Source organism: Castor canadensis, chromosome 11 (genome assembly GCF_047511655.1).
Source record: "Castor canadensis chromosome 11, mCasCan1.hap1v2, whole genome shotgun sequence".
Taxonomy (NCBI): Eukaryota; Metazoa; Chordata; class Mammalia; order Rodentia; family Castoridae; genus Castor; species Castor canadensis.
In genome coordinates, this window is record NC_133396.1 from 80,910,702 (window position 1) to 81,054,880 (window position 144,179).

Here is a 144,179-nt window from a genome sequence, read left to right on the forward strand (position 1 = left end):
TGCGGATGAGTTAGTGAATGATCCCAAAGGTAGAAGTGGGTGTGGCAGTAAGGTGGTTGTGATAAAGAAACCCAGGGAAAAGCTCTGAAGGCAAGCTCCCTCCCCTGGCCGGGCCCCAGTTTTACAGATGTGCTCCCTCCCCCACCTGGACCAGGTTTCACAGATGTGTTAGTGTGGTATGCTGTAACCTTGTGCTAGTGTGATAAGTTGTAACCTTGTGTTAGTATGATATGTTGTAACCTCTCAGCGAGATGCTAACTGCCACATCTGCTTTTGTCCTTCCTGCTTGCTTGCTTCCACATTCTGAGGCATAAAACCCCTGCAGCCTTGAGCTGCGGAGCCAGGGCCATTTTTGGAGAGATCCAGGGTGCTGACCTGCTAGCGTAATAAATCTTTCTTTCCTCCAACCACCTGGGTTTGACTCTTGTTCTTGCTGGTCTGACATTCTTCCTGCAACATTTGTGGAGGTCCCAGAGAGATCAGACCACCGAGCACCACTGGGTAATGTGTCCCTACTCTACAGCTCTGTAGCTTGCGGGGGTCCCTGGAACTGGGAAGTATGCCCCCACCATGTGATTCCAGGGTCTCCTTCCAGATGACTGAAGGAGGCTGTGGAGCCGTGGACTGGGTCCTTGGACTGGTGGAGTGAAACGGAGATCCATGCCAGACTTCTGGACCAGGTAGGAAGCCCTGGGGTAGTCAGTGTAAGGAGCCAGTGCAGACAGATCCTCCGCAGGGGACCAGCCGAACCCTGACGAGTATCCAGAGTGACACATTCCCTTCCTGTGTGACTGATGTGATTCCAGTCAACTGGGTCAACTGGGGCTAGAGCAGGCCAGGATTTTAGGGGAAAATAAATAGGAACTGGTTGTGAATTGGTGTGTGAGTGAGCAGCTTGATTTGCTTGTGTTTCAAGCTTGAATTTGTGGCTCCATGGCTGGGCACCTCTAAGGTCCCCTAAAGGCTATGAAGTCTGATTGGGCACGATCTGTGACTTCATGGTGATTGTCATATGGTCTATGGTAGGATCAGACTAGTGTCCGATGGTAAGTCACCCTGTTGCGCTGAACCCACTACAGCCAAGCCATACCCGACCCCATCGCCTGAGGTTGTAGTCAGACGAGCACCTATGTGGCCTCTCACTGAGAGGCACCCCCTTCCCTTTGTCTGTCCTGTGACACTGATAATCACCAGGCACATATTAAAAGGGTTCTTCTGGGGCAAAGCGCCCAATGGTGCTCCAGACCATGCTTGCTAACTTTAGGGATGGCTTCTTGGGTGACTATGGAGTCTGGATGAAGCTGGAAAGCTCTGAACCTTTTGTGAGGTAGAATGGCCCACCTTCAACCTAGGATGGCTCACAGAGGGCACACTGGACCTAGCCACTATCACCCATGTGAGAGACATAGTCACTGGGGATCCAGGTCATCCAGACCAGTTTCCTTACATTGACTCCTGGTACATCCTGGCTGCCCACCCACCTGACTGGCTACATTTTCATGCACCCTGGAGATACACAGCTGTTCTGGTTAATGGAAAAGTAAAAGAAAAGAAATTTGAGGTCCACCACACCTCGGAACCTGAGCCACCAGACCTGCCACCCTATGTTCCTCTGGTGCGCCTCACCACCCTGGCCTCCCGGAGACCTGAGTCTGACTCAGAGGATCCCAAAGGAAAGGACAATGCATCGGAGCTGAACCCCCACCCATGTCATCCAACAGCTCCCTCGTTATACCCCCCTTTGCCTTCGATGGCCCAGAGAAAGATACGAGCCATTGGGGAAGGTTGCTGAACTCTGGGAGGCTACCAAGCAAGGAGTTAGGACCCCTGGCTGTGGCACTATGCTCCCTGTGCCAGGCTCCGGGGCCACCATTACCCCAGGCAGATGGGTCATACGAGGCTGGACTCATGCAATACGTGTACCAGCCCTTCACTACCACCCACCTCCTGAACACATCCAGCACACCCAGAGGAACCACAGGCTGTAAAAGAGCTCTTGACCAACATCATGCACCACCACCAACCCAACTGGGATGATTGCTGTCAGCTCATGTCTACCCTCTTCACTTCTGATGAGTGCTGGTGAGTATACCAAGCAGCCAGAGCATGGCTAGTTACCCAAGTCCCACTGCAGACTGCAAATCCAGAGTGATGAGCACATGAGAGAATCCTGGACACCAGACAAGACTGGGATCCAAATACTCCTGCTGGGCTCCAATTCATCCAGTGTATGAGACAAGCCATCCTGGAGGGAGCCTGCCAGGGGGCACGAGGAGCAATCAACCTCACCAGGGTCAGTGAATTTGCACAGAAGCCTGATGAAATGCCTAGCCAATTCTATGACCAGTTATGTGATGCTTATCGTCAGTATACTCCATTTGACCCTGAAGCCTTCAAGAACCGGTCTATGATCAACACCGCCTTTGTCCAACAGTCTGCCTCTGATGTTCACCGAAAGCTGCAAAAGATGGAAGGCTTCACAGGTGCCAATATTGACCAACTCATTAGTATAGTAGCCAATGTAGTAGCAAACCAAGAGGAGATGGCCAAAAGAGAGAAAGAAAAATATCTGGAAAAAAAGGCAAAGATTCTGGCTATGGGCCTCAAGGAGGGAGACAGGAAGACTGGAGGCTGGAAGGGGGGGCCCCAACAGGAGAGAATGGAGAAACCCTCTGGGAAAAAAATAGTGCACCTACCGTGAGGAGGAGGGACATTGGAAAAATGAGTGCCCTAACAAGAAAAGAAAGGAAAAAGAAAGAGTGACAGTGGCTGCTGCCAAATCCAAGGAAGCCTGCAACCTAGAGACAAACACAGCCTGGGGACATGAGACTGACTGAGGGTGGCTGGGCTCTCTTTTGATCAGCCCTCAGGAGCCCATGGTCAAGACTGACATTGAGGGCCACCAAACAGACTTCATTCTGGACACTGGAGCAGCCATTTCTACCATGACCACACCAACTGGTCGGCTCACTAGGACTCAATCACCATTATAGGGGCCACCAGAAACACCAAGAAGTACTGGTTCTGTGAACCCTGAGAATGCATGGTCAGCAGACACCAGGTCAGGTGCCAGTTTCTGTATGTGCAGAAGCTCCAGGCCCCCTTCTGGGAAGAGACTTACTTTCTAAACTAGGCACCACAGTATCTATGGATCTGGGACTGCCTGACATGAGCACCTTGCCGGTGCTTCAGTCTTGAAGAAGAGTGTCACATACATACCCTTACAGACAATAAACCCATCGGTCCTCAACCATTCCTAGATCACCTCATGAAGTGGTTCCCGGATGTTTGGGACCAGGACGGGCAAATAGGGCTGGCAACAGGACAACCCCCAATATCGGTCACCGTCAAACCAGGAGCTAACCAGGTGCATCAAAGACAATATCCAATATCTCTAGAGGCCCAGAAGGGAATCACACCACACATTCAATGCTATGGGACCAAGGAATCCTGAGGGAAGTACAATCAGCCTGGAACACCCCTTTACTCCCTGTCAAAAAGTAAGGGTCCAATGATTATCGACCAGTTCAAGACCTGCGCCAGGTGAGCAAGGCAACAGAAACTATTCATCTTGTCGTCCCCAACCCATACACTGTGCTGAGTTTGAGTCCTCCTACTGCTGGGGTGTTCACATGTCTGGACCTGAAGGATGCCTTCTTCTGCCTGCGACTGGTGGAAGCTAGTCAGCCCCTGTTTTCATTCGAATGGGAGGACCCTGACACTGGAGCAAGAGGACAATTAATCTGGAGTAGGCTTCTACAAGGCTTCAAAAATTCCCCCATTATCTTTGGGGAGGCCTTAGCCAGAGACCTTGAAAACTACTGACTGAAAAACTGCATGATCCTCCAGTATGCAAGATGACATACTCTTAGTGGCCCCCACCCTGGAGGCCTGCAAAAACAGAAGAGAAGAACTACTGCAATTCCTACAGGAAGCAGGGTACAAATTCTCACAAAAGAAAGCACAGATCTGTCTAGAGGAGGTCATATGCTTGGGATATCACCTGAGCCAGGGGAAAAGAAGGCTGGGAACTGGGAGAAAAGAAGTGATCCTCCAGTACCTGCCCAGAGTCCTGGAGACAGCTCCAGGAGTTTCTGGGAGCCACAGGCTTCTGCAGTCTATGGATCCCTGGATTCTCGGTCACTGCTGGGCCACTCTATGCAGCACTAAAGGGGAACCCCATAGGACCGCTGCCCTGGGGCCCTGACCAAGAGGACGCATTCCAAAAACTTAAATGACACCTGGGTGAGGCATCAGCCCTGGCTCTCCTTGATGTCACTTGCCCTTTCCACCTCTACATCCATGAGAAGGAAGGCGTAGGATTAGGTGTCCTGACCCAGACACTGGGGCCAGGGAACCGGCCAGTAGCCTACCTGTCCAAGAAATTAGACCCTGTGGCCTCAGGTTGGCCCCCATGTCTCCGGGCATTGGCAACGGTGGTCCTCTTAATACAAGAAGCAGATAAACTGACTCTGGGACAATGCATCTCGCTCCGGGTCCCCCACCAAGTAACTTCTCTGCTCAACGGCACTGCCAGTCAATGGATGACCGGGGAACGAGTGACCAGATATCAGGCTTGATTGGGTGAGAACCCCCGGGTGCAAGTCAAAGCAGTGAGGACTCTCAATCCTGCCACATATTTGCCAGAAGAGGAGGGAGAACTTTTCCACTCCTGCAAGGAGATTCTAGACAAAGTCTTTTCTTCCCAGCCCGAACTCACAGACACTGCCATTCCCAACGCTGACCTGGAGCTCTTCACTGATGGAAGCTGGAGCCTACAAGAGGAAGAATACTGGACCAGGTAAGCAGTGACTATCATCACACAAGTAGTGGAACAAGGATGGCTGCCAGACCATTGGTCAGCCCAATGGGCAGAGTTATACGCCCTCACCCTAGCACATGGAAAAAGAGCCAACATTTACACTGACTCGAGTTATGCCCTTGCAACCTTGCATATCCATAGGGCCATTTACAAAGAGAGAGGCCTATTGCCATCTGGAGGTAAAGAGATCAAAAACGGTCAACAAATCTTACAACTGTTAGAGGCGGTCTGGAAGCCCCGAGCCATTGCTGTCATCCACTGTCCGGCCCACACCAACCAACCAGACAAGATAAGCCAAGGAAATGGATTGGCAGACAGGACAGCAAAAAAGGTGGCCCTCTCAGAAGAAGTACAAAAGAAAGATGCTGCTTCAGCCAAAGTGTACTTCACCCTTCCTGTCCTCCTGGACAGACCAGAGTACAGCCCTCAAGAGAGAGAACAGACCCATGAAATGGGGGCTAAAGAAAACTCAAAAGGCTGGTTCATAACCCTGGAAGGAAGGGTCCTAACACCAGAAAGACAGCCCCGGGCCTGGTAAGGCTGGCACACATCACCCATTTGGGCAAAACCTCCCTACAAAGACTATTACACAAATACCTGCTCATTTCCCAATTGGTGACTTTAACTCAGTCAGCCAGCAAGGCTTGCCTGTGCTGTGCCCAACATAACCCAGGACAGGGACCCAAGCCCCCGCTGCTGTCTCAGAAGAAGGGGGTCTACCACTCCAACACTTAGAGATGGACTTCACTGAGATCCAACCGAGTAAAACTTATCAGTACCTCCTGGTGGTGGTCTGCACTTTCACAGACTGGGTAGAGGTGTATCCCACCTGCACGTAAAAGGCCACAGAAGTGTCAAGAGTGCTAGCCAAGGAAATTAATACTCACTTCAGGATACCTAGCAGCATCGGGTCAGACAATGGGCCTGCCTTTGTCAGCCAGGTGGTCAAAGGCATATCTCATGCAGTTGGGCTGACCTGGGATTTGCACACCTGGTATCACCCTCAATCATCAGGCTGAGTGGAAAGGATGAACAGGACTATCAAGACAGCACTAGCAAAACAATGTCAAGAGATAGGGCTACCCTGGCCAGATGTATTACCCTTGGCACTGTTCAAAATTAGGTGTACACCTAGAAAATGCAGTCTCTTTTCCTTTAAAGTCTTGTATGGATGGCTGCCACCACTAATACCTGGACAGGCTGGAGACCTTCGGGAGTATGGACAGATCGGCCTCCACAAGTTCCTAAAAGGCTTAGTGCATGCTTCCAGGGAGATTGCCCAGCACCTAGGACACCTGGAGCTGACCCCTGTACCCTCGGGCCTTTGCATCCATGGAGTCCGGGGGACTGGGTTTGGGTCAAAACCCCAATTAGAGGGAGTCTAGACCCCTGATGGGAGGGACCTTACCAAGTTATTCTAACCACTCCTTCAGCCCTTAAGGTTGCAGGACTGAACCCGTGGACTCACCACATGCATGCCAAGCCGGCAGAGGATCCAGGCCAGGAGTGGAAATCCCGAGCCAACCCAGACCAGCCATTGAAACTGACCTTGACCCAAGGGAGTGCTGATGAGGCCCCAGACAGACCTACTTATTCTACTAACAACTGTAATAATAATAAATGACTCACAAACAAACCCTCCAGGCCCAGCTGGCGTCTCTCATAAACTGATATGGGAGGTCAAACTCTCAGAAGGACAAGAGGGAACTGTATTAATTAACTGCACCATCTGTGCTTTGTGTGCTTTGTCAGGCCCTTGTCTTGTCTCCTTTAGGTATTCCCCAGGCCTGGAGGCCATCGGATGGGCCTAACTGGGGTCCCCTACCCTGACTTGCTCTGGCCCACCCAGAGATTGCCTATCCAGTGGGTATGGCTGAGTACCACGGAACTGGGACGACTGTGGGAGGCCTTCATGGTCCTTTCTACGACACTGGTCATATGTTGATTTTGCCTCTCTGGGGGCTTGGAGAGGGGTCCCCCCAAAGGCCAGGGTGTCAGTATTCAGAGGCTCTCTTCAAACCTCTTTAACGTGAATGAGTGGTCTAAGGCACAGGGAGCAGGAAAGGGGGACCTTTTCCAATTAACAATAGATGAACTGGGGTCTTCGGGCTGGGAGGATTCCTCGGAAATCATTGGGGAGACCCTGCAGTCTTAAAGAGCCTTAGGCTTGAGATTAAAGCAGCAAACGTCTCTCTCCAAGTTAGTAAAGTTAACTCTTTGGACCCCTGGGCACAGGGGCAAATCCTCCCTCCCTCCTCGGATGGGACTGATCAGCTCCCGTTACACCCCGACACCCCTCATTAAAATGATAGCTTTGGCAAATAGCAGCCACCAGCTGGTACAATGAGCAGACCCTGAACTAGGCAGAGACTGTTGGATTTGCCTGAGGGCCGGCCAAGTGTCATATGCCAGGGTAGGCCTGGACAACTCAACCCAAAACGACAATACCTGTCTCACAGGCCCAGCTATCCAAATAATTGGAGAAACTAAATGCTTTGGTAACAAAAAGAATTCTACCAATCTGGTAAAAGGAGCCAAAGCACCTAATGGGACTTACTTTGCCTGTCAGGGTGGGATTCACACCTGTTACCCGAGGGGGTGAGAGGAGGGACTTGTGCCTTGTTTTCTTAGTCCCGGACCTGGACATACTTTCCGAGACTGAAGTTGCTCAATACCTAAACCAACAAGCTGACAGCAAGACCCATTTCCAATGGGTCCCCATCCTCCTCCCGGTACGTCTGGGAGTTGCCCTGGCAGGAGCAACGGCACGGGAGCTACCACTATTGGCCTCCAACAAGTTCAACACAGCCAGCTGTCTGAACAAATCTGTGAGGATTTAGGATTAGTACAACAGAGCATCGTCACCCTACAGAATCAGTTGGACTCAGTGGTGGCCGTAGTCTTACAGAACTGCAGAAGCTTAGACCTCATTACTGCGGAAAAAGGAGGAATTTGCGTGTTTTTAGGAGAAGAATGTTGCTTCTGTGCAAACCAGTCAGGGACAGTGAGAGAAAACGAACGCCAATTACTAGAGAGGATCAAGGCAAGGGAAAGAAACAAGGAAACATTTTGGAATACAGGATGGAGGAGCTGGGCCCCACGGGCAGCCCCCCTGGCGGGCCCAGTTACTGTGCTCCTTATGCTATTACTCTTAGGGCCTTGTGTGACAAACTCCTCACCAGGTTCATTTGCAACCGGATGAACGCCGTTAGATTGCAGTGAGTGAGACAATATCAAAGACTGCCCCTAGGTGACCCCCCCACCCCATCAAAATGGTCATAGGGATTATGGAGAGTAAGAGGAGGGAATGATAAAGAAACCCAGGAAAGATCTGAAGGCAAGCTCCCTCCCCTGTCTGGCCGGGTTTCACAGATGTGCTAGTGCGATGTGCTGTTAACTTTGAGCTAGTGTGATAAGTTGTAACCTTGAGCTAGTATGATAAGTTGTAACCTCCCAGCAAGATGCTAACTGCCATGTCTGCTTTTGACCTTCCCACTTGCTTGCTTCTGCATTCTGAGGCATAAAAACCCCGCAGCCCTAAGCTATGGGGCCGGTGTCATTTTTGGAGAGATCCAGGTGCCCACCCGCTAGCACAATAAATCTTCCTTTCCTCCAACCACCTGGGTTTGAGTCTTGTCCTTGCTGGTCCAAAATTCTTCCCACAACAGTTGTATAGCAAAAAGGGGGTCTGTAGGCTGGGTTGGGGTTGTTCAGTTCAGGGAAGAATTCCTAGACAGTCAAACCATCTTCAGATATTTGAGGGGTTCATTTGCCCTGGGCAGGAAGAGGTGGGCTTTCTCCTTTCCACTCTAGAGGGCAGGCCTTGGGGGTGTGGGAAGACATGTGAGTGTGGGAAAAATCTTTAAGCACCTGCAGAGTTTATTGTAAGGAATAAGGCTTGAATATTTATGCTGCTTCAATGGTGGAGGCACTGTCTCCACAGTGTGTCCTCCCTGCCTCCACAGTGTGTCCTTCCTGTCACAGAGGTACATTCAGGTCAGGGAAGCTATGGGGGGGATTCCAGCACTGGCTGAGACGTTATCTGTACCTCATGACCTGAAGTTCCATCCCAAGGCTAAGAACTCAGCCCATGGTTTAACTTATACACTGACTTCCATTTTTTTTTTGTTTGTTTCAAAGTAATTCTTTAAAATATTTTTTATTATTGCTCTACTGGGGGTACATTGTGACATTTGCAAAAGTTCTTATAATATATCATAGTTGAATTCATCCTCTCCATCATTCTCCTTTATCCCTTTCCCCATTCCAGGGATATTTTCAATAGTCCATTGTTCTTATATGAATTAAATACAACAAGCAGGCTGTTAAAGAAAAGCACTGTCTATGCACTAAAATCTCACTAATTTAAAATAATTAAAGATGAAAGCCAGTTTGGTTTGGTAGAGTCACTTATGAAATGTTTGAAAATAATAGAAGACTTTTACTCTATTATTTTCAAGACTATGAATGTGTGGACTTATGTGTACCAAAGTTGCCTGAAAGATCTTGCTTTAATGAATGGAGAATAATTTGTAATCACTGTACAAGAGCATCAGGCTTGCTGGACTCTGCTTAGATTAGAATTAAATCATTTCTAACTCAGAATGTTTGAACACACTTGATTCTCTTAAGTAAATAAATAGGCCTGTCAGAATTTCATTTTAAGTATTTGTTTGTCAGTTCTTCCTTTTTTCTGTTGATGGGCAAAAGGAAGTGTCTGTCACAATTAAGAAACAAATGAAACTACACCAGTGAATGCATGTTATTTTTTTTCCTAAATTTTTGTGAGGCCACTTCTGTTTGCTAGATTGGAAGTTAAGTCACTCAAGAGCCATGGAAGGAAACTCTTCCAAAAATCTATTTATATTTAGAGGGTGTAGCAAAGAATTGAGTTGAACAATTAGTTCATCAAAGTTTAATGGTTGAGAGGCCACAGAGGGTATTACTGATTACATTTTATATGAAATGTCCAAATAGGCAAATCTATGTGGACAGAAAGTAGGTAAGTGGGTGCCTAAGAAGAAGTCAGGAAGTGCGAGGGTGTCTTCAGGTAAGGTGGGTGAATATGATGGGTTTCTTTTGGGGATAATAATAATGTTTTAAAATGGTGGATGGGCTGGCAGAGTGGCTCAAGTGGTAGAGCACCTGCCTAGCAAGTGTGAGGCCCTGAGTTCAAACCTTAGTACTGCCAAAGAAAATAAAATGGTGATGATGGTTCCTTAGTTTTGTGACTATGCAAACAACCATTCAATTGTGTACTTTAAAGAGGTGAATGGTATGGTATGTGGGTGATATCTCAATAATTATTGAGCATAATATGAGTCAGGAGCTCTTCTGGACACCAGAAGTACAATGTTGAACAAGACAAAGCCCCTCCCTCCCAGCATACGTTCTTGCTGGGCAGTCATAACGAACAAGTGAGCAGAGAGGTTCTCGAGGAGGTGGTATTCTCAATTCAATAAAGCAGGACAAGGAACAGAGTGATGTGTGTGCATGTGGTGGGTATACACATTGGGTGTGTATAGTATGTCAATATGCACACATGTGAATACTAGGCGCATGTGTGTGCATTGTGTGTGTGTATGTGTGCACATGTTCTGTTTTAGATGGTGTGAAGGGGTGTTGGTGCTGGGGTTTGAACTCAGGGCCTCACACTTGCTAGGCAGGTGCTCTACCACTTGAGCCACTCTGCCAGCCCATCCACCATTTTAAAACATTATTATTATCCCCAAAAGAAACCCATCATATTTACCCACCTTACCTGAAGCCATCCTCCTACTCCCTGACCTCTTCTTAGGCACCCACTTACCTACTTTCTGTCCACATAGATTTGCCTATTTGGACATTTCACATACATGTAATCAGTAATACCCTCTGTGGCCGCTCAACCATTAAACTTTGATGAACTAATTGTTCAACTCAATTCTTTGCTATACCCTGTTTAAATATAAACAGATTTTTGGAAGAGTTTCCTTGAGTCATGCCCCCAAATCATTTTTGCTTTCAGTTATTTTTTCAAATAAGTTTTCACACTTTTTGCCCAGGCTGGCCTCAGACCTAGATCCTCCTACCTCCATGACTACAGACATGTGCTACCATGCCCAGCTTGTTATGATGGAACCTTGCTGACTTTTTGCCTGATTTCTACCTCCTGAGTAACTGGGAGTACAGGTGTGAACCACCACATCCAACCCTATAGCTTTTTTTTCAAAATTGTTTTTAAAACAATATTTTAAATTTTAATTGACACATAACAGTTGTATTTGCATATGTATGGTACACAGTGCAATATTTCAACACACATATACAATGCATAACATTCATATTAGGATAACTGGCACATCCATCACCTCAAACATTTATTTATAATTTTTGAGCAAAGATGTGAATGAAATGAAGAAATCAGCCATGCAGAGAACGGGGGTAAGTACATTTGAAGTAATGCAGACTCTGGGACAGGAATATTTTGGACTGTTCGATCAGGAAGAGGTCAGAGAGCTATCGAGAGATGGGGTTGGAGCTGTTGGCAGGGATCCTGACACCTAGGTAGTAACCATGGTAATGTCTACCATTACCATGGCATTAAAAATGTTAAGAGTTCACTCTTGACATTAGTAACTTTTTATTACATAGCCCAGAGGAAGCCTGTTCACGAGTCCTTTTCACAACCACTATCTTGTTGATGCTCACAGAACCCTAACAAGTTGCCACAGATAAGGGAAATACAGAAAATTGTCTGTAATTCTCCCGACTCCACGAGCCACTTCAAGACATGGTTGGATTAGTAGTCTTATATCTTCAAATCCTAAATCAGTCCTTTGTGCAAGAAATAGGCTCAATATATGTATATTCAATTTACTTCTTTTCTTTTTGGTGGCACTGAGGTTTGACATCAGGGACTTGCACTTACTAGGCAGGTACTCTATCACTTGAGCCACTCTGTCAGCCCTCAATTAACTTCTTTGAGGCTACAAAGTGAGTGGAAGGCCAAGCCTGGACTTGGTTTTGGCTATCTCACTCCAATTCCCATGTTGTTTGTGCTGACTCACAAGGCCGCGTTGCTTTTCCCTGAGTCACGAATAGAGAGGATGACAAGGTGTTCAGGGGTCACCTACCCAGTAGGTGGATGCTGACATTTCCTGAGGCCTGGATGTTCACATACTTTTCCAGGAGTCTGTCGAAGGAGGTTGGTGAGCCTCTTCTTACCCAAACCCACTTGAAGAGAGGAGTATGTTTTTCTTTGCAAATTCCATTTGGGGACTTCAGTACAATTAATTATTATCCTTGCACTTTAGTAATTTTCATCTCTGCCTTATCATGTAATTCTACCATCTTTCATCTTTATGTAAAAAAGGGGTTAAAAGCATAGGTTCGAGTCCTGACTGTGCTCTTAGTAGCTATATGACCTTTGACAACCGGTCATCCTGAGTCTGTTTTCCTCATCTGAAAAGTGGAGATAGTAATCTTTTTTTTAAATTAATTTTTTTTCCTTTCCTTTCCTTTTTTTTTTTTTTTGGTGTTATTGGGGTTTGAACTCAGGACCTCATGCTTTCTATAGGCAGGCACTCTACCACTTGAGCCACTCTGCCAGCTTTTTTAATTAATTTTTTTATTAGGATATATTCATTGTACGGTGGAATTCATTGTGACAATTCCAAATGGGCTTATATGGTACCTTGTTTAGATCACGCCACTGTCTCTCCCTCACACAAACCTCCTCCCCACCCCACTTAAAGCAATTGTAAGAGGTTTCATTATTCTATTTTGTATATGAATTCCATCAACCATATTCCCTTATCTTAATCTCCTTCATTCACCCCCCCCCCACCGTACCTATTTAACAGTCCTGTCTTTCATTATTCATATCTAAGTCAATGTTCAAAGGGGTTTCTCAATGTATCTCCACTGTGAGTATACTTTACTTTGATCCATTCAACCCCTTCCATTACTCTCCCTTACCCCTTCCCTCCCAACCCCCATTTTTCAGCAGCTTTCATATGCATCCTTATATCCTCCACCTTCACAGATGTTGTGTTTTACGATGTTGTTGATGCTCTATCATTCTCTTTCCCTTCCCTCCTTCCTTGAGTTCCATAGAGTAGTTCCACTATTAGAAACATGTTCTACATATACGTTTGTATATGATCATGTTTGTTTTTGTGTATATGTCTATCTTTTGGATCTATCTTCCATGTATGAGAGAAAACGCGTGGCCTTCATCTTTCTGAGCTTGACTTACTTCACTTAACATGATGTCCTCCATTTGCATCCATTTACCTTCAAACCACATGGAGAGATAATAATCTTGCTGACTTCCTAAGGCGGGTTTGAAAGTTAATGTGTCTGTCTAGTGCTCAGGGCAGAGCCTCTAGGAAGCACCAGTAGACACTAGCTTTCCCTAGATGCCTTCCCTCTCTCCTAGTGCTGGCTGTAGAATCGAGGCTAGGGAGGCAAGAAGCGAGTAGTTGCTCGCCAGTGCCTCTCAGTACTTAGCATTTAGGGCAGGTGGGTGGTCAGAATGCATCCTTTTTACTGGACCGTATGCACAGATGGAAACCAGGCTTAGTCAACTCTTGAACCTTCCACAGTGGAGCTAAGGCAACAGTGATGTCTGAGTTTTCCCATACACACGAGTCCATATGAATCTTTGGGGCTGTTATTAAACCTGCCAGTTGGAGGCTGCTTTTACCAGGTGATGATAGAAATTGGAGGTTTGGTTGGAGCAGGGAGTATGAGATTCTGGAGAACTCTAAGGGCAGGAATAAAGCCATTGATAAAAGAGCCATTTCCACCCCCAATCACTGCTATTAGCGTGATTGTCCCTGTTGTCAGGTAAATGCTGGTGCAAGAGCTTCTGGGTTAGTGGGAAAGGAGGTGTGGGCAGGCAGAGGTCAAGGTCAAAGGAATGGAAATAGTATTATCTATACACACAACAGATTAGAGCCACAGAGATCCCCTCTGTGGTTAAGGAAGAGGGGAAGGTCTGAAAACATGGAGATCACAAGGAAATCCTCAAATAAAAAGCCAGTAAATACAGAATACCTTGGAAAAGGAAGAAATAATTTGGTTTGTTTTTTCTCTTGCTCCTTTTAAAAGAAACTTGAATTCCACAGAAATACCAGAAAATGCATGTGCATGTATGTGGCTGCCTGTGTGCCTTTAAGTCCCTGTAAGGAATCAGATCTTCCATCTCAGTGCTCTAGGTCAAGTGTCCCTGTGACACTGTCAGTGTTAGGGAGAAAACAAATGATCTTACCAGACCCTGCAGAAAGCCATCTTTCTTGTTCTTTCTTTCCCTAAAGGAGGAGTCAGCCATCGATGCTACAGGAGAGTAGCCAGTGAAGCCAACTAGTGTGTTTTATTGTCCATCTGAAAGCCTAGTATCTCTGGCACACTTGTGAGTGAAGAATCATTTAAAAATGGTCAGAAGCCCTGAATGTCAGGTAGAAGGGACCCAGGAGATGATCTACGGATTATCTGCATTTCAGGGGTGAGGAGATACCATAAGTGCTTACCAACTGCAGGGATGAAGTGAGAATATGACCTTCTACAGGACAGAAGGTCCCTTTAATCCTCTAGCTTCTAGTCTTTCAATATCCTCACCATCAACCTGCAGCCTCAGGACCTGCAAAGTGTTTCTGTGGCTACAAAGAAACAAAGTGGTTACATCATTTCTCTCCATGAAAACATGTTTCACTGGCTCTAGCTAAACAATTTAGTTTTGATTTCTTCATTCCTTCATTTTCTGACTCCATACCCTAATTACAGGATTAGTGGTAAAAAAGGTGTCTTCTGTGCAGCTGGACTGCTCAGTAGATGCAGATGTCCACTGCAGAAGATGTTTGATTCTTTTATTTTTAAAAATAATGCCAGATAATTGATCTTAGAGAAACTATAATTGCACTAAAAACTCTAACCTGGTAAGTCTAAAATATATTTAATGCTATCTGCTATGGGCTCAATGGATCATGGACTGTGGCTTCCAAAATTGTGAGCTAAAAAAACCTGTTTTCTTTATAAGCTGATTATCTCAAGGTTTTGTTATAGCAATGGAAAACTGATTGACAAGGCATGAAAACCATGGGGGCAGGAATAATTGAAGGCCATCCTAGAAGCTGTTTACATAGAAATTTATAATATTTAGTATGAGATAAGTGAAACCCAGAAAGCATATTTAAATTATAGACAGGTCCCTGCTGAGGTTTTTCTGCCTCTGGAAGAATTGACCTGGAGAACTTGGTTAGGAAAGATTTCATTTCCAATAGGATTCATTCTGATTCACTTCATTTTGCCCAACAGAATCCAGTCTATAACCTCTTCTCCTCTTTTCTTTTTTTTTTTATACACCAACATTAAGTTTCTTATCATGATTACGTGGAAGTTTTGTATAGCTTCTCAATGCCCTAGACGTCAAAACACTTTCTCTGAAAGAGGAGAGAGAGAAAAAGACCTTCATAGACATACTCCATCTAGGACTGATCTATGTAATTTATTTATAATTATCCACAGAGGAGTCTTTTGTTTCTGGGTTTATGTGGAGTGAATGGATTGCTGTGTTAAGCGTTGTTCATCTGGAGAGGTATAGTCCACAGAGCAAAGACAGCTGTTCCTCAGATTCTCTTTCTCTTCTTCTTCCTCTTCCCTTCCTGCTCCTCTTTATTGAATCCTGCAGCTATCCCAGGGCTATCATCCTGGACACAGCTTCCCATGCCTCCTATTGGCCTGTCATTCTTTGTCTAGATTTTTGTTTTATAAAACACCATGTGCTAGTTACTTTTGTGTCACTATGACCAAATACCTGATATAAACAACCATTTCAGAAATTTCAGTCCATAGTCCTTGGTGCCATTGATCCTGGGCCTGTAGTGGTGGGAGCAGGTGGAGGAAGAGGCTGTTCATCTCATGGTAGACAGGAAGCAGATTAGGTGGAGGGGAGGAGGAGAAACAGAAGAGGGCCAGGTACAACCTTCAAAAGCATGTCTTCAGTGACCTACTTCTCTAGCTAGGCCCCACCTCCTAGAGTTTCTATAGCCTCCCAAAATAGTGCCACCAGCTGGGGACCAAGCCTTCAACACATGAACTTGAGGGGGACATTTCATATTCAAATTATAACACATTCCCAACAGAAAAGATGGTCATACTTGTACAGTTAAAAAGATTAGAAGATCCTTTTCAGCAAGCTGCAGTAAAGATAATTGATGTTTTCTCATAAAGCTGTCTGCTGTTGCTGCATACTGGACATTCAAAATCAGAACAACATAGGGTTCAATTTTGGGTGTCAGTCAGTTAATAGCCACCTGCAAACACAGAGAACTGGATCATACCATGACTGTTTTGCATTTTGTTTACATAAAATAAATAACTTGGCATCTAGTGTTGTGTCTTTCTTCTGGAAGTGCCATTAACAGAACGCTATTGGCTTCAGAGTCTTGGTTAGTTTAATTCTGTTGGACAGTGTAGACAGACACTGGAGGTGGAGCTGTCCATGTCTCCCTTCATTACCTTCCTCTTTACCTTGAACCCTGGCTGGTCCTTGATAACCTCTTTAGCTCTCTTTGCTTTGCTTTCTCAATCATCAGGCTGCCGCTGGTTTTCTAGAGCTCCAAAGTAGCTTTAGACTCAAGATATGGATTTAGAGTCACTCCAAAGCATTATTATAGTTTGGTCTTGGCCCAAGCTTGTGTGTGGGCCCAAATACCAGTCCTGGCTTATCTCTTATCTGCAGGCTGTATTTGTCCTACCCTGTCAAGTTTCTTAGTCATTTGATAGCTGATGCTCCCCATCAGCTAACAAGTTCTAGCAGAACAAATAGCAAATGTATATTAAATGCAGCCTCACAGTCTCTGCCGTCCTTCACGAATTCCCTCAGGTAATTAATTTCCAGGAATATTGAGCATGGCAACTTTTTTTACTCAACACACTGGATATCTGAAGCATGAGACAAATAATCTTGCATCAAAATCGTGTTGAGATTTAATTAATAGGAAAAACCATACAGATGTTCTTCAATTATCTGTAGGGGGTTTGTTCTGAGATCCCCCATGGATACCCCAATCCTCAGATGCTTAAGTTACTTATATAAAATGGCACAGAATTTGCATGTGACCTATGAACATCTTCTCAGATACTTTAAATCACCTCTGTATTACCTAGAACTCCTGATACAATGCAAATGCTCTGTAAATAGTCATACTGTGATTGAAAGAATCATGAGATTGGTATAAACACATTTTCAAGATCCTGGTTCCTCCATGTCCTTCTTTGACTTTGTAGCTGACCCCAAAGCATTTTAAGTCATGTTTTATGCTGTCTCATTATAAGTTATGGTTCCATAAGAATAAGGCTTGACCAAGGCAATCTTTCCTGTAATTGAATCTACTAATATTAACCAAGGAGTTGAGGGAATTGACCTAAATACGGGAGTTAGGAAACCAGGCATTATAACTGTGTGCTGTCAGCACGGGGAGGATGCTGGAAGGTTCGGAGCGTGTGATCACTTAGAGTCTAATTGATAAAAGGTCACCATTTACTGCTGAACTTCAGTATTATGCAAGACAATGTGTCCAAAGAAATATATAATGTGAGCCCCATATGTAATTCTACATTTTCTTGTAGCCATATTAAAGCAGATAAAAAGAAAACAGTTGAGGTTAATTTTATAGTATATTTTAATACAATACAGCCAAAATATTGCCATTTCAACATATAATCAATATTTAAAATTATTAATATTTTTTACATTCTTTTTTTAAACTTGGTGTTCGAAATCTTCAGCACATTGGAATTCAGACTAGTCCCATTCTATTTATTTATTTATTTGATGGTACGAGGGCTTGAACTCAGGGCTTCTCACTTACCAGGCAGGCACTCTGCCAGCCCTAAACCCATTCTTTTAAAAGAGTATTTTCAATTCTCGGTCGATCGAGTCCCAGATGCAGAACCTGTGGCTATGGAGGGCTGGCTGTCTAACACACATATCAGTGATGTGCCGCTGATCACGTATGTGGAGTCCCTGCCTGGAAACAGCATCTGGGTGTCTGAGCATCCAGCTTTGAAGTCCATTCTCACTCACAACCTTTGGCTTTAAATCCTTTTTTCAGAGCTGACTATGAAATCAGGAGCTACACTTGCTTCTCTGTTTAGGTTTCCTATAGGTTCTATAGATTGGATTTTTAAGTTCCCACAGTAACCAGTTTCACCTGGTGATTTTTGGAAGCATTTGGCTCTCTAACCAAGTCTCTACCTTAGGTGTGTGCTGCAAGAAATAACCTTCAAAGTTGCAAGGATTCTTGATTCTTTTCACTGTGGCTGCCATCTTGTTTTAGATTCAGAGATCCTTCCCAGGGCTTCTACCCAACCAACCTTTCTTTAGACTATGTAGTATATACTGATCAATCATTACAAATATGACATAGCATTCAGTTTCTTTTCTTTCCAGACAAGGTCTCAGTATGCAGTCCAGGCTGGCCTCAGACTTGCAACTCTCCTGCCTCTGCCTCCCCAGTGCTGGGATTGCAAGGTGTGACCCACCAGGTTTGGCTCAGTTTCTAATAATAAAATTATTTCTAGCTCAGATGCTACACAATGACCATCAATACGCTTAAGTTCTCTGTCATTTCACTAAGTCTAAGAACTTTTTTTTTTCCTCAAGTCATGTCCTCTCCTGAGAGAGTAGCCAAAGGATTTATTTATTTATTTGTTCATTTATTCACATGTGCATACATTGTTTGGATTATTTTGCCATTCTGCCCCCTCCCCCACTCAGTTCTAGGCAGGTCCTGTTCTGCCCTTATCACTGATTTTGTTGAAGAAAAGACATAAGCACAAATAAGGAAGACAAAGCGTTTTTGCTAGTTGAGTTAAGGATAGCTATACAGAGAGATTCCTACTATTGCTTTCACGTATCCATGTGTTACGACCCATGTTGATACAACTTTATCTGATCTTTACATTGGTTCCTGATCCCCTGCTCATGATAACCTGTCGTTTTAAGGTTTCTGTATTAGTTCCTCTGGAGTGGGGACATCAAACACTTTCATGTTTTGGGTTTTCTACCTGTTCCTATATCTCCCATATGTGCTCTCCCCTTGTCTTGTGATCAAGTCCAACCACATTGCTGCATTTGCCCTTGATCTAAAGTCCACATATGAGGGAGAACATACGATTTCATATGAAATCTCAGAAGATTTTGTCTTTTGAGCCTGGCTGACCTCGCTCAGATTGATGTTCTCCAGTTCCATCCATTTACCTACAAATGATAAGATTTCATTTTTCTTCATGGCTAAGTAAAATTCCATTGTGTGCAAGTACCACATTTCCTTGATCCATTCGTTAGTAGTGGGGCATCTTGAATGTTTCCATAACTTGGCTATTGTGAATAGCGCTGCAATAAACATGGGTGTGCAGGTGCCTCTGGAGTAACCTGTGTTGCATTCCTTTGGGTATATCCCCAAGAGTGGGATTGCTGGATCATATGGCAAGTCTATGTTTAGATTTTTAAGAAGTCTCCAAATTTTTTTCCAGAGTGGTTGCACCAGCTTGCATTCCCACCAGCAGTGGATTAGGGTTCCTTTTTTCCCTCATCCTCACCAACACCTGTTGTTAGTGGTGTTTTTGATGATGGCTATTCTAACGGGTAAGATGGAATCTTAGTGTGGTTTTGATTTGCATTTCCTTTATGGCCAGAGATGGTGAGCATTTTTTTCATGTGGTTTTTGGCCATTTGAATTTCTTCTTTTGAAAAAGTTCTGTTTAGTTCAGTTGCCTATTTCTTTATTGGTTCATTGACTTTAGGAGAGTTTAGTTTCTTAAGTTCCCTGTATATTCTGGTTATCAGTCCTTTGTCTGATGTGTAGCTGGCAAATATTTTCTTCCACTCTGTGGGTGGTCTTTTCAGTTTAGAGACCATTTCATTTGTTGTGCAGAAGGTTTTTAATTTTATGAGTCCCATTTATTCATCCTTTCTCTTAGTTGCTGGGCTGCTGGGGTTCTATTGAGGAAGTCTTTGCCTATACCTATTAATTCCAGAGTGTTTCCTGCTCCTTCCTGTAGTAACTTCAGAGTTTCAGGTCTTATTTAGGTCCTTGATCCATTTTGAGTTGATACTAGTATAGGGTGATAGACATGGGTCTAGTTTCAGTTTCTTGCAGACGGGTAACCACTTTTCCCAGCAACATTTGTTGAAGATGCTGTCTTTTCTTCATCGTATATTTTTGGCACCTTTTTCAAAAATGAGGTGGGTATAGTTGTGTGGACTCATATCTGGGTCCTCTATTCTGTTCCACTGGTCTTCATGTCTGTTTTTGTGCCAGTACCATGCTGTTTTTATTGTTATTGCTTTGTAATATAGTTTGAAGTCAGGTATTGTGATACCTCTAGCATTGCTGTTTTTGCTGAGTATTGCCTTGACTATTCGTGGTCTCTTGGGTTTCCAAATGAATTCTAGGGTAGATTTTTCAATCTCTGTGATGAAAGTCATTGAGATTTTGATGGGAATTGCATTATACATGTAGATTGCTTTCGGTAGTATAGCCATTTTTACTATGTTGATTCTACCGATCCATGAGCCTGAGAGATCTTTCCATCTTCTGTAGTCTTCCTCGATCTCTTTCTTCAGGAGTTTGTAAATTCTCCTTGTAGAGGTCATTCACATCCTTTGTTAAATTTACTCCTAGGTATTTGGGTTTTTTTTTTTTTTGATAGCCAAAGGATTTAAATAAATTCTATTGAAACTATAACATAATTAGCAGGAGAATTTGACATGAATGGTATGTTTCTTTCCTGGGCTTTTAAACTCCTACTGTCTAGTTATTTCCTTATTTGCTCTTTGCTCATTTATTCATTCATTAAATATTTATTTAGAGCTTACTATTGGACAGGTTCTGCTTGAGGCACTGGGAACACAGCTGACTAGAATAGGACTCAGTGCCTTAAGGGCAGTCCAGTATGTATGTGTGTGTGTGTGTGTGTGTGTGTGCAAGAGAGAGAGAGACACAGAGAGAGAGAGAGAGAGAGAGAGAGAGAGAGAGAACCTTTACTTACTTTACAGAGAAATCCCCCAAATTTCTTGGAAGCCAAGAGTCAATTTTCACACAATATCAATTAACTTCTAGGAGTATAGTTTGGAAAAACACCCAGTCAGTCAGTTACCAGGACTGCTTCTTTCTAATGTCCCCAGTATCTGTCTCTTTTATTTCCACTGTCAGTAACCTAGCCCCAACCCCTTTCTGCTTATGTCTGGGTCTCCCAGTCTCCATCTCTCCCAGTGCCACCCCTCCCCTATCCTGTGGTCATGCCAGCAGTCTTTCACTGAGCAATCCATTTTAGTTCCAGCCAAGGCTCAGAGAGGATGGCTGCCTAGAACAAGGCCATCCAGGTAACAAGAGGCAGTGATGAGAATTCTTTCTATTATACCGGTGTTTTTACTGTTTATATTGGTGGGGTCTAAACATAGTCTCAAGTACTTCTGAGGATTTGTGAATTTTGTGTTTTCATTTAAGTCATAATCCACTAACCACAAGTAAATTTGAGACCTCTTGAATGATTTCTCATTGTTGTGGGTCTTGACACAGTCTCAGGGTGTACATTACCGAGTAATATATTAGTTGGGGTGGGCTTTTTTTTTGTTGGTACTGGGATTTGAACTCAGAACTGTGCTCTACCACTAGAGCCACTCTGCCAGCTGGGATAGGCTTTTGAGAAAAAAGCAGTTGAGGATTTTTTTTAGCATTGATTTCAAGAACCTTGATCTCGAGCACTTCCCCATCTTTTCTGGCCACCCCTCTTAGGAAATGCTTTTTTTAAAAACTGTGATTTGGTTTATTCTATTTCCTTGGGGGAGGTTGGGCACGGATGGATGAAATGGGGCTTGAAAAAACATTTTACTGCAATAGGTAAGCAAGAATTAGATCGAATCTACCTGCTGTTTGTGCAGTCGACCAACAAGCAGCAACTTGGAGAAATTAGAAAGAAACAGTGATTGGAGCCCAATCACGTGGCACAGCTCAGTCTGTGAGGTTTTGGGGGCAGGGTTACTAGGACTAATTTTCACTCCAGAAAGTGAGTGAGTGTGTGAAGTTGCTGCCAAGTGGAGAATCGACCAGTGACAGTGCTTGGAATAAAATGAGCAAGGTCCTTTGGAGCGCTCAAGGGCAAGTCATGGGCCAGGCCAGGAAAGAATGAGGGCAGACACTCTTTTCTTCAGGAACCCTGCCCCTGGTGGATCTCCCTGCATCAGGGAAGAAATGATGTCCCTTTAACCCTTTTGTCTTTCAGGGAAATGCAGTGATTTTCAAATGTGGGTCAAGGGATGGGTTATGTTGGAATTATTTATAGTATCTGTCTGTAATCCCAGCTACTCAGGAGGCAGAGATAGGAATATCACAGTTTGAAGCCAGACCAGGTAAGAGTTAGAGCATTAGACCCTATATGGAAAAACCAACCAACCAAACAATGAACAAACCAACAAAACAAAAGTAAACAGGAACAAAAGGAATGGCTCAAGAAAGAGGTAGAGAGCAAGTGTGAGGCCCTGAGTTCAATCCCCAGTACTGTAAACAAACAAAAAGCCAGAACCCAAGCAACAAAAAGCCCACACAGCTTTCTGGGGCTGAATTAGAAACTCAGAATTTCAGGGAATGGGACTGATTAATTGTAGTGTTCTAGAAAATTCTAAAGCATGTTAAAATTTGAGACCTAATGGCTTAGAGATGTCTTCAAGGATGCTAAAATTTTCTTTTTAAAATCTGATCAAACTCTTTGTCAGAAAAAGTGGTTACTTATTGGTGTGATAGGGTGATATCCACCCCCCCTCCCATCCCCACACACATTTTTGTGGTGGTACTCACATTTGAACTCAGGCTCTTGAGCTTGCCAAGTAGGCATTCTGCCACTTGAGTGAAGCCCTCAGTTCTTTTTTGCTTCAGTTATTTTTTGAATAGGGTCTTGTGTGGACCTCAGTCTTCCTGTTTATGCCTTCCTTGTAGCAGGGATAATGGATACACACTACTGTGCTCAGTTATTGGTTGAGATGGGGTCACACTAATTTTTTGCCCAGACTGGGACCTCAAACCATGGTTCTCCTAATTTCTGTCTCACAAGTAACTGGGTTTGCAAACATGAGCCACTGTGTTTGGCTAGACTATGCAAATTTAAAATTTATTACTGCGTTGTATGGGCTTGAGGTTGTTTTTCTTAACTATTCCTCTTTTTTTGGGTGGGTGGGGGGAATGGGACTGGGGTTTGAACTCAGGGCTTCATGCTTGCCATGCAGGCACTCTGCTGCTTGAGTTACACCTCTGGTCCATTTTGCTATGGTTATTTTGGAGATGGAGTCTTGAGAACTCAGAACTATTTGCTCAGGCTGGCCTCAAACCTCCATCCTTCAGATCTCAGCCTCTCAAGTAGCTAGGATTACATGTGGGAGTCACTAATGCCTGGTAGCCTCTTTTGAAATGTATATCCTTCTCCAAGGGAGAACCCATTAAAGCCCTACAAGTTAGACTGAATGAGTCCAGCAGAGGGGACCTGGTCTCCTTGTGAATCAGGGTGGAAGACAGCTCAAATAATGAAAAGAAAGGGTAAGAACCCTAAATTCAGACTTCCTGGACTTGTCTCTCCAAAGAGTCTTTGCTTATCTCCTCATCTTTTCCATACTGGCCCTGGAGTTGCTGTGGTTTTTGCTTGCCAACTAGGGAAAACTTTCTCTTCTCTTCTTGAATGTGTTTGGAATTCTGCCTAAACAAGGTCTGCCTAACCTGGCCTGTGTTATTTTTAGTAACTCCTTTGCTTTTGTGCCCCGAGGAAGTGGGATCCTCTTTGCGTTCTTTCTTCTGATGAATATTTGATTGGCAACCTGTGATTAAATTATAAACTCATTGCAAGCACAAGGCACCTTTCACAGTCTTTAAAACTCCATGTCAATATGTGTTCTGGTAGAGCTATTATTACCTATTATTTCATAGCTTTCTGAATTAAATATTCATTAAACAAAAGCTGAAAATGGTATTAAATCTTTATAAAAATTTTAATGCACAAAACTTACTAATCACTATGTTAATATACCTTCATCATTGGGGTTCACTTTTCAAGAAGGGACAGTATATTTAAAAAATAACATTTTGTTTTCTTAAAGCATTCACGTTTAAAGAATTATGACATTTTCTTGAATAATGACTTATGCGACTGAGCAAGTTACTACACGTAAATGAGGGACAATTGTACCGTACTGTCTTTGGAGGAAGGATATGATTTTTAAATAAAAATACGCATTTTCTACTTTTGCCTATACTCAGTTAACATTGTTAGTAGATGTGAGTGTATTGAGTAGACTGAGGCAGAAAGATGCCTTCTGATACCAGGTGCATGGAAAAAACATGTCAGGACATCAATTTAGACTATTTACCTTGACCCCAGTGTTCTGGGGTGAAGAGTTATGTTGCACACAAGCCAACATCTCTATCTTCCAAGCAAATGTAAACATCTTAGGGGAAGAATGTTTCTGATACAATCAGCCATTTCACTTAAAAATTCCTTCACTTCCTGTAGGAATACATGAAGATTAGAGCTCAAAAAAAAAAGAAAATCATGCAGAAAGCTGCATAAAGGAAGAAAATACCTTGTCCTCACCCCATTCCTACTTGCCTGAGGCAACCGTCTTTCTTCTTTCTGAGCTGGGGATCTGATCCCAGGACCTCTTGCGTACTAGGCAAGTGCTCTACCACTAAGCCACAACCCAAACCCCAAGAGGGAACCATCTTTAAGTGACTCTGTTTTTAGTTTTTTCTATAGAAATATTATAGAAATATAGTATAGAATAGTACTTTTCTATTTCTTTCCTTCTCCTCCTTTCCCTTTTATTTTTTTGTCTTCTCTCCTTCCCCCGCCCCTAAACTTCTTCTTTGTTTTTGTGGCACTGGGGATCAAAACCAGGGCTTCACACGTGTTATGAGATTGCTCTATCACTGAGTTATATCCTTACTTCTCCTTAAATGTTTTTAAAACATTTAGCAGTCTTGCTAAATTGCCCATTCTGACCTGGAATTTTTGAGCCTCCTGAGTAGCTAAGATTAGAGACATGGTCACTGCATCTAGCTACTTTTCTATTTCTATATAATACACTGCCCTGATAATTTTTTATTGGTTATTTTTAGGGTATATCAGATAGGAGTATTAAGCTACTCCTTTTCTAATTTTTGATGGAATTACTGCTAGTTCTTCTGTTGATTTCCTCTGTGAACCTTTAAGGAATATCTTTTAGTCTGTTCTTTTGATTCTCTCAACTTGATACATTACTTCTTAATCCCCCATAATAGAGATGAAGATTTTAGCATGATTAACTTCCTCTACTTTTTCTTTCTCCCTGTTAGCTCAGTTAAGTTTTCGCTCTTGAATTTTACTGACATTATTTGTGTGGTCAAACTTTTTTTATTTGGGCTGGTAGAGTGGGTCTCTGTTCTTCAGAATCTGAAAAATTCTTATGGAAATGGTTTGGATCATGTTATTTATATATCCTGTTTTCTTATGTACTCTTATGCTATCATGGGCATTTTCTCATTTCTGTTTTTCAGACTTATCCTTCATGGCTGCATCCTGTTTTATATTAGAAGTGCACTGAAGCATGACTTTGGCTTTGGTATTTTTCCAGAATGTTCTATTCAGCCTTGGCTCAAGCTTAGTCTTTAGAAGCTCAGATAGATGAATGCCTACTTTGATATAATTTCTGACGTTCTTGACCTGAGTGTGAGCAAATAGCGATGTCATGATCGGTAAGTTTACTATCACAGAACACCAGTGTAAAATATCTATAAAATGACCATGAAATGCTGACTTGGATTTGTTTGTAATATTGTAGTATCACAATATTGGGATATTCAAATATACATAAGTTTTATTCTAGATGTAACTTGGAGTAAAAAAGCAAAACAAAACAAAATTCTGTGCACACGGCTTGGTGGCTCAGGCTTATAATTCCAGCTACTTGGGTGCTGGAGATTGGGGACGATCTAGGTTCAAGGCCATCCTTGATAAAAAGTTAGTGAGACTTCATCGCAACAAAATAAGCCAAGTGTGGTGATAAGTTTTTACAATCCCAGCTACATAAGAAGCTGTAGGTAGGAGGATCAAGGCCTGAGGCCAGCCCCAACAAAAATACAAGACACTATCTGAAAAATAACTAAAGCCAAAAGGGCTGGGAGTGAGGCTTAAGTGGTATTATATCTTGCATGCATGAGGTCTTGAGTTCAACACCCCTGAGTTCAGTACTACAAACAAAAAAACCCCTCTTTATGTACTTTATTCAGCTAAATCTCTCAGTCAAATGAAGTGAAAACATATATGTCTATATGTAACTGAAAGAACAAAATTCTGTAAATATTAACATAATTGAAACTATTAATTGTATGTTGAAAGTACTAAGAACTTTTAGTACTAAGAAATCATCCATATTCATGTGCATAAGAGTATATTAGCTAGATTACTTCAGAAAAAAGCATATACTTTTTGAAAGAAAAGGACTTATAACATTAAATAACTATAATACAAGGTAGAGATATGCCGAATAGATGTCATAATTTTTGTCTTTTGAGGATTAGTCAGTGTTCTAAAATTCATAACATTAAACAAAATAACCTGTAAGAGCTATATTTAGTTTTCAGTTATCTAATTCCATTTAGGTCATGAGTATTTCATGAAAAGGTTCTATTTGGAAATTCTTCACATTTTTATGAGAATGAATAAAGAGCAGAATGTCAATTTTACTCCCTTGAAATGTCACGAAGAGAATAACTCCAAATCGTTAAAAACCAAATTTATCACAAACCACCTTCAATCCAGACACAAAGATAAGCCAATGCTTAAACTGTAGTGATGTACAGCACTGGTCTGCCTGTCCTATCTGTGTTAACTCATCTAATTCTCCCGGCAGTTCCAAGAGTCCCTCACTGTCCATATGAAGAGCTAAGGCACAGAGAGATTAAATTATTTACCCAGGGTCATACAACTTCCATGACTCAAGTCATGCCATGCTCTTAACCATGTGGCATGATCTCTTAAAGAGATACACCTGGAAATGCTTGGATGGAGTTCCTGACATGTGGTAAGCATCCATCACCACCGGTTGAAATGGGGTGGAGAATGTTGGAATGAGAGAGGGAGGAGGTCATGAGCAATTCATTTCTGGAGGGTGTACATAGCCCCAGGAAGTCAAGAAACTAGCTGCAACTTGAAGGACCCAAGATAACAAATCATTAGCAAAGACTCAGTGCTCCAGGGCTCCTGAGGCCAATGGCTGGTGTAAAGCATGGTTTGTAAGACTGAGTCCTTTCATGGCTTTTCCTTACTTTGTGCAACTGACCATGAAGACAGCTGCAACATTCAGTTTCATTAACATCAGATGCATTATTTTCTAGCTTGCTTAGGGGTCGGAGGTAGAATGGAAATTACAGGAGAGTGGTGTCTTATAAGAACTTTGAAATGGGGGTGGGGGCCATCACGTGGGGAGGCAGTAGGCCTCTCTCTATCCCCCGCAGGGGTTGCTTAGAGGATGTTTAAGCATTCTATAGAAAAACCTTAGTAAATGCCAAAGCAGTTTTCTTTAAGAAAGGAAGTTTTGGAAACCCTAGGGTTTTTCTGGAACTATTATTACATAGAGATAAATGAAATTTGTTCCCAAGGACATGAGAGCCAGCTTACTGCAATTAACAAGGGCCAACTGCAAGCTGCCTAGAAGCCACTGAGTTAGTGACCCCGGGCCCAGACGGCAGAGACCCAGAGGAAATTCGAGCAAGTTAATAGCAGTTGTGGAAGCTGAGGCTGCTGCTTTACTTGCACCTAAGGGTTCATAATTTATTAACTATTTCTCTAACTGCACCCTTCAGATGTGTACAAATGCTACTTACTCATGAGTTGCTAACATGAATGTTTTACTACTTTAATGGGGCTGTGCTTTATTTATTTTTAAAGCTCGATTAATGATCCTTTCTTTTGCCTGAGACTGGGGGACACCTGACTGATGGAGTCTCATTGCATTATTCTGTGACTGAGCCCACAGGAACCCAGTCACAGAACCCAGTAGAAAACCTAGAATAGCAGAGTTATAAACTCAAACCATTAAGATGGTGGCATAGACACCAATGTTCATTTTAAAGACCTTCTTCCCACTCCTAGAGCTCAGGGAATCTCATAGCTTACCTGGTCCTCCTTGCCGGTCCTCCTTTTGTGAAGTGGCTACTGGATGAGGGGGTTCCCTCAGACCCCGATTCTCTACACAAAATTGCAGGTGCTTGAGATACACAAACATGAAAAGAATTTTGAGGTATCTCACAACAAGGAGTCCTACAAGGTGGAAGTTCTAGCAAGGATTTCTTTTAATATAATGATAAGGAGAATTGGGGGAAAATGGGGGAAATATTTCCTGTTCCCCACACAGGAAATGGGAGTAAAGACTCAAAATGGTGGTTTGTATCTGTAATCTTTATACTTTTTGAGCTAGGGAATATAAATATCCATGTCATCTAGCAACTCCCAATTATTAGACAGTGGATCTAGGTGTCCAAGATGGGTTCTGTTTATTGTTTTGAAATGGGGAGATGTGATCCAGTCCTACCCAAAACACTGGGACAACAGGTGTGTTAGGACTTCCTTTTGTTAGACATGCCTTCCATTTTCCTGTCCCTCTGTCCATTCAAGGAGTCTTGCTGCTTCTTAATATTTTAAAGAGGAAGACAGATGCAGACAGCCCCTCTATGTCTCCCTATTATTGTAACTTAACATCCAAAAGGAGATGAAAGGGGGCAAGCTGCTCTGGCTTTTCTGTTTTTTACTTCTTTGTTCCAATGTCTGGGTCTGGCCCTTTTAATATTTATTAAAAATAACATACTTTCCCTGTCTTTTCATCTATCTATTCTGCCTTGTGACCAGTTGGCTTTGCAAACTTTGAAACTGTAGGAAAGTTTCAGTTGCTCTTCTTGATCTACGAAGTGCATGAAGGGGCTGAAGAGGTAGCTCAGTGTAGAGAACTTGCTTAGCAAGTGCAAGGGCCTGGGTTTGATCCCCAGTACCCCTCCCCACAAATGTGCATGAAGAAAGTACTGGCCCATTTCTACAAAGTTGGGGGTCTTGATGGGAGTACTGTAATCATCTGCTATATTTTTGGGTCTGTTTTTGTAACTAATTTCATAGTACACTTCTATAATACCTTGAAAATTTAGAATCATCAATGATCTGTGTAAAATGCAGTTTAGTCTGAAATTAAGACATACAGAGGAGTAATTTGGATACATTTAAAATTGCTGCCATGAAGTGTTAAGCTGTGCTGTTATTGTAGTAGACAGCTTCTGAGATGACCCCCAAGGACCTAGTTGTTTTAAATGCTGTGTTTTAGGATATAATAATGTGTTAAATAGTGTTCCTCTAAAATTTATGGGCACCCTTATGCTCCTAAGTATGTGACCTTGTTTGGAAATAGGGTCTTTGAAGATAGAATTAGTTAAGATGAGGTCCTACTGGAGTAGGACAAGTTCTTAATCTGGTTACTGGTGTTGAAACTGGAGTTTTACACTCTAGGCCCAAACACCTGGGCTTCTACATGGCAGGTCTGGCCACTAGCCCCTTTATGCCAAATAAAGAGGCATAGTGAAGGTCAGAGAAAGATTTATTACATAGCTGGGGACATGCCATGGGATGACTCAGCCCACTTTCAGCCATCTTCAGGGTACAGATATAAGCTACAAAGAACTGGGTGGGGGCAGAGAGTATGCATAAACAGTCCCAGTCCCAGGTGTGACCTTATTCTTCAAGGGTTCCAAAGAGGTTGTTATTCAGAGTTGTTGTCACCTGGCAAGTGACCTATCCTGAGGAGAATCTGCTGTTAGGGATAGTTTCTGTCCCTTGTCGTGAAGATGTTATCAGTTCTATCCTCCTGGAATCCAAGATGATTGCAAAGTGATTGCAGAGAGAATGGCTCAGAGCAAAGACAGATACAAAATGGAAAGATGCCAGGTTTTTCTCCTGCTTTTAGTTAACTGTGGGTCCAAGTAAGGAGTCAGTGCTTCTCAGCAGAACCAGCTTAAGCACCTCTTAGAGTATCCTTCTGAGAAGAGGAGAGGGCACATAGAGACCAGGCAAGAAGGACATGAGACAACACAGACAGATTGGAGCAATGCATCCACAAGCCAAGGACTCCTGATACCAGGGGTTGTCAGGAGTCACCAGAAACTAAGAAGAGGCAAGGAAGAATTCTCCCTTGGAACCCTAGGGATGGAGTAAGGCCTGGTAGACACCTTGATTTCAGACTTCTCCATCTAGAACTGTGTGAGAATTAAATTTCTGCTGCCCTAAGCCGCCCATTTTGTAGGAATTTGTTATGACAGCCCTAGGAAACAAATACAGGGTACTTGATGAGATAGCGGTAAATAACAAAAACCATCATAAAACCAGATCACACTTTTTTTTTTTGTAGACTGCTTTCATCACTTTTATTTTATTTTTTATTTTTTTATTTTTTTTGCATGTATTTTTTTTCCTTTTTCTTTTATTATTCATATGTGCATACAAGGCTTGGATCATTTCTCCCCCCTGCCCCCACCCCCTCCCTTACCACCCACTCCTCCCCCTCCCTTTCCCCCCACAATACCCAGCAGAAACTATTTTGCCCTTATCTCTAATTTTGTTGTAGAGAGAGTATAAGCAATAATAGGAAGGAACAAGGGTTTTTGCTGGTTGAGATAAGGATAGCTATACAGGGAGTTGACTCACATTGATTTCCTGTGCGTGGGTGTTACCTTCTAGGTTAATTCTTTTTGATCTAACCTTTTCTCTAGTACCTGTTCCCCTTTTCCTATTGGCCTCAGTTGCTTTTAAGGTATCTGCTTTAGTTTCTCTGCGTTAAGGGCAACAAATGCTAGCTAGTTTTTTAGGTGTCTTACCTATCCTCACCCCTCCCTTGTGTGCTAAAGCTTTTATCATGTGCTCATAGTCCAATCCCCTTGTTGTGTTTACCCTTGATCTAATGTCCACACATGAGGGAGAACATACGATTTTTGGTCTTTTGGGCCAGGCTAACCTCACTCAGAATGATGTTCTCCAATTCCATCCATTTACCAGCGAATGATAACATTTCATTCTTCTTCATGGCTGCATAAAATTCCATTGTGTATAGATACCACATTTTCTTAATCCATTCGTCAGTGCTGGGGCATCTTGGCTGTTTCCATAACTTGGCTATTGTGAAAAGTGCCGCAATAAACATGGGTGTGCAGGTGCCTCTGGAGTCACCTGCAGATCACACTTTTAAAACATTCATTGACTTTCCTTTTTCTTTTTCTTGGTAATACTGGGGTTTGTACTAGGACTTCACACTTGCTAGGCAGGCACTCTACCTCTTGAGCCACTCTGCCAGCCCTGTTCCTTGATTTTTCAATTGTGAGTATGTTTTAAAAAATGCTTGTTTTTCAGGCTGTTTTTCCTTTTTTTTTTCAAATTTTCAAATTTTTTTCTTCTGGAACTTTCTTCATTGGGATGAGAGGGATCAGATATGTTAAGGCTTGAAACAGTGAAATTCACAAGGCATGCTTTCTTACTCAGAAGATTAGGGTGCTACAGATCTGTGCTGTGAAGCCTGGCAGTTCTATTATGTTTGGTGTTGCCTGTCACCACAGGGGAGGGGGATATGGTAGTACTTACAAGTACTGTACAAATGGCCAAACCTGACGTATGCATTGTGTTGCATACTTGTACATGTACGAGTACACCTTGATTAGACATTAAAAAAAACCCAAATTCTGTGCTTGGAATTTTATGTGTGTGGTTGGAAAAATTTTCCATAGAGTGCCTTCTGACACTAAGGGTTCTTATTTTGCCATGCTGAAGATGGAGCCCAGGGCCTTGGCACCATAGGCAGGTGCTCTACCACTGAACTAGCCCTAGCCCTGACTTTTGACTGTGTAAACTTTAAATCCCTTCTCTCCTGTATTACCTGCAGAGATCCAGTACTGCTCAATTTCATGTCATGAGATGAACTCCAGCCCTGTGTCTTTGCGTGTAAAGGTAATAGAGTCAGCACAGGGATGACAGGAGTGTTCTGGAACCATTCCTGGAATAGGATGGCTAGACATGACTCATGAACATTACTGGCAGACACTTGGAAAAGCTCAAATTAGCTCTGAAACCAGAGTTTTGGATCCAAGACCCAAACTCCCAGGTTTCCACGTCAGGTTTGGCCATTTGCCCCTATACACCAAATGAAGAGACATGGTAAAAGGCAGAGAATGGAGATTTATTGCATGGCTGGGGACATATGGAAGCCAACAGGCAAAGTAAGCACTCAGCCCATCTTCAGCCATCTTTGGGGTACAGACATAAGTTTTTCTTTAAATAGACAAAGAATTAGGGCAGCAGACAAAAGGAATGCACAAACAGTCTCAGTCACAGGTGTGTTCCAGTGGTGGAGTTGGGCCTGGTTGATCGTTATCTCTAGTCCTGTTCTTCGAGGATTCTGGAGAAGTTGTTATCACTGTCATCACTTGAGGGGAGCAATCTAGTTCCCAAGAGATGATTACTCCTGCTCACAGGGTACAGCCTCATCATTATAGGTAATTGTCCACACTTGGAGGGGTGGTCTGACCTGCAAGGCTCTACTGTTCCTTAGTCCATAAAGATGGTATCAAACCTTCCTGTCTTTCCTTAATTCTAAGGTGGCTGTAGGAAATAGTAGCTCAGAGCAAAGGACAACAGGTGTGAAATGGAGACAGTGATGCCAAGCTTTTCTCCTGTCTTTAGTTAATTCATGGGCCTACGTAGGAAATTGGTAGTATTCCGCAAAAGCAGTTTAAACGTGTCTTATACTGCCTCAGCTGACTCTACAGGTCCCTGCAAGGCCCGCTGCCGGGAAAGCAACACTCTTTTCTTTGGCAACATGGGTTCTAGGAGGAGTGAAGCCTTGTGCAGACAGTGGCCATTTCTATCACTGTGTGAAGAAATCCTGCCAGAGACTAAAGCACACCCAACAAAAGCAGAATTAAGATAATTGTTTTTTGGGTCGGGGGAGAAGTGGGAAAGGAAGAGAGACAGATTTATTTCTGATGACATCCCTAGATCCAGTTGTAAATGAACCCAAATTTAGCTTTTCAGTTACATGAGCCAGTGGATACCCTCTCCCTGTTTTTGTTTAGTTGAGTTTGAATTGTCCGTCTTTTCCTGCCTTTTCTGCTATGGTATCCTAATGCCTAGGTTCTACCTGATATATGTCCTACACTATTTAAATAAGTATCTGTGGAATGAAAGAATAAATTAGGGTTTTGTTACTTTACAGCAGAGAAAGTCTTACTAAATCAGGAAGATTAAAATTATAAATATATGTATATGAAGGCATACATACACCTTTACACATATATACATATCTGTGTATATAGATATATAATTATAATCAAGATAGAATTGAAGTGCTACAAACAAAGTGCTAGAGAATGGCTACCCATAAGCCCATGAGGCTAAGAAGAGAGGGAGGTACTTTTGGAATATGTTAAAGGCCTAGAGAAGAAATACACTGGGCATGCTCAGAACACAGAACTAAAGTGGTCCTGTTGAATGGTGGTAGTGAGTTTCTGAAGGAAGTTAATAGAGATGATGTTGAGAGAGCACTTAGTCCATCTCGGAGAGATTTGAGTGACAAGTAGAACTTAAAATTTATTTATTTGTTTATTTTTGGTGGTACTAGGATTTGAGCTCAGGGCCTCATGGTTGCTAGGAAGGTACTCTACCACTTGAACCACAACCTCAGCTCTAGAACTTCAAATGTTTTTGAGAGCCAGTGGGGAACCAAAGGATGATTCTGAGCAGAGAAATGAGACATTATCCTTTCATGATTAATTTCATTTCAACAGGAAGCCAGAAGCTTGTGTTTAAAAGAACATACTGTTATATAGTAGGAGTTCGAAGTCATAAAACAGGTTAGAGATTTTTGTGAAGAAACTTTCAAAGTACACATCTAGGCCATTGCTATTTTATTAGTCATTTTCCTAGGATAATCTGTGGTTAGACTCAGTCATTTCTCAAAAAGATATTTGCAAATTTTGATACTCTAAAATAGAAATTTGTAGGTCTGAGGGGAGACGAAAGTGAAACAAGAAAAATCAAGAAAAGTGCTTTTTTAGTCTTCGGACCCTTTTTTATCTTTTGGAAAAATTTAAAAATGATGAACAAAATATTTAAGTAAGATATTTAAGTTTTCATCAGGGATAGAGTGGTCAAATGATTTAAAAGAGCCATTTCTTTGGGAAGAAGCAGAAATTGTGTGACTAGATCAGAAACTGAGGTAAACCCATGGGAGCCTAGGGTAAGTAAAATGGGTTAGACTGGAAAAAACAGAATAAAACCAAATTAGCTGGGGAACTTAGAGGAAAAAAAACAGACAATTTCACAAGGAATTCAAGTTATAGTATGTCACATGTTTTATGCATTTGGCTAACAGAAGTGACTTTGAATAGCATAAATATATTGCATTTATTTTGATTTCTCTGCAAGATATTTTTCTCCTTTTCTCTTTCCAATGTATATAAATGTGAAGATAGAGTTTTTCTTTTAATTTTGAAATTTTTCAACAATTTTGTATTTCTATTCTGAGGGTGTCCTGTTATCTCTCCTGTTTTTGTACCAATTTTATTTATTTATTTTTTTTGGCTGAGAACTTTAGTAAAAATGCATTTGTTATGTATAAATAAATTTTCAGAGAAAGTTGAATTTTTTACTCTTTTTTCACTTAAATTTTTTTTCTGGTTTTGGTTTCTGTGATAGAGGGGAAATGATGCTAGGTATTAGCACCCTGTAAACAGGATGTAACCCTTAATTCTGGCAGCTCTGGGTCTTTGTGGAAGTGAGTGCAGTGAGAGAGAGGGATGGAGAAGACATGGGATCAGGTATAAGGATAAGATAATTAGCTGGGCACAGGTGGCTCACGCCTGTAATCCTAGCTACTCAGGAGGCAGAGATCAGGAAGATCACAATTTGAAGCCATCTCGGGCAAATAGTTCAAAAGACCCTATTTAGAAAAAAACCTATCACAGTATCTATACACAATGGAATTTTATGCAGCCATGAAGAAGAACGAAATGTTACCATTCGCTGGTAAATGGATGGAATTGGAGAACATCATTCTGAGTGAGATTAGCCTGGCCCAAAAGACCAAAAATCGTATGTTCTCCCTCATATGTGGACATTAGATCAAGGGTAAACACAACAAGGGGATTAGACTATGAGCACATGATAAAAGCGAGAGCACACAAGGAAGGGGTGAGGATAGGTAAGACACCTAAAAAACTAGCTAGCATTTGTTGCCCTTAACGCAGAGAAACTAAAGCAGATACCTTAAAGCAACTGAGGCCAATAGGAAAAGAGGAACAGGTACTAAAGAAAAGGTTAGATCAAAAATAATTAACCTAGAAGGTAACACCCACGCACAGGAAATCAATGTGAGTCAATGCCCTGTATAGCTATCCTTATCTCAACCAGCAAAAACCCTTGTTCCTTCCTATTATTGCTTATACTCTCTCTACAACAAAATTAGAAATAAGGGCAAAATAGTTTCTGCTGGGTATTGGGGGGGGAGAGGGAGGGGGCGGAGTGGGTGGTAAGGGAGGGGCAGGGGGGAGAAATGAACCAAGCCTTGTATGCACATATGAATAATAAAAGAAAAATGAAAAAAAAAAAAAGAAAAAAGAAAAAAACCTATCACAAAAAAAGGCTGATGGCGTGGTTCAAGGTGTAGGTCCTGAGTTGAAACCTCAGTACTGCCAAAGGAAAAAAAAAAAAGATACCTGTGGTGGATAGTGATGGATGAGGACTGAGCTGTTAATACCAGAAAGAAAATGGAAAGAGTGGGAGATTTCAGTCACTGCTGGAGGTAGTGTGGGTAAAAATGATCTCTAAAAGCAGTTTTAAGGAAATGTTCATTTGGAACCAGACATGTCACATCCACTTCTGAATCCCTTAAACAGTCCCATTACAATGTCCTGATTCCATTTTATGCTCTTATAATCAGATTTGTGAGTGTGTGTGTTTTTCTAACATATCAATGAGTGAAGTCTCAAGGTAAAAAGAAGGGTTCTTTAAGACGGCCCAATTTTATTTGGGTTATTTTTTTTTTAAAAGCAAACCATATTATGGTGATTAAAACTATAAAAAGATTTTTCTGTAAAAGAGGGTCATGACAGAAGAAAACAGCATTTTTGTTCTTTAGTCCTTCTAAAATTCCCTCATGTTGTTTTGGGTTTCCAGACTTTGTGTTGCTTAATATGTGCTTATTAATTTGTCTTCAGGCTGTCATATGGAGTTCACCAATTGTCTTCTTTTTAGTCAGCTTTGATGATGTCTTTGATGACACTGTCATATCATGGCCACCATCATGTCAGAGATGATCACTCAAGGACACATTGCCTGCATCCCAAGGTATGACTGATTGAGTAAATGCTGCTGTCACCTGAAGGTGTTGCCACCACTCCTTCAATGAAGATGATTCTAATATCTCTGAAAGTACCTCAGTGCTGCCCACATTTGCTCATCTTTGCCATTTTTCCCTTCTAATTTTTTTTTTTTTTGGTGGCACTGGGGTTTGAATTCAGGGCCTTATGCTTGCTAGATAGATGCTCTTACCACTTGAGCCACTCCCCAACAGCCCCATTTTTCCCTTCCCGATGTAGATATTGATTGTACACTTAAACTATTGAATCTATTCTGTTCCCCTTTGGGGTTTTCTTTAGCTTGTCCTCGGACTCAGGTGTAAGTCTATAGTTGTAGGACACTGGGGGATAGAACCTTGAAAGGTTCAGAAATTCTCCTTAATGTTGGTTTGTACTGGGACTTTTCCTATATGTTTCACCTTCCCTTATCTTACAACATGTTCTGTCTCAGAGGGCTTTGGCCACTCATGTGAGGTCATGCTCAGAACAAGTCTATATCATGAAGTTTAGGTCCTCAAGGTGAGGTCCTACCAGGGATAGGGACCAAGTAACTGTAGGTGCAGGGTAGGGCACTCTTGAGATAGGATAATTTACTAGGGTAGGCCTCTCTAGAGATACTGAAACAGCAGACTTTCAGTTGTTTTAACTGCAGGCAAGTCCCTTCTGATGTGTCATTAATGAGATGGGCTGGAGAGCTTGTTCCATCTATGTGGTTAGACATGTAATCTCATCTCAGTGATTTTAGTTCAGAGTCATCGGTGTGTAAAGGGAAGAAGACACTTTTGGTCTGAAGAAGAAAAATGAGTCAGACACTTTCCATTTTTTTTTTTTTTGCAACACTGGGGATTAAACTCAGGGCCTTGCTAGGTAAGTGCTTCTACTACTCCAGCCAGGCCCTCGTCCTAGCCTGACATTTGTTCATAGGAAAGTGATTGATGTTATCAGTAATCTCTTCTACCTGTGCCATCAATCTCCCAATGTCATCTGAGTTTCTCCTGTTAAGGTTGAAAATGGGAGTGATTTTCATTTTTTTCTAACAGAACATAGCATGGCTTTCATGCAACTACCTACAACTGCAATGCGGAAGCTTATTCAAACAAAAGAAAACATATTAGGAAATTTCTCAGAGCTTGTTTAGTTTTCCTAGGTATTCCGTAAGCTCCTCATTTTATAGATGAGTATCCTAGGTCACAGAGCTAGGAATAGGAATAAGAGCTACTTACATGTCCCCTGCCAGGGACAGGGTAAAGTATTTTATCACATATTCATTGTAAATTTCTTGAGACAAATATTAGCATGCCTATTAGGCCTTGGAAAAAGCTGAGGTTGGACAGATTAAAAGACATATTAAGTCACATCAGCATTAAGCAAAATGTTCTGCCTGACTCCAAAATACATTCACTTTCCACTAGACCATGATCATCTCCAAGGTGAAACCAGGTGGTGACACTTGTACTTGACCTTGAGTGGTAATCTGAGGGACACAAGGGTCACAGAGCCATAATTTAAATTTAGATCCCTAGACTCCATCATAGCTGAGAGCAAGGGCTATGGGAGTCACATAGATCTAGGTGAATTTGCTAGCAGTATGACTATTGGCAATTTCTGTAGCCTTTCTGAGTCTCAATTTTCTGATCTATAAATGGACATAATAATACCTGAAAGGATTATTTGAATGAGTTAAAAATGTACATTCTGCTTTAGAGCAAATTTTGGTGCATATGAAACTGTAGCTAATACTATTTTATTTCATTATGGCAGGATTGAATGTTCCAGTCTACAACTACCCTGCTGGCTTTTTTTTTTCCCAAGAAGCCAGGATTCTGTATAGCTCTCAGGCAACCAAGATACCTGGCAGGCTTGGCCCTCTCCCCATCCTTGCTAGGTAGGTCATAATTTATCTAAATTGGAGGTCCTTAAAATGTAGTCCAAATATTAATACCACCTAGGAACTTATAAATGCAAAAATTTTGGCCCTACACCAGATTTACTGAATCAAAACTCTAGGAGTAAAACCCAGCAAACTAGATAAGTCTGGGTCACTTCTGGGTGACTCTGATGTGGACTAATGCTTGAAAACCACTAACCTAAACCAGTCTTGATAATCTTATTTCCCTTTCCAATAACTGGGTGAAACATTGACATAGGACCCAACATTGGCCTACAGGACCTGAGAGGTCAGATGGGACTTTTAGGGTTTTCTTTGCTAACTTAAAGAGATGCATGAGAATATCTGCCTTCTTTCCAGGATGCTACTTTTTGTGTACACCTAGCACCATTTCTGTCACTTTGAAACTATGGAGAAGATGTTTTCTAAGAAAGGCAGAGCAGAAAGTTAGAAAGCACCCAGGTCTTTATAGACACTACTGAGCTGCTGAATAAACCAATCCCCAGACTTCCTCTTTTATTCTGTAATAAATATCATTGATGGTTAAGCCACTTTCAGTGGGCTTTCTGATTTGCAACTGAATGCAAACTCGCTGATATTCCCATACAACAGTCGTCTTTTATGCAAACCAGTGCCTTTTGGAATGTACAAAGATTATGGTGCACTGAAAATGTAGGCTTTAATCACACTATTTATTTTCATTCTCTCTGCATTGGTGGTAGAGGCGCAAAGCATCCATTTCCTTTTTCCTTTAGACTCTGAATGAGCTGAGAAAATGTCAGACACCTGGATGAAGACACACTGGGTTGTTCATACGTGTCCAATTATAAATTCCAATCATGTTATGAAAGAAAAGAATGGTGTGCTATCAGAGAGAGTAATTGGGGTGATGTAATTTACTACAGTGGGGGGGTGGTTGGGTCAGGAAAGGACTGTCTGAGGATGTGACATTTAAGTTGCAGCCTGCAGGGTGAGTGGGAGTAGTGAGATGAAGTGAGGGGGAATGAGGGGAAGGGAAGGTAAGAGAAGTCTTCTTATAGGAATTGGCATTTGAGTTGAGTCTTAGAAGTCAAACTGGTGTGGTAGAAAATGTGCTTGTTAAGAAGACTGTAAGGAATAAGTCAAAATGCAAACAGGATTTAATTTCTTGATAATGGTATTATGTATACTTTTCATTTTTCTCATTTCTGTTTTATTAGATTTTCTGAATGCTTCTTTCATAAATTAAAAATTACTTAAAAAGTAATCATAGCTAAGCTCCATTGACTGACACCTGTAATCCTAACCACTTGGGAGGCTTGAATCTTGGTTCAAGGCCAGCCTAGGTAAATAGTTTATAAGACGCCATCTCCAAAAATACCAGAACAAAATGGGCTGGATGTGTGGGTCAAGCAATAGAGCACTTGCTTTGCAAGTGGGAAGCCCTGAGTTCAAACTGCAGTCACACCAAAAACAACCAAAACGGTACCAAACAAAAGTAGTAGTCATAAAAGAAAAGGGAGATAAATGGATGTGCTTCAAACAGGCCACCATGGGGTCAGGTTTGGAGTGTGTGTTTGTGTTGATATTTCTAGACAATGGAAATAGATTAAGTAACAATTTGAGTGTTTAAATAGTTGCCAGTTACTAAGGCCATGGGAGATGAGCTAGGAAAGGAGGTAGGAGATCAATCCAGGAGGCCCTGTGTCATCAGGGAGTTTCTAGTCCATCCCATACTCAATGCTGAGTAAACGGATCAGGTTTGTATTTTAGAAACACACCTGGAGACAGGGTGAGATATGTGGGGCAGCTACAGTCATCAAGATGAGCAAGATTGGGCCATGAAGGGAAGGATTTTTTGTTTGTTTTTTTTTAAACAGTATACTCAAGGGAGTGACCTGAGATGTATTCTTAGTTGTTTTCCCACTAATTAAAATATTAAATTTAAATAATTAATATGACCAGTCTGATGCTAAATAATTGGATGAGTGAAATTATATTTTAGCCTGTTTTCCTGGGAGCCACAGCCCCAGTCTTCTTTTCTTTGATCTTTGACAAGAGTCCTCTGTGCAGCTTATCAGGAAGAGAGCCCATTATTGTTTCTTACCTTACTGAGAGATCACAATGAGGTAACATCTACAGGATGATTGATTTCCTTAGACACAAATAGCACTGAAATGTAAACTTTCAATATTATTTGTTCTGATACCAAGTTTTGGTGCACATTTTAATTTTGTCTATTCATTTCAACTAAATCTGAGGTCTCCATGACTACAATAGAGGAACAGAAGGAAAAGGATACTTCTGTGTTGGAGCACCCTAAATGGTATTGTTTATTATAAAATGTGGATATTTTAAAGGATGCCCACGTTTCTAAAAGGTGTAAATGCTGTTCATATGGTGTTCTAAGCTAGAGACATTTTTATGTTCTAGATGTGGGTGATATGTGAATACATAGAGAAGATGTATCAACAAGCACTCTAGAAGGAGACTAACAAGAGCTGGACATTGGGGTCTAATTCAGATAGAATGAGATGTGTCTGTTCCCTTATCTTGTAGAGCAGGGGGACTGGGCTCTCTGTGCCCTGAATCATGAGGTCAAATGTGGTCCTGAATTGATGACTAAGTAGTTATATGAGTTTACATTCTAAACACCTTAGTAAAACTTCAGGGAAAAACATCACATACTCTTTCATGGGAGTATGGCTAGGATGTGCAGAATGATTAGGAACTGACGATATGTCCAACACCCTTTTCCAAGAGGCAATGGATGTGTTTGAGGCTTTGGAGTCAGATCTGAATTCTAGCTTGCTTACTATCTCTGTATTTAGCTTTCTTCACCTGGTAGATGGGAGTAAGAGTCCACTAGCAGAGTTATTGCAGGGCACTAAATAAGACAATATTCATAGAGTTCCAAGCATTGTAAGCTCTCAAAAACTTGCCCTTTCTGTGGTTATTATTCCCTTTGTAACTTCAGAAAGCCATCCATGCACCTCTGCAGGAATTTAAATTTCTAAATAACCCAAATTAGAAGCAAAGGAGGAAAACAGGGATTAACATGGTGTGAAGATGAGGTTAGGGTTTCCTGGTGTTTGAGGAACTGAGATCCTAGGTGTTGGGCAGTATCTGGAGGTTTTCAGATATTAGCTGGTATCTGGGGCCAACATAGCCCTGGCTGTCAATGCCAAGTTCTTGGGCTCCCAGAAGACCAAGAGTATGGTGAAGCCAGACCACAGCCACATCACTTGACCAGCTGGTTCTACGGCCCCTGGTGGGAGCCATGCTGGCTAACTTTGGTCCATCGAGTAGTTGTCTCAATATTTGCCACTGGTGTGTGTCCCCAGCCACTTCTCAGTCCTCCTTTCCTCTCTCCCGGGTCTTGTCCTAGTCAGGTGCTCTGTTTCCAGTCAGATACCCAGTCTTTGTACTATTTTGGTTCTCAGCTTAAGGAGAGCAAACGTCTGAAAGGTGAAGTGTTCTCTGACAATGTGGGACTTGTGTCATTTTGAAAAGGACTCTTAGAAACTGGAGAATGACATTTGAATGACAGAATGATAGACGACAGGTTGATATTGGGGCCAGAGAGCTCTGTCTGGGACTTGTGATTAGAATACGTCATGGTGCAGCAGCCACACTGTCTACTGAGAAGGCTACTCCTTGCCAGAAATAGTATTTTTAACTTATCCGGAGGAGGTAAGTAATGAGGGGAGTGGTTCAGTAGAGGGGGTCCTGTCTCATCGTCTGTTCGCTTTCAGCCTGATGCATTTTAAGCTGACAGTGACTTTATTTGTAGAGCAAGGTGCTTGTGTGAGCTACTTCTTGGGTCTCAGCTACTTGTCTGATTCAGGAATCCCATGCACAGGTGTCGCTGCCAGTGTTCTTTGCACTTCTTGCACTGTGCTGCACACCTGAGGTGACTTAAAGATGCCTTTGGTTTCTAACACTTCTCTGCCATGAGGTTTCTGGAGAAAGGTGGCAGGGGGAGTGGGACAAAATGAACCCTGTAAGCATTGAAGGAGCTACCGTGGAGGTGTCTTTTCAGATATTGCTGATTTCCATGACAATGTGGAAATGATATATCACTACTACCCAACATTAAAACACACCTAGCACTTTCTGTTTCTCAGGCTCTGTGTTAAGCACTTTTCACAAAACATTGGACCTGGGTTGCTTCAGCTTGTCTTTCATTCCTCCTCATCTTCTAGAAACAGCATCTTGATTTTCCTTTTGCACCCCCCGCTCCATGCATGTTATTCTTGGGGACCTTTTGTTTTGTTTGCTCTTCTCTGCCCCACTGGTTAGGGAGGAATTCCTACTTTAGGGTTGCACAGATAGCTGGACAGCAGGGGTAGCTGGACACCTGACACAGGAAAGATGAGATGGTCAGTATTTTATTGGTCGCATATATTCACAGCTTGGGGGGTAGAGGACATCTCAGGACACACAGGGCCACACGGGGGTTGCACTGAGGGTAAAGAATGAGCAAACAGGGGCTAGGAGAGGCAGAGTTTGCAGGACCAAGAGAGTGAGGTATTTTAGTGACACATGAGGATGTGGTTGAGTTATTTGAATAATGTCACAGGCCAGCAGGGAACTGAAAGCCATACTCAAGGATAAGCAGGATTTGTACTTTGTTCATTTGATACGGAGGGTTTTTTGGCTAGGTGTCCTTATGTACAGGACTATGGAGAGAGGGGAGGGAATTTGAGGGTAGATCATTTGAGGCCCTTCCTGTGTCCCTTAGATGTCAAGGAAAACATAATATTGTGTCTTTGTTTAGTCCCTAAGTTATACTGTGAATCAAAGCTCAGTGTCCCCATGAGTAAGGAGAATAGGTGTGTGACCCATACTAAACCAACCAAGCTGTCTTTCTTGGAAGTAGTAAGCTTAAGTTGAGTGAAACAAGAATGGAAAAAATAAATGGAGTCGATTAATCCTATAGGGCTGCCCTGAAGAAACAGTTCAGCTGGGTGCCAGTGGCTCATGCCTGTAATCCTAGCTACTTAGGAAGCAGAGATCAGGAGGATCCAGGTTCAAAGGCAGCCTGGGCGAATAGTTCACAAAACCTTATCTTGGGAAAAAAAAAAATCACAAAAAAGGTATGGTGAGGGGGATCAATGTGTAGACCCTGAGTTCAAACACTAGTACTGAAAACAACAACAACAACAACAAAACCCAGTTCATTCCCTGAAACCAAGAATGTTGGTGTTTCTTGGTCTTTGTCTTTTCTGGGGCTTGGACTCTCACTTTTTCCCTCTGATCTGGGAACTCTCTCAATGGTTAAGTTGTCTAGGGTTGGATTCTGTTGCTTGCAGTAGAAAACTCTGTTTCTTCTTCTTCTTTTTTTCCCCTGTGTGAATAAGTCCTACTTTATTTGCTCCAGGACTGAGAAAGAGATTGGTAGTTTCTACATGGTCAGTGTTACAGTTGGGGTCTCAGTGAATGTCTCTAAATACATCCCATTGTGCACAGGTTAGGGAGAAAACTCCGTTTCTTATTTATTTGATGTAATGCCTCTGTAAGGGATAGGTAATTTTTATTATTCCCATTTTATAGATGAGAAAACTGAGGTAAGGAGATGCCAAGATTGCTCAAGTTCACCAAACAAGTGAGGGACAATGAAAAAAATCAGCTTTGCAATAGCTCACAGCTCTGCATCTTTTTTCTTAAAGAGGGGAAATAGATTTTTTTTATATATATATTTTTTAGGTAGAGCTTGTTACAACTCTAAATGCCCACTAAGAAGAGAAGTGCCAGTGAGATAAACTGTCATTTAGTGGCTATATCTGGCACACCCTTTGGTCATCTATGGCCCTCTGTAGTCACTTAGAGTTCACTCAGTCCCTGAGTTCTAAAGATTATTAGATGGCAGGTGCTACATCAATGTGGAGTTCATAATTAGAGAGGAAATGGTCATTGTCATCAATAGATTCTGATGAGTTTGAGCCAGAAGTATTCTGGCCTGAGTGGGAAAGGTGTGTGCCTGTGTGGACACCAGAGCTCAGATTCTCGAGTCCTTTTCACTAGTCATCACTTATGTCTGGATTTTGGTGGGCAGAGAGAAAGGCTGACGAAGCCAAAACTGGGTAGAGTGGAAATTGTGAGACCCTAAGTTTTCCCACTAAAAATTAAGACATCAAAAACTGAGAAAGTGTGAGAAAGTTAGACAATGCCCTAAAAAGGATTAGAAAACAAAACAAAACAAAACTCCTCCACACATACATAAAAACACTTATAGATGTTATGTTATGCTATCAGGAAACAGAAGATCTACCAAAACTAAAGAAAAGAAGACAGAGAAGGAGGTGTTTGGGAACTGAGAAAAGGCAGTTTGGTGACCTGTTTTCTAGGTCAAAGGATGCCACTATCTTAGCATCTTGCCCAGGTAATTCTTTCCCTCTCCCTCTCCCCTGCCTGCTCAGAGCTGCTCTGTGAGCAGAGGACCATGGAGCAGGTGCTGGGAGCATCCGCGCCTGCTTGGGTGCCCAGAGGTCACCGCTTCATGCCTGTGACCAAGGAGGAAGTGACTTCCTACAAACACTATAGCTCTGAAGAGCACGAGGCGGGGCACTGTTCTCCATGAGGCCCAACATTACTCGCTGGACTTTGAGATCTGTGGCTTTTGGCAAGGACTGAGGGCTTTAGTGCAGAGGGACATAACTGGCCTGTATCTGGGAGCCACGCTGGTGGCAGGAGAGATGGCACCGTGCTAAGACATGTGGAGCTAAAATTATCCTGCCCTTATTTCTGCAGCTGAAAGACACACTGTGAAAGTCATGGATATTATGCTGTCAGTCCATTGATGGCCTCAAACCCTGTCTGAACCATTATTTCATCTCAGGAGTGCGGGAGCCCAGACACGCCTCCGTAGAGAGAGCTGGTTTGCAACACAGGGTTTGAGAGCAGCTGAGAGCCAGGTCTGCTTCTCCTTCGTGCATCTCCTTCAAGGACACCAGGGGACCAAGGCCAGGGTTTCCTTGCCAGTGCTACCTGGGAGGGAGGAGGGAGGAATATCCTTTTGTCAGATCGCATCGTGAAGGGATGAGGCTGAGAGGAAGTCACAGAGGGAAGCAGATATTTTCCCCTAGACCTTGACTGGCTAGGCTTTCTTTCCAAGGATTGTAGCCGTTTAGCCTATTGGTTAAGGGCTCAGAGCCAGGTTGCCTAGGTTGGATTTCAGCTGCACTACTCACAGGTCATGTGCCCACAGCCTAGCTTCTCTAAGCCTTAGTTTTATCATCTGCATAATGACAAACTTAGGGATTGTTGTTATGATTGAGTGAATATAAAAATCTAAGCCCCATTTTGGCACATAGAAAGTACCTATCAAGTGGTATTTATTGTTTACGATGACTCAGTAGTTGTCTTCAGTGCCTGTGCCCTTGAACTTTTCTTGGCCACACCATGGAGATCATCTGGCTCCAAGTTAGGGAGCTATTGGAATGGTTCTTCTAGTAGAGGGGGTGGGGTAGGAAAAGGACTAAGGATGGCTTGACAAATATCAACAGAAAATCTTGAATCCTTAAATATACCCTGCCCTGTTTTGTACTTGGATTTGGACTTCTATATTCAAATCCAAGTTCAAATGACTGATGTTCTTAGAAAGCTGGCTCAAATCACAGTTGGCTCCAGCTTTTTTAGTAGGCAAGAGGCCATGTTCTTCAGCTGGACCTGTTCTGAGCAAAGCAAAGTAAAAAAGGCTGCCTTTGCCTCTCCAACCTTCTGCTTAAGTTCCCCTTATAATTGCTCTTAGGCACCATCTTTTTTTATTTCCATCAATACATTGTTTTAGGAAAAGATCTGAAATGAATTCATACTGTGGTGTAAATCCCTGACAACCTAGAGTATTACCTGTTTAGGGGAGTTTAGATTTTGACATAAATTAGTATACTCACATTAATTGTCCGAGTTGGCCCATGAGTGGGGAAGGCATTCAGGGGGCATCCTGCTTAGGTGGTTAGTTACCTGATGTGTCCTGATCTTCAAACCTCTCTTCTATAGTTCACTCCTAGCAGGTTGCATGGTTAGTGGCTCCAGTCGAACAGAGGAGTCAAATTATTGTCCTGATTTATAAGACATATCTCCAAAAAGTTTCTTGGGGTTCTCAGGGGACTGGGGAGAGGGCCTATTGCTTCAGTGTCCTCTGCCCCACACTCCACTTGCTCCTAAAACTTTTCATTTATAGAACTGGGTGGCTGCTGACTCACTCCCTCGCTGAGTGGGGGCTGGAAGAGGAGACATTTCAGGATCTGACAACTCTCCAGGATAGAGCCTTCTTTCAAAATGAACTTTGCCCTACACATTTCTTTTCTTTTTATTTATGTTATCATTTGCTTGTACACACTGAAAATATTTTTTCTTATCTTAGTATTGATCCAGTGAGTATTATGGGATCATTCCTAAGGGTGTTTGCTTCATGCTAACCTACCTCAATGCTGTATGTTCTAGATAAAGTAGCTTTTGTTTTAAAAAAAATTTGTTATGATGGTTAATTTTATGTGTCAATTTAGTTGAGCTAAGGAATGCCTGGAGAGCTTGAAAAACACTGTATCTAGTATGACTGTCAAGATGTTGTAGATGAGATTAGTATTTGGATTGGTAGACTGAATAAAGAAGATAGCCCTCATAAATCTTGCGTGTGGACACCATCCAGTCTACTGAGGCCCTGAATGGAACAAAAAGGCAGAAAAAGGCAAATTTGCTCCCCCTGTTTAAGCTGAGACATCCGTATTCTCCTGCCCTCAGACATAGGTGCTCAAGGCCTATGGACAAGGATGGAACTTACAACAGGGTCACTGGTTCTCAGACTGTCAGCTTTGGACTGGAATCACATCATTATAGAGAGCTGATTCTGACTTCTCAGGCCTCCATAACTGAATGGGTCAATGCTTCGTGATAAACTTCTTTCTATATATTTCTCTATATATCCTGTTGATTCTCTTTGGAGAACCCTAATCTAACTGTTACGCAGAGCAAGAATACACACAATAATATGTTGTTTCATATAACAACTTACTACGTGTCAAAAGTGTTCTTTGACCTCTAAAACTGTTCTCAGGTTTCAACTACAGTTAGGGGCTGGGACTTGTGTTTGCCTCTGGGTATACATGCTCAGATCCACATTTGTTGAGGGAGTGCCTAGTGTGATAAGGACAAGGTTGGCCCTTGATGAACCTGGTTGATTGTGTCTTGTGTGAATTATTTACTCATCCCTAGAGTACCCACTCTCACTCCAGCAGTACATTGAAGATGTCTTGGTTCTGATCTGGTCTTGTGAGAAGTAGGGGCAGTGAGTGTGTATCTAGCACATGATACACACCTAACACAGAAGGCCAGTTCCTCTTTCCCTAGTGGAAATGGCAAAGAGGGGAGAGTCTGGGTGAAGGTAGGAACTATGGAGTTATGCCTTTGTCTCACTCTGCGGATGATCCCAAGATGGTGTCAAGATGGCCCACTCCTTTACTTGCTTTTTCCAACTTGGCACATTTTTCTTCTGTTGAAGATTGCATTTGGCAAGGTTCCTGTCCCTTGTGGGACAGTGTAGTGCAGATTCCAGGTATAAAGGTAAGTCAAAGAAAGGCTTGTGACAAGGCTTGCCTGGGAGTGATTTAAGTAAGGACCTTTAAGACACTGAGCATTTGCTTTCTTATTACTTAGCTCCTCTATACACTGAGACATACAATGTCAAGGTGGAAACTTTCCAACCCACCATCATGAACTCCCTTATATACTATGAAGTGATCCCTCTACTTTATGTGACCTGAGAAACTTGTGTTTTATATAGCCAGAGAAGTACAGAAAATTACAGTTATGGTTATTGGTGGAATCACTATATGCCTGAGTTCCTTGAGATCAGAAACCACCTGGGTCCTGTGTGCTATTTGGGCTCATAGTTAAAGCCATAGGGAAATATCAACAGTATTAAGTCTTTAGATACTGTCTTCCTAAGAAGATGGCAAGCATCTTTAGGACAGAGATGATGTCATTCCTGCTTATATCTTCTATGAAACCAAGTGCCGTGCCTTCCCATTGTTGATGTTCAATAAATATTTGTTAAACGAATGATATAACTTGTGGCTTAACTCCTACAAATTTTTATTTCAAACCAGCTTTTCTCAACACTCAGCCCAATCCATGTTACCCTTCCCTGACTTCCCAGTCAATGTGTGCTGAGGGAATGCAAACAAAAAGTTAATTAGGAGGCGGATCAACTTTGAAACGCACTTCTATAAACAAATGTAGGCCAAAGGCAAGTTTAAATGATTTTTGAAATTGTCTGAGGTTATTATTCATGACCCTGTTCTGACCTAATTTTTACAGATAATCAGGTTGTAGCTGATATCGGTTTTTCATTTCCACTTTAGAACAGAGGAAGAAAAGTGGGAGGCTGCTGTGGGCACGGATTAGGAGAAAATTAAGTAAAAAAACCTGGATAGTTGTAGAGAGTTGAGGACATGAAAACAAAGGGATATTATTTTTCTTAGCTCAAATCTATGTGAAGCTACACTTAGGCCATCCATCCCTCCATAACAGAGAAAAGCTAAACAATTCTACTTGCTAGCACATTAGGTGAGTTCAGGATCATGGGTGGGGTGTGGGTATGTGTAGGATTTATGGGGTTAGATCAGTTTATTTAGATTAGAGCAGTTTTCCCTTGAGATGACTTGATTTTCTCAGCCTCTCCCTCAGGTAAGTTTATGGTTTACAGCTTTTGCTGCTGCACAAGCATCTCTCCCAAAAAATTGGGTTGTAGGAGAAAATGCTTCTTTTCTTTCCCTTCAGAGGGAATTTGTAGAGGATAAGGGATCTTTGCACAATTTAAATAGGACTCAGGTTTGTAATAGCATTCTCAGTCAGGGCGCTTCAGAGCATCCCTGTCTTGACCAACATTGTAGAATGCACCACAAATAGTAGGCACTCAAAAAGGATAACTGGTTGGATGAATGAATGAATGAGTAAGTGAGTGCTGAAACAACTCACTGGAAACTCTTGGAGTGATCCTGTCCTTTTGTCATTTGCCCATCCATTGCAATGACCCACTGTACTCCCACTTAGAGGAGGTGACTCCCTGGCCGTATATTTGCTCTAAGGTGGGCTGTGAATTAAGTACAGTAGGTGGGTACCGGTTGGTCTAAATCAAAGAGCTGAAGTTTTCTTCTCTAATGTGCTGAGTCATTGATTTGGCCTGAAATTCTCATCATTACTATCATTTAAGGGTTAAGTAACAAAGTTGAATTGCATTTCTTTAGGAAGTCATTGGATAAATATATTTATTTAGGAAGTCACAGATATTTAATTTTACTTAGGATTGGATCTTTAGCCATCTCCTGTAAGTTTGTCAGTTTAGTTGATACCCTCATGTTGAGTTGATATCTCATGTCAAGTACATGAGATATAAGAAGTATTTTTAAATACTTAAAAGACTTTTTAAATACTTTAAAGTATTTTTAAATATTTTAAAGAACCCCAGAGTGAAAGTGGGAAAATCTCCTCAGATGACAGCTTAAGGATTTCAGCCTAAAGACTGACTGGGTCCCTAAGATTGATTGCACTCACCTATTCATTCAGCAAGGAGGAATTCGTTCATTTGTTCAGTAAGTTATCCTTTTGTGAGTACCTATTGAGTGAGATGCATTCTGCGATGCTGGACAAGTCAGAAGTGTTCTGATTGCCCTGAGTATACAATTCTAAGCCCATGCTGTGACTCAAGTTTTGCAAAGACCCCTTTGCCTCTGCCTATTTAGACTGGGATCCTACTTCTCAGTTTCACCTATGTCTGGCCCCATCACCAACTGGAAGTCAAATCCTTTGTGAATAGTGCTTGTTTTCCAGGCTGCTAGATAGGAGACTTCATGTAAAGAGATCCTCAAGTTCAACCCTGTAATGTTAGCTCTTCCCAGTAGTGCCTCTACTGCTTGAGTCACACCTCCATTCCATTTTCGCTTTGGTTATTTTAGAGATGGGAGGTCTCTTGAACTATTTGTCTGGGTTGGCCTTGAACCATGATCCTCTCAATCTCAGCCTTCCAAGAGTTAGGATTACAGGCATGAACCACCAATTTGATGGAAGCATTGTAGGACCCTCCTTTATGATACACTTTAAGGGACAAAAAGTTGCATTGATCCTAAAGGAAAATTGGACATAGATATGGCCCAAGGACTAGATAACTAGATAACAAATAATACCGTGCATACTATCTGATCACAATGCAGTAAAAGTAGAACTCAAAAACAAAAGTAAAGACAAAAAACATACAAACAGCTGGAAACTAAATAACTCATTACTTAATGAAGAATGGATCATCAATGCAATAAAAGAGGAAATTAAAAAGTTTCTGGAAGTCAATGAAAATGAAAACACAACCTACCAGAACCTATGGGACACAGCTAAGGCAGTCCTGAGAGGAAAGTTTATAGCCATGAGTGCATATATTAAAAAGATTGAAAGATCCCAAATCAATGCCTAATGATACATCTCAAACTCCTAGAAAAACATGAACAAGTAAATCCCAAAACAAATAGAAGGAGAGAAATAATAAAAATAAGAGCTGAAATCAACGAAATAGAAACCAAAAAAACCATACAAAGAATTAATGAAACAAAAAGTTGGTTCTTTGAAAAAATAAACAAGATCGATAGACCCCTGGCAAACCTGACTAAAATGAGGAGAGAAAAAACACAAATTAGTAGAATTAGGAATGCAAAAGGGGAGATAACAACAAACACCATGGAAGTCCAGGAAATCATCAGAGACTACTTTGAGAACCTATATTCAAATAAATTTGAAAATCTTAAAGAAATGGACAGATTTCTAGATACATATGATCATCCAAAACTGAACCAAGAGGAAATTAATCACCTGAATAGACCTATAACACAAAATGAAATTGAAGTAGTAATCAAGAGTCTCCCCAAAAAGAAAAGTCCAGGACCTGATGGATTCTCTGCTGAATTCTATCAGACCTTTAAAGAAGAACTGATACCAACCCTCCTTAAACTGTTCCATGAAATAGAAAGCGAAGGAAAACTGCCAAACACATTTTACGAAGCCAGTATTACACTTATCCCAAAACCAGGCAAAGACACCTCCAAAAAGGAGAACTATAGGCCAATCTCCTTAATGAACATCGATGCAAAAATCCTCAACAAAATAATGGCAAACCGAATTCAGCAACACATCAAAAAGATTATTCACCACGACCAAGTAGGCTTCATCCCAGGGATGCAGGGGTGGTTCAACATATGAAAATCAATAAACGTAATAAACCACATTAACAGAAGCAAAGACAAAAACCACTTGATCATCTCAATAGATGCAGAAAAAGCCTTTGACAAGATCCAACATCATTTCATGATAAAAGCTCTAAGAAAACTAGGGATAGAAGGAAAGTTCCTCAACATTATAAAAGCTATATATGACAAACCTACAGCCAGCATTATACTTAACGGAGAAAAATTAAAACCATTCCCTCTAAAATCAGGAACCAGACAAGGATGCCCACTATCTCCACTCCTATTCAACATAGTACTGGAATTCCTAGCCAGAGCAATTAGGCAAGAAGAAGGAATAAAAGGAATACAAATAGGTAAAGAAACTGTCAAAATATCCCTATTTGCAGACGACATGATCCTATACCTTAAAGACCCAAAAAACTCTACTCAGAAGCTTCTAGACATCATCAATAGCTACAGCAAGGTAGCAGGATATAAAATCAACATAGAAAAATCATTAGCATTTCTATACACTAACAATGAGCAAACAGAAAAAGAATGTATGAAAACAATTCCATTTACAGTAGCCTCAAAAAAAATCAAATACCTAGGTGTAAACCTAACAAAAGATGTGAAAGACCTCTACAAGGAAAACTATACACTTCTGAAGAAAGAGATTGAGGAAGACTATAGAAAGTGGAGAGATCTCCCATGCTCATTGATTGGTAGAATCAACATAGTAAAAATGTCGATACTCCCAAAAGTAATCTACATGTTCAATGCAATTCCTATCAAAATTCCAATGACATTCATTAAAGAGATTGAAAAATCTACTGTTAAATTTATATGGAAACACAAGAGGCCACGAATAGCCAAGGCAATACTCAGTCAAAAGAACAATCCAGGAGGTATCACAATACCTGACTTCAAACTATATTACAAAGCAATAACAATAAAAACAGCATGGTACTGGCACAAAAACAGACATGAAGACCAGAGAAACAGAATAGAGGACCCAGATATGAAGCCACACAACTATAAGCAACTTATCTTTGACAAAGGAGCTAAAAATATACGATGGAGAAATAGCAGCCTCTTCAACAAAAACTGCTGGGAAAACTGGTTAGCAGTCTGCAAAAAACTGAAACTAGATCCATGTATATCACCCTATACCAAGATTAACTCAAAATGGATCAAGGATCTTAGTATCAGACCACAAACTCTAAAGTTGATACAGGAAAGAGTACGAAATACTCTGGAGTTAGTAGGTATAGGTAAGAACTTTCTCAATGAAACCCCAGCAGCACAGCAACTAAGAGATAGCATAGATAAATGGGACCTCATAAAGCTAAAAAGTTTCTGTTCATCAAAAGAAATGTTCTCTAAACTGAAGAGAACACCCACAGAGTGGGAGAAAATATTTGCCAACTATACATCAGACAAAGGACTGATAACCAGAATATATAGGGAACTTAAAAAACTAAATTCTCCCAAAACTAATGAACCAATAAAGAAATGGGCAAGTGAACTAAACAGAACTTTCTCAAAGGAAGAAATTCGGATGGCCAAGAAACACATGAAGGAATGCTCACCATCTCTAGCAATAAGGGAAATGCAAATTAAAACCACACTAAGATTCCACCTCACCCCTGTTAGAATAGCCATCATCAGCAACACCACCAACAACAGGTGTTGGCGAGGATGCGGGGGAAAAAGGAACCCTCTTACACTGTTGATGGGAATGTAATCTAGTACAACCACTCTGGAAAAAAATTTGGAGGCTACTTAAAAAGCTAGGCGTCGATCTACCATTTGATCCAGCAATACCACTCTTGGGGATGTGCCCAAGAGACTGTGACACAGGTTACTCCAGAGGCACCTGCACGCCCATGTTTGTTGCGGCACTATTCACAATAGCCAAGTTATGGAAACAGCCAAGATGTCCCACCACTGACAAATGGATTAAGAAAATGTGGTATCTATACACAATGGAATTTTATGCAGCCATGAAGAAGAACGAAATGTTACCATTCGCTGGTAAATGGATGGAATTGGAGAACATCATTCTGAGTGAGGTTAGCCTGGCCCAAAAGACCAAAAATCGTATGTTCTCCCTCAGATGTGGACATTAGATCAAGGGCAAACACAACAAGGGGATTGGACTATGAGCACATGATAAAAGCGAGAGCACACAAGGGAGGGGTGAGGATAGGTAAGACACCTAAAAAACTAGCTAGCATTTGTTGCCCTTAACGCAGAGAAACTAAAGCAGATACCTTAAAAGCAACTGAGGCCAATAGGAAAAGGGGAACAGGTACTAGAGAAAAAAACAAAACAAAACAAAACAAAACAAAAAAAAAACCACTTTCTGGCTCAATGAAGTTTCTTAAAATGCTGCTGTTAGGATACTGCAATTCTACTCAAAGTCATCTAATGCTTGCTAATTGCCCATTAATTCAAATCTACAGTGTTCCACCAACTTCCCTGTGCCACCATTTTCACTTATTTGTCTTATTTGAGACAGAGCTATAGGAAGGCAAAGAGTCCTATAGATCACACTGACACATTAAACATGTTCCCAAGAAAATACAACAAAGACATTGGTTTAGTTTATATGATGGATTTATTAGCATGATTAATAATATATGTATTTCATTCATTAAAATTGAAGAGCTTAGAAAGAATATTGGATTTAGCAAACTCTAACTTGAATCTCACGTTTATATTACTCATTATAAATCCTGAGATCATTTTTTTCCAGTGTCTTGATTTTTTCCAAAATCAGTAGTCCAGTGGGTTGGCTCGATGATTAGATTAGATGATTGTAAAAGAGTCCTTTTGAATGCAAAATTTAAAATTCAAGTCATTTTCAAGTACCACATTTCATCGGGTAACAAAAATTAGATTGCCTTAATTTTTAAGTAAAGTGTTGTTTGTTTTGTTTGCTTACTAAAATGAGAAATCTAACAAAAAGTGTTTGGTCTTCCTGAGATGATTTTTATCACCTCTGCTATTTCATGAAGGCTTTGGGACTTAGAAGATGGAAGATCTGTCTTATGCCTTCTGCAGGCAGGGGTCTTCCCTGGAATTTCACTCTGGATTTGCACTTCCTTTCCTTGAAAGATAAGTCAAAAAGTGTTGCTCTTTCTTTTTTTTAAATGAATTCCGAATCATTATTTTTTATTTTTTGCAGTACTGGGATTTGAACTCAGGTGCTCCACCACTTGAGCTACTCCACTAGCCCATTTTTTTGGGTTGGGTATTTTTGAGAGGGTCTCGAGAACTGTTTGCCCAAGGCTGGCTTAGAACCTTGATCCTCCTTATCTCTGCCTCCTGAGTAGCTAGGATTCCAGGCGTGAGTCCCTTGCACTCGGCAAGTTGGTTGCATTTAGGGGAGGTTGCGTTTAGGAGAGGGCTGCAGAGGTATCAGGGAGTGTTGTGCTCATTGAAACAGACAAAGTAACCCACTCAGCTGAGGAGTGTGGGGGGGTGTTTTGGGGGTCAAATTGGGGTGAATGGTCACACCTGCTTCCTTCCATTTTCCAGGACAAATGGCTTCAGCTGCTTCCCAGCAACAGCAGTTTCATAAAAGCCTTTGAGAGGAGCTTTGAAAATGTGTCAGCCAATAGTTAAGCAGGACCCAGCCTAACAGCTGAGGGGTCTCCTCCCCCATCACAGAGCAGAGAATTGGGAAGGGGCAGATGGAGGCCTTTTTCCCTTTTGTAGGTGCTCAGGGCACATTATCAAGCCCTCAGGATTCAGGGGCTGACACAGAGGCAGAGCCTTCACAGGTTTTGCCCTTGGCCCACAGCTCAGAAGAAGCCTCAGAAGCCTCCCTGTAGTCTGCTTTGTGGGGGCGAGGCACCGGCTCTCATCCAGGGCAGGCTCCCTGTAAGGGTTTGCTGTCCTGTTAAATTTGCCTGCAGTCTTCTCATGTGTCATTAATCGAGCAGCTGAACAGAGCTGGCACTGCTGGAGCGTGGCGTTCATTGTGGTCCCAAAGGGATCCCTTTCTTTAGATCTCAGAACTTTTGGCTCCAGGAATAGAGATATCCGTCCTGCCAGGAAGGCCCCAGGCCTGTGGCACGTTGTGGGCCACTCACAGGCTTTCCCTGTGCCTCCCATTGAAATCCCCAGGTTCCTGTGAATCCCCTTGGATTTCTAAGTACCCTGCAGCAAAGAAGACATCTTTGGGGAGCCACAGCACAGGCAGAAGGGCCTCCAACAGGGATCTGTATGGAAGTTTCTGAGGACACAGCTATATGGCACGTGTCGAGCCTGTTTTGTAAAATGTCTTCCACGTTCCCTGTGGCAAGTGCCAATTCTTGGGGGCTGAGAGTTAGGAAAGGCCCTGGGCCAGCTTTTTTTGGCCCCTTGCCAGGAGGCCTGGGTCCCCAAACTAATCCTGCTCCCAGGGAGGAGGGAGGAGCTGTCTGCCCACAGAAGCTCAAGTTCTCTCCACTCCAACCCCTTCCCCACACACTTTGAAAAGCACCATCGTTGTTTTCCAAACCTAAGGCCTTGCCAAGAAAAGCCATTCAACCATGGATATTCCGACAGTGTTTCTAACCCCAGGTGGAAGAAATAAAATGAAGGAAGGCCCGTCTCTCGGTACTGTGAAGACCTTTTTGGCACAGGGATGGAGGTGTGCAGGGCAATGGAAGGAGAGCAGGAGGAGAGGCGGTTTTTAATAGGGAAAGCTGAATTAAAATGTGCGAGTCATAACTCCTTCTCTTTGGTAACCTGTCTTCTGCTTTAACCTTTTCAGAATCACAAAAACAGCCTGATTTTTTTCCCAAATAGTTTCATGTCTTTGCTGGACTCACTTTTCCACAGACATGCAGTAAGTTCTGAGCCCTTGCTAGACATTTGGAATATATGTAACTACATGTTCATTATTGAGGTGTGTGCACAGTTACACACACACTGTTCTAACTCATGCAGTGAATTCTGAGCACAGGTTGTAAGAATTATTTCAAGGTTAAATAAAATACCCTAAGCACCTGACTTGAGCTAGGAAGATTTTACTTTCTTTTTTGTTGATGGTACTCAGAACCTAGTACTTGCTAAGCAGGTTCTTTACCACTTGAGCCAAGCCCCCAGTCCTTTTCAGCTTTATTTATTTTTCAGGCAGGATCAGGAGACAGCTTCAGGTCCTCCTTCCTATGCCTCTCAAGTAGACAGGATTACAGATGTACACCGCCATGTAAAATGTTAACATTTTCCCCAGGCTGACCTCAAAATTTGATCCTCCTGATCTCATCCAGAATGGGTGAATTTGTTTTGTTTTGTTTTGTTTTGTTTTGAGACAGGGCCTTTTTATGTAGCAGGCTGGCCTTGAACTCACCATCCTTCTGCTTCAGCCTCCTGAGAGCTAAGATTACAGGTGTGTACAACCAAGTCCAGTTTTCTACCATTTTTAAATTTGTGACTGGTGAAAACATTTTTTTGGTGGGACTGGGCTTTAAACTCAGGGCTTTGCACTTTCGAAGCAAGTGCTGTACCACTTGAGCCACACACCTTCGTCCATTTTGCTCTGGTTGTTTTGGAGATGGGGGAAGGTGTGTTTCAAGAACTATTTGCCTGGGCTGGCCTCAAACTTTGATTTTCCTGATTTCAACCTTCCATGTAGCTAGGATTACAGGTATGAGCCACTGGTGCCCAGAGAGGACTGGTGAAATTTTGAACATGGAATAAGGAGAATGAATGCTCAGTAGCAAAGTTACCCTCACTTAAATAATATTGCTCATTTCTTTCTACATACAACAAAGATCTTAGGGAAGGGATAGGGAAAGAGATATGTGTCTTTTACTTTAGGGGGAAATAATTAAGAATCAGGGAAGGACTTTAGGTTATCTGAGACCTGATAGAATTATGTCTGGCTTTCCAGAGAAAAGAAATTCTTTAAGAAACTTTCAAGTAGAAAGTAATAATAATAAACTATTAAGTATTTCTATGTGGCAGATATCATTGTAAGTACACAAATATCAGTTTATTTATATGAGTACAAATACTGAAGCACAACAGGATTAAGCCACTTGCCTGAAGTCACACAGCTTTTAAGTGGTGGAGCTGGGATTCAAACCAAGGTAGTCTGGCTCCAGAGCCTGCCATCTTAACTGCAATGATGGATAGAATAAAGCCAATAACCGAGCAAAGAAACAAACCACCAATGCAAGATAATGCCAACTCCTTATTCAAGGCCTATCAGCCAGTTTGTAGGTTTTATATGGCTCCAGCTTCTCTCTTCTCCCTGATTTTACATTTTTCTCCATCTTACTCATCAGTTGCTCCTGTGATAGAAGGTAGCAGGGGAAGGCAGAGACAGGAGAACACAAGTCTGTGTATTTCCAGGATCCTCAGCCATTCTAGAAAATGCTGAGTTAGGAAAATGATTATTTGGCTCATCCTTTGGAGATTACCATCACCTGACTCCCTAAATTGGAGACATTAACAGACAGAAGTTGAGGAAAGATCTACCAGCTCTCATGGCCTTACTTTCTCCTACTTCAGTTTTAATCAATTGAATAACCACTCAAGTGGCATTTGACAATGAAGAATGGTGGCTCACTACAGTTATAAGATCCCAACAATTAAAGGATGAAGTGTGTTTTAAATCCAGCTTTATTTTTTTGGGGAGAGTTGGTGGGGGTGAGGGGTGGTCATCACATGATTGTGACACATCTTGGCTATAGAAATGTTAAAGTGTGCAAAATCTGTGTTTCAGAATTAAGAATATATAGTATTTTTATTTGCCTTTCCACAAGGATCAAGTCTTGTTATGGTAGCATTTTGTAAGGGCTCTTCTTATGTGGTCTGCCCTCTCTGGGTATCAGAATTTTGATTACAGTTGTCAGCTGGAGTTCAGCCTGGTTCAGATATCTATTTTTAATAATAGCTGAAGGGGCTCTTTTTTTTTTCAAGATGAGAGAAAGATTACTTAATAAGGGAACTGGCTCATGGATGAGGTCTAAATTTCCTTCTTGAAAGGAAGGGCTGGCTTAGGAAATGCCCCCTTATAGACTGCAAACTGAGTGGAGATTCGTACCTGATGGAAAGGTCAGAAAGCAGAAAGGAAAGCTGAGAGATTTAAAGTCTAGAAGGAAATTCAAATCCAAGATTATGATGGAGGCATCCTAAAAATGGTCCCAATTCTCCACCTCTCCCCATATCTATGCCTTTGAATTTTGATAACTACAGCCTTTCTCATCAAACTGTGGAGGTGGTTTCCCTACCTCTTGAACATAGACTGATTTTATGGCTTGGTTTGGCCAGTAAAATCTAGTAGAGTGAGGTGTGTGCTAGTTCCAAACCTAGGCTTCAAGAGGTACCTGCATTTAAATGGATGGAACAGGAGAACATCATGTTAAGCGAAGTAAGCCAGGCTCAAAGGGTTAAAGGTCACATGTTTTCCCTCATATGTAGAAGCTAGACCTAGAATTTAAATGTACACCAAAATACACATGTAATCTCTTATAGATACATATATATGTATTATATATGTATATTGAGAAAGAGAACAAAATTGTATTGGTGGGCCTATCTAAGGGGACTATGGGAGGCCGGGGAAGGAAAGAGAATGAAAAATATTGAAATAGTCTATCTGTATATGAATACAATGCAGTGTAATGCATTTAAGCTGTTATATGATAAGGGGTCATGGTGATAGAGAAAGAGTAAGTAACGGGGGTTAACTTGATTAAAGCATGAGATACACATATCTGAAATGCCAAAGTGAACCCAGCTTGAACTATCAATATGTACTCTAACAAGATGATAGACAGGAAAGTAAAACAGGTCTTTTCCATGGGTGAGTACCTGTGGGAGGGGGATAGGCATAAGGAAAGAGTGAATGAGGGTGAACATGGTGGGTGTATTTTGTATTCATATATGAAAATAGAAGAATGAAACCTGTTGAACTTGTTCCAAGAAAAGGGGAGGAGGGGGAAGGGTAGAGGGGATAAAGCTAACTAAGATACATTATAAGTACATATGTAAATATTACAGTGTATCCCCCTCCCCTATACAATATTATATGCTAAAAATAAAATAATTTAAAAAAGAGGTACCTGAAATTCTGGTGCTTCTCTTGAGAGTCCTACCTCTGTCATTAAAATAAATAAAAAGAGTGTATTTAACTAGAAGGATGATTGGATGATCAGAAGCCTGAGGCCCAGTCACCTCTATTACCCCAGCCAAATTGTAGGTATGTTGGTGAAACCATTCTGGATCGGCCAGCCCCAGCTGGTCCACCAATTGGCTTCAGGTTCATCAGCCAGCTTCCAAGATCAGTGGGGCCTGGCCCAGATCAGTGGAATTGCCCAGTGATTTGGAGATACATGTTCTATAATAAATGATGATTATTTTACTAAGTTACTATGTTTTCTAGCTATTGTTATGTTACAAAGATAGGTTGGAAATCAGGATACTAGACCCAAGGGTTTAGAAGTAGACAGAGACTAGGTTTAGAACAACAGTACTTCAGAAACAATGAGTGGTTTAGAGGACCATTGAGGAGAATGGGATTCCTATGAGTTGAGTAGTTGGTAAATTCTTAAATTGGATGGATTTTGACAGAGGGACTGAGGTGCAGTAGGGAGAGTGAGAATTAGAGAAGAAACCATAGCTAGGTGTGGTGGGGCATGTCCATAATCCTAGCACTTGGGAGGCTGAAGCAGGAGGATCAAAAGATAGAGGCCAGTCTGGGTTACATAGCAAGTTCCAGACCAGCCCTTGAGATAGCAAGACCCTATTTCAGAGAGAGAGAGAGAGAGAGAGAGAGAGAGAGTTTATAAGAGTGGCCCTAGTAATGATATTCTTACACTGTGCCTTATTAAGTTAGACACTTTGAGGAAAAGAAGGGTCGACCAAGGTTTCAGAGTACATAAACAAAAATAAACTTTCTAATACAGCCAAGAATTTATCTAGTTGCCTATGTTAGTTTTTCTTTTAATATTAGAAATGAGGTTGGGATGGGTAAATTAAAAATGGTTGGCATTTAGAGTATAGAGCTAAAGCTTGTACTAATCCATGATATATCAGTGAGCTTTTGCTGTGTAACAAATATCTTAAAACTTAAGACCACAACCACTTATTAGGTTATAAGTATGTGATTCAGTTGGATAATCCTTTTGGTTTAGACTGGTTTTGCTAATCTTGGTTGGGCTCATTCATGTGTCAACAGTTAGTGGTGGATTGGTTTGTGGCTGAATTATTTACTGGGATCGAACTTATGTGTCTGGCAGTTGGTTAGCTGTTGTCTGGGACAATGGTGGTGACTGGATCACATGTTTCTACTCATCCAAGCAGCAGTGAAGGCTTCTTCATGTGAGAGCAGCAGGATTCTAAGGGAAGCAAAGGACTGAGAGTCTCTAATTGCATCTTATTTGTTATTGTCCCATTGACCAAAGCAAGTTACATGTGTAATTCTGAGTGAGTATGGGAGAGAGCATCCAGGGGCATGGATACAGAGAGCCATGACAGACTAGGGGGCCATCACATCAACCCTGTTAACTGCACCTGTTAATAATATCCTAGAAATGGTCTTATCAAATCATGGTGTGGCTTTTGTCCAAATTACTTTTAAAATTAATTTCAGATGATACTAGGGGAAACATGGAGCATAGAATTATAGTATTGGAGATAAATTTATAGATAACCCAATCTAGACCTGTCATTTAATGGAAGAGGAGACCTAAAGAAGTTAAGTGATTGGCTCAAAGAGACAGAGCTGGGAACTAATTCACATTTGAAATATCTCTGGTTATACTCCAGGAATTTATTAATTTTAGTCAAGAGATAAAACTCCATTTCATTGTTGATATTTTGAGCACCTGGGTTAAGATGAAGAAAGCAGAATGAAACAAGAAGTTTAGTCCCTGTCATCATGGAACTTACAGTCTAGTGGGAATAACACAAACAAGAAAACAGGGAATTAAAACATAGGGGACTATACTAGGACAAGTAGAGGATGTTTTGGGATGTCGAGGGGGCATGAATCATGACGCAACAGAGGGGATATTACATATAAACTCATTCATTCTTATAATAACCCTGAAAGGCAAGTATAATGACTATCCTGTTTTACAGGAAAAGAACTGTGGCATAGAGAGGTTAAGTGACTTACTCAGGTCACAAAACTGGTAAAAGGCTGGACCTGGTAAGAATCAGAGGGCTTTTCTGGCTCCAGGGCCTTTGCTTTCCCTCCTTCTCACCTGCTGGCCAACGAAATGGGACAGGGAGAGGTGGACAGAGTTGAAGGCTGAGAACATAGTTCCTGGGTAGATATTTTAAATTCTATCCCTTATAAATAACCTTGAGATATTTGCAAGGCTTAAGCTCTGTGATCCATCCTATTTTCCACCTGGAATCTTCTGACTTCTTCCTACCCTAGGACTGGGTTATTCTGCTTGCGTTTCTACTGTTTATTTACTCTCGTCCTGCTCATAGGCTCGGTTTCTCACTGCCAGAGGTGCTCTTTTCCTGTGAAGGGAGGCAGCCTCTTCTACTGTTCTCTTAAACCTTAAGCACAACTGTGTTCCCTGTGACAGACAATACTCCGAAGGACAGCAGGGTCCTCCTCAGTCATGAGCAATCAATCAGAGAGCGGCAGCCATTTTTGCTGAAAGTAAGATATGCCTGGGAAGGGAAGGGAATCTAACAAATTATTTAAGATTGAGCTCAGACATTCACTTGTGTGTGTGTGCGCGCGTGTGTGTGTGTGTGTGTGTGTGTGTGTGTGTGTGTGTGTTATACTCTCAGGGTGATATTTAGACCTCATGTTTCACTGAAAGAAGTCATCTAATTTCGAAATCTCCACATTGTTAATATTCATTATCTTTTGCTTTTTGCCCCTGTTTAAGTGAAGAAATGCCCTTACTGTAAGAACAGACCCAGAGTATTAGTTTTCTGTTGCTGCTATAACAAATTACCACACATACACACAGGTAGTGGCTTAAATAATATATTTATTATTACACGGTTCTAGAGGTTGAAAGCCTCACTAGGCTAAGTTCAAGTGTTTGGTGGTCTATATTCCTTCCTGAAGGCTCTCAGAAAGATCTGTGTCCATGCTCTTTTGGATTCTTGGGCTTCATTCAATTCCTTGTGCTTGCAGGACTAACATCCTGTATCCTTGATGGTTATTAACTGAGGTGGTCTCCAACTTTTTTGACATCTGCATTCCTGGGCTCCTGCCTTCTTCCAGTTCAAAGTCAGCAAACAGGTTGGAATCCCTTTCCTGCTTAGAATCTCTCCTGCTCCTTCCTCTATTTTGTATCTGACTTAGTTCTGTCTGACCTATCTACTGTGTCTGACCTATCTACTGTCCTCTTCCATTTTTAAGGACACATGTTTTTAGAATGGACCCATCCAGACAATCTAGGATAGTCTTCTTTAATCAAATCTGCAATGTCCGTTGTATACACACACACACACACACACTCCTGAGATTAGGTGAGGGTATCTTTGGGGGTCATCATTTTGCCTTCCACACCCTCTTTGCACTTGCTCCCCTACCTTTCCAAATCTTTTTATATCTTGACTTGTTATTTTCCTTCCTTCCTTCCTCCCCATGTCCTTTATCCTCCTCATTCTTTATTAATTTTGGGAGGCCATTTACTAGGTGACAGGCACAGCAGTTGATGCTGACAATAAAAAGATGTCAAATATTTTACAAGTGAATGGGGAGTTCATTTCATTGAAAAGAAAAGCCATACAAGACAAGGTGTTAGACAGTGTAAGTTTCTCATACGTCCGAACTCTTTAATTTCTCCCTCTTAATACTCAAGTCTTTCCATGCTAAAAAAAAAGAAAAAATGTTCTAAGTGAAAATTGGCAAGTGAATTAGTACAGGGACTTGCACAATAGCAGAAGATTCCCCCCAACCCAACTTCTTCAGATGAAGCATATGTACCATTTAGAAAGTACTTCATTGTAAGTCTGTGTAGCCATACCACAGACCACAGCATGGTCTACTATTTCATCCACTTTCCCTGCACCAAGAGAGGGTTGGAATTTCTTGGCCAGAGATAGGCTAAGAAATGTTTCTTCCTTCTTAAACCTGGATGCCTTTCTTCCTTATTTCTGCATTTTTTATATTAGTTTAGTTGATTCTGTAGTTACTGCAGTTGACAATTTCTCCATCTCACTCTCCAAAAGCAACTTCACCTTGATGTTGTTTGATAAAGCTAAAACCTTTTTCCCTCCTCAGCTTAAGTTCTCAATTCAGTTTTATTCTAACAAATAGTGAGTGTTCCTACATGCTAGATACAGGTTTGGCATTGGAGATACAAAGATACAAGAGAGTACCTGTTCTGTGAAGAAAAACCCAAGGGCTGGTGGAGTGGTTCAAGTGGTAGAGCACCTGCCTAGCAAGCAGGAGGCCCCGAGTTCAAACCCCAGTAGCATAAAACAAACAACAACAAAAAAATCCAAATCCATTTTTGTTGCTTTGACAGTCTGGTCACTCAGTCACATTTTGCTGTTTGACCCCCTTTTCTTTTCATTCCTCTAAGCCAAACCTTCCCAACCCATTTGCTTAGCATACACTTTCATATGCTGACATATTTCTTCCCCGAGCCTTTGGGCAGCTTGGCAGGGCTCTGGGCTCCGTTTCTCTAGTGTCTTATACAAACATTGTTTTCTGCATGTGTCAGTGACATGAACATCCAAGGTACAAGGCTCTAAGCTGTCGTCCTCACTGTCAGCCCTGAGACCATTCTTACCCTTCACCCTATACTCTTCTAGATTGGAAATTGGGGACGGTATACCCACCCCACAATTAGTGTTTTAACAAGAGCTCTAGAGGATTCTCATACTTCTTAAGCTTAAGGCCCACTACTCTAAGGCAGGTTCTCAGTGATCACCAATGCCTTAAATTCAAGGTTTCCCATCTTCACCTCCGTTCTCACCGACACTGATGTCTCCACCGTATTTAATTCTTCTCAGAAGCTCATCTCTCCTGGCTTTGATGCCACTTCATTCTTCTGGTTCTCCTACTTTCCCTCTATCAGAAAAATTTTTTTTCTGTTTCTTTGCTTGACTTCTGTTTCTCTACTGCTTTTTAAAATGTGGTCAGTTCTCAAGGTTCTGCCCTCAACCCCTTTTTTCTTATAGCTCAGAGTGATTTCATCTATTCCATCATCTCTTATTTTCAGGTAGACAGCTTCCATGCAGTGCCGTGTTTCTATCTCCTCTTCATGTTCAGTCTGGAATAGCAACAGAGCTCAACCAATCCCTACCACACTCAAAGCCCTGAGTTCAAGCCCCAGTACCACCAAAAACCAAAACCAAAACCAAACATAGATATGAAGGTAAAAATGATTTGATCAATGCTTAATCCTCCATTATGGCCTCCCATCACACTGGACTTTCTACTCTTGCCTCCATAGAAAGAACCCTTACAGCTCCCCAAACACACCAGGCCTCTGTAGATTCTCTGCTTGCCCAGGCTGTTCCTCAGCCCTGGATTCTCCATTCCAGTGAGCTCTGCTGGTGGAAATCCGCAGGTAACTGTGTTACCTGACTTCCCAGTTGGACTTAATCTCTCCTCCTCTGTGCCTTCTCCCCAGAATTTCCATGATGTCTTTGAATACTCAGCTCACTTATCCATGTGCTAGTGTCAGTTATTTGAATCTCTCTCCCCTCCTCTGGATCACCAGACATGACAGGAATGTCTTGGTCTTCTCTGTATCTATAACAACACTTAGTGGGTTTCCAACAGTGGTTTGCTGTATTGACCTGACTGTTGAATTGACACAGTGATGTAGGCAACAGCAAAAACAGTGATAGGAGCAGCTACAGAGGCAAATGTCCTGATGGGAGCAACTGTTCCCTAAGGGGTCATCTCTGCGGTCAGCTCTGGTTAGGACTTCTGGAGACAGGCCTGATGGAAGAGACCCAGCTTGCAGTGGGGAAGAACTGTTTCCTAGAAATCTGCCACTGCCTTGCTCTTTGCCCCCTCTGCATCCTGCTCCCTCCCACCAGAGAAGGCCCTGGCTTGAGGTCCCTTCTCCCTTCATTAGCTGTGCTTGTGTGCTCCTTGACAGTTCCCAGCTGCAGCTTCCTTTGGACCTCTCTGGCTTCCACTGTTTATTTATTTCCCTGTCAGCCTCTCTCTCTGCCTATGGTTGTAAATAGAGCTGCTGACTGTCAGCCCCGGGCCTGTGCAGTGAACCTGCTGCCTGTAGACTCTGGAATGTATTCGAATAGTGATTCTTGTGCTCAAAAACGGCTCTGGGCACTGGCCCAAGCTGTCCAGAAGGTTTTGCTCCTGACCATCCAAATGGAACTTTACAGACAGGAGCATCATGTGACATGCTCTCTCCATCCCTCCTCTCTCTTGTTTCCATTCTTGCCACCATGAACCTCCACCCCTCCCATTACAGGTTGGGCAGGTGGCAGAGCGGGTACCTCAGACTTGTCTCAGCACAAGACACTGAGAATTTCCTGCCTAATACCTATCCATGTCTGTTTTTTCCCTTCTCTTTGAGAAAGTTGGAGTTGAGCTCAGTATAAATTGCCTAGCCATTCCAAATCCTAAGCCAAAGAGGCTTTGTTGATTACTGGGGGTGATAGAGACAACCGTGAAGCCAGGCCAGAAATATGGGGCTTTTTCTTTTTCCCTTCCCCATCACATAAAGCAAATGCTTCTGCCCTGGTCTGATTCTCAGCAAAAGCAGGTCGTCCTTTCTCCCCTCATGCCATTACCATGCCTCACCCCCTGTGCCCAGGTGATCTTCCACCCCCACCTCCACCTTCTGCCATCCCCTTTGTGCTCTGCTTCTTCCTGAATTCCAGAGAGCCACTAGCCCCTCAGAGCCAGCTGCCAATGAGCGAGCTGTCAGCGGGAGAGCCACACAGGCAGTGCCATCCTGCTCAAGCCTGCGGTCCTCCCCCGACTGCGTGGCAGTGTGCATCATCTGTCAGAGTGCCCCCTCCCCTCCCTCCGCCTCCCCACCCCTCCCTTGCGCTCTCTCGGCTGGCTTGCTCTTTCCCTTTTCATGAGATGCAAAGCCTGGCAAGGAGCAGAGCCAGCTGAGAGCAGCATGTTGCAACAGCTATTCTAGGGGGCTGTGGTGGGGTGGCCCCCCTCTCCCATGTATCAGGAGGTGGCTGTCACTCAGGGCCTCACCGAGCCATGCCCAACTGGGGACTGTACGAGCCACATCTTCCCAACTGTGCTCCCCACCACCAGAAAGGTAAGAGAGCAGTTGCTTGGAGCAGGGTCTAATGGGTACCTGAATGGGTTAGCCCAGCCATGAGTTTTGCTGGAAGGTACAGGACACCTGGGGCAGAAAAGGCAGTGTCTTCCTGTCATGATCCCCATTTATCCTCTAACAGAGCTCCTCAGAGCAGGGTAAGCCTGTCCAAAGCAAGGGGATGGGAATCGTCTCTTCTTCCTAGTTAGTTAAGTGCTAAGCTACAAATGCTCTTTTTTGTTTTTCATCCTCCTCAACGCAAACTGCTCAGGATCAAAAGGGATCCTGTTTATGCCTTCAGATTCCTTAGAGGGCTCTGAAGGTATTGTAGGTTGATACCTGGACTGTGGCATGGCCTCCTTATTTTTAGCTCCATTCATGTCTTGTTCGGCTGATGTTTGAATGGGTGGCCTGCTCAGCAATCTGGCCCCACACAGCATCTGTCTTGCTTTCAGTCAGCGTGCAGGTCTCCAGTGTTGCCGGTGACTAAGGCTGCTGACACATTCCGATGCAGAAGGACTCACAATCTCCATGAGTTGGAGGGAGATTAAAGTGCATTGGAGGCCACCAATTTCTATCTAAGCAGCAACTTGAGGGCACAGATACCACCTACAGGAGGTGATAGGCCCCTGACATGTCTGGTTAGTGACTTTTTTTGGAGTGTGGAGGAGGAGGGTGTTCCTTCTTTCTGTGTTAGAGATACTCTACATCAATCCATCGTTGGTAGAGTCTGGTCTTTGGGTACTCACATTCTAATGAAGGAAAGCTTAAATGAATCTGCATTTTGGGTTAATTTCAGATCACTTTTTCCAAAAGATTTGGAAAACCTTGGGGTTTTCTTGGAGGATAGAGGACTTGCTGCAAAGTGGGAGCTGTTTTCATGAGATCATATTAGTGTTTGGAAAAAATTAAATGCTCTAAACAAGCATCGTGGTGTACTGCTGATGATAGCTGTTATTATTCTTTTGGGGATAGATAGCCCTGTGAGCAGTCAATCCAGTAATCTAGTTTTTATTAATTGTTTGCTCTCTGCTTGTCCTTAGAGTAAGTTTCCTGGAAAAGTGTTTGCCAGGGTTAGACGGCCAGAGGGAGTGAGTGAGTGTGGAATAGAGGGTAGCATGACCCATTTCTCAGGATGGCCAGATCATGGGGAGCTACCCCGTGCATCAGATCCTTTTAGACTTTTATCAAAATTTTACGAAGTGCCTCACATACGAAGAAACCTGAAAACCTGCTCATATTTGGTCCAGTTGAATTAAACCTGTTATTGAGGCTAAGGTCTTTCTCCCATGGGTTAGTGAACTCTCACCTGGACAACGTGGCTCCTTGACCACAGTAGCCATGTCCACAAATGCCAGGTACTCCCAGGGGACTGCGTGAGAGGGTGGATGTATGGTTGAGCAACACTCTATACTTGCCTTAAGACTCCACTCCCTCATGTGGATCTCAGTGATGGGGCAGCAGCAGCAGCAGGAAGTGACATTCAGAAAAGTTGGTGGGTTGGAAAAAGCCCCAGAGGCCCTGGGTTCAAGACTTCCTAGGACTGTTAGCTGAATAACCCAGAGTCTTTCACTCAGGGCTGCTGAGCAGCTTTGCTTTGGTAATCTGGAAAATAGGAGCAATAAAGAGTGTCCCTCTTACTTTCAAAGGATTTTGTGAGGTTCAACTAAAAGAAATAAGATAGCCTCCCACAGTCCAGTTGTGCTGAGTAACTTTGCTAGATATTTTCCCCACATTGTGTTGTTATACTCCCCAACTTCCCAGGAGAAAGTGAGCCTCAAGGAGGTTAAAAGATCAAGTTTGGCTAGAGAAGTGAAAGCACTTTCTAAGTCGTGACTGTGCTACTCAAGTGTGTTATGTACAGTGGCTTATGGCTTGGGATATTTTTCCTGTCAGTCCTATCCCAGGTTCTCCGTTTTGTACTTTCTTATTTCCCTTTTGCCAAACACCTACATCTTTAGAGATGCTAGCAACATCCCCTTGCTTCCTGTCTGTTACCTGTGGCTTAGGTCTGGAAATACAAACATTATCATCAGGACCTTGCTCAGTATTCTCTATGTAATTTCCAGAAGTCTCTTGAATTCTTCAGTGAAAAGTCCTTGGAAGAAGAGTCTCAGAAAAGCTGCGTGGCTAAAGGTAGATTCCTACCAGGGCCTTGTCTGTCAAGGAAAAGTGTCAGAGAGAATTTGTTCGGCATCTCTGTGCATCAGAGTGCACCCACTCAGCCCTCGTCCCTCCTCCCGCCTCCACTGCAGACATTAATGTGCACCAGGCACATGCCCGAAAGCAAGGCATCTATCTCACTGAAAGCTCTCATTTCTCAGAGGGCCCTGAATTTAGGATCAGATTCCAGTGGGAGAACTGTCCCCAGAGTCCCAGTCCTCCTGGCACTATTTCCTTTTCTGCTGCTGCAGCAAGTAAACCCCTGGGTTTGGTGGCTGTGGATTTTCCCTTCTGCCTGAACCAGGTGGCTGTCTAGAATGGAGCTCGAAGGGAGGACAGGAGAGCTATTGCCTGGAGTCATTAAAAATGGAGGATTAGAAAGGGCTTATTTTATATTCAGAGGAGGGGGAGAATGCTGAAGCTGCTTTCTGCCCACAGCTGTGGACCTTGACAGCAAATGGTAAAGCTTTTGTTACTGTCTAAGAAGGGGAAGAGATTGATAACCTGGCACTGAGAGATAGGAGGATTGTGGCTGTGCCTCCTGCTTACATCTCAGCTCCGAGGCTTTGAACAGCAGGTTCTCCTGCTTCCCTGTCCCCAGCTTCACTGCTCTTCCTACTGCAGACTCCACTTCCACCCCATTTGGTGTAGGGACTTGCCTTCTCTGACACTGGTGCTCTCAATGTGATTTCATGTTTTCATAAGGCTGAATAGTTTACATATTTGCTTCTCTATCTCAGCAAATTCTCTCTCTCTCTTTTTTTTTTTTTTGCGGTACTGGGGTTTGAATTCAGAGCCTCACGCTTGCTAAGGTAGGTGCTCTACCACTTGAGCCACTTCGCCAGCCACCTCAGAGAATTCTTACAGAGTAATAAAGGAAGTTGGCCTTCCCTTAGTAATTCTGACTTAGAGATAAGAAAGCAAAGTTCTAAGTTAAGGTGAACCTGGCATGAAGGGACAGAGTTGGAGCTTGGACTCTTGTCACCTGCCCTAGAGTCTGGGCCATTTCTATGACTCTGTGCTGCCCCTGTGAGCTACCATCTTGCTCCAAACACAAACATTGTCTCACACACCCTATTCTTGGTGGCTTCAAGGCAATTCAACAAGCACAAACACTTACTTGGTGCTGGGCACTATGCTAAGTTTTGGAGATGTACAGATGAAAAGCACATCATTTGCCTATGTAACGTACATAGGAGATGCAATGTAGAATTTTTAAATGTTAGTTGAATGGATGAATGAATACAATTCCCGTGCCCTTGATGAATTTAGAGTCTGGTAGGAGAAGAGAGCTGAGGATACTTTCCTGTGCCAAAGGTTGAGGTAAAGAAATATGCCCAGGAGCCACAGAGGCACAAAAGTCACTTACAACACTGGGATGTGCAGGGGATGCTTTTCGGAGGAAGTGGTCCTGAAGTTCTGCTTGAAGGATGAGTAGGATTTATTCAGGTCAAGGGCATTTTAGGCAGAGGGAATGGAATAAAGGAGGTTTAGAGACGTAGAGCCCTGGGATACATGCTCAAGATGGTAAGCAATGTGGAATTGTTGGAGGCTGGAGCTCAAGCCAGGAGAGTGATGGGCAACCAAGGGAGGCCGGACCCATATTGTAAGGAGTTTAATGTATCAGGATCTTTATTAAGCTTGAATTTTATGCTTAGGCTGGAGTGCTTATAGAGTGTGAGAGTCGTTGTGATTTAAGCAGGTGATTATAGCTGCGGAATGGAGCTGAGTTTAAGGACAGAGACCAGATACCATGAGGACATCACCAGAGACCGTGACCTAGGAACATGAAGATGGGAACCAGGACAATAGTAGTAGGGATGGAGAGAAGGGGAGGAGACAGATTTGAAAACTATGAAAGAGATTTAATCAGCATGATCTGATAATTGTTTGAGGATAGGAAATGAGAGAAAAGGGGTTGCCTTTAATGACTTCTGGATTTAGTGACTCAGTGGATGGTGTGTGTGTGTGTGTGTGTGTGTGCGTTTGAGGGTTAAGGAGTGGGTGAAGTGGGACAGCAGATAAAATGGATCTGGAAAAGAAGGGGATGTAATGTGCTTAGTTTCTGATATATATTTACATTTCTTGTGCCTGTGGAATACCTGAGGGGTGTGTCTAGTAACCCACAGGCTATAGAAATCTACACAATTGGGAGGGGGCTAGAGTTGGAGAAATGATACCCAATACTCTTAGGACTATGGGCAAGGATGAGATTACCAGGCAGCATGCGGGGAGAGAAGAACAGTAAGACCAGGGTAGAAAGGAGGGGAAAAGTTAGGGTTTTTAATGGGGGGGCAGAGGAGGAGGAGCCAGTAAAGGAGCCAAGGGGAAGGGCAGTTTTAAGACCAGTAAATGTTCAAGCAGAGTTCATTTTTTTCCCAATTGTCTATCGAATTTATTTACTTATTTAGAGACAGAATCTTGCTATGTGGCCCAAACTTGCTTTGAACTTGCCATTCTCCTGCCTCAGTCTCCTGAGTGCTGGGATTACAGGTGTCTACCACCATGCTCAGAAAATTTTAATAATTTTTGATGTAAATCAGGGTCCAATATAAAGTCTATAATTGAATTTGGTCGATGTGTATTTTTAAAAACATTGATGACATTGTCTGAGAGACAGCATTATGTAATTTTGACTCCCAATTTTGTGTCATTTTCCTCAGTATCTCTGTGCTATTCGATTTTAAGTGCCCTACAGAGCAATTGCAGGTTTAGATACCAAAGTGTCCAAAGTTCAACTTTAAAATTCCTTTCTAGGTCTGGGGACATGGCTGAAGTGGTAGAGGACCTGCTTAGCAAAAGAGAGGCCCTGAGTTCAAACCCCAGTAGCGCCCCCCCCCCCACAAAAAATGCTTTCTAGACACAGCTGGAAGGGGGAGTGAAAAATTGAATAAAGGTAAAAGGATAGAGAGAAGAAAAGCCTGCAGTGGGTATAAAGAGACAAGCGAAGGTCCAAGAGGAACAAGAAGAAACAAGAAGGGTAACAGACTTACATAACTCCCATCCACTGAGACTAGACACTCTAAAATGCATACAGATGTGTTATCTTATATATTTTTGCATCACCTCAGTGAGCAGGTAGTAAAAAAAATGAATCTTTAAACAATAACATTCTAGTTATATAGTACCATTTCCCAAACAGTTTGTTAAATAGCTGAGCAAACATCATCTAAATCATCCCTCTACATCAAGCAGGGAAAGAGTGGGACTTCTAATCCCATTTTACAGATGATGACACAGAGTTGATAAGGCCAATAAGAATGATAAGGTGGTTCACATCCAAGAGTCATTTGCTGCTCATCAAGCATTGTGGTAAACATTGCCTGTTCCATTGTCTCACTTATTCCTTATTACAAACTCATGACATTAGTACTGTTATTATCTTTATTTTACCCATGATGAAATGATATGCAGAGCGAATAACTTGTCTACACCTACAGGTCTATAAAATTATGGAGCTGGAATTGATGCTTGGGGCTTTCCTCCAAGTTTCGTCTACATCTCCTACAAATCAGACATCTTTTAAATTTTATTTATTTTTGTTCTGCATATACTTGCTCACCAGGGAAATTCCCTTTAAAGGGAAGCTAAGGTCATCTCTAAATGTAATAATAGGGGACAGTGTATTGGAATTTACAAAGCATTTCCCGCAGAACTTGCCATTTCTTTCCTATATCCACCCCGGAGAATAGATAGGGTAGATGTGCTCATTTGTTTTTTACTTATGAAAAAATTGAAGTTCAAAGCTCTTTGTCTTGTTAGTTGGTGATCAAAGGTCTAATAAGTGTAGCTAGTGTCATGGAGCTAGTTGATGACAGAGTTGGAACCAAAGACCATTTCTTCTGAGTCCACATTCTGTGCTTCTTCGGTATTCTTTGCAAATCCCACAGGCTGTCAGCTTTAGCAGCTGACCTTTCTCCCTGTCCCTCTGATGGTCCCTCATGAGGCGTCCAGGAGGGTTATTCCAAATTAAATATCTGGATGCTTGAACTGATGAACAGAAAATGAGGCTGCTAATACTCAGAGGAATGAAAGTGAGATATATTTTTTTTTTCTTAAAGTAGAATTTTGGGCCAAGTGGCCTCTTTCTGTCCTTCCCTTCCCTGTGTCCTTCCAGTCTCCATGGAAACCCCAAATCAATGCAACGTATGTTGATTCATGTTTCTACTGTTACTAGGAAGCTACGAAGTGGAAATTGCTTTTAAAAGATTTGCGGAAGAGCTTGAGCATGCTGACCAGAATTCAAATCCAATATCCAAATGACTGTTTTATTAAAAGCTTTTAATGTGGTGCTATCCTAGGGGGTATGTTGATTAAATAGATACACAGGGGGCATTTAGCAATAAACCTCCTCTTCTACTATCATGGCTTTTAAAAATATTATATGGCAGATTTTAATTCCTTTTATCTTCAATTTAATTATATTTTCATGGCCTGTGCAGTAATGCCAGGTACTCCTTTTGCTCTTGATTAATTCTATCCTGTCCTGACCAGGCTGTTGGAATAGTTTATAAAAACCTTCTGTACCTGTGATGCTGCCTGGGAAAGCCATTAGTATTCTGTGGACTTCAGTCCTGACCAGGAGACTGCAGAAGTCAACTGCCATAAGGGGTGCTTGGTGATTTTTCAAATTTTTTTTCATGAATTCAAAGGCAAATTCAACTTATTAAACATCTGATCCATGGAGGCACTGAGAATTATCAGCAAGAGGAATAAATTACAGGGTCTGTCTTTTTGGAGTTGGACGGGACAATCAGAAAACCATAAAGCAAAAGGATCAAGACTGGGATGGGGCTGTCAGGGAGGTGGTGGCACTGGGATGGAGGGCTCCTTCTGAAAAAGAGGAGAAAAAAAAAAGAGGAGAAAACAACAGGCTGTAAAGCTGCATAGGTAAATGGGACCAGCTGATTGTCAGGCAAAGCAAGGAGCTGCAATGGAGCCCATCAACGATGATTGCACAGACTATCTGCTTTACGGCGTCTGCTCAGTGGGTAACTGATGGTGGTGTAGTGTGCGGGAGAGCTTGCTGGTAGGGGGGTGTGGGGGGAATGGGGCAGAGAATCCATCATTTAAGAGGGAGACATGCTCTATGCTGGGAGCTCCTATGACAGGCAGTGCCAACAGATGAGAGGGGCTAAAATTAAGGATTGTTTCAGAAATGTAACGAGATTAAAAAACTAATTCAGCAAGAGCAATGAAGAAAAAGAACCCAGAATATCTACACTTGTTACCCCAGAGGACTAGGATAAAGTGATGTCATGAATACCCAAACAGAGGGAGCCCTGCAGGAGGGGAGGATTGGAAGAGAAAAGGTGGTTGTTGGGGATCCAGACTGAGTCTAAGGCAGGTGGAACTGTCCAGCAGAGCTCTGGGGAAGCAGCTTGGAGCAGCAGGACTGGAGCCCTGGTTCTGGAGAGGAGCGGACAGTGGTCCTTACCTGACAAGGGCAAGTTTCTCAAGGGTAGCTGTAGACTGGTAAGAGAAGAGGGTGCTGGGCAGCTGCCCATGGAAACCGAGTATGGCTTGTTATCACAACTTTCCTGGGAAAAACCAGAAGTCCTGGCCAGTGAAGATGTCCTGAGCCCAGTTTTCAGACGGTAAGTCAGGAGCACTAGCCAGAAAAGAATCCAGAACTCCATGTGCTTGGCAGGGCTCAGCCTGAGAATGCAGAATTCAAGTGCATGCGTTCCATCCTCCCAGTGCACAAATCTGTTTGCCTTCTCCTGCCGCCTTCCTCAGGAAAGAACTCCATGCTAGAGTGCTCTACTTTGAGTTCTCTATGCACCTGTCTCTTTGGAAGATTACATTGAAGTCCCTTTGTAGATGGGACTTGTATTAGGTCTGCACTTCTCAAACTGGGGTGCTTTGTGGTTACTTCTTGTTTAGGAGTGGTTTTGTAAAAACATTTTGAGTAGTTTTAATTTTTCCTTTTTCCTCATGTTAAACATGTCCACAGACTGTTGTCCCTCTGCTCTTTCTTTCTTTCTTCCTTTTTTTTAAAGTGTTGATACTGTTTTATTGTCTCACTGGAAAACTAGACAGTTCTTCAGCACAGGGAAGGATAGACTTAATCCTCCTCCTCCTCATTACCGGCTCCAGCCTCGCCCTGGCCCTCTGCTCCTTCTATTCTCATTCTTCCCTTTAAAACTTTGTTAATTACGTATCTTTTCTTAAGCACGTGACCTATTGATTTCCTGCAACTCTATTATTTCTGTGAAGACTAATTGAAGATTCCGATGCCTGTTTAGGATTGATCAGCCCCCCCACTTGAGACCTGGGCTCATCTGCAGCCCCACCCTCTCTCCCAGTGCCTTTGCATCCTGGTTATCAGTATGAGACTGGAGAAGGCCTGCCCCCCACCATTTTAGTAGAGAAGAGTTCTGTGATGACAATGCCTTTGTGTTAGAGTAAAGGGCATGATAGCTCTGAGTTTAGTATCAGATGTCAGCTCTGCCACATATAAAGGGCTTATAAAGAAGCTGATAAATGAGTTGACTTTGTATATTTGTAGTGAGAGATAAATAAGATAAGTCAAGTGTAATGTTGAGCACAGTGTCTAGCACATATTAAATGTTCATTGAACATTAGCCTTGTGGACTCGCTATATGGCATAAATTCATCTTGGATTTGAGAAGTGTCCTTTTCTTTTTCTTGTGGTACTGTGTACCTAGAAAATGTCCAGAAGTGAAAGATCCTATTTTGGCTTAAGTTCTAAATTTGGGCTAGCATCAGGGCTCAAGGCATAAGTTACAAAGAACAGAAAACTTTCCTGCTGCATCTCATTTTATAACACTAAATTTCCTTTGCCCAACAGAAGGGTGCTGTGGACATTATCAGAGAGAGAGACAATGAGTCACCTTAGAGGCAAGCATCAGAATTTTGATTTCATCCAAGCATCCAAGCATCAAGAAATGAATAGCTATGGAAGAATCATTTTATTGTCAGGCTATGCACCAATAGATCTGCCCAGAGGGACTGGGTCCTGGCATGACAATAGGAAAAACTCTCCTGTTAGAGTCATTAGAATCAAGTTCTTTTTTTTTTTTCTTTTATTATTCATATGTGCATACAAGGCTTGGGTCATTTCTCCCCCCTGCCCCCACCCCCTCCCTTACCACCCACTCCGCCCCCTCCCTCTCCCCCTCACCCCCTCAATACCCAGCAGAAACTATTTTGCCCTTATCTCTAATTTTGTTGTAGAGAGAGTATAGGCAATAATAGGAAGGAACAAGGGTTTTTGCTAGTTGAGATAAGGATAGCTATACAGGGCATTGACTCACATTAATTTCCTGTGCGTGGGTGTTACCTTCTAGGTTAATTCTTTTTGATCTCACCTTTTCTCTAGTTCCTGGTCCCCTTTTCCTATTGCCTCAGTTGCTTTTAAGGTATCTGCTTTAGTTAGAATCAAGTTCTAATTGACACTTAGAACTTTCTCAATGTGACACTGTGTGTTGTATCACTTTGAGAAAGGCAGTTCATCATGTCCAGTCTCACTTTTCTCATCTGTAACATGAGAATAATATTACCCTTTCTGACTATGGTATAGGATAGTTGAGAGACCAATACATGAAAAGGCTTTATACATTTTCTTGCATTTTTGAGACAGGGTTTCACTGTGTAGCCTAAGCTGGCCTCGAACTCGTGGTCCTCTTGCCTCATCCTCCCCAATGGAGTGCTGAGATTATAGGCATATACCATCACAGCTGGCTTTGCTTTTTATATTTTAAAAAGTTAACTGAATGGAATCTATTACCTTTATGGTAAAGCAATCACCTTCTGTAGAAATTTCTACTAGCTTCTAGGTTTCAGAAATGACTTTCAGCAAAGACAAGGTGTATTTGGAGCTGGTTCTACTTAGGTAGACGTGGAGACTCAGAGTCTAACAGACAGAAGATAAGCTTAATCCTAGAGAAGTTTGCAAACTTTAGTATGTATTAGAGTCACCTGGAAGGTTGCACCCCATTCCCAGAGTTTCTGATGCTGTAGTTCTGGGTGGGGCTGGAGAACCAGCCTGTCCAACACTTTCCCAGGTGATGCTGATGCCTTTGGTCTGGGCACCCCTCTTGAGAACCCCTGTAGGAGGGAAAGCAAAAAGGATCTTTTTTCTGGAATGGAATCAGGCATCGTGAAGATCCATGCAGGTAAAGCAATTTGAAAGAAAAACTGGAAAAGAGACAGAAAAATAGGGATGATATACAGATTGGGCAGAACAAAGGGGAAAGCCTCGCTCCATCACAAGTCTAAGTAGGGGGAAGTTGCTAGGTGATGGATGAGGCAGAGAGGTGAGTTTCTGCTGTAGGAAAAACCAGGTGAGAGGCAGGAGCACAGAGTTGGAAATATGCACGTTTGGGGAGGCGGAGGAGGTGGAAATTTCTCATTAAGAAGTGGGGAGCAGTGTGGTTGGCTCTGGTAAGGGGTGGGGGAGGAAATGGGCTAGGGGAGAGATGCCTCCATATAGGAAGGGGACAGCTGAGATGTGGCAGAGAGGGGTAATTTTAGGGCTGTGTGGTTTGGCTTGGTAGTGTAGCACAATAGAAATTAGGAGAAAGGGGGTGGAATTTAGATGTGTGACCTGCCCTGTAGCTTTCTTGCTCTCTGCATTTATCATATCACATCACACCCAGCAAGACATCCCCCCTCCTCCTGGCTCATTAGGAGATTTGATTCGGCTTGGCTCCTGCTGTCAGCAGCTGTCTGGGGCAAGATCTTTATGCTCCCTGTTCCATGTGCAGCAACCAGTCTTCAGCCAGCAGCAGAGCTCATTAGAAGAGAGTCCCCTGGACACTTGGTTTTCAGCTCATCTGTGGCCCGAAAGAGTTAATACCTACTCTGTGCTGGGTGCAGAGAGGCAGCTGTGGGCTGTGGGGATTTCTTCCTGAGCTGCAGCCAGAGGAGCTTCAGGTTAGTGAGGCTGAGGAGGAAGGTGCGGGAAGTGTGCCAGGTCAGCTCTGCTCAGGGGCATCTCCTGCATCCTGCCAAGGAAAATGGGCGTGCAGACTGTGCCCGGGAGCCGAGCTGCCGCCCGCTGGGTGTAGGCTGCTTCAGTATTTACTGGATGTGACAAGCAGAGTGAAGAGCTTTCAGTGGGGCTCCTTGCTGCCTGGCTCAAGTGGTGGGAGGTGTGCTGTGCATGCATGCTTGTGTGAGTGTGAGTGTGTGTGTGTGCCCATGTGTCCATGCAAACATGCCCTTCATCTGCCAAGGATTTCACTGCTAAGAGAAAGATCTGCTCTTTCCTCAGAGCTCCTTAACCCGCAGCCTCTCTGACCATCCAGTTGGCAAAGACCTGCAGGCCATGAGGACTGGTCCACGACAGTGAGTATTGCTTTTTGCTTTTCTCCTTTCTTGCTGGGGTGTCCATGTGCACCGATTGCTTTATCCATATTTAATTAACCTGCCTCTTCATGCATATTGATTGCTTTCTCCCTGCTGGGGCTCTTAGCATCTCTCCTCTTTATAAATCTTCGGCTTTTTCTTGAGTATCCTCTCTTTCCATTTTGTCCCATCCTGCCTGCCCCAGTCACCTGTGATTTGGTGTCCACTTACAAGGGTACATGCACCGTGGATGCAGTCACACTTTCGAACTTCCTGGGCTCAAGGTAATTCCTTCCTCTGTCCCCAGAAGTCTCAGACCAAATGGGATAAGAGCCCTGAGGTGCTGGAATGGACAAGACAGTTGGGTCAGAGTGTCCTTCTGGTTCTTATTTAGAGGCGTTCAAGGCTGAGCTCATCGAAGGAGTGATAGGGGTCTAAGAGGCAGTTTGGGTAGTGGTAGATTTGGAGGAGAGAGAAGCAGGTGTTAGGACAGCACAGGCAAGCCAGTGCGGGCTGGCAGCAGGAATGGAAGAGGGACAGCAAAAGGATGGAGCCGAGTGGTCCCCTCCCCTAAATGACCTTGCCTGTGGTATATGTGGTTAGTAGTCTCTGGTTCTGCTCAGCTCCAGGATAGTGAAGCCCTTGGCAGGGGCTTCCCCTCTCCCTGGTAGGGGCTTCCCCACTCCCTGGGGGTATATCCCACAAACTAGAGAAAGTGAGGCTTAGGTGCTAGGTTTCTAGGGACCTTAAGGCTATCGAGGTCCTTGATGACTTCTGGGCAAGCAGGTGTCAACCTAGTTAGGACAATGATTGAGGAAATGTCCCTCTTGCCAGGGAACATAATATACAAGAATAGCATTTACATAAAACCTAACTAATTTTTTCTTTTCAGATTTAATGAAATAATCTTTTTATTTTATTAACTATAATAAAAAGTATTTGTGAAATGTTCATAGTAATACCAAAACAATTTAAATGGTGTAGCTCACATAGGAGCCTTATCTCTCTAAATTAGGTTTCTTTTAAAATGGATTCTCTGTTTGGTGTCTGAGTTCCCCCAGGGGAACCCTTTATGGATAGGCTGCTCTCTTCAGTGTCTCTTCCTATCCGTTCTCTTCTGTGGGAACAATGGGTCGAAAGCAAAGAGAATGGAACACTCAGGAGAGAGAGCCTATAAGTCAATCAGCCCTCAACCTCGCTACCCCCTCCCCCACCCCCTGTCCTCCCAGGCTTCGGGTCAAGAATGGGCCGGTTCTCAGGCTGAGGAAGGTCACCGCAAGCTCCATATGGGAGGAAGAGTGACTTGCATATTTATTTTTTTTCAGCCCGAGCCTGTGATCCCTATAAAAGGAGCAAACTGGTGTGGTGAGGATGCCTGACAGCCTCCATCTGAGTTATTCCAATCTTCCTCCCACTCCCACCTTCCTGAGTCTTCAGGCACACCCACCTGGGGCAGGTGCCCTTGGAGGGAGGCAAGAACCAGAGCAGCATCCAGTCAAATTATTTTTGAGCAAGCGCTGGCCCCCTTCCCCTAGTCTACCCTGGCTGCTCACTTGGGCCCCACTCTAGTAAGAGAAAGAGAACAGTAATTTTTGGTTGGCCAGCCCCATGCCTCCCAGGGGCCCACGTCCCAATTTCTGTTGATGGTTGGGGAAGTAGCAAATTCTGACCAACAGTCAGCAGTGTGAAGCCACCCACCAATTTGTTCTCGTCCATCCTTGGTTGGTCACCCTTGTGAAAGACAAGTGGACATTTGTGGGGGCTGGGTTGTTTGTGTGTGGGGAGGTACTCCATTGTTGCAGAGTCCTCTGAAGGATGTATCGGGCAGTCAGATGAGAGAGGGTGGCCCCTCTTACAGCAGATTCTTTGATTTTAGGTGAGAGGACGTGAAAGGGTAAATCCCTGAGCCCTGCAGTCTTATTTCCTGCCCTGACGTCCCTGCAAACCAGCCCAAGGGGTAACCGTAAGCGGATGCCTGTATGGCTGCCTTACTGATGCCACGCAGGTAATGGGTTGATGACCTGTCTTCTTGTCCCTGCCCCTCTCCTCTTTTCTACATTTTCCCACCTCCCATGCTGTTTTGAGTCTGGCGCAAGCCTTTAAGCCCCTGGGTGGTCCACTTGCATCCGCTCCCTTAGGCCTCCTGTGGACTGCACTGTCCTTGCCTGTCTGCTTCTTGCGAAGTTGTAGCCTTGCAAGTAGGACCTGCCTTAGCCCCGTGACCTTCCACTGACTTTATAGGACATTTTGTTGGTGACTTATGGGGTGGGGTGAGGGACTGTGCATGAGTTCGTATGGAACCATTTAGGACCTCTGTGAGTTACTGGGACAGGTACTATAGAAAAAGACACATGAGGAAAAGGCTCATTTCTTTTCCTCCCTCCCTCCATCCCTCCCTTCCTTCTTTCTTTCCTTCCTTCCTTCCAACTTACCCTTTGACTCTTGCTTTTGCTCCTGTTACTTCAGACCTAAGAAGATTATAATCAGGTCTCAGCTAGAAAAATAGAAAATAAAAACCATTTTGTCCCACAAAAGATTTTGTTGAAGACATTGTGCAAACTGTTTGGGAGAATCTCAGCTGTCTTGGTAGCAAGTAGCACCCTGAACATTGGCCCCCACTAAACCTTGTTAAATGGCTTGTGTGGATTTGCCACTTTTGTGAGTCCTCTTAATTGATCTTTGGAGGCAGTGACCTGACTGTTTTATGATTGATGATCCTAAGGCAGTGCAGAAGGAGCCAGCTCACTGGAGGTTGGGTTCTGACCCATGGTGTGGCTGCAGCAGGACATTTTTGCATGAATACACAGAATATGATGGCTCAAGGACCTTTAATCGGTTGCTCACATGGCCTGGTGTTGGGTACCCTGTGACTTGTAAGAATGAGTGGAGCGTAAAGATGCTGACTGTATCAGCAGAGAAAGGAGCTATAGTGATTGTTTTGAAAGGCCATGGAGTAGCTGGCTTCACTGGGCGGCCTTGCTGAGAGGAGAGGTGGGAGCAGGAACCTGCAGGCCAATTTTCTACAGGAGAGAAACCTGGATGTTCCAGCCTTAAGAGGCTCTTCAGAGATGTGATGTGGAACACAAAATTTGTCAATTCCTGCCAAATATAATGCCATCCCAGTAGTCATTAGTCGGATAAGATTTCTGTGAATGAGGACAAGTAGCAGAGTTATGGATGGAAATCCATTTGAAGTAAAAGAAAGTCATTGGATTAGGTAACCTCTCAGGTCCGCCCAGTTCTGAGATTTGCGTAAAAGAGGAAAAGAAAACTAGGCCTGAAGGACTTGCTTTTAACAAGCCAGAATGGCATTTTCTAGGATATTTCCATGGCAAGTTGCTACCACTATGCATGTGACAGTTCCCTTTTTATAAGGCAGTCCTGATCTGATGATACCAAGCATTTCCCACTTACTTTTGCTCTCAACATAAGAAGTTACCATACTTAAAGATCAGGGGTTAGCAAGCTTATTTTAGCAAGAGTCAGAGAGTAAATATGTTTGGCTTTATAGGTCATGTTGCAACTGCCTAACTTTGCCCTTGTGGTTGAAGGCGGCTTTAGACAATATGTGAACAAATGGTGCTGCTGTGTTCCAATAAAACTTTATTTGCACAAACAGGAATCTTGAAGGGCTGTGGTTTGCCAGTCTCTGGTAAAGTAAATAGGAGCTAATGCTGGGTTTCAGAAAGAGACATTAGTATGACTTCTCATTGGCTTCTGCCATTATGTGACTCTTTTGAAAAATAAAAAAATAGGAGAAATTTAAATGTACATACCCAAAATTTACATAGATGCGAACTGAGATAAGCCAAAATAAAAATAGGAATGTAAGAGTCTAGTTAAGCAAGTTTAAGAACTGACAGAGGGGATATTGGTTCTTATTTGTGGATTCTGTTCATTGCTCTCCTTGTCTGCAGGCGCCAATCCTGGCTGGTCTGTAGGCATTTGTGTATGCAAGCCAAAGGGTGGGATGAGTAGGGAGAAGCTGAGTGGAAATTGATCTGCCTTGAAGCCCCACATTTGTGTTCTGTTCCTCGGATATGCACCCCTGCCTTCTGCAAGCATCCCTCTATTCCCGGTGTGTTGCGCTTCTGTGACTTTGCAATTAGGAGCTGCTGCTGTGGCTGCTAGTGTGCCCTCCTAGTGGGAAAGCAAAATGTGGATTGCTATTTTGTCACCACTGTATTTTGTTTCCCTACAGAGAACCCTAATTTAGAAATTCTTCCAAGCTAATGACCTTCACTGACTTACCATAAACTTGCCTTGTCAGCTTTAAAAAGCCTCTCAGCCTCTAGGGGTAGGGTAACCAGTAGTCAAGAGAAGAAGTGGGCATTTCCCTTGCCTCTCTAGGTGTTCTCTTCTTGTTCATCAAATCTTCCGGGACCAACGAGGGCTGGGAGGGGAGGGGTGTTGCCAGTTTCTGCAGCAGTAGTTCTAGGAGCCCTTCATAGAACTGACAGCTGTGATCATGACAGTCCTGTCCCTCTGCCCCCATGCTTGTTGCAGGAACAAAGGGATGAGGACTCGACTTGGATGCCTGTCTCACAAGTCAGACTCGTGTAGTGATTTCACAGCTATTCTTCCTGACAAACCCAACCGTGCTCTCAAGTGAGTCATCCTTCCACATAACATTCTGGGGTGCCACCATAGGGTGCCTCTGGGGCATTTGTCTCTAGTGAGTTGCTGGCCAGATAAGGCTCAGGATGCTATAAGTCCTGCCTCTGGGCAGCTGGCTGTGAGAGGAATGTATAGCTCAGTGATGTCAGAATGGGAACCCTCCTTCTCCTAAGGAAGTCATAGCACCTGTCACTCATGGAGCTGTGGGTGGGGAAGGGTACTTCTTGGTTCTCCTTAGTTGTCAATCTGAGCTCTTGATTTGGAAATAAACACTCAAACTTACTCTAAAAATACACTTAGAGTCAGATCTTTGGTATTCAGCACCTATTTTGTGCAGGCACCATATTAAATGATGTCACAGTTGTTACCTCGTTTCACCCTCAGGCAACTCTGTAAAGGGCATTGCTATCTCCCTTTCAAAGGTGAAAAAATCAAGGTGACAGTAAGAGACAGAGTCAGGAGCTGAACCTGAGTTTTCTGACTTCAAGGCCAGTTTCTTTCCACTCTTACCTTGACATCTTGAAATCATGCAATTACTTAGCTTTGCTGCTGGGACTGAAAGCCAATATACTGAAATCCCACCTGGTGGTGTTTTCAGCTATTACTTAAGAATGTACAAAATTACAGCAACAGATTTGCAGGAATCCAGGTGTGATCTTTACACCCCCCCCCCCACCATTGGTCCAATTTGTTCTCCTGGGAAAATCTCAGTGGTGGTTGGGGGAGAGAAGATCATTTCAGAAATACTCAAAGAGAGATGTTTCTTCTTTCTTAGGAGATTATCCACAGAAGAAGCTACGAGGTGGGCAGATTCCTTTGATGTGCTTCTGTCTCATAAGTGTGAGTAGAATTCAGGTTTATCATGTTGTAAAAAACCATCCATTAGTAAAAAGATGTACTGTCTGCCTCCCAGGCCCTGGCACTGTGCTGGGCATCCACACGTATGGGTCCTCCCACTCAGCCTGCTGCCCAAGCAGACAGATAGAAAATGGATAATATAAATGCATTGGGGCAAGAGCCTTCTTTTCTGTTTTCTGGGTGCAAAGTCTTGTCCCAAGAAGTCTTCAGGTTCTCAGCAATTTTTGCAAGAGAGAATTTAGCTTGAGGTTTGGTGTGATGGGCTTGACAGGAATGAGAGAATCTAGGTTCCAGCCCAGACCTTGTTTATAAAACTAAATAACATCCCTCCAGGTCTTGGAAGAGTGCTGGCTGAAGAGTTAGTCAAATCAGTATTCTCTGCATTTTATTATTCTCTGGAGTTGGCCGCATTTTGAAATTTCCTGTTGGTTTTATTTTGAGGATGAGTATCTCAGCTTCATTGTACCCCCCAATTTCTGACGAGAACACCACTCCTGATCTCTAACCTTTTGCACTTCCCCCATTCTCCACTGTTGTGTCTTTTATTTCTTACAGAAACAGAAAGAGTTGTGCATGTTGTGGTGTGGGGAGGGCAATTTGTCATCAAACTTTCAGCTCTTTCATTTTTTTCTTCATGAACAAGTCCAAATTTGTTGAGCTTTAAAATCCCAGGGGCAGTAAATACATGCAAGTGGCAGAGCAGGGGTGGGAAAGAGGAGGTGTTCTGAAGAGACATGAAAGCTTTAGCCAGACATTCAGCATTCCTCTTTTTTTTTTTTTTTTTTCATTTTTCTTTTATTATTCATATGTGCATACAAGGCTTGGTTTATTTCTCCCCCCTGCCCCCACCCCCTCCCTTACCACCCACTCCACCCCCTCCCGCTCCCCCCCTCAATACCCAGCAGAAACTATTTTGCCCTTATCTCTAATTTTGTTGTAGAGAGAGTATAAGCAATAATAGGAAGGAACAAGGGGTTTTGCTGGTTGAGATAAGGATAGCTATACAGGGCATTGACTCACATTGATTTCCTGTGCGTGGGTGTTACCTTCTAGGTTAATTCTTTTTAATCTAACCTTTTCTCTAGTTCCTGGTCCCCTTTTCCTATTGGCCTCAGTTGCTTTAAGGTATCTGCTTTAGTTTCTCTGCATTAAGGGCAACAAATGCTAGCTAGTTTTTTAGGTGTCTTACCTATCCTCACCCCTCCCTTGTGTGCTCTCGCTTTTATCATGTGCTCATAGTCCAATCCCCTTGTTGTGTTTGCCCTTGATCTAATGTCCACATATGAGGGAGAACATACGATTTTTGGTCTTTTGAGCCAGGCTAACCTCACTCAGAATGATGTTCTCCAATTCCATCCATTTACCAGCGAATGATAACATTTCGTTCTTCTTCATGGCTGCATAAAATTCCATTGTGTATAGATACCACATTTTCTTAATCCATTCGTCAGTGGTGGGGCATCTTGGCTGTTTTCATAACTTGGCTATTGTGAATAGTGCCGCAATAAACATGGATGTGCAGGTGCCTCTGTAGTAACAGTCTTTTGGGTATATCCCCAAGAGTGGTATTGCTGGATCAAATGGTAGATCGATGTCCAGCTTTTTAAGTAGCCTCCAAATTTTTTTCCAGAGTGGTTGTACTAGTCTACATTCCCACCAACAGTGTAAGAGGGTTCCTTTTTCCCCGCATCCTCGCCAACACCTGTTGTTGGTGGTGTTGCTGATGATGGCTGTTCTAACAGGGGTGAGGTGGAATCTTAGTGTGGTTTTAATTTGCATTTCCTTTATTGCTAGAGATGGTGAGCATTTTTTCATGTGTTTTCTGGCCATTTGAATTTCTTCTTTTGAGAAAGTTCTGTTTAGTTCACCTGCCCATTTCTTTATTGGTTCATTAGTTTTGGGAGAATTTAGTTTTTTAAGTTCCCTGTATATTCTGGTTATCAGTCCTTTGTCTGATGTATAGTTGGCAAATATTTTCTCCCACTCTGTGGGTGTTCTCTTCAGTTTAGAGACCATTTCTTTTGATGAACAGAAGCTTTTTAGTTTTATGAGGTCCCATTTATCTTCAGCATTCCTCTTAAATACATCATGTCAGTATTACAAGTCCTAATGGATCTGGGAGGAGAAGGGCTGCCTTGAGTTTGGAGTGCTATTCCCATTTAATTGGGGAACATGTTTTGGTACAAGGAAGTTAAAGCCTTGGGGTGGAGTCAGACCTGTTCTCCCCGTGCTCACTGAGCATGGTAACCAGAGGGTTGGGTGGTCTTGATGGAGTCCCTCCTTCTTCAGATAATATGCTTCCAATTTGATGAACAGCTCCCTTTGACTCTGATCCCAGTTCTTAATGTTACCAAATACTTTAGACTAGATTTTAAAATAAAATGTAAAAATCTAAGAATAAGCACATATTACAATGAGTAGTTTTGTGAGGCAAATAGTCATTTTAGTATTCCACACAGGAAAATAAAACAGCATAGATACAGCATAGATAACATATGGCTATACCCCAAACTGCAAGCCTATCTGATGATTTTGCCAAGGTAATGGCATATGTATGATAATATTTAGAATTTGACAGTAAGGTTTTTTTTCTTTTTTAAATGAGGCTATTCTGACTTTTTCTGGAGTCACATTCCACTAAATAATTGTCACTACCAATTTATGCTTTTCTTTTCTGGCTGGATTTGATTCAAGGTCATCTTAAAGTTTGATTCTTAGTTCAGTCTTACAACTGATTCACTAAGTTCAAATCCCTGAGGCTGTTTCCTTATTTCAAAACAGGGTTAGAAATGCCTGCTTATTACCTGTCACCTGCTATAGGAAACTTATTAAGTGGAGGCTGTTAGAGGAGTCTGGGCTTTCGGAGGTGTGTTGTAAGGATATGCACTTGCAATCCTATCTACTTGAGAGACTAAGGTTGAGAGGATAACCCGGGAGAAAAGTTTGCAAAACCCCATCTCAACCAATAGCTGGGCTCAGTGGCATATGACTGTCTTCCCAAGCTATGTAGGAGACCGAGATAGGGAGGTTCAGAGTTCTAGGCCAGCCTGGGCAAAACATCAAGACCCTATCTCAACTGAAAAATACTCAGTATTAGTGGCATGAGCCAGTCATACCAGGGATGGATGGAAGCCTAAAAATAGGAAGATCTTGGTCCAGGCCAATCTGAGCAAAAAAGGAAGACTCTATCTCCAAAATAACCAGAGCAAAAATGGCTGGAAGAGTGGTTCAAGTGGTAGAGCTCTGCCGTGCAAGAACAAAGCCCTGAGTTCAAACCCCAGAACCACCACCACCACCAAAAAAAAAAAAAAAAAAAAAAAGAAAATGATACTTTTATTTATCAAATGCAAAATAAATATACCTTGAGAATAAGATTATGAATTTTGTAGCCAATGATTAATATTAAGCCATTCTAGATGTTTATGGAGGTGAAATTAATGGTTGAAAGCTTAGGGTATATTTGTATTGCTGCAATGGAAAGACCTGGAGATTAAAGGTTTTTTTTTTTGGGCAGTACTGGGGCTTGAGCTCCGGGCCTTCACCTTGAGCCACTCCACCAGCCCTATTTTTGTGAAGAGTTTTTCAAGATAGGGTCTCACGAACTATTTGCCTGGGCTGGCTTCGAGCTGTGATACTGATCTCTGCCTCCTGAGTAGCTAGGATTATAGGCATGAGCTGCCAGTGCCCAGTTTGAGATTAAAGAGTTTTAATTTTATTTGCTTGATTCAATGACTCTTAGATCAGATGACACTGGGTTCTGCTCTGTCAGGGAGGCTTCTGATTTCCAGGAATGCAATAACACTTTTCTGAGATTGGAATTCTGCTAAAACAGTAGGAGCTGACACCAGTTTTCTTCTTTGTAAAGTCACTACAGAAACAGGCTTTTTGAACTTTGAAGTTCTATGATTCTTCTTGGAGTCTGAGGTTCTGTTTCATAGAGAAATAAAATGCCAGTGGAGTGAATGTTCTTGAGAAGAAAGGGATCTTTATTCAGGGATTGCTGGCAGAATAATTCAGGCTTTTAGAACTTGAATGTTTACTCCCCTGTGAAGGCTACAGAGGAGTTGGAGCCCAGGTTATCTTAAGGGTGTTGACATCTTTCTAAAAGGCCAATGACTTTGGGTTAGTTTTTATGACTCAATTAGGGCTGATTAAGCTTTTCCAAAGGGAGTGCATGTGTGCCAGTCCCTTAGGAGGGACACTGATGAGAGGTGTGTGGAGCTTCTAATTAGACAACAAAATGTTCTAAGAAGTAAGAGAGTCTCTGAATGATGAGGCTCTAGAAAAATGTGTATTAGTCTAGAACCTATACTATGTAGGTTCCCCACAGCCAGGTGGCTACCCTCTCTGTTTTCTATTTCATAAAATCCAGGTAATTTTTTTCCTCATTCTCAATCTAGGGAGCATCTTTCCCATCCTGTTCTGACTGGTATTTTGGACACTTATTTATTTAAAAAAAAGATGTGCTTAGTGTTCACTATGTACAAAATCTATGCTGTGCAGATGGGAGGGGACACAAAGAGGAACAGGACACAGTCCATCCCTGGTGGAGAGGACAGGCAGGCGTACACATAATGCAGTACAATTCTCCACACTAGGTGGCCTCAGGATTTTAAGCAGAATCCTGACATTCACTGTTACTGTTAAATTCTGTCTTGTCAATACTAGAAGTCCTAATGGGTCTGGGAGCAGAATGGCTGCTTTTAGTCTAGAGAATGGTTTCCACTTATTTGGGGAACACGTTTTTTAGACACTTAAGTGAAGAACATTGGCTGGTAGTCATATCTGTGTTCCCAATTTTGACTCCCCACCCAATCTGCTACTGAATAGCTAGGGGCCCTTCATGGAGTCCCTCAGCCTCTTGGGAAATCTGTTTCCTCACCTGGAACAGGAGCCGGAAAAGAATGTATCAGAAGCTACCCCCTTGTCCTAGGGTGTTCTCCGTAGCAAATACCGAAGCTGGGTAATAACCAATCACCTGTGGCAGGTGGTTTGACTCAGAGTTGCCTTCAGGGTTACGTAAAGCTGCTTCCAAGCTGAAATGGCTCCAGCAACCAGAAGAGGGACCAGGGTTCCATGTTCCAAGCGTCTACCCTCCGTAGCAGAGCACTGCAAGTGCTGAAATCTCAGGCAAAATGACAGCAAATTTGCTATCTTTTAGACCTAAAAAGAAGACAAATCTGGAAGGCAAATATTTGGAGTAGTTTTTATTTCCAATCATACTTGTTTACAAATGCAGTATGAAGAGGAAAAGCACCCGGAGGTCTGAGAGGCAACCACTTGCTAAGTGCTCTTAAAAAAACAAACAAACAAAAAAACCCCAAAAAACCAACTAACAAATGAAACTGAAATTGAAATTGCTGATGGCTTCATTAACTAGAAGGATTGCTAATGTGTGTTAATTTGGCATCCTTTTCTTTTTATTCAGTAACAATTAGACTTGACGTCTGTGAGTTGTGCATGTAGCCTGGCCCAAAGTTGTGTGTGTGTACGCTGTGTGTGTGTGCGCTGTGTGAGTGTATGTGTGTGTGTGTACGCTGTGTGTATGTGTATGCTGTGTGTGCGTATGTGTGTGTGTGTGTGTGCTGTGTGTGTATGCTATGTGTGTGCGTGCGCTGTGAGTGTGTGTACGCTGTGTGTGCGTGCTGTGTGTGTGTATGTGTGTGTGTGCGCACACCCAGAAGACTCTCTGCTCTGCAGCTTGTATATAGGAGACTGAAGGCTCCCAGTTTGTGGGAGATCTTTTCTGACTGGTTGCTGGAGGACAGGAACAAAATTGTGTCTCTGCTTTTATTCCTCATCAGATTCAGGCATATGCCTGTTATTTGTCCAGCTTTTAGAGGGACATTCAGTCCAGAACTCAGAATAAACTCTCTCTCTCATTCTCTCTCTCTTTCTCTATTCCTCTCTTTCTCCTTCCCTCCCTCCCTTCATTCTATTCTTTCTTCTTCCCTCCCTCCCTCCTTCACCCCCTCCCCCCTTAGTATTTTTTGGACATGTAAGTGGAGCTAATCCCAGTGTTACAATGCAGCTGTGGGCTGCGCCTCTTTTACTTTTCTGTCATTTCACACCTGCCTCCACACCTGGATGACCCAGCACCTTACTCTGGGCATTTATTTGGAAGATAGTCCGTGGTTTCACAGAGTGTGGAGGGTTTATGTCCCTGCCAGGCTCAGAGAATGCAAGGTTAGTAGACTAAGATGATTGAAAATATACTTTTGCATTTGGAGGGTTATCATCTGTATCTGAGAACCCAAGATCAATACAGAAGCTTTTAGTTTTTAAAAATTAGCCCCTTTTGAAATAATGGTTGAGATATAAAAAAAATACATAATATCTTGAACTGGTCACACAGTCACTAAGCAGAAAGCCCAAAACAATCAGACTAAATTCTCAGCTCATGAAATTCCTTAAATTATTCATCTAAATTGCTGTTAATTCTAGAACATGGAGTGGGGCTTCTATTTACTACACTATCCTCCCCATGCCAAAAGATTCTAGAACAGTAGTATTCAAAATATGATCCACGGAAGGCAGCACCAGTACCTGCCAGGAACTTGTGAGAAACCAACATTTTTTGGATCTGGCCCAAAACATAATCTAATTTGTTTTTCTGTGGTTGCATGGCTCAGTTTCTGCTTGATGGGACAGAAAAGAACATTGGAGCAGGAGCAGGACCTTTGTCCTCTTTTGCTGCAGCATCCTAGGAACAAGAAGCCATGCAATCTCAGAGCATGATGGCTTTTTTGTGTCCCGTGTGTGGTGTGATTGCAGGATCCCTCAAGTCCTTTCTAGCACAGACTCTCACAGCCTCCAAGTCCTACTACACTCGTAAGATGTCATCGTGCTATATATATACTAGCCAAGCTGAGCTCATTGAAGAAAAGCATGCTAATCTCAAGACTGAGGCATAATTAGAATATCAAGTACTTGGCAATAAATGCCATAACTGGCAATAGTTTATCCTCTAAGCAATATCCCTACCTAAATGTTGCTTAGTCCCAATTATTAGTTTAAAAACCTTTATTTCAAAGGTTATGACATAAAGAAAGGCTCTGCTCCTTATGCTACTTGCATTACAGTGGCTTGCTTCCAAATCAAAGAGGATTTGACTTCCCTGTTAAGATACGTATCTTGGATTTTATAAATGCATTTTTCTTTCCTATGCCCTGTCAGAATTTGGAAACTGTTCACTGGATTATTTTCTTTAATTGATCAGGAATACAAGAGGACTCTGGTCTTTGGGAAAGCACTTTGATAAACATACAGCTTGAAAAGAGAGTTTTATTTTTTTTTGTGATCTTGTGTTTTTCCAAGCCTGAGAATAGAGTGAGGTTCAACCCATTCCTGATGGCAGCTAAATCAGGGCTGCTGGACCTTGAACCGTTACCTAAGCCACCCTCCCTGCTGCACCAGCTGCACCGTTCATTCATAGTGACCTAGTTTCTCTCCCTTACATAAGCTCCCTGCATCAAAGGATCAGAGGGAGAAAGCTGGCTGCCAGCAGCATGTGCAGCCCCGGTGTGCTCTTGGAGATCCTGAGGATGCCAATATTCTGCCCACTGTCCCAGGAATCGTGGACACAAGTCCTCCCTTCCTACTACTGGATAGGCACTGATCTCAAAAACTTCGTAATGTTCTTAGAGCCTTGAATCCTTAGGGGGTTGGTCATACAAAAGAAAACCTAGGTAATCGGAAAATGAAGCAACCAAAAGATAGACTCCCTCCATCCCATTTCTTTCTCATTTTTCTGAATAGCTCACCATCTACCACCTTTAAGTCACCAGGACTGTATTAGGCATGTTCTGTATCATGACCCCACTGAAGTAGAGGAACAGGTCACTAACATGGACCGAGTACTCCTTGCATGTGTGTCAGGCTCTGTATTCTGTTTACGTGTACGAATTCATCACAATCCATTCCCTTGAGAAGGAGGTGCCCTGAGCACCTGCACTTTACAGCTGAGCACGCGGAGGCTCACACTAGCGTGTGTCAGCACAATGCTAGGCAGAATAGCTTCAGGGGTCAGAGAGAAGTCACTTTTTCCAGCTGCCTGAAATCTGTAGGAGCTCTGGAGTGGAGCTTCAGTCCTGAGTCTAGTGTGAGGGTGCATGGAGCACTGACAGAGGAAGCACAGCTAGTGTGTTAACATAGCCACCCCTGGAGATGCCAGGAGGTACTGATGGGCCTTTGAGCGATAAACCAACATTTTGCAACTGCAGGTTCTGGACAAGTGGAAGGCAAGGAGAGGGTCCTGGTGGAGGGAAGGAGAATAAATGATGGAAATATGAGGGAGAAATGACAGAGGACAGAAGAAAAGGGAGAAGGGCAGGGAAACATGTCGAGGAACAGATGAAAAGCTTGCTGGGAGACAGTGGAAAGTGGATGGGAGGGGAGAAAAGATGTGACTGGGAAGAAAAGAATTTCCCACTGACTCCCATCCTAGCAAATTTGCTAGGTCATATCAGAAGGAGAGGTGGGCCAGGTGGGGAACAAGTGATCCATACACAGAAGCCCACTGCTGCCATCTGTTCCTGGTAAGAGGAGGGGCTCCTGCAGTGGTGGGAGTCTCCTATCCCTTTTCACTTCCATTGTTTCAGGGTGAAGTTTCTCTTTGTACAGTGACCCTCCGTGGCCTGCCCTGCTCAGTGCTGCCATGGAAATATGAAAAGAGTTGGGGGAGGTCTGAACAGAGAGGGGGTAGGTCAGGACAGTGGGTAAGCAGAGGAGGGGGACTGAGGGCAGGTGCAGGCCTTTGTGATCTTTGTCTGTTTGGGGCATCTTTGCCCAATCTGTTCTCTGTTGCTTCTCAGGTCCCTGGAAGGGTCCGTGAGTACTGGGAGTCCTTTTCTTTTTATCTTTCTTTCAAGCTCTGCCCTTGAAATCCCTGGCAACTCCCAAGTGTCATATTTTGTTTGGGATCCACCCCCTGCTCCCTCTGAGACTGCCTTGGTAATGCAGGTCACCAACTGGATCGAGGCCTGGAAGAGCATGGCATCTTTGCAAGGGATCTTGCAGCCTCTGGGTCACAGTTAGCAAAGATGCCTTGCCACAGCACCTTGGGAAGAATGCTTTAGCATTCTCTAAAGGAAAGAGCAGAGATGGGGCTGGCTTTCAGCATCGTGGGAGAGGATTTAGGCACATTCCAGGTTCTTGGGGTCACCTAATGGCCTCAGTCCTCACCATAGAGAAGGTAATGGCGGATACCTTCTTGCTGGACAAGTTCCAGGGCTGTGAGCCGAAGAGTCCATTGGCAGGGCTGCTCTGTTTGCCTGACTGGGGTGCCGTCTGTCCCTCCTTTGCAGCAAGTGACTATCGGAGGGCCACATCCATCATCAAGAGAGAGACAGGTGGAGGGGGTTCTGAAGGCACCCAGATGCGTGTGTGCAAATCCACTTCCCCCATTAGACTGGCTAATTGACCACAGACAATCCAAATCTCCACACCTCACTTTTCCCTCGTTAAACAAACTTCTCTAAAAGCTAACACTTATTGGCTCCTCTTAATGAGTGCTAAGCACTTTTGTGTGCAATACCTCATTTGATACTGGTAATGACCCAATGCAGTAAGTCCTGGTTTTATTTCCATTGTACAGATGAGGAGACTCAGGCTTTAAAATGTTAAGCTACTTTTCCAAGATCACACAGGATTCAAACCCAGGTTGTCTGGCTCCAGAACTTCTGCCTTCTTAACAGGGTTGATGTAAAGATTAAGTGAGTTAACACAGGAAAACTGAATGCTGAGAACTTGGCCTGAATGAAGTCCTTGCTATGTGGCAGTGATGATGCTGACAAGGAAGAGGATGGAATTGTGGAATCAGGGAAATGATTGACTAAGAGCTGTGTCTGATGCGAGCAGGTCTAAGTTTTGATGGAGCACAGAACAGAATGCTGACTCTCCTTGGGAAAGTTCGTCAGATTCAAGCCCCTTCCTCTGCAGATGATGCTGAGGTGAATGTGTTGTCCAAGATCATACAGTTCATTATGTTCCTGTCTTCCCACCCAGACCTGGGCTGCTTCTGCCTCTGGTGAGCCTGACAGGCTTTAGCACCCTGCCTCTCCGAAGCTGCCAGGCACTGCGGAGTTGACGAAGAATTCACCACCTGTTACTTAAAATTCCCATCCATGGAGTCAGTCTTGGTGGCCTGCAGTGTAATTCATCCAAACTCTGCAGCCTATGCCCATCTTTATTTCTTCAACTTTCAGACATGCTTCCACCTTCCCCAGTGACATTTTTTGTTTTCTCTCCACCCACTTGTTGCTGTCATTCCTAGAAATGCTGCCATCCATGGCGTTCCTCGTGGTCACTTTGTCTTGCCATAAACAGGGCTTCTTTCCCTCTACTTCAGTGATCACTGGCTCAGGCAGTGATAGGCCCCCACCAACATGCAGATTTGAGACTGCTCACCGATACACACACACACACACACACACACACACACACACACACACAGATGCTTTCTAGAAACTGTGATAATAGCAAGTTATTTACTTCTCTAAGCTGTGTTTTCCTCTCCTTTCAAATGGTGAGAACATCAGAACCTATGCTATCGATTTGTCATGAGAAGCACGTGCCACAAGGTTCACAAAGCATTTGGTGTGGTGCCCAAAGTAAGTGCTCAATAAATGCTTGCTTTTTTTTTTTTTTTTTTCTTTTGGTGGTGGTACTAGGGTTTGAACTCTGGCCTCACACTTACTAGGCAAGTGCTCTACTACTTGAGCCACTCCATCAGCCTCAACTTTTTTTTTTTTAAATGAGTACTCTCCACCTTCCCTTCTTCTTTGTTCCGACTTTCAGTTGCTAAACCCTTGCTGCTTTCCAGGCTCAAGCTCACTCACCAACCTGGGTCGGGGGGGGCCTCTCTTTGAATGATTTGTGCACCCCTGTATTAATGTCCTTGCTCTCTTTTTGGTGCATGGTAACCTGTCTCAGAAAACAGAACCTGGATTTCACAATTGTTTATTGTTTCCTGTCACATTTGTATTCATTTTTTTCAAAGTAGCTGTTTCCAAGCCTTCCTACTTTCTTTTTTTTTTTTTTTTCATTTTTCTTTTATTATTCATATGTGCATACAAGGCTTGGTTTATTTCTCCCCCCTGCCCCCACCCCCTCCCTTACCACCCACTCCACCCCCTCCCGCTCCCCCCCTCAATACCCAGCAGAAACTATTTTGCCCTTATCTCTAATTTTGTTGTAGAGAGAGTATAAGCAATAATAGCCTTCCTACTTTCTTATGTGTCTCCACTATATAAATAAATATTAATTATTTACAATTATTTCTTAATTAATTAGAGTACATTAATTAATGTACTAATTAATCTAATGTTACATTAGAGTAGCCTGTACATTCTAGGAGGTGGTGACTTTATATAATTTATTTGTGCCATAGCTCAAAACCTAGCATGTAGGTACAGCTCACCTTTCCAGCAACCTAATCTCAAATTTACAAAGATAATGAAGGCTGTCAGATTTGATGCATCTCAAGGATGTCTTTTCCCTGACCATTTTTCTCTGTCTTCACCCGTCACTCTCTTCACTCTTGTCCTTAAGGAAGACAAATTCTTCCACCTCTTGGTTCCTCTCTAAAATTCCCCTTATTTCTGAATACCATTGTTTTGCTCTTTGATCTCACTTTCCTTGTTCTTTCCCTCTGCTTGCAAACACCTCTGGAAAGATCCTGCTTTGGATTCATGTGGGTCTGGTTGGGAACCCTGGCTCCAGCATTGTAGAAATAAATTGAGCTGGGATTTTGTAAAATCCTGAGCAAAAAGCATGGCATAGAATAAATACATAAAAGCCCCTTACGAAACCCAAAATAAAACCATGCCTTCCATAGGCTCTAGCACTTTCCAAGTCTAGTGTCAGACAGGAACTCCTTCAGTTTTCACCTAAAATGAGAAACTTCCCTGCCTTCACACAGTCTTTGCTCTTTCTCACCATCATAATTCTGTGCTCAGGCCTATTCTGCCTTTTTAGGGGATGTTGGGTTTTTTTCAGTTAATATCTTTCTGTCTTTTAAGTTCAATTCCTCTTGCTCAACAAGTCTTTTCTGATCAGATGAACATTTAAGCATAGTTAAAGCTATCTTGAAAACAAACAATGAAAGTCCCTTCTGACCTTAAGTTTCCTTCTAGTGATGCTGTCTAAACTCTACTTCCTTCTCTGCCAAATCTCTTGCAAGAGACATCTGAATGAACTGTTTCCACTTCCTTTCCTCTCATTTACCACTGTGCTTACTATGGTATGGCCAGGGCCCCTCACACCACGGACATGATTCCTGCCCACACGGCTGACTCAAATGGCCCTTCTCAGACCCTATCCACCTTGACGTCTGGGTAGCTTTGGACACAGTGTCTGCTTCTTTCTTCTCATAGTGTCCTCTTCCCTGGTGTTTTGTAGTGTTGGGCTCTTTCACAGGTCTTTTGATGTACATTTATCCTAAAAGTATACCCAATAATTTTTAGCTATTTTATTATTATTGCTAAATCCCAGTCTTTCTAAACTATTTGTTTCTCAAATCCACTTTCTTAATTCTTACCTTCATCATGTGGTCCCCTCTTTCTGAAATTCTCTTCTCTATCTTCCCCTTCCTTTTTTTGTTTAGCTTCCTTCTCCTCAACTTCCCTTCCCAGCTTCGAAGCCTCTTCCTCCAGCAGGTCTTCCTTCCCTCCTCAGAGGTGCTCCTCTGGGTCCTTTCATAGCATTCTGTATTTTCTCTATCATATAACTTATCAAACTATGTTGCAATTGCTGTAATTATGGTTTCTTGGCTTATACTGACCTCTGATAGCAAGTCCTATGTATGAGACCATGCTGTGCCTACTCTCAGCACTTAGCAGAATGCCTGGGTAATGAACTAATGAAAGCAGTAATGTTGCCACATTGGATTAGGAGTTATTATTTATTAATTATTATTTTTTTGTGGTACTAGCGTTTGAACTCAGGGCTCCACACTTGCTAGACAGGTGCTCTATCTCTTTAGCCATTCCACCAGCCCAGTATATCATATCTTAAAATTACTAATACTGTGCGTTACTAGTTGAGATCAGATAAACTGCTCTCTCGGCATCCTCCTCCTCTTCCTTTGCAACTGGGAAGAAGGAAAGCCAGCTTCCCGAGGGCACTGTGCAAATTATCTCATCTCATCCACACAAAGACCACCAAAGCTAGAACTTGGATTAAAAGAGACAATGCTTGCACCTATCTAGCTGGGGGCCAGATGGAGTTTCCTTAGCATGGTTGTCTTTATTAAAACTGTGCAGGAAGGCAGAAGTTTAATTTTCTTTCCTTATCTCTAACTACATTTAACTTGCTGTCAAGCATCTGTTTTTGTTTGGTAAAAAACAAAACAAAATCTAATCTGAACAGCAAACTTGAATGTTCCCATTCAAAGAATTTAGTTTCTTCTGGCTTAAAAACAACAACAGGCTCTTCTGAGTCACTCTTAGCTCCTTCTCTAGAACAATGCAGTCTTGGAGGGTCCTCCTTCCTTCCCTCTCCTCCCCACTCCAATGGAAAGTACATGGAGAAGGAAGTAAGTCCTATGTGATTTTGCTTGTTTGTGGCATCTTAAAGAGCTGACTTCATAGGTGAGAGTAGGAGGGTTGTAACCAGAGGCTGGGGAGGATGAGGAGGGAGAGATCAGGAAAGGTTAGTCAAGGGGTACAGTTCAATATGAGCAAAAATTTCTGGGGAGCTATTGCACCATAGGCCGGTTCTACACAATAATATTGTATTGTGCATTTTAAAAAGCTCAGGGAAAAAAGGATTTTAAAGTTTACCATCAAGAAATGGTAAGTGCTTTGAGGAGTTTATTTTTAACCTGATTTAAACATTATACAATGTGTATATGTATCAAACATGTTACCTTGTTACTATGTCTAATTTATATACATATGTATATCATTTATTATATAGCAATTAAAAAATAACTTTACTTAAAAATATAACCCTTGGGAAAAAAGATGGAGGCAAGTGGGGAGGCTTCTGGCCTGTGGGCATTGGGTCCTCTGTGGGTCTGCTGCTGGTACCTGCTCTGAGTTCTCTTTTGCTAAATCAGCCCCTACATCCTTAGTTCCCAAGGGTGCTGGGTCTTAGTGGCTTCTTCAGCTTCAGTGGGTTTTGCATCCAACCTCTCCCTGTAGCCCTTGCCACAGGTGTTCCTCTGCAAACAGTGGTGATCTCCTGGCAGATGTGCTCACTATCAAATCCAAGTTTAGTCTGGAGCCTGTGGAAACTTCTAGATCTCCTCCATCAGGAATTGAAGGAGTAAGGTGTGGGAGGGGTGCCAAAGGACTGTCTCAGACTGCCAAACTTAAACCTCTCTGTAATTGAAAGCTCAGCACTGGTAGACCCCTGAAAATCCTTTTCTTTGTTGAGTCCCTGGCTCTTGCAATGAAAAGTGGTGGCTTTTATGATTATTCTTCTAGTGTGAAAATTAAAATACTTTTTTTTTGAGTCAGATGTGGTTGGTACATGCCTGTAGTCCCAGCACTGAGGAGGCTGAAGCAGGAGGATCACAGAGTCAAGTTCAGTCTAAGCTATATAGTAAGTTCCTGTCAGGACAAACAACAAACAAAGAAACAAGTGAACAAGCAAAACATTTATTTTGAAAGACAAAGACACATAATGACTTTTTATTAGGAGAAATAAAAGTGGCTCAGCAAAAGCACAAGCAAACATTTAAATACCTCAACACTGTGGCACCATAATCCACTGAACGGCCCTGGTCAGTGCATTGTCCTGGTGCATATCAGTGGCCTTCAAACATCTAGTTACAGTTCACCCCTCCCTCGTTCTCCTTTGTCGCTCCCTCCCCCTTCTTAGAGTAATCTGAACAGGTTCTAGAGTAATTTTTAACAGCACAGCTTTTCTTTGTTTTAGGTTATATTTGCCTTTCCCCAGAGGACACTTTCTAGAAAGTTATAGCGTCATTCAACTAGATGAGAGTGCTTTAAGGGTTAAAATAACTTATTTTAAAATAAAAACATTAACTGGAAGTGCAGGCTATAAATAAATATTATTTCCTTTCTGACTTGATGTGGTAACCCTGCTTATCTTGTGCTGACTGGAACCTCTGCTTGGCAGTACATCTGACATTGATTAATAAGGATAAAAGGGTATGTTAACTGTTGAATTAGTTGGTACAAAAATTATAGCCAATCTTAATTAAAGCGTATAATCTCATAGGCAAATCTCAAAGTAAAGAATGGAATAAAACATCAAAATACAGGGCCTGAAGGATTTTCTAAAAGAGGCAGAGGATGTCACCCATGCATCAGAATGACATTACTGACTGAATTTCCTGAGGTTGTTTACATCCAGATGGTTTTTTGATAGCAGTAGAGGGGTTACGCCAAGACGTCCACATTCCTCCCTGGTTTGTCCGGCCACAGATTGTGTGTTTTTTCAGGATGTGGAATTGGATTAGGGTAGGGAATGGATTACACCCATTATCTTCACCTAATGAGCAACCCAGGCTCACCAGTAGCCCAGGGGACAGCCACCTCTGTTTTAGGGAATAGAAGGTAACTACTGAGGGCTTATTAGAAGTTGAGTAGAAGAAATATGGCTGACCTATATTTGTAATTGCTATGACTTTTTAAACACTTTTTCCTGATATCACTATGTGCTTGGACAAGAAAAGTGGCTTGCTCTGAGGGTACCTGTGTGCCATTGATGGGGTGTGGAGGATCATTGGGCTCGGATGGTGGGAAACACTTATATTATTATTACTTTTCTCTTTCTTCTAATTTAAACTTCTTCCTATGCCTCTTCTTTTCCACCTCCCTCCACATTTGTAGATGGGGTGGCTGCCTTCCGTGCTTTCTTGAAGACAGAGTTCAGTGAGGAGAATCTGGAGTTCTGGCTGGCCTGTGAGGAGTTCAAGAAGACCAGGTCAACTGCAAAGCTTGTCTCCAAGGCCCACAGGATTTTCGAGGAATTTGTGGACGTGCAGGCCCCAAGGGAGGTGTGTTGACCCTGTCTATCATCTTGTGTGACCTCTGTTCAGGGCTTCTGGCTCACATTTCTCCTCAGGGGCCTTTGAATTGGGCACACTGAGGACTTCTTCTACTCCACTAAGCCTCACCTTTTGGTGAAAAGGGATTATTTTTAAGGAGCAGAAGCTCAGAGTTTCTTTGTGAAGCAGTTGTACTACTGCTTGAGCCATGACTTCAATCTGTTTTTGCTCTGGTTATTTTAGAGATTAGGGTTTTGAGACTATTTGCCTGAGCTGCCCTTGAACCTTGATCCTCCTGATCTCAGCCTCCTATGTTGCTAGGATTACAGATGCAACCAGAGTTTCTGTCAGAGGAGCACCACTGTCTATCTGTCTGTGTTGACAGGAGCTGTACTGCTACAGGAATTTTGCAAGAATAGATTTCACTGAGTTCATGTCTGTTTTCCTTTTAAAAGGCTGCATAGTTTAATGGAATAAACATCTGCTTTCTTCCAGTCTGAACCCCACTGCTAACTTGCTCAATCTCATTTTCCCCAATGGGAAAGGAAAGAGTACCACCTACCCTTCAGTGCTACTAATATTACCCATAAAGCCTTGACTCAGTATTTGCCGCTGCTCATTAATGATTATTTAGTTATTTGTGTTATCCTATGACAATTATGTATAATAAGGTGAATTTCTGTGTATTGGTGTTCTGAGTTGTAATACAGAATTTGACGGTTTAGCTGAAGAATGGTATTTGTTGTGGATGAGTTCAAGGTCACTGCAAACCTAGAGCTCTTCAGTTATGCCTCGTAATGCTCGTTGTGACAGGGATGTGCATTCTAACCAGGGTCTCTCTGTATGGAGTATTTGTTTCCTTAGTAGTTAAGGAAAGACAAGAGGACAAGCATACGGGGATGTGTGTTAACCCCTGCCTTTGGGTCTAAACCATTGCCTAATGTGAAGATCCTTGGTTCTGTGATTAACTTTCCATACTACTTTAGATAAGTTTCTCAGTCTCTCTTTTCTTTAGTATCCTCATTCATAAATTGAATCTAAGAATATTTGGTCTTTAGACCTTACAGGATTCCAAGGAATGAACTTCACCAAAGCAGTTTGAAAAGTGTAAATCACCTTGAAGATATAGAATGCTGTCATTAATGGTTATTACATAGCTAGGGCCAGATGTCAGGTGCTTTGGCCCTTGAGGGCCTGTGACTTTGCTCTATGTTTATGTCTCCAGGTAAACATTGACTTCCAGACCCGAGAAGCCACGAGGAAGAACATGCAGGAGCCATCCCTGACTTGCTTTGACCAAGCCCAGGGAAAAGTACACAGCCTCATGGAAAAAGACTCTTATCCCAGGTTCTTGAGGTCCAAAATGTACTTAGATTTGCTTTCCCAAAGCCAGAGGAGGCTCAGTTAGACCTCAGATGGGGACTCTTGGAAATCACTGGCTTTCCCCTCCCTTTGCTACCAAGACCATGTTCTAATGTAAAATGTCATAGGTGTTCAAAGGTGGTGGCATTTGGAGTGGGAGACTGGGGATGAGGAGGGAATGAAGGGCCATGCCAAAGTGTGATTCCAGCTGCCAGAGCTCAGACTGTCTTCAATTTACCCATGTCTGTGTTTTGGTTAGTGGTAGCACTGCCGCTGTCGCCCTTCTCTGGGCAGGCCAGAAATTTGCCCTCCATAATGCCTTGGGTTGTTTCCCCTGAGAAGGCAGATTTGCTGTGCTGGGTTAATTTGTAAATATTGCAAATGTAGTTTCCACCACCTCCATACCCTCCTCAGTTAGGATCCCTGACTCTCTACTTGTCCTTTTCCCCTGGGAGGAGTAGCAAGAACTTAAGCTCTCATTTGTGATTTGCTGTCACAGTGGAATGGCTAGCCCTGTGTGCTGGGACCTCAGAGCTTAGGAGATAGGTCTCTTGGGAACCCAGGTTTTTTGCACCCTTGGCAGGTGACCTCCGTGAGAGACGGCGGACTCCTAGAATCAGGAGTGTCTTCCATTTCCACTGGACCAGTGTCAGAGTCTGTGATCACTGCTCCTCTTAGCCTAGGAAATTCATGGAACTTCCTTACCCTTGCATTTCCAGAAAGGGTCTTGGGAGATTTCCTTCAAGGGGATTTCTAAGTGGAGTCATCATGAAGAAAGGTACAGCTTGCAAATCTTCCTCAGTTCTACCAAGAACTTTTACAGAAGCCGAATGACCAGGGAATGTAGCACCATAGACTTGTGCAATGGGCTCCATGTAACCCATCTGTTGCTTAGTGTATTCTCTGCCCTCACCTCCCTGTGACATCACTCATCATTGATCTCTTAGGATGAAAGATGGCTTGAAAAGGGAGGTGAATTCTCATAGCATGACAGCTCTCTTAGTGCCTAACACTTTCCCTGTCTCTCCACCTCCCCGGTTTCATGCAGGCCATGTAATTATGCTGGGGGAGAATAGGAACTTAGGCTGAAGCGCTCTTTCCAGTTTGCTTCTCAGGAGCGTGCTTTCTTAGAAAGGTCCCTCCTTGGCCATGAAGAAGCAGCTGCTTTCTTGGTCTCTGGACTTTGGGATTGAACCTGAAATAGGAAGATCACCGTGAACTTCTGGTTGTGGAGACCTTCCTAAAACAATTTCATGGTACCCTGCTCTTGGAAATGTGTCAGAGAACTCTTCCTTGAAGAATGCATGAAACAGCATGGAACCTTCTCTTAGTCACCTAGGAAAAAATTGACTTTGCTACAGAGCAGTGCCAAGGGGATGAATCCTTAGCACAGACACCAGAACGTGGAAGAAGAGCCTGGAAGATGCAGGTCTCCAAGTGGACAGAATCACGGAGAACATGGGGGAGGTACTGCTGGGATAATACACAATGAATGGACTTAGGTTCATTGCATATCTACAAACCTTTCAGCTTGACTGAATGGAACAGCACATGACTAGGTGGCTCTGGAGTGCAGGTGGTAGACAACTGGACTGAAGTACTCTTCTTTCGTGGGGTGCCGGTCTTTTTAGATTATGTTGGTAATCCAGGGTTTGCAATTTACCCATGTCTGTGTTTTGGTTACTGGAAGTAACTTGGAGAATTTCTTCCTCCCTTGGCTACAATCAGACAAAGGAAAGAAAGGCCCTTGAGTCTCATTAGGGTTAGTGCCCACTGCCTGCCATGGCACACTGTCATCTGTGAGCAGGGTTTGGCATGTCTGTGTGAACCTCAAAGAAAGAGAAAAACACCAGTTTTCTAGGCCTCACACTGAAAAGACCCATGGAAATTCATGTTTAGGAACTCCAAAGCCTCAAATGGTATTCCTAGTTAGATCAGATAGAATCCCTCTACCTGGTTAAAAAAAAAAGATTCTTAGCTAAAGCTGCCAGAATTAATGTAATGATTAAATTCTCTGACAGGGTATTTAAAAACTGTTTACACATGAACTGTTCATTTGCTACCAACTCTGCTGTTGAGTATGAGGTATGTATACATTGGAACTGCACAGTTATGGAACTATCCTAGGAGGGGCCCTTCCACCATCCCAAAAAGAAAGGTCTGAACAAAAGTGTTGGATGGCAACCTCATTTGGGGCCTAGAGTTCTTGCCAACTATTGGCAGAACAAAAGTTGCAGATGGTCGTGTCATGATGCCCTAGTGACTCCTTTCCTCAGTGGAAGATGTGAAGGACCAAATTTGGGCATCCTGAATTTTGCAGCTCAACAAGGGCATGTGGCATGTGTCTGTGTGTAGAGGAGTGTGATAACTCGGTTTATGGTACTCCTGTAGAGCATATGTATGCATATGTGCATGTGTGTGTGTGACAATTGTGAGCGCTGGACTATGATCTTCCCAGGGTGTGTGGCTTTCCTCACTCCCTATACCCTTTGATTCCCACAAAAGGCACAAAGCTCCCTCCTCTAATGCCTACTTTTAGGTACTTTGGTTGTGCCATGCCAGATTTTGGTCTGTGATGAAACAAAGAAAAATGTTTACAACATCTACAGCAATATCTAAGCATACCTCATCCTTGACCTTCCATTTCCCAGTCCTGCCCCTCTCCCATTTCCTCCTCCCTAAGCCTCACCCGTCTCACTAGGTCGACATCACAGATGCCACTTCCATTTAATGTCTTCCTTACTCCTCACCCTTGGCATGCACTGATGACTGCCTTCTGGACAGACTCAAGGCTAGCTTGGGCAGCAGGCTGGCAAAGCTGTGGCTTTGAAATCTGCTCTCAATCTCTGAGGGGCCTTTTGGTTCTACTGGAGTGCTAACCTGTTTGAGGGCAGGTGAGATTGGCTGTTGCCCTTGGTGGACTAAGTAGAACACAGTCATTGACACATTCACAGCCCCTGGCACCTCTGGGGCGAGTGAGGAGGGATCCTCTGAGGCAATATTTCTTATTAAGTTGAGCTTGCACAAGGATCACCTTGAAAGCCTGTTAATATGCTATTTCCCAGGTTCCGCAGTCAGAGATGGCAATAGACTTAGGGTGGGACCCAGAAGTCTCAATTTTTCCATAAGCCTCTGGGTGGGTGTAGACTTTGAACAAGGATGGTCTAAGACAGTGACTGTCTACCTTGCATGTTCATTAGACTTACCTGGGGAGCGTTAAAAACCTAATTGTCCAGGTCCTCCCCCAAAACAGCTAAATCAAAGCATGTTGGTTGGGACCCAGGTGGCAGTAGTCTTTAAGGCTCCAGAGGTGTTTCCGGTGTGCAGCTAGGTTAGGAAGCATTGGTCTAAGGACCGAGGAGGGACAGAACTGAGGGTAAAACACAGTTATGGGGCTGGGGGTGCTACGGCCCACCCAGATGCAAAAAGCACAATAACCAGGACACCTGCCCGATCTAGAGTTGGACTCCTAGCGTAGCTGTCACTGTACCCATTAATTCTGATTTGCTCCTTTGGGACCAGTGTCTGGCCTAAGCTACATACCCTGGTTGGCAGCAGGTGAACTGGGGTAGGGAGCATAAGGGACACTTGACCGAGAGATGCTTTGCCATGCTTTCTAAGTCTTGTTCACGTGCTTCCTCCAGGCTTACCTCATGGGCTATGTCCCCATTTGTTTGTTTTTATGTGCTCTTGTGTTTGGCCACTTTGTGTCAGACTGTGCCTCTGTACCAAAGGCCATCAACAGGGTAGTTAGAATTCAGGTAGTGAGTGAAGAGTCTGGTAGTGATAATAGTAGGCACATAACCACTTCCAAATTTCTCAGTGGAGGGTGTCACGTCCTAGGGAGTATCAAATCTGGAAGGCTTTTCCAAGACAACAGTGGGATTTGGTTCCTGCTCCAAAGCCCTCACCATTCCCTCTTTGGTCCTACTTTGGATGGGCAGCTGGGAAGCTGCTAGCTGGTTTTATTCTCTGGTGCTCTCCCCAGAACTTGCTGCTTCGATAAACCAAAGCTGCGAAAAGGTGTTCTGCCTAGGCTGAAGGGCCAGCCTCTGGGTGTGGCAGGCCCTGTGTGGCCTGGATCCACAAGGCCTGGACAACGGAGAAGGGAAGGCATGAGCCTCATGTGCAGGAAAGCTGGGGGAGGGTGGGTATAGGGAAGACTGAAGAGAAAGGAGTGGGGCAGGAAAGACAAGCTGCTAGCATGGTGTCTGCTCCTCCATGTCCCAGAAGGAAAGGTGACGATGGACACATTCAGAAGCAAATGGTCTCACATCAACAGGAGTGTCTAGAACTCTGCCTATCCTATGTGTGCCCACCTCAGCCTTGAGGAATTATGGATTCCCATTCTCCGCCTTCAATCTGCCAAGTGTCTGCATCTTTAAATCCGCTTTCCTCTGGTTACAACAAAAGAAGTGACAGTGTCACGCCTGGCACTGAGAACTTGTGCCACCATGCCACTTGGTGTGAGACTGTGAAGAAGAAACCAAAAGCAGAGATGTCTTCCTGTGCCTCTGGCCTCTTAGGACTCCACTAGATGCTGATGCTATGGGCCGTGGTGGGAGACTTCAGGAGGGGCCAGTGGCCTTCCCAGGGTTCCTCTCAATAAACTGTTCCTTTCTTGGTTATTACTCCCTTTTGGTCCTTCTGCTCCTTCCTCTGTCAGGTGTGGAAAGGTGGCTGGGCTCCAGGTGCGCTCTGATCACGGTTGTAGTGTTAGCTGAGGCTCTAGCGAGTACAACAGATTCATAGCAGCTCATCTGCCATATAAGCTGCTTGGCTGACAGAACCCTCATTGAGTTGTTTCATTACCATATAAAGTGGAATAATATCACTCACCTTCACTATAAATAAGGCTGTGAAAACATAATAAACAGAACCTGAACAAGCTGCCCTTTGCTCTCTGCCCACATTTCTGGCTGGCTGACTCTTTATGAGGAAACTCTTCCCAGAACACGTGGACTCCTGAGGGGAGCATGTGACCTCACCCTGCAGAGGCTGGCACGGGGCTGGCCACCAGGAAAAGCAGGGGCGTGGGTGGAAATGGGATGCGGCTGGTCTGGGGATGAGCCTGGGGGTGGAGAGTGGCTTTGGGTTATGAGAGTGGCTTTGAAACTGTGAAGTGCTATACAAATGCCAGGTGGTATTTTTATTTGTACCACCTACTGCTTGAAAACGTAAGAGAGAAAAGGCTGGGGAGGTTTGTCTATTTGTTCAGCTGGAGCAATTTAAAAATGCAGTGGGTTGATCTTGCTCATGGCTCTACCTTACTTTATGCAATTGATGTGACCCTGAAAAGTGTGGATTAGTCATCAAATCTTTGACTGTCCCTGGTGCTCAAATCCCATGGAAGCAATACAGGGAGAATAAGGCCATAGTATTTGAAGGCAAAACTCATTCCTTAGGTGGAGCAATAAGATAGGCATGTACAAAACATTAACAATCTAAATAATTTAAAATGCTCTAGAGAAGGTACTCTCTTTTTAAAGGAAACCTGACTTTTCTTCAAAGGTGAATCCTTTGATTTAAGTGAAAAAAGTTTTGTTATGCAAATGATTGGCTCCAAATTCCAATTTTTAGAGCAGGCATCAAGTGGTGGCAGATGGGGCTGCCATAGACAGAGGGGCCACCATGGGGAAACCATGTGACTGGTTTTTCTTTTCCCCAACTATGTTCTTCTATTTCTTTTATTTCTAATGCCACCTTGGGTCTCTGACCCCCTGATCCCCAAGAAAGAGGGGAGGGTGCAGGAGGAGAGGTGAAGGAGCTGGGGGTTCACACTGGTGTGGATACTATCTGGGATAGACTGTAGGCTCTCTGGGCTGGGAAACTCTGGTAAACCCTTCCTAGTTCACTGGACCCTGTCTCTCAAGAGTCCACTCTCCAGCAACCCCAGTGAGGGTGAATGGCTCCCACACTGATTTTTCCTGGACAGCTCCCCAGTTTCTCTCTGTTGGAGTTTGTCTGCCCGTGTAATGCACCGTCTTGACCCCCACACCAGTCTTCTCTCAAGAGGCCTGCAGTTGGCCATGGGGAGCAATTAGGCCTCATTTACTTTTGGAATTATTGTTATTTTGTGGTGGTAATAGGGTTGGAACTCAGGGCTTCACACTTGCTAGGCAGGCGCTCTATTGCTTGAGTCATGACTCTCGCCCTGTTTGCTCTGGTTATTTTTGAGATGGGGGTCTCACTCTTGTGCCCAGGTCAGCCTGGACAGAGGTCCTCCTGTTTTAAGCTTCCTGCCATACCTGGGATGACAGACAGGGGCCATCATCTATTGAGACGGAATCTTGTGAATTTTTTTTTTTTTTTTTGCCAGCTCTGGCTTGGAACCATGATCCTTCCAATCTCAGCTTCCCACGTAGCTTGGGATGACAGGTGTGTGCCAATAAGTCCAGTTATTGGTTGAGATGGAATCTTGCAAACTTTTTGCCTGGGCTGGCCTGGAACCATGATCCTCCCAATCTCAACTTCACAAACAGCCTAGGATTACAGACCTGAGCCACAGCACCCACTTGCCTCTAGAATTACAAGGCAGCAATTATTGCCCTTTGCTTAGTACCCTGGGGCTACCAACTGGCCCACTGCCCCCATTGTTGATTTTCCAGGCTGGGACCAGGCACCTATCACCTGGTTCTTAGGCATCGGGGGCACATGTCGGCTCTCCAAGGGACCATGGACCTGTGCCATCTGGGAGTGAGGTGAGAGACAGGCACTCTGCCCTTCTCCTACAGGGACTAGGTTGGACCACAGTTCATGGACAGCTCTTTTCACAAATTCTCTCCAGCTCTGGTCTTTTCCTCTGTGAGACAGGTTTTCTAGTGTCCTCTCTCTGGCTCTCCACGCCCTCCTTACAGCATTTGCTTGGTGTCTGAGCTTTCTCTCTTAGGCTCTGGATAGAAAGCGCTTGCACATGTAAGACACTGAGTGGCACACCTGGCCTCTCACTGACACGTGGAAAAATAAAAACGTCCTGTTATCTACATCAACCAAGTGAGAGCCATTGCCAGAATCAAAAGAGGTCACCGAGATAACTCCCTCCCATGAGAGAACTCCCTCCTACGAGAGCTTCTTAGCTGGGGCATATCTCCATCCATGGGGCTGCTATCTCAAAGTACCACAGACTGGGTGGCTTATTGACAACAGAAATGTATTTTTCACAGTTCTGGAGGCTGGCAGTCCGAGCTCAGAGTACCAGCATAGCCCGGAACTGGCGAGGGCCTTCTTTTGGATTTCGGTCATTGTATCCTCACATAATGGAAGGACAGCAAGCTGGCTCTCTGTCCTTTTCTTAGAAAAGGCATGAATCCCATTCATGGGGGTTCAACACTCATGACTTCATCACCCCACAGGCCTCACTTCTAAATACCATCAAATTGGAATTAGGGCTTCAACATATGAATTTTTGCCAGGCTCCAGTGGCTCACACCTATAATCCTAGCTACTTGGGAAGCTGAGATCAGAAGGATTGCAGTTTGAGGCCAGCCCAGGCAAATAGTTTGCAAGACCCCCATCTCCAAAATAACCATACCAAAATGGACTGGAGGTGTGGCTCAAGCAGTAGAGCACCTTCTTTATAAGCACTAAGCCCTGAGTTTAAACCCCAGTCCCACCAAAACAAACAAACAAACAAAGTCTGTCTCTATATTACATATATATATATATATATATATATATATATATATATATATATATATATTGGAGGGAGCACAAACATTCAGTACATCTCAGGGACTGTCCTGCTTCTCTATCCAGGATATATGGATCAAGGCCCTTAGGCTGGAGTGACATGTTATAGGTGTCATCTTTCTATCCATGCCGTATTCCACAGCATAGAGGAGAGTCTGAACCCACCACCCAGGTCACAGTGGTTGGATACCAAGCTATGAGAACAGGTAAGCCACAAGCATGAGAGGCCTGCCTTTCACCAGGGCCATATCAGCACACTTGCCTGGCAATTTGGGCTCTGATGCTAAATTATCTGGGTTGGAATCCCAGCTTTAATTCTTACAAGTTTTGTGAGCCTGCGGAAGTCTCTGCCCTGTGCCTCAATGTTTTCACCTATAAACCTAAAATAAGGCCAGGCTCTGGAGCCTCATGCCTGTAGTCCTAGATAGTCCAGAGACAGAGATCAGGAGGATTGTGGTTCAAAGCCAGCCAAGGCAAATAGGTTGAGAGACTCTATTTTGAAAATACTCGGTACAGGGCTGGCAGAGTGGCTCAAGTGATACAGCATCTGCCTAATAAGAAGCCCTGAGTTCAAATCCCAGTACCACAAAACAACAAGAACAAAACTAAAATAATAACTGAGCCATACACTTGGGCTGTTTATGAACACTAAGTAGGTTAGCAAGTGAGGATGGTGGCACACAGTGTGAGCTAAACATCTTTCACACTACAGTCATCAGGGATTCCAAGCCAGAACCTCCATTTGTAACTCAGTTGCTTTTTAGGTGAATGCAAAAGAAAACCACTGACAAATGATATTATGTAATTAATGTCCCATCTCTTCTCTGCTAAACTCTAAACTCTACCTGAGGGCAGAGGCTGTGTCTTCTTTCTTCACTGCTCTAGTCCTTAGATATTTATTAAAAGGATGTTGAATCTATGAGTGTTTAGGTACAGTTGTTTAGAGTCACTGGTTATAAATTAGGCACTTCGGTAGATCGGGATGGAGGTGAGAAATCTAAAATGTGGACCCTCGAAGAACTTACTTAGCTTTTACAAGGACTTACCACTTTATAAGAACCGATGCTTGCCAAATGAACAGTATCAAAAGTAAGTGGCTGCATGTTCTCAAGCAGGAAAACTAATAGGAAACACTTGGGAGCAAGGAACTTGGCTGAGCAATTTACATGCTGTAACAACTCTATGATGGAGTGCATTTGTTTGCAAAAACTGCCCAAACAAAATACCACAGACTGGGGACTTAAACAACAGAAGTTTATTGTCTCACAATTCTGGAGCTGGAAGTCCAAGATCAAGGTGTGGCAAAGCTGGTTTCTTCTGAGGCCTCTCTCCATGGCTTTTAGATGGTTGCCTGCATGCTGTGTCCTCTTATGGCCTTTCCCTGTACCCTTGAGCTCTTGGTGACTCTTCTTCCCATAAAGACATCAATCGTATTGGATTAAACTCTTGCCCTAACTACCTCACTTAATCATCTCTGTAAAAGTTCTAACTCCAAATTCTAAATTATACTTGGGGTTAGGCTTCAATACATAAATCTTGAGAAAAACCAATTCAGCCCACAACAGGTAGATACGGTTATCCCCAGGTACAAAAGAGGAAACAGAAGCACAGAGAGGTTGAATGATAACCCCAAGGACATACAAGGTGTAGTTGGCAGAATTTGGGCTTTAGAACTTCGGTGCTGTAATTCCAGAGTTGGCCTCCACCGTGCAGTGGACTAGAGGGTCACAAAGGGGGCATAATGGGGTGGAGGTGGTATGGATGCATAGGTACCAATGGGGAGTTTGGGGTGCTGGAGCTAAGCTGCTCACAGGATGGGAACAGTGACTATAGCAGGGCAGGCTGGCTAGGGGTAAGGGTGGAAGTAGAGATTGGGGTCAGTTTTCTGTCTTTTGCTCACTCAGAAGTCTGGCCTCCTGGAGAAGCTGGTGGAAAATTATGGTGGCTGAAAGCCCACTTGAAGTTGTGTTGGCCAATTATGCATGAGCTGTTTCCTGGCAGTCCATGCAGGCACAGTCACAGCGTTTGCCTGGTTTCTGTCCTGAGCTTTGTACCATCTCCATTAGGACGGTCAGTCTGCTCCTGTCTCCCATAGCACAATATGGGCAACATCCTTGGGTACTGTTCTCTTGGAGAGGCTGAGTCACAGCCCTGCCCACAACCTGGAGACAAGTGCTGGCCCCATCTCCTGCAACTGCTATGAGAGAGCACACCTGTGGGGTATGGGCTCTAGGCTTGCCCTTCTCAAGGAGGGAGAAGCAGCTCAACCCCTCTGGCACTAATTCCAGCCTTAGCACCCATGGGTGCTAAGGCTGTCTCCAGAGCCAAGTGGTGGGAGAAGTACAGGACCAGAGACTGAATGCTAGCTGCTGCTTCCTCTGCCTGTGACCCTGAGGAGGGTACTTAGCCTCGTCTGCCGTTGTATTTCTTATTGGAAAAAAGGGATCCACATTTTGGGGCAGGATGGCCTTGGGAACACCTGGGATTGCAGACATGCTCAAAGATCATAGCTGTTAAGTAATGCAGGTCCTGGCTCAGGTGTGCAGACCTCTCAGTACTAGGTTCCTGACTTTGCCTGGGATCAGAACCTGTGTATTGACAAAAGAAGAAAACCAGGAACTGTCTCAGCTAGAACCAACATGGGCCTTTCACTCAGGAGGGTGTTCTGCCCTAGCCACGGTATTAGCATCACTCCCTAGGTGCCCAGTGATCTAAATATGACAGGGATCACTCACTTGCCACACAGTCTTCAGTGTGGCACCCCAACGTAAACATATTAACTGGACATTTGAGTTGGCAGAGTTAAAAAACAAAACCCTTGAGCCAAATCAACTAATCAGGTACTTTTAGCATGGTCTCTGTGTATAGTATGTAGCCCAGGCTGGCCTCCAACTTGCCATCCTCCCACCTCAGTCTCCTGAGTGTTGGGATTATAGGTGTATATCACCATGCCTAGCAGCAGGCTCTGATCTTACCTATTTCAGTAAGACCAGAGTTATACCTTTGACTTGTACATGCTGGAGAAACACAGGAATTGTAGCTGATATGGGTGTTCACACTCAAGATGCAGAGCATATAAGAGGTTCCAGAATGCATTGAGATGGAGTTACATGCAAGGAGAGCCAGGGGACCCTGGGGAGTGGCCCTTTGCAGACGGCTCTGCAGAGGGACTTGTCTCAGCCTGGAGGAACATTCTCACACATAGAGGCAGCATCTGGCTTGCTCTATGGAGGGAGCAGCTGTTGGCCACCTGCTCACCAGTCTGGGCTAATCCCTCTTTTGAGCATGAGTTGGGAGCCTATCTCCTACAATAAAATTCTGAGTGACAGCAGAAAGGCACTATAGTGCATTCCATTAGCTTCTTGAGGTGAGCCCTGTGCAGTGGCCCAGGCATCTGTCACATGCTGCCTCCTTCCCTCACTAAAGTCCCCCACACAAGGCCCCCTTAGAATGTTGGCAGTCATCCAACTTGCTGGCCTTTTGTCTCAATTGCACCTGCTCCTGCTCCTGTTCCCTGTGATGTGCCCCAGGACCAGGACGCCAGTAGCAAGCTAGGATAGGCCAGAGACACCCGGCCACATCTGAGGAATTCTAGGGCTTTAGCTGACTGCCCTTCCGTCTCTACTAGGATATCTGCAGCCTGTCCTGCAGGTCACTGGGCAGAGCCAACCACCTTTGGGGTGTTTGTGCTGTGTGTGTGTTGCGGGGGTTGCTTGAGGCAGAGGAGGAGGGAAATGCTTTCTAAAGCTGTAGAAGAAAGTGCCCTTATGTGCACATTTCAAGAGAAGAAAAGCAGTCCAGGGTAAGGAAGTAACACACACTATAATCCTTGGACTCAAATAGAGAACTCAGCATGCGGAGGGGTGTGTTCATTCCTGGTGTAGGGATTCCTTCTCTGTATGAAGCACTGACCGCATGACTGTTTATAAACATTATTATTTTTTTTACCTATCCTTTTTAAAAGCATATTATTGTTGTACATTGTGACATTTACAAAATGCTTACAGTATAACTTAGTTAAATTCATACCCACCATCATGCTCCTTTATCCCCCCCTTTCCCCATTCTTAGGATAGTTTTAACAAGTCTCTATTTTCATTTTCATACAAGAGTACATAGTATCTCCATCATATTTACCCTCCTACACCCTTTCCTTAACTCCTCCTCCCTCTTACTGGTACCAACCCCCAATAGGACCTATTTTACCTTCCTGTCCTCTGTTTTTGAAAAAAGACATTTTTATTTGTTTCAGATAGCTATACAGAGCGTTTCAATGTGACATTTTCATGTATAGGTGTATTATGACCCGAATTGATTCATCCCTTCTATTTTTCTCCTTTCTACCTTAATCCCCCTTCTTATGGTGATTTCAACAGGTTTAAAAGTTCTATTTTCATTCTTGAGATGAGAACTTCTACCAAGAGAGGTACCCTCTCTTGGGACCCCTCCCCAATTCTGGGGGCTCTACTCTCCCATTTTACACTTTTTTTTTTTTCCATTTTACACTTTTTGATCTCAATAAACTCTCCCACTTTACACTTTAAAAAAAAAAAAAGAAAGTACATCAACCATCTTCACCTTCTTCATGTCCTCCTTTTATCTTGCTAAATCTTTTTAAGGTATAAGAGAAAAGGTAAATGAGCTCTGGAGGGTTTACCAGAGTCCCCAGGTGAGTGGGGACTTGTGTGTGTGACACAGTTTGGGGCTCTTAGCCTTGCTCCCACCACCCACTGCGCCTGTCCAGACAGCCTTTTCTGGGAGAGAGCTAAGTCACTTAACTTTTCAACTGTAGCTCATTTTCTCTCTTTTCTGGAGCCTGGGCTTCTCATAGTCAAATATACTTCTTGGCTAACAGCCCTGCTGCTCTGTGCCCTGGTAGGACACACAATTCACACCTGAACGCTAGTGATGATTCAAGGCAGTCCTTCCTGTGCCAAGATGAGGTCCCTGGACCTCTGTCTGCAGGGCTTCAATATAGATGGTCTTTGCAGTTGGCACCTGCACTCTCTTCTCTAACATCGATTTGAACTGTCAGCAAATTCCACTGAAGACAAGGCCTGGGAGCACAGGTCCCTGGGGAAGAGTGAGGCTCCTGTCCTGTTCCCCAGGGATTTTACAGGAGGGAGGGATTTTATAGGCCCTGGGAGACTTATACATGCACAGATCTGGGAAGCCTGTCAGCCTGAGGGCAGTGACAGCTGGTCTTCCATGGGCATATTTGTCTGGTAATTCTAATTTTTATTTGAATGCCCATCTGCACCGTCGCTGACATCACTGTGCAGCTGTGGGCCTTGTTTTCTCTTCCTGTTGCATGTGCCTTTGGCATGGCCTTGCACTCAGGGGTGATTAAATGGCTCTGTGGGTGGCCTCTCCCTGGTTAGTGTGTGCAGGGGGTGAGGGGCAGGTGGGGATGATGGGCAGAGCAGGGGCAAAAAGGAACAAGGGAGGCTCTGACTTTGGTCAAAGTACTGTGAGGGAGGGATGGTCACTAGGGCAGCCTGGAGCTGGCTGCTTATGAAGCCCAGAAAGGTTTTCCTTTTCCATAGCACTCAGCCCTGAGGATTAAAGAACCAAGTGACTTTTCATCCAGAACCAGATCTGGAGGTTCCCTCAACTCTTGGAGCTTCCAGACCCAGCAGACCAAGGCACATGAAAGAGGCATGTAAAGTGCTTAGCACCTCCAGCAGATAGAAGTTCTTATCTCAAGACAAGACAGCAATATATAAAGACTTTCCTGGTTACTCTCATTGCCTTCTAGGTTGCCTGTACCCTACTTTTTTTCTTCACAGCAGTCCTAGGTTCAAATCCTGGTTCGGGTTATTTACTTGCTGTATGATCTTGAATAGTTTCATTAACCTCTCTGAACCTCAGTCTCCTTATTTGTAAAATTGATCCTCCATTCCACTCTTAGATATATGAATCTCAGAAACATTCTTATAGAATGCACATCACAAAACATGTACAAGACTGTTCTCTGAAGCACCGTTGGTAATAACAAAATACTGGACATCATACAAAGGGTTCTTGTAAGGAGAATGGATACACTGTGGCACATCTGAAAATGAATGGACTACACTGACACTGTAATGTCCTTCTAGATGAATCTTAGCAAAATGATGTGTAAAAAGTAATAATGCCTTTTGTTGAAATTTAAATACTGCTGATGGAGTGGCTCAAGTGATAAAGTGTCTGCCTAGCAAGCATGAGGCTGAGTTTAAACCCCTGTACTGCCAAAATTTAAATACGATGAAATAAACAATCTATTTTAAGGTTTTCATAGATGAGCAATAAAACTAAAAGAGAGCAAGGAAATGAAGGGAGGTGGGATTGGCTTAGGTACCTGAAATAGGGGAAGGATAGGGAAGGAACATATGAGAAGATATAAGTTACAACCAATGTTTAATTCTTGGTGTGGGTGAAGGTTCAAGCCTGTTCACTGCATCACTAAAACAAGTGATTGAAAGAAAAAGAAAATAATTAGTGAAGACCTACAGATGGTCCAGTAAGGACAGCATAAAATGAATCAAGGTTATAGAATTAATTCAATAATTAAAATATGATTTGTAGTGATTATAGGATTGCACTAAGTGAGATCATTACAACCTAGTAAGGCCCTATCACCCAATAGGTGTTTAAGAAATTAATTAATCTCCCCCTACTCTCCCACTCAAGCAGGGACCTTATCTTAGTTTCCATGTAACTTTGGATTCTTAGCACTTTGATTCTTCAGGGCTGAGTCCCAAATCCTAACTTCCTTCCATTTCTTCCTTCATTCCCTCCCCTCTCCTCCCCAGAGCAAATGCATCTTTCCTATATCACAAGTTATTGACACAGTTATAGAGACAGTTTAACAGACTATTAAGTGGTCCTGGTGAATGGCTGTTTATTTATTTATTTTTTCTTTTGGTGGTATTGGGAGTTGAACTCAGGGCTTGGCACTTGCTAGGCAAGCACTCTGCCAATTGAGCCACTCCACCAGTCCTTTTTATGTGTGCTATTTTTGATATAGGGTTTTGATTCATGCCTTGGCTGGCCTGGACTTCAGTCATCCTATTTGTGCTTCCCTGTGTAGTTGGAATGATAGGTGTGCACCACCAGCCGTTGGTTGAGATGGGGGTCTCATGAACTACTTTACCTGGGCTGTCCTCAACTGTGAACCTTCTGATCGTCATCTCTCAAGTAGATAGGATTGCATGCTTGAGCCATGGTGTCCTGTATTCTACCAGGGGATGAAAAGAACACAAGTTTTGAGCCTGAGGAGCTTCCGGTCTCATTCATAAGTGAAATGGACACATAGCTATACTGTTGGTTCTCAGAGGGGAGAGAGATGAGTATGATTTGTAAGATTTTAGGAGACTGCTAGAAGAGGTGGTCTGAGGTTGCGCTTGGAATGACATCTGTGATCTGATGGAAGAGCCTTGGCCTTGGATTTGGAACTGTAAAACCTAGGATAGAGTCTTGACCTTCCCACTCATTTGCTGGCTGTATTAGTTCACTGAGGCAGATTTTCTGCATCTGTATAATGCAACTTGGATAACAAATTATTACAAACACACAACACAGACACATGTGCATGTGCACACACACTGTCAGTAACATGCTTAACGAAGAGTGGACATTGGAAAAAGACTGGCTGAATCTGAATCCCATTTCCTTTCCTTGAGCCCTGAAGCTCAAGTTTCCCCCTAGGGGACTGATACATGTCATCTAGGGGGAAATGGCTTAATCTAGATTTGGCAAAGAGATGTCATTTTGAATTTCAGTCCTGATAAATTGGTGGGATAGCTAGGTGGCATTTGTCATGGGGCTGGAAACAGTTCCCTACCTCCCCTCCATGCTCCCAGAGCCCCATACACACTGGACAAGATATGACGAGTCACACCCTTTATGTTGGATGGAATCAAGGGAAGGAAACGAGTAAACCAGGCTGGGAAGGGAAAAGGAATCAGGGAGAAACAATTCTGGGGGAGTTCTAATTGTGATAGAAGTTGGGGGACAGTTTTTGGGGGAACTGGTGATTTTACAGCCCGTAGGCCTTTAAAACATTTTTAGGCTTGGCCTAAGAAAGTTACCTTCCATGGCAGAAGAAGAGAGAAAGACAAATGATGGAGGAGGTGAATTCAACTATGATATAGTGTAAGAACTTTTGTAAATGTCACAATGTACCCCCAGCACAACAATAATATGATAATAAAAAATGTAAAAAAGCAAAACAAAACCAAAGTTACCTCCCTTTTCCTCCAAAAGTGACTTTGGCTGGCCCAGCAGCACCATTCAGACCAGGCCTAACAGATGGGAAGCCTGGGGTGAACTCTGATAGTTATTTTCAAAACAGAGATACACCGAACACCCTTTATGGGCTAGGCATGCTGCTAGGTTTCTATGTACTTAAAACAAAACCTTCCATAGTACGTAACCATTAAATATCCCCAGATACTCAATTTCCAAGTAAGAAACACACTAGTTGCAGTGTCTTAGGTCAGATGGGATTGATTACTCAGATAAATAGTGAAACCGGGCTACAGAAGTCAGGAGCGGGGGTGGAAGTGACGATGGAGATGGGCATTGCCCACTGCCACAGACAGGAAGTGTAGACATCCTGGGTCCCAGGTCTCACCTCTCTAACTCAGAGGCATGTGGTGTGTGGATTTTGACCAGATAGCAGTTATGAGCCTTGGGAGGGCGGCCCTTGGAGGACCTCAGCTTCCCCTTTGGAAATAGTCCTGTCATAACTGACCTTCCACACTGCCAGTCCTGCCACATCATCACTCCACAGGGCAGGATTCTGTCCTAGTTGAAAATGTGGCCTGCCGCCCCCTCTTCCCACCCTCCCACATGAGTAGGGAAGGACTCATACCTGTAGGAGCTCTGTCTATCTGTCCTTTAAAAAGATATATGAAAGTTTTATAAATAGTAATGGTTACATAAGTGTAAGGTGATGCTTTTATTACTACTTTCCATGAAGTAGAGGTTTCTGATCTTACTCCCACTGGGAGCCTTTCTCCCTTCCCAGAGCCTGACCCAGATCGGATGCCCAGAAAGATGTCTTATATAAGATTTGACTGAGTTAAATAGAGCCCCTCTTCCCAGTCCATATTTGATTTGATTTATTTCAGTTAAAATTATTTACTAAGTGTTCACTATATGCCCAGGTGCTGTGCAGAGCTGAAGCTACAAAGGAGAGTAATATATATGAGTTCTTATCTTCAAGTAATTTACAGTTCAGTGGAGTGGCTATAAAAAGAGTGGAAATCTTTTTTGTTAAGTGAAATTTTGGTTAAAATCTCAGTACATAAAATGAAAAAGGGGCTGTTTTAATTGAGGTGATGGTAGAGAAAGAGAGAGGCACAGAAATTATAGAAGAAGATGCTCAGGGGTCCTATTGGTTGGACTTCATATTTTCCCCTTAAGGCCCTTCTAGGGTTTCTCAGCAATATTTTCCTTGCAACTTCAAGAACACAGGAGAATACTTTCATGGTTTGGAGACAGGTCAAAAAAAAATTGGAACACAAAAAGCACTAAGCATAAAAAGAAAAAAATGGCAAATTAGACCATATCAAAATTTAAAACATCTCATTAAATGATAGTGTTAAAATAAATTGGGAGAGATTGAGGAAGACTATAGAAAGTGGAGAGACCTCCCATGCTCATGGATTGGTAGAATCAACATAGTAAAAATGTCGATACTCCCAAAAGTAATCTACATGTTTAATGCAATTCCCATCAAAATTCCAATGACATTCATTAAAGAGATTGAAAAATCTATCGTGAAATTTATATGGAAACACAGGAAGCCACGAATAGCCAAGGCAATACTCAGTCAAAAGAACAATGCAGGAGGTATCACAATACCTGACTTCAAACTATATTACAAAGCAATAACAATAAAAACAGCATGGTATTGGCACAAAGACAGACATGAAGACCAGTGGAACAGAATAGAGGACCCAGATATGAAGCCACACAACTATAACCAACTTGTCTTTGACAAAGGAGCTAAAAATATATGATGGAGAAATAGCAGCCTCTTCAACAAAAACTGCTGGAAAAACTGGTTACCAGTCTGCAAAAAACTGAAAGTAGATCCATGTATATCACCCTATACCAAGATTAACTCAAAATAGATCAAAGATCTTAATATCAGACCACAAACTCTAAAGTTGATATAGGAAAGAGTAGGAAATACTCTGGAGTTAGTAGGTATAGGTAAGAACTTTCTCAACGGAACCCCAGCAGCACAGCAACTAAGAGATAGCATAGATAAATGGGACCTCATAAAACTAAAAAGCTTCTGTTCATCAAAAGAAATGGTCTCTAAACTGAAGAGAACACCCACAGAGTGGGAGAAAATATTTGCCAGCTATACATCAGACAAAGGACTGATAACCAGAATATACAGGGAACTTAAAAAACTAAATTCTCCCAAAACTAATGAACCAATAAAGAAATGGGCAAGTGAACTAAACAGAACTTTCCCAAAAGAAGAAATTCAAATGGCCAGAAAACACATGAAAAAATGCTCACCATCTCTAGCAATAAAGGAAATGCAAATTAAAACCACACTAAGATTCCACCTCACCCCTGTTAGAATAGCCATCATCAGCAACACCACCAACAACAGGTGTTGGTGAGGATGCGGGGAAAAAGGAACCCTCTTACACTGTTGGTGGGAAAAAATTTGGAGGCTACTTAAAAAGCTAGACATTGATCTACCATTTGATCCAGCAATACCACTCTTGGGGATATACCCAAAAGACTGTGACACAGGTTACTCCAGAGGCACCTGCACCTATAACAGGTACTTTATAAAACAACGTACACAGATGGCCAACAAACCGAATTTTAAAACTGGTCAGTAAGTAATTATTAAGGAAATACAAATGAAGTAGTTTGTCAACAGCTTGTTTTATAGATAGTGGGCCAAAATTTGAAGCAACCTCGTGCCCTGACCAGGTCCACGGATTCCTCTCTTAGCTGGCTTTTCGTTACGCTAATAGGATACAACGTGAGACAATTATCTTATAAAGAGAAAGGCGGTGCATTGGGGATGTAGCTTAGAGGCATGGTACTTGCCCAGCATGCACAAGGCCCTGGGTTTGAGCCTCATCAGTGTACTTTGGTTCATGGTTCTAGAGGTTCCAATCTAAGATTGGGTGGCCCCATTCCTTGGGCCTTTGGTGAAGGCAGCACATCAAGGTAGCATGGAGTGATGGAGCAAAACCACTTACATCACAAGCCCAGAAGCAAAGAAGAGAGACTGATAGGCTACGGTTCCTCAGTGCCCCTCAAGGGCACATTCCAGTGACCCAAGGACCTCCCACTAGACCCCACCTCTCAAAGGTTCCACCACCTACCATTAGCACCCCACAGGGGGACCCAGCTTTTAGCACATTGACCTTTCAAGGGCACTCACCCAAACTCTAGCAACTCCCAAGAACATTTTCCTTCTTTAGTTTTATAAAACCTTTTTCTCCAATACCTTCTCTGCCTCCAAATTATTTTTATCTACAGCACAAAAACCATGAGGATCTAGCCAGGTTTTCATAGATGTCAATGGTTATATAATTTTTCACTTATGGCCTTAGAGGACTTTTTTCTAATTCCACAAATGACGCATTAGTATTTCTGCCTGCCAGGGAGCAATCTTCCAGTGGGCCACAGTTTCACTCTCTATAAGCATGCAAACCCACGTTGCTATCGGTATGGTACCATACGGCTTTCTTCAGCCCATAAACAGCCACATTTGTGAAGTAAAAAGAGTGCTAAGAGACTCTCACTCAGAGCTCAAAGAAGCTCTCTTAGGGAGTAGGGGACATTTGGAAAAATAATGCCAAAAGCCTCAGTGAGATGCCACTATAAACCGAGACCAGGTGTAAAATGAAAATCCTGATCACAAAAGGGTAGGCAAGGATGTGCTGTGGTTTCCAGGAGTTGAGGAGGAAGGATAGACAGACAGAACATGGAGGGTTTTTAGGGCAGTGAAACTAGTCTGTGTGATACCATCATGGTGGCTATGTGCTGTTATACATGGTCTAAGTCCACAGAATGTACTCCACTGAGAGCCAGGCAGAGTGTAAACTAAGGGCTTTGGATGATAACGATGGCCAGTGTAGGTTCATCAACTGAAACAGTGCAACACTCTGGTGGGGGACATTGATTATGGGGAGGGGGAGGCATGTATATCAGAGGAGCAGGGGGCATATGAGAAATCTCTGTACCACTTGTTCAATTTCACTGTGAAGATAAAACTCTCATAAGAAATGTTAGGTAAAGAAATCACCAATTTCCATCTTCAAGAAGGTTAAAAAAAAAAGAAGAAGGCAGACTCAAGACTTTCTTATTCCCTTTTCTCTTTAAAACAACCCATGAGTAACTAGTAGAACAAGAAACAGCAACATAAATGTTAACTCAATGAAGCTAGATAACATCAGTGACCCACAATGCTACAGAAGACAGAAACCAGACAGAGAATGACAAATGACTTATCAGAAAGAACAGAAGGCAACCTCGAGCCCAGAGTAGGGGATGGGGAGAGGAGGCTTGTTGATTGACAAGAGGCAAATTCAGTTGCTTGGAGAATTCCAGAGAGGCTCAGGTACTAAAGGATTGGGCAAGAGGGTGGGAAGGGCACAGGATGGTTGGAGAGCTTGCTGAAAACGCTTGCTTCACTGTCTGCTCTGCTCCACTCCCCTAGGACACCGCCTGTCTGAATGCACAGCCCCTCCTCTGTTTACTTTTCTGCAAGCCTGAACTATGTGGAAGGCTTAGGGTCTAGGAAATGCAGTCAGGAGGATTTGCAGATTACTCCCATTTCCCCACTCTGTACAATACTTTCCTGGCACAATAAGGCACCTAGTTGGATGGCTATTTGCTTGAGTGGAGAAAAAAGGAAGGAGGAAATCTTAGTTAGAAAAAAAAATAGGCTAGTATCACCAAAAATCACCTAGCTACTTACACATATATTCATATTATAAGTTTTCTAGTATTATACTATATATAATATTTCCATTATAAATTAAACCGTGAGGTAGTACAGATACTGTTATTCCTTATGTTACTCATAAGGGAAACTGAGGCACAGAATGATCACATGACCTGTAAAAGGTCACATGTTGCTGTTTAACCAGAACAATGGCCCTGGTGTCTCTATTTCAAGATCAGTTTTTTCCCACTGTTTAATGCTGACTGTATGTTCTTCAAAAGTGGGTAGACAGGAAACCGAGAGAGAGAGAGAGAGAGAGAGAGAGAGAGAGAGAAAGGGAGAGAGGGAGAGAGAGTATAATTTATATACAACTCTAAAAAATGCAAACTAATCTATTGTGACAGAAAGCAGATGAGTGGTTGCCTGGGAATGGGAGGGTGAAGGAGGGAAGCAGGGGGAGACTTGAGTATTAGATATGCTTTCTGTTTGATTGTGGCGTCATTGGTGTTTACTTTTATCAAAAATTATCAGATTGTCCACTTGATCCATGTACAGTTTATTGTGTGCTGATTACCCTTTAACAAAGCTATTTAAATATGGGCAGAAATGAATCCATTTCTGAGAGTTTCTATATTAGTCATGCCCACTTTTTCTGGCCTTTATGGAACATCCATCTATATGCTAGAAATAGAGAGTAATATGGAGGCTGACTTCATGGGGATGTGCTTAAAGAAGAGGTCGTCAAAAAAGGGAAGTCAGGAGAGCAAATATTCACCGCACTGTGTGACAGATACCATTGTATTCACTCAACTGGAAAGGAAACTCTCAGGCCATTAATGGTTGGTGTTTGAAGGAGCCAAGAAATAGCAACTCTTTTTTCCACCCACTTCCTGAATTCTAAACCCTTTGATACAGGAGTCAGATTCTGATGATGAAAATGTCAGCTTTATTAATAATAAAAGTTGATAGGGAGGGTTTGACTGAGAGCCAAATAAGTCTGTTAACAGGTTCTCCCGGATTAAACTTAACTCTCAAATTGCTAAGCTTTTCACAGAGAGAATTGTAGGCTTCCTGGGGACAGGCCTCTCCTGAAGGAAGTGGGCACGGTCTTTTTTTCTAAACTCACGTAGCAGGAAGTTGCTACTTGCATGGATGGGGCTGACTAAAGTTGGAAGAAAGTTGGGGAGAAAGGCCATGGGTGTAACTATAGAAGAGCCCCTCAGCCCTTTCCCATGAAAACATAGGAATCAGAAGGGCTCCCCACAACAGTCAAATGGGTTCCAGTCCCAGGTTTACAAGAAAAGGGACTTACTGCATCAGCTGGCTTCATTCTAAAAGTTCTGTGCAAAGTAATTTCTGTGCACTGCGCCCTGAATCAAATGAACTAGAGACATGATTGTGATATTTCCATATATGAATATAATGTACTTTAATCAAATGCACTCCCTTTATTACTCTTTCTTATCATTGTCCCCCTTTCTAAAACAATTAACAGGTTTCATCGTTCTGTTTTCATACATGCTTATGAAGTACTTCAATCAGATTTAACCCCCCCACCCATTCACTTCTCCTTTTACCCACCCCCCCCACTGGTTTCCACCTGTATTTTGCACTCATATTAAACATTTGATTTTTAGGTCTAGATTCTGCATATGAGAGAGAACATGTGATATTTGTCTTTCTCAGTCTGGCTTATTTCACTCAATATGATGATCTCCAGTTCCATCTATTTTACTGCAAATCACATAATTTCTTTCGTCTTTATGGCGAAATAATTCTCCAATGTGGTATATGTGTACATGTCCATATATACATACATATATAATATTTTCTTTGTTCCCTCATCAGTTGATGGCCACCTCAGCTGATTCCATGGTTTAGCTATCTTGAATAGTGCTGCTAAAAACATGGGTGGGCAGGTATCTCTACTGTATGCAGATCTTCATTCCTTTGGATATGCAAATCCCCCAGAAGGGGGATAGCAGGATCGTATGATCATTCTATTTTTAGTTTTTTGAGTAATCACCATAGAGATTTCCATAGTGGTTGCACTCATTTATATGCTCATCAACAGTGTATCAGGGTTCTTTTGCCTCCTGTGTGTCCTCATCAATATCTGTGGTTGTTAGGTTTTTTTCTTTTTTGGTGGTACTGGGGTTTGAACTTAGGGTCTTGGACACTTTCTAGGCAGGTGCTCTACCACTTGAGCCACGTTCCCACCTTGATGATTGCCATTCTGATTGGGATGAGATAGAAAAACTCAGTGCAGTTTTGATTTAGATTTCCTTCATGGCTAAAGATGTAGAATGTTTCTTCATGTATTTATTGGCCACTTGTACTTTGTTTGAGAACTGTTTGATTCATTTGTCCATCTATCAATTGCATTGCTTGCTGTTTTTGTGTCTATTTTTTGGAGCTCTCTATATATTTTAGATATCAATCCTTTTTCCAATAAATGACTGGCAAAGATTTTCTCCTATTCTGTAGGTTGTCTCTTGACTCTGGTAATTGTTTCCTTTGCTATGAAGAATATTTTTTATTTGATGCAATCTCATTTATCAAATTTTTTCCTGAGCAATTGGAGTTTAGAAAGGTGTTGCCTGTGCCTATATCTTCAAAAGTCTTCTCTATGTTTTCCTCAATGGTTTCAAGGTTTCAGGCCTTACATTTAGATCTTTGATCCTTAATGGGATAACTTCCTATATTCTTTCATTCATTTAGACATTTCACACATCTTCTGCCTCAGGTTCTGAGTGCATCACTAGTAAGCTAGGATAAAGCCATGGTCAATGTCCTCAGGAAGTTAAAGGGCTCATCAGCTGCACCTGAGTTACAGCTCTGGCCTTGACTTTCTCCGAATATCTTTCAAGAGCAATTCCTTCTTCACCCACAAATAGCATTAGCACCTGTGCCTCCTACACACACACGCCACACCCTTTCTCATCCCATGTCTTTGCTTATACTATTCTGTATACCTGGAATCCAACTCAATTAAGCAAAACTCCTCGTGCATCTGATGTGCTAGGACCCAAGGCAGAGGTACAGTGAGGAATTAAAGCTAGCTACTGGATATTGCAAAGTTGGCCTTTAAATGTCGAATCCTGTCCATTAGAATGTAAAATAGGCACAGTGTGTGTAGGGGAGTGGGGGGGTGATTACTAGCAGGAGGGAGGAGGGTGAACGCAGGAGATGAAAGTGAGGGTATATGGTTGATGGACTTCATAAACTTATATGAAATAGAACAGAGAAACCGCTTTAAGTGGGGTGGGAAGGGGGTTGAGGAAGAAAGACAACGGGGGTGATTTAACCAATGTACAATATAAGCCTAATTGGAATTGTCAGTATGAATCTCCTCTTGTACAATGAATATATCCTAATAAAAATTTGTAATAAAAAAAAATCCGGTCCATCTTTCAAGGTCCACTTCCTCCAGAAAGTCTTCCCAAGTTACCAACCAGCTGTGATCTCTGGTGTTTGTCTGTTGGAGTATGTGAGTTGCAGCTTTGAGTGCTGGTTTCACCTGCTGAGCAGGGACTCCTCAGGCACACCTACCCACCAGAGCACGATGGCAACACTCCATAATTCTGTGACTCCTCTCTATAGAGTCCCTGAAAATCAAGTCTTCCACTCCATAGTCGGAGTCCATCCCTAGTAAGCTGAAGCTGCTCTGTCCTGGGCCTGGAGCCAAATCACATTTTGGTGTAACTCTAGGGACTCCTTTGGGTTTTTCCAGAATTAGGCTTACCAAATGTCTCAACAGACCAGGGAACATGGTCAAATCTATTTTTTTTCTGCTTCCTGAATGGAGCGAGAAGTGGGGGATGTCCCCTCTATTATTAGAGAAATTTTGGTTTACATAGAAGTTCAACTCAAACTAGCATTAATAGAAGGGGGTTTTGGCCAGCATGCTGGAACATCTCATGCACTGGACAGGAATGCAGCTGGCTGGATTAGAAACAGTAGCTGAGCCTGAAGGAACTCAGAAGCCTGAACTCTCTTTCCTTCTTGATTCCTTTCTGTGCACATGCCACACCAGTTTCTCTTGATTTCCAGTTCACATGGCAAAACATGGCAAATAGCTCCCATGTTTACATATCAGTCCTAACACAAAGACATTGACTGGGAGACTGCTCTACCTCTCGGTCTCAGGTCTAAAATTCCTGCCTGACTGATCCCACTTCATTTGAATGTGCTCACTGTGGTCAAGGATGTAAGGTCATGCAGTCAGAGTGCAGTGGCTTCTGCTGTGGGAGGAGAAGGGGAAATTCCTAAAGAGAAGGGTACTGAGGCCACAATCCAAAAGGGGGCACATATTAACAGTCACCACCTCTAGGAAACAGGTCCCTCCCTATTCTGAACACAGCCACCTGGACACCATTGCTGGTATAATGCAATAAAGTTAATAAATACATGCTTATTAATGGGTGGATCTTCTAATCCCCTCCCACCTTGAGCATCTGTAGACAGGACAGGTTTAGACTCATTAGTGCCTATCTAGTGCCTGTGATCAGCAGACTCACCTTGTGTCTGCTAAGAGAATACAATGCTTGCATGTGCCAGGAACAGCTCTGGCCCCTTGCACGTTAACTTATTTAATACTGGAAATAACCCTGAGCGGCAAGGACACACGAGGAGACCTGGGGGGTACACTTGCCCAAAATCACATAGCTAGTGGATGACAGAGCTGAAATTCAAACCCAGGCGGTGTGTGTACACAGTACATGTACTATGCCCAGCAGCTCTACCACCTCCCCTTCAGGGTTTGGTGAGCTTCTGCCATGCTCTCTAGGCTTCTTTGAGGAACCACATCTGATAAGCACAGTGACAACAGTGTCCCCAGAGGAGGAGAGGAAGGAAGAGCCAGAAAATTCTATACCCTTCTTCCTTAAGTGAAACTGGTTACTCTCTTTTATGCCCCCACCATACCTGTGCACAGGTGGCACCTTTAACTCTTTATTTATTTCTTTACATGTCCGTGTCTGTTTCACGTGCATAAGTATTTAAAATAATATTTAAATATATTAAAATATTTTTTAAAACTTTAAAAATATTTATTTCACATAATTTTAGCATAGAAAAAATAAAGGAAAAAAAACCCAAAATGTATGGCTGAACAATCAGTCAATTTTAAGTTATATAAGTAGAAGAAACACAAAAAGAATTAGCTAGCTTTTGTTTCCCTCCCCTCTCTCTTACCTACCTCAGTAAAACCACTTTCAATTCTTCACCTGATATTTTCATTTTATTTCTAACTCATAGAATGTGTAGCTCTCTCTTGATTAATCAACTTTGGATATTAGTTATCAAATTCCTATGATGGTAAGAGAACTTAAAATTCAAGTATATTTTTGGTTAGCACAGTGATTTTTTACCATGATTGTAAGGATTCCGATCGAAATGACTTTAGTCATGTCATAGTCTCTATCTTGCCCACCAGCTGGCCCTAGCACACTTTGCAAACCCTAATGGATGATGTCATTAAGACAGCCAGTTGAGCATTTTGGGGGAGCCATACCCCAACTGTTTCTTAACTGTCATTGACATGATACCACTTTTTGAGAAAATACAGGTATGTTCTGGTTGGCTGTGGGTCACCTGTGTCTAGCTTAGCATATAAATGCTTTCCTCCTGTTTTGGGGTGCAGGATCCTCCTATTTTGTTGCTGCTCAAAACACACCTCTGTCTGTAAGTTCATAATAAACGGCACTTTTGTGCCATCCTGGATTTGCCTGCCTCTTTCTTCAGTTTTTTGACATCTTCTAAATTTGGCAACGGGTTTCTCTTACACCATGTTTTATGAAACAATAATTGTATATGGTTTAGTACAAATCTAAGTAATATATTATCATTGCATATCCATTCTTGCACATTTTTTGTCTTTCCTAGAATTAAGATTTGCTTCTTTTTCATTTAATTTTCTACCAGTAGTTAAGTGCTCTCACATGCTCAAGACTCTGAAATGCTGTTCAGTAACCCTGCCACACTGTCACCCTGTCAGATGTAGTTTCCTCTGAAACATGTCTCCTGGCTCCTCTGACCCTGTATTTAGGATTGGTTGTTCTCTTGGTCTGCTACCTAGCTGCTTTTCTGCCCTTTCTTTGACTGACTTCTGAGGATTCCTTTCATCTTTCTCGTCTCCCAACGTTTCCTCTCTTTTACCTCCTTCTCCTTTTTTTATGGCCTTATTTCAACAGAACATATTTTCCAGTGTCACTTTCTGAGAAATGGTGGAGGGGGAGATGACTGTTTTTGAAACTTTTCTGACTAAAAGTCTTCATCCTCTGCTCACTATTGATTTGGGCATTTGGAATTCCACCCAAACAATTTGAAAGCGATTTTTCACTTAGAACTTTGGAGGTTTTAGTGTGTGCTGCATCCTGTTTTCAGTGTTGCCATTGAGAAGACTGGTGTCAAGGGGAGTTCTAGCATTGTTTATGGGCCGTTCCCCTCTCCTCCTCCCTGTCTGCCTGCACTCTAAACTTGTAGAATTTTTACATTAGTGTGAGCACATGGTAGGCTCTGTCAGCCTGGAGAATGAAGCTTTGGGAACAGTTTGTTTGGATCACTACTTTGATAATGTCCTCTGCACTGTTTTTTCTTTCTGTTACAAGTGAGACTTTTGGGCTTTATTTTCTAATTTACTTATTTATTCTTTCCTTTTGTCCTTTCCTTTACCTTTCTTTTCTCCAATGTCTGGAGAGTTTCTTCAACATTAAGTTTGAATACTTCTGTGGATTTTTTTTTTTTGGTGTTATATTTTCGATTTCTATTTTTTCTTCCTTTGTTCCTTAGAAAACAAAATTTTGTTCTTGTTTCATGGACGCACCATTTTCTTTTGTTTCTCTGAAGCTAGGATAATGAGTTTTGTTTTGTCTCAGTTTCTTTGATTTTCATTCTGCTCCATGCACTGTTTGTTTCCCTTGGGTTCCTTTCTTTTTTTGGGGGGGGGCAGTAGTAGAGTTTGAACTCAGGGTCTCACGCTTGCTCGACAGGTGCTCTACCACTTGAGCCACTCTGGCAGTCCTGTTTTAGCCTCTTTCTTGCAAGTTTGAGGTTTCTGCTGTAAGGCTGGGTGATCCTAGGTTGTTCATTCGTGTTTGCTAGGCAGACGCTCTACCACTTAAGCCACTCTGTCAGCCCCGATTCTTGTTTGAGAGCGAGGCAACAGTGTCACTGGGAGCTCTATGCAAATAGGCAGAACTTTTAAAAAAGCTGGCTAGTTTTTTTCCCATGGGGAGCCTTAAATGTCAACATCTGTAAGTCTCCTCTCTGGCGTGGTTTGGTCTCTTCATTGGAAAGGGATTGCCCTCAGGCTGGGGCAGGAAGGAATAAACAGTTCCAGGTTATCCAAGCTGAAGGGCTAGGGGGAGAAGGGAGTCAGCAATACCCTGCACCCTAGGGAGGAATGGCTGGGAGGACCAAAGTCTGCCAGCAGATAGTGCTGCAAAAGCTCCTATTGAGCAAGAGAAGTAACCAGCGGCAGAGAGCCGTAAGTGGGGATTGGCTCTCTCAGCTGAGACCTAACGGGGCTGAAGCCTCATGATCCTAGCACCATTCATAGAGAGGTATCTTGGGAAGGTCTGATTTCTTGTTTTATTTTATTTTGTTTTTTGCTCTAGCAGTCTGTAGAATGAGTGCTCTGATGGAGAAATTAGAGTAAACTAAGGGAAATGAAGAAAATAGATTCATAACTGACATATGCCCATTTGCATATAAACTAATGCCAAGTAATAAAGACATAAAAGAAATTTCTAAGCTGGGTGCCAGTGGCTCATGCCTATAATCCTGGCTATTCAGGAGAATCAAGGTTGAAGCCAGCCCAGGAAAATAGTTTGTGAGACCCTATCAGGAAAATACTGAACACACACATAAAAAACGGGCTGGCAGAATGGCTCGAGTGGTACAGCACCTGCCTAGCAAGTGTGAGGCTCTGAGTTCAAACCCCAGTACCTGCAGGAAAAAAAATTTCTTGACCCCAAGTGAGGAGTTCTGGATTGGCTTCTGTGGGCTCTCTGGCTGCCTACAGCATCTTCACCCTCTGACTAGCCTTTGTCCATCAGTGGAGGAGACAGCAGAAAATTTGTACCCTTCATCAGTCAATCACCAACCTCTGATAGAAAGGCAAACAAATGCTGCAGAGTCTGCTGAGATTTCTTAAGAGAATTCTAGTAGTTCAGTTTAGGAATCACACACGAACACATACAAGCACACATGGATTGGAGTTCTAAATCAAGTAATTTTTTTTGGGTAGGGTCTAGAATATTCGCCCAGGTCCAGTTTCAGACCATGATCCTTCGGTTATTGCCTCCTGAGTAGCTAGAATTACAGGTATGCACACCACACCAGGTTTCCTAAATCAAGGAATCTTGAGATGTGTGAATCAAGGTCACTTCCAGACTGACCCCCTGCATAGGGATTTCTGGGCAGAGCCCCAGTGCCTGTGGAGATGTAATTCCAGCCTCAGGCATAGTCCTGGGGTGGAGAAGACATGGAATAGGACAGGGAGGCACACAGGAGGACATTGATAGGACTGGACACTCTCCTGAGCCCTGAACAAAGCAGCCTGTCCTCCCCACCTCCATCTCCCTCAGAGCCCCAGCGCTGAGGCAATGTGTCACCATATTTTCAGCAATTCTGCTAAATTGCGTCTCAGACAAGTGAAAACAATCCTCCAGAGGTTTGCATGTTTGATTCGCACCTCACACGGCAGCTGGCCGCTGCCAGGGAAAACACTTTTGCGTTGATTGCCAGCAGTAGTCAGGGACAGAGTCGTCAGCCGTATAGCCATTTTGCTTGTCTTGTTCGGGCCTTGGAGAAAGTGGGAATGATGCAGTGTCAACTCACCTTGCTAGGAGTGACTCAGGCAATAGCACTTTGGAAGGATGGAAACCTGGCCCAGGGGAGGGCACTTAGCAAATGGTAACAGCAACCTTTGCATCATACCCAGTGGTGAGAGGCTCTTCACAGGTGCATGCAGATTGCATCCTTATAATACCTTGTGCTGATCCCCAAGGGCCTTACACAGAGAGCCTCCTTAAAATCTCATGGCTAGCTCATGAAATATACACAAGACTCTATGCTCTAGTACAATGCAAAGAGAGAAACTGAGTCCCAAGAGGCGGGCTGGTAGCCCATGATGAGCCGGTAATAGAAAGGGCCAGAAGTCTGTATTCATTCCCACTGCCTCTCTCTGTCTCTCTCCATTCTTTTTGACCAAATTACCCACCTTAAAGGATTGATTGATCACTAGATGGCTCTCTATTATACATGCAGCCTAATTAATAAAAACCAAGAAGAAAAAGAAATCCAATTAACAAGGTAAATGTTTTAGGGAATGATTTTTCTTATCAAGCAGCAGTTTTTTCACTTTATAAAATGATTTCCCCAGGGAGTCCACTAATGGTGAGCTTCCGTGGTACATTTAAATATTGGATTATAGATCTTTGCTTGCTGAAAAAAGCAAGGAAAGGAGGGCACGATGAAACTTGGAGTTGAAGCGTCCGGTGGTCAATGAACACTGGAGAGCAGCACGAGATAACAAGAATTGCTGGGATGGTGGTGTCCGTCCATGTATATGGAACCAATTCACACTCATGCAACATTTGAGCACTTTATTACAAGCCCTGCCCTGCCTGGAGCAGTGTGAACCAGAAGTGGAGAACCCCAGAGGGTCTTTACAGAGGATTTCTGGGTACAGGCTCAGCTGGCGGAGGGGGTCTTTTGGGCTCTCGGAGCTCACCTGACTGGGAGATTGTACAGCTGCAGTGGTCAGAGTGCCCGGAGGGGACTGGCTGGGTAAGGGGTGGTAGAGTCTGTGGCCCTAAATGCAAATAGAGTGGACTGTCCTTTTCTCCTCTTGCATGTCAAGGTGGAATTCTGAAGGAGGTAGAGACCACTTCTGTGCTGATAACTTTTTCCTGCCCTTCCTATCAACCTTTTTGGAGGGGGCATAACAAACATGAGTTCAGATTTGGGTTCCACCCCTCAGTTCAGAACCGGGACAAGATTTCTAACCTCCATAAGCCTTTGATTCTGCATCAAATGGAAATGGAGAGTCATTAACTACCATGCAAGTGGGTAGATATGACATCTGTGAAGGATTTACATTTAGTAAGCACTTAAAATTGCTAACTTATTTTTTTATTGCAAGAGAGACTGAACTTCTTGTTCTTTTTTTTTTTTTTTTGGATGGTACTGGAGTTTGAACTCAGGGCCTTGTGCTTGTTAGGCAGGTGGTGCTCTGCCACTTGAGCCATACTCCTCGCCTGGAGTTGGGGGGAGGATTGCATCAGCTGAACTGGGCTCTCTCTCTCTCTCTCGAGTGTCTCTCTCTGTGTATGTTCCAATAAAGGGTAGATGCTGGGGCTGAGCATGGTGGTACACACCTGTGATCCCAGCACTCATGAGGTAAGGCAGGAAGATCTTGAGTATGAGGCCAGCTTGGGTTACATAGTGAGACCCTGTTTCAAAAAACAAAGAACACAAATGGAAGGAAGGAAGGAAGGCAAGCAAAGAAAGAGTAGATGGATTCTTAGTCCCCTGCCACCACCCCCACCCTCCCCTAGCTGAGTTCTGAATGCCCAGTAGTGCCAGTGTTGTGTGCCTGCCCAACACAGTTTGGGACTGTGTGTTAGCAGTGCGGGGCAGCAACCAGGAACACTCCTCTAAGACTTTGAGTCAGGACATGATGCTGCAAAGAAATGGGAGGGTGGAGAATCCACCCTAGGGTCAGTGGTTGCTGCCACATCCGGTTTCCAGGGGCCCTGGAACCAGCAGGGCCCCAGGGGAGTTCCCGCGTTGGAGGTGGCGTAGGCTGAGGTGTCTAGCCCTGAGCCGTGGCTCCTGGTGGCCTCATCAAAGTGGTTTGGGAGGGATTTTTGGCTGCTCAGCCTTCTTTTGTCCTACATCTTGAGAGACCCAGAAAATTCTGTGGGCTATCTCAAACTCCTTACAATAGTCTCCCCACCTATCTCTCTCTCTAAGTTAAAGTCCATGTCTGCCCATACCCACAGAATCTGTACCCAGAACCCTCTCAAAACATCTTATTCAAAGTAGCTCTGCTTTTCACTCTATTTCCTTGATGGTATTGGTCACTGTTACCAACATTTTACAAATTTGATACACACTTATTATCTGTCTTCCCTTCTAGAACGTGAGCTACCTGAAGGGCCCCATCTGCCTTCCTGGCCACGCCCCTCCCTGGCAGTCCCCTCACAGCTGTTTGGCGTAGTGTGGTTGTTAAGCCACAGGAGAGGCAACCAGACAGCTGCCTCCAGATCCGGGCTCTGTCACTGGGAGATTGTGGTCTCTGTATGACTCAGTTTCCCCATCAGTAAAGTGGAGACATCAGCATGTCTTGTCTCCTGTGCAATTGTGAGAATTAAACGAGCTAACATATGTGAGGAGCACCCAGCCCATAGTGTTTATGAATGAAAGGGTAAGAGAGTCAGATGAGAGACACAGCTGTTTTTCAGGATGTGAAAGAACTTGGTCTCATAGGCCTTAACTCCCATACCTTGGGAATGACCTTTTCACTAGAATCAGGATGGAAGTTTGCCAGACTGGAATTTTGGATCTGTTGAGTCTAGTCTTCAAGGTGACTCTCCACTTCAGTGCATTGTATGCTCTGCATGTTTTGTTATATAAGCATCCCATGTCTGGTCCTCAGAGACCTGGGAAGTCAGGCTCTGAAACCACTGAGTCATAGCCACGCAGCATACCCCAGTCCTGTGGCCTCTTGCTGTCCTCCCAGTCTTCCAGGGCCAGTGGGACTACTGCTGCTTCCAGGAAGAGCTGTTCCTTCAGGGAGCCCAGGCCCTGGGGACACAGGAGCATCAGAGCAGAGCATTTCGCCCGGCACAGCTACAGACACAGCCAACCCAAACACTGCATTCCTGGATGACAGCTCTTTTCTGGAAGGCATGCACTACTTTTTCCATGGCCTCGCTCTTCTGGAGGAGACAGCTAGGGGCTACATGAGCCAACTGTGTGTATCTACTGTGCAAACAGACTGATGGGGCAACTGAGCCTGAGGCTGAGGGCCCAAGACATTTGCTGCTCTATTTTTAAGATTGTCAGGCTTGTCTGTTTCCCAGCAGTTGTCACTAGGTCAGAGGAAAAGGGAAAGGGAGGGAGACAATGAGGTCCAAGTTACAGGCTTGCATTACTTCTAACTGGTGGAAACTCCCATCCTTCATGGAAGCCAAGAACCCCCCCCACCACTCTGCTGTAAACCGCCTCCCCCCCTCCCCCGCCACACCCCCTCACACTGAACGACTCAGAATTCTTCACTGGCCAAGGCAAAGTCTTGCTCATTTAATAACAACAACAACAAAAAGATAATGAACATTGTTTGTATAACATCTTAGACTCCTCACAGCAATTTCAATCATTTCCTCTACTTATTGAGTAAGACAGACTTTATTACTACCTGTTTGTAAGTGAGGAAACTGAGGCACAGAGAGGTTGGTGATTACACATGGTCATACAGCCAGTTAATCGTAGAACTAGTCACAGAGGTTAGATCGCCTGAGCTTTTTTTTTTTTAATTTTATTATTCATATGTGCATACAAGGCTTGGGTCATTTCTCCCCCCTGCCCCCACCCCCTCCCTTACCACCCACTCCGCCCCCTCCCTCTCCCCCCTACCCCCTCAATACCCAGCAGAAACTATTTTGCCCTTATTTCTAATTTTGTTGAAGAGCGAGTATAAGCAATAATAGGAAGGAACAAGGGTTTTTGCTGGTTGAGATCAGGATAGCTATACAGGGCATTGACTCACATTAATTTCCTGTGCATGTGTGTTGCCTTCTAGGTTAATTCTTTTTGATCTAACCTTTTCTCTAGTTCCTGGTCCCCTTTTCCTATTGGCCTCAGTTGCTTTTAAGGTATCTGCTTTAGTTTCTCTGCATTAAGGGCAACAAATGCTAGCTAGTTTTTTAGGTGTCTTATCTATCCTCACCCCTCCCTTTCGCCTGAGCTTTAAATTATGGTTCCTCGTTCAGTAAATAGCAATTTATTATGCTGCCATGATGCCTTTCTCACACTCTGAGCATCCATGTTATAGAGAGTGAAGCGACAAAGGGCTGGCATATGACCCTCCTGGTGACTTCCTATTCCTGAGGCTTACTTAAGTACAGCCTCGTAAGAGAGGACATTCATTCATGCAGTTACTGAGTGCCTGCTGTGTGCAACTCCTGTACTTTTGTACAACCTATGAGAGAAAGGGTCTAAGCACACAATTACAATGAAGTGTGATAAAGCTGTGTCTTTACACAATATGAGGGAAACAGAGAAAGAGGTAATTGGCCTGGGGGCGAGGTGGAGGGGAAGAAGGAATCTTTTTCCCCAGTCTTTTATTATAAAAACTTATAGCCTCAGTAAGTACCACCTAGGCTCAACCATTGTTATCATTCAGCATATTGGCTTTATCTCTCTTGATAGATAGATAAGTAGATGTGGACATACAGACACATACATGTATATGTAGACTTGCAGTTGAGGCTTTTGAAAGGAAGCAAGGGATGTCATGAAATTCACTTCTGAACATTTTCAGCAAGTATCTTCTAAGAATAAGGATACTCAAAGAGACGAATTTCGAATTGGGTCTTGTCAGATGAATAGGAGTTTATTGGGCAAAAGGGGAAGGTCGTTTCAGATAGTGCGCAAAAGCAAATGGGTAAATCACATGGAATATTTGGAGTGGGGGACACATAGGTTAGAAGCAGTCAGAAGAAGAGTTAGGAGCAACTGATTGGAACCAAACTGTGAAGGAACTGAAATGTCCTGATAAAGAGTTTCAGTGTGACCCTGGGGGAGGTAGGAGATACTGGAGACTTTGAAAGAGGGAGGTGAGAGACTCTGGTTTATCTTTATCTGGCACCAGAGTGGGTAGAATGGGGAAGATAGTATGTGAGGGAGTGAGGACAGTGCCTCTGTGGATAAGGGGGAGGAGTCCAGAGACCAGATTAGAGGAGGACTTGGAGACCAAGTAGGGAAGTAGGGAGGGTAGTGGGGACCACTGATGTTGAGCAAGATTTCTTTCAAAAGCAGCTGAACAGATGCATTAATGCCATTAATTTGTGCTGCTTAATTCAGTGAAGTGTGGTGGTGTGTATGAGACACTGAATTAATTTGGGACACGTTAAGTGTGAAGACACCTCATTTTCAGGTGAAAATGTGAGTCTGAAACACTAGAAGGGGCCAAGGTAGGTTTGGGGGGACTGTGGATGAAGCACTAGTAACTGACTTTGATGGAGGCTGGAGTAGGAACAGAGAAGAGAGTCCAGATCACAGCCCCGGGCATCATCTACATAGAACAGACAGAGGGGACACTAAGCAGGGCAGCCCAGGCGGTGGCGCGAGAAGAGCCAGTCTGGTCAAGCTTCCCTGGCAGGTCACAATGAGCATTAGATGAGCTTATGCTTATGAATTTTGAATTGGGTCTTGTCAGATGAGTAGGATCTTATTGGACAAAAGGAGAGGGTCATTCCAAAATTCTAGGTGAGGGAATCTCAATTACTGAGTATATGGACAGATGTTCCAGATGAAAAGCCACTGAGAGTGACAGGGTTGGCCTGCTATAAACTGCACTTACTCTGCTTCCTCTGACCCCTCCAAAGAAGTGAGAACCAGATGGAGAAGGTGAACATTTATTCCAGGAGTCTTCTGTGAGCTTAGGGCAGGACAGCACTTTCTGAGATCCTGGGAAATGAAGCAGTCTGAAGAGTGAGTAACTAACTGCAAGGATGATGGAGTCAGATGACCCAGAATCAAATCACAGCTCCATCAATTAACCTCTCCATGCCTCAGTTTCCCCAATGGCAAAATAACAGTGTCTTTATCAGCTTAAGGTGAGGATTAAATGAAATGAGGACCATAAATGGAGAACACAGATGACATGCTCACTAAATGACAGTCCACAACTATCAAATGGCTCGGGAAGCCTGGGGATTTGCATCCAAAAGGTTCCCTGGTGGCCACACTTGCAGTACAGCCAGCTGCTGGTGGGGAAGCTTGGCTCAGTCACACAGCTACCCGCGTGTCTTCCCTGCTTAGATGTGTGGGGCCCATTAGGGAGGGCTCATTTCTTTCTCTGCAAAACATCACATGCCCCCCACTGTGCTCCTCCCTCTGTCCACCTGGGCCTGTTTCTAGGACAGCTGCTGTGTCGGGGCGGATGGCCTGGGAGCTCGTGAAAGGACCACCTGTTCCCTATGCTCCTCCTGCACTCTCCCACCCCACTGCCAGTCCCAGCCTCCCAGCTACTCACATATCAAACCACGTTTCTCTCTCTGTTCAGGTGTTGTGGGCACATTGTGAGAGACACGTTTCTTTACAGCTTGTCACAGCACTGTAGCTAGTGCCAGTGCTTTGTGAAGCCTCCTCTGTTTTCCTATGCTTTTCTTCTGTGCTTCTGCACCATCCCTCCCCACACCCTACTCACTCTATTGACATGGTGGCTCATGAAAGGTGACCCAAGGGCAGGGAAGGGGCCACACCGAAGGCAGGTCCCTAACTCCCAGGAGATGACAAGGCCCTCCTGTGCATATGCCTGTGATGTTCACATTCTGGGGCTTGCTATTCCTGGGGTCATTGTGCCTTGTCTGTGGCCTAGAAGTCCCTTAGGACACTGTGAAAAAATGATCAGAAGTGGCTGCTAGAGCCCAGCCAGGGAGCTGCTTGGAGACCAGGGGCACAGCACTGAGTAGCCATGAGTTTGGTCCTTCCAAACAAAGTTGGTTCCAGTTCTAGTACCTGTTTACTAAGTGCATCACTGTGGGCAGATTATTTACCACTGACACCTATCTTTCCATCTGTCTATAAGGCTTAGAACTCAGTGCTGCTCCATTGTGGGTCCTAAACACGATAACCCCTTATCCCAAGATAAGCTCTTAGCCTGGTAAAGCCAGCCAAAATCTTCCTACCAGACACAAAGCACGATTTGGCCCACAGCATCTCCCAAACACAGGCATCTCTGGAACACCTGCGAAGAGGCAGGAAGGAGGCCAGATGCATGGGGAACTTTTTGCACTAAGGGCTCCAGAGGGCTGGAAGAGCTGGTTCCCATAAGATGCTTACTCCTGTTCCAGGGTGCAGCCTCATCATTATAGGTAATTGCCCTTGGGTTGGGGGTTGTAGGTTCTGTGAGGCTCTGCTTCTCCTTGAGGGTAGTTTAGGTCCCTGGTCTTAAAGATGTTATCAAGCAGTCCTGTCTTTCTTGGAATCTAAGGTAACTGAAGAAGAAAAGGCTCAGAGTAAAGGAGACATGTAAAATGGAAGTAGGGGTGTCAAGCAGCTTTGTTCCTGCTCTTAGTTAACTTGTGGGCTTAGGTGAGGAGTCTGGACTTTTTAGAAAAATCAGTTTCAAAGCACCTATTATAACCCCGCCTCTCCTGCAGACTGAGGAGGCTTTCGTTAGGTTTTCCCCAGTGCCTTTTTCCTGCCTAGAGTCAGAGAAAGGCACCATGCAGAATCTTCCTGACACACCAGTTGAGATAAGAAAAAAACTCCATCCTCAATCTGCAAAGGAAGGAGGAATTCAGTCTCTTGCAAATGTCAGACCTCCTTTTTTCTCTTCTAATCTTTCATTCTAAATGGCTTCTTGGGACCTTGGAAAATGCCTAAAGGAGAAAAATTTAGGTTTTGTTCAACTTTGTTTCTAAGTCCTAGTGAATAGCCAGCGAAATGCTCTCAGAAAAGTGACAAATGTGACAAAAGTGAAGAAGGGGATGGAAAAAATAAGGTAAGAAAGAGGAAGGCATTTAGAAACTAGGGACTCTTGGGTAATTTTACTTTGGTAATGGCAGTATTAGGCTAAAATGGGGCCCAGTTAGGCCCTTGGTTAAGTTGATCCTTTAGGGGTTACATCACCATGGTAGTAGGGGTGGTGAGCAGGATGAGAAGCTTAAATGGCCTAGGGTGGGCGAGTGTAGGAAGAGGCTGGGGAACCTGGGCACTTGCAGTCAAGGGAAACTCAGGAGTCTGGAGGCAGCTGGAAAGTTGGATGGTAAAGCAGACATCATAGCCAAGCAGATAAGTCCTCATGAGTTCGACCACAAAACACCAAGCTTAGGGCTTATGAGGGGTCAAGCCAGCATGCAAGCATCAAGAAAGCATAAAGCCCCGTGGGCCAGCATCCATCTACTAGCAGTCAGGGTCCCAGGAGGGTGGGGAGGAGCAAAGGTCCTCAGGGCCCAACACATCCGAAAGACTTTGGGAGCAGAAGGTCTGGCTCCTTAGGAAGCTGCCAGGGGGCTCCCTAGGAAACTGCTGGTGGGAACCAGGGTTTTCCCAGGAGCAAAGGAGGATGAGCAAAGGGGGATGCAGGGTTTTCCTGGAGGCTGGAAAGGGTGGCAGGGGAATGCAGAGCTCAGAGGTTAACTGGGGGACTTTAGTAGAGAAGGGGCTTTCCACAGCCACACTTGGGAACTGCAGACACAGGAACTGGGAAGTGAAGAAGCAGAAAAATCCAGAGTCAGTGACGACACCATAGCTAAGAGCAAGGACAGAAAGTGGAAAATGTGAGTGGGGAGAAAGGAATGGAGTGAGCAAAGAAAAGGGCTAGGGAGAGGACACAGGAAACAGAATTATGGAAGACAGAAGGATGAGTTATGGCATCCTACCATTATTCCCCAAGGAGGTGGTTCATTCTTCTCATGTGAGCAAGTGGACATTAGGAACACAGGCTCTCGAGTTAGACTATCTGAGATCAAAGCCAAAGTCAACCACTTGCTAACTCTGTGCCCATGGGCAAGTTACTTTACCAATCCTCACACATTGCTGAAATGTAAAATGAGGACAATGTTGCCTGCCTTATGGGGGTAATTGTGACAATTGAAAGACATAATTCAGGTTAAAGCACACAATATAAGAATAGAGCCTGGTACACAGTGAGTGCTCAATAAATGTTAGCTTTTATTATTTGTGTTGAAACATAAGCCATCTACCCAGCCACTATTTAATGGACCATATGCTGAACTGGGCATGGTGCCAGGGGCTGAAGATAAAAAGAGGCCCAAGACAATGGTCCCCACCCTCTGGGTGACAAAAGATACAGCCTGGAAATCAATTCTGTGAATGAGTGCAGGGCAAGAGAGGAATGAACCAGGAGCAGGGACAGCTCAAGGAGAGCCTGGGCAACCTGCTTGGTGATGGGGTGTGGTGGGTGAATTAGGGAAGGTCTTCTCCTGAGGGAGAGGAGGGCATTTGAACTTGGTCTCAAGAAAAGCCAAGAGGAGCCAACACTAACCTACGGCTGTCAGACTCAGATTAATGGTCACATTTCTGTGTTTGGGGGCAGGGGAGGGGGATTGGCTGGAAGAGGCACAAGGGAAGTTTCTGCACTGATGGAATTATTCTATACAATATTATGATATTGATCACATGGGTGCACACACTTGTTAAAGTTCATTAAATTGTGCTGAATACCTGTGCATTTTATTATATAAGTTATATGTCTATATAAACAAAATTACTTTATTGGAAAATATTTTTTACATAAGAAGCATGGGGTCAGTGTTGAGGAACCCTTATGCGGGTACCTTCAGGCAAAGAAGTCATGCTCAGGGGCTGACAGGTGAAGACTTGGTGTCCATGGTAACCTGCCCATTGTTGAGTTCGGTAGGATTTTAGGGTGTGAGGTAAAGGATGTGAGAACCAGGGGGTTAGAGCCTCAGATGCCGTGTGGATGTCTAGACATCAGCCTTCAAACCTGAGGAGGAAGGAGGAAGAGAAGAAAACAGAGAGGGCTAACAGAACAGCCCTAAATGGTAATCAGGAGAAACAGTCAGGTCCTACCACCCAGACTGTACTGAGCAGGAGTGGGCAGCAACCACTGTTTTTGCCATGGCCTGGGAGAAAATGTTTCTAGAGACCATCGATTTCACATTTTCTGAGGTGATTACTCTCTTCAAGATACAAGCTCAGAAGCCTAAAGTGGCATTGTGTCCCACAAGTCCAAGCAGCTCTTCCAGGACCTAAGGACATTCTAAATCATTATGTGTCTTTACCATGCACCCAAACTACAACGGCTTTTCCTCAGTGCTTCTCCCACTAGAAGCTACCTCCTACCTGTCCTGCATCTAAACCTCACTGCCCCCATGGTTGTCATCCCCTCACTTTTCTAATACTACCCATCCTCTCTGATCAGCCTCCACATCTCTTTCAGCAAGAATTGTTCCTTTCACCTTTCCCCTCCCCACCATGTAGTTGTGTTTCATAGGCTAGATTGTAGGGTTCTTAAAGTCAGGGAAAAATCATACAAGTTCTCGTTTCCCCACTGACTTAGGAATATAGTAGATTCTTAATGAGTACTGATGGTAGATCGGTAATTGAATTTGGAAGCTCCAGATCACTTTATCTGTGCAGAATCAGAAATTGAGGAAATGTTTTAATTTCCTCTAACCATTTTTTTTTTTTTTGAGATAGGGTCTCTCCTGTAACCAAGGTAGGCCTCAAACTTGAAGTCATCTTGTCTCTGTCTCCTGAGTCTGGAAGTACAGAAGTATATTACCACACTATTTTCAATAGACAAAGAGCCTGTCTACACTTCTGTTATCACGGAAAGGATGGTATGGGGGCCATAGGGACAATGTGGATAGGGACAGCTGGGATACTGTGGGATGTTTAATCCTTACTCTAGCTTTGCCCAGACTGCTGATCCCAGATGACCTAGGCCACAAAGCTTCATCCCTATGCCCTCCATTAAAGAGATGGCAGCTGCACAAAAATGAGGTCAAGTTTTGTCAAAGCCAGTGCAATTCACAAGTGAGTTCAACTGGCTAGATTTATAGCAACTGTGGAGTCATCCACATTACTGAAATTGCAGATACAAACCAACCTGCTGGGAGGGGAATTTGGGATACATGGTGAACTTCAAAAAGTTTCTGCCTGGATACTGGAGAGGTAACCATGGCAACTGAGAGACAGGTTGAACTTGGAGAGGGCTCTTCATCTTCAGCTGGGAGCTCAGTGCCCTCAGATTTGCCTGTCTGTACACTGTGCATTAAATCCTTTGTCTCTGCTCTCTTTGTCCAAAAGTAGAAAGTACTAGCTCAGGAATTTGGAGATGGACCTCTGGTTTCAGTGCACTTAAGAAAGGGCATCTCAGGCATTGCTGTTTTGTTGTCTGCAAAAAAGGAAAAGAAAAGCCTTCTCTGGCCTATTTCTAGAGACACAGAAAGGACAGGATGGTTTGAGGGTATTCTCTGCATAATCATTATTGTTGTAATGTGACCACGTCCAGGCTGATTCAAACATGGAGCTACCGAGGGCGAGACTGGTTTTGATCCACCCATAAATTCAATTTTGTCCCATGGAGAACAGCTGTCTCCCAGATAACACCCACATCTTTGCCTGGCAGCTGCATAATAAAATCGTGCCTGGGGGCATAAGCAGGACCAGGTGAAACAACAACCCTCACCTCAGCCGACCAACCCTGCCTGCCCTAACCTCTTGCTGATGGGCTGAACAGGCCTCTTCACCATGTGGATGAAGGACCGCCGAGAGACCCAGAAGTTCAACAAGGCATCCTTCCACTGTCTGGCTGCACACCACTGTCCCACACCCAATCCAGCCCTGGGCCTGAGGAAGAACAAGAGCTGAGGTTGGCAAGAGGACAGTGCGGATGAAATACTCACACTCGCTGCATCAGAGATGGTACTGCTGTGTGAGGGGCTGCTGTGTGCCTGTCTGCCTTTGTTCTCCCCTAAGTAACAGGAAGTTAGGGAAGGGCTGTGCCTGGCGCTTTAGAGTTTGATGATTTGACTAACTGGGTCACCTTCCCCAGGCCCTGGCTCAACAACGGAATCCACTTTGACAAGTGATCCCACAGAGTGATCTGATTTTGGCCTCTGTTGCTCCAGCAACCTCAACCACTAGCTCATGGGCCTCCTCTACCTCTCCCCCTCTGTGGTTTTCCCTTTCCTTCCCCTTCCACCTTTTCTCAGCCTTCTCACTGAGCTCTCTTAGGTGGGAACCTCTTCTCTTCCCATTGTTTCTCACGTTTCTGACCTTTTACTTCCAGGAGCACAGTGCAGGCCTTACCAAGGAATTGTAACTCTTAGATGCCCTTATGAAATAAAAACCTATATTCCAAGAGGCACAAAAATACTATTTTTCCTTATTGTCTAGACCGCCAGTAATCTCATTAAGTAAAACTGAACCCCAGCATTTATGGAGTGCTGCCTGCATACTGTGAGGCTGATTAAGCACCTTCTGTGTTATAGATGCTGTGGTATGCCACCCAGATTCTCTCCTCAGGTCTGTGGTCTCTGTTCCCAGCCAGGTGGCTGCTGTAGGTTCTCTCCAATAGTTGCCCTTGGCAGAAGGAGCTGCATTGCTTCTCAGAATATCTGTATCCTCTGAATGGTCAGCTTTGGGGTGTAAAGGCCTACCCAAGTGGTAAACAGTTTTGAAGGGCCAAGTGAACTGCAGAGCATCCTGGGGTGGGGGTGACATTGGGTGGGGAGCTGGGGTCTCTGTTGAAGTGGCATAGCATTCATTCCTCCTGCTGCCCAGACCTACTGTGCCTTCCCTCTCCTGCCCACCTTAATTCTGAGAACTTCCCCCCAGCTCACCTCCTGCATTCAGTCCTCTCAGTCTGTATCCTGGGAGACTCCAACTCAAAATTCACTTCTTTAGTCTTGACAACCTCCTGACCAAATAACCTAGAGACAAGGAAATGGAGGAATGGAAAGGTTAAGAAGTTCACCCAAGGATTCTTATCAGTAAGTGGTACAGCCATGATTTGAAACCTGAAAATCTAACTCCTGTACTGTTACCCTCACTCGCAGCCTCAATTCCAAAGGGAAGAGAGTGGCAATAGGGAAACAGTCCTACCTTTATGGGAAGGACATTTATTACTTTTATCTCAGAGATGGGGACAATGCACCAGCAACTTCTTAACCCTAGAATCATTTACCAGTTGGTGGAATTTTTTTTTTTTTTTTTTTTTTGTGGTGGGAAAAGTATGGCATATTCAAATCTGAATTCTGGCATCAACACCATTGACTATTTGAGCAATTTAACTTCTCAGTCTTTGTAAAAGTGCTCATAGTAGGTGTTCAATAAAGTATCTCTCTCATACGTCTGCTTTTTCTAACTCTCTTTAGTTTTAGGAACCTCAGCTTCTCCATCGATAAAATGAGATGATGGTAAGGAACAGCTCACTCAGTTCCGTGGCCATCATGATAACACAGTAAATTACAATTATCAGTATAATCACGATGCAATTTTGCCCGTCTGCACCCTGTGCTCCTGTCCTTCAGGACCCAAGCAGCTCAGACTTTCCTGTGATCGCCCCCAAAATGCTTCCCTCGGCGACCTGCCACCCCCACAACAAACCCTCCTGACACCGCTGCGTTGGTTTTTTGCTTTTACTAGAGGTCGGCGGGTTTTTTCCTTGCCAAGCTGGTGTGCGCACCTCATCTTTGCGCCTTTCCTACGCGTCTAGCTCCCCACGCTAGACGCGGGGCCGAGTCCTCCCGGGGCGGGGGCAGCCCCAAGTGCCCAGCAGCAGGCCCTGGGGTGCCAGTCGCTCCCCGCCCCTTCGGGCTCTGGACCCCGCCTTCGCCCTCGCGAAGCTCAGCCCCGCTCTCCGATTGGCCAGCGGCGCCCCGCCCCGCCCCGCCCCTCCGAGAGAATAAATACCTCGGTGCGGCCGGCCAGGCGCATGCAGACGGATAAACCATCCTTCCGCAGATTGCACTTGTCGCCTTTGCACCTTTGCCTCCTCGCACGCCGG

At 43.5% G+C, this 144,179-nt stretch overlaps 2 protein-coding genes across 12 annotated transcripts in view; both read left to right on the plus strand.

Annotated features, from left to right (window-relative positions):
• The first annotated feature begins 41,687 nt into the window (after positions 1 to 41,687).
• Rgs8 (regulator of G protein signaling 8) lies at positions 41,688 to 105,736 on the plus strand. Of its 10 annotated transcripts, none has more exons than XM_074047290.1 (8): positions 41,808 to 41,830; positions 77,953 to 78,026; positions 79,903 to 80,031; positions 81,944 to 82,104; positions 82,533 to 82,634; positions 83,419 to 83,483; positions 99,305 to 99,471; positions 100,688 to 105,736. In XM_074047290.1, the coding sequence occupies exons 4-8, from the start codon at positions 82,067 to 82,069 to the stop codon at positions 100,868 to 100,870; spliced, it is 555 nt and encodes a 184-aa protein (XP_073903391.1). In that variant the 5' UTR covers positions 41,808 to 41,830; positions 77,953 to 78,026; positions 79,903 to 80,031; positions 81,944 to 82,066; the 3' UTR covers positions 100,871 to 105,736. The 10 variants fall into 10 exon arrangements, with proteins under 10 accessions (XP_073903396.1, XP_073903391.1, XP_073903387.1 ...); XM_074047287.1 differs by lacking the exon at positions 41,808 to 41,830 and adding an exon at positions 66,488 to 66,548; XM_074047288.1 differs by lacking the exon at positions 41,808 to 41,830 and adding an exon at positions 77,455 to 77,612.
• Positions 105,737 to 144,100: 38,364 nt separating this feature from the next.
• The window catches only part of Rgs16 (regulator of G protein signaling 16), a 5,419-nt gene continuing 5,340 nt past the window's right edge, over positions 144,101 to 144,179 (plus strand). For both annotated transcript variants that reach the window (XM_020154552.2, XM_020154553.2), the window contains exon 1: positions 144,101 to 144,179. This exon is cut by the window's right edge and continues 101 nt beyond it. In XM_020154552.2, the coding sequence (XP_020010141.2) occupies positions 144,108 to 144,179 (72 nt within the window). In that variant the 5' untranslated portion in view covers positions 144,101 to 144,107.

Excerpts from the sequence above, each read along its gene's own strand:
- Rgs8 (XM_074047286.1), top strand. The coding sequence starts at position 66,447 with ATGTATCAGGAGGTGGCTGTCACTCAGGGCCTCACCGAGCCATGCCCA. Across the intron at positions 66,549-77,952 it reads TGCTCCCCACCACCAGAAAG|AGCTCCTTAACCCGCAGCCT; the intron begins GTAAGAGAGCAG and ends CTCTTTCCTCAG. Across the intron at positions 82,635-83,418 it reads AAACCCAACCGTGCTCTCAA|GAGATTATCCACAGAAGAAG; the intron begins GTGAGTCATCCT and ends CTTCTTTCTTAG.